This window comes from Vidua macroura, chromosome 3 (genome assembly GCF_024509145.1).
Source record: "Vidua macroura isolate BioBank_ID:100142 chromosome 3, ASM2450914v1, whole genome shotgun sequence".
NCBI lineage: Eukaryota > Metazoa > Chordata > Aves > Passeriformes > Viduidae > Vidua > Vidua macroura.
Window position 1 is genome coordinate 63,014,089 of NC_071573.1, and position 140,528 is coordinate 63,154,616.

At 40.0% G+C, this 140,528-nt stretch overlaps 2 protein-coding genes across 4 annotated transcripts; one reads left to right on the forward strand and one right to left on the reverse strand.

The window, feature by feature from the left end:
- Positions 1-49,851: 49,851 nt before the first annotated feature.
- Positions 49,852-59,180, forward strand: HDDC2 (HD domain containing 2). Of its 2 annotated transcripts, none has more exons than XM_053973745.1 (6): positions 49,852-50,129; positions 50,610-50,731; positions 51,621-51,723; positions 53,930-53,998; positions 57,691-57,829; positions 59,044-59,180. In XM_053973745.1, exons 1-6 carry the CDS (start codon positions 50,070-50,072, stop codon positions 59,136-59,138), a joined length of 588 nt encoding a protein of 195 aa, XP_053829720.1. In that variant the 5' UTR covers positions 49,852-50,069; the 3' UTR covers positions 59,139-59,180. The 2 variants fall into 2 exon arrangements, with proteins under 2 accessions (XP_053829720.1, XP_053829721.1); XM_053973746.1 differs by having other exon boundaries at positions 49,939-50,129; positions 50,574-50,731.
- A 1,907-nt stretch (positions 59,181-61,087) lies between these two features.
- Positions 61,088-111,593, reverse strand: TPD52L1 (TPD52 like 1). 2 transcript variants are annotated; one of them, XM_053973742.1, is made up of 8 exons: positions 111,494-111,593; positions 93,187-93,302; positions 87,367-87,515; positions 76,028-76,129; positions 69,428-69,442; positions 66,904-66,942; positions 65,211-65,271; positions 61,088-62,833 (listed from the first exon to the last, which is right to left on the reverse strand). In XM_053973742.1, the coding sequence occupies exons 1-8, from the start codon at positions 111,510-111,512 to the stop codon at positions 62,702-62,704; spliced, it is 633 nt and encodes a 210-aa protein (XP_053829717.1). In that variant the 5' UTR covers positions 111,513-111,593; the 3' UTR covers positions 61,088-62,701. The 2 variants fall into 2 exon arrangements, with proteins under 2 accessions (XP_053829717.1, XP_053829719.1); XM_053973744.1 differs by lacking the exon at positions 69,428-69,442.
- Positions 111,594-140,528: the final 28,935 nt, after the last annotated feature.

Below are 140,528 nucleotides of genomic sequence, written 5' to 3' on the forward strand. Positions count from 1 at the left end.
GCTGACTGGGAGCTGCTTTCCAGAAGGACAGCCAGTTCAGAAAGCTTGTGGGCTGCTTTTCTTTAATTACCTCTTTTCGAGAAACATATCAAAGGACATTTTCTTCTTCTAAGCAACACATTCAGTCACTCGAAACATTTCCAGGCAGTGCGGGCTGCAGCAGCAGTGTGAGGGACCACTGGAGTGTTGAAACACAGATGTGCGAGGGGCAGGAGCAAGAGGCAGACAGTGGCTGGGGCTTGCAGCCATAAAGGGTTGCAGCCCTACCCTCCTTGGTGTTTGCCAGTGGCTTTCTATATGGGACACCTTTCTGAAAAACCCTAGGTATTCTCACGTGTCTGTAGTGAGGGCACAGGAGCTGTCACAGGAATGGGAGCAGGAGAGCATGCTGATGCCAGAAAAAAAATGCGATTAGATGCTTTCCTTCCCTCCCCCCCCCCCCAACAACGGTTAGAAAAAAATAGTGATGTGTACCTGCTTTTATTCCATCCCTTTTATTTTCATTTCTCATTGCTTGGAGGTAGGAGAGGGAGGTGGAGCACTGTGATTGAGGGGGGTTGCCACAAAACATGAGTTTCTCATCTCGCCTGTGTGTGCAGATCCAGTTTCCTGTCCTTGATCCCAGATTATTTTCTCCCGTCAGGAGACAGCTGGTTTGGCAGAGCTGAGCAAGGAGCGGCTCTGCCGGCAGTGCTGGGTTGCGGGGCAGGGGAGGGCTGCCACGGTCGGGCAGCAGGAGCAGCGCTTGAGGCCACGTGCGGGTGACCGGTGGCAGCGAGAGGTCCTGTGAAAGCTGGCGGGACAGCCTGCTCTGGCTGTCCTCCAGCCCACGCTGTTCACAGGCTGTTCTCAGCCTCGCCTCGTCCACAGGATCCAGCCAGGAACAGAACGTGAATCCTTTCTTTATCGGCCTCAAAAGGCTCCTTTGATGGGCAGGCCCACGCCTGCCATCGCTGTTTGATCCCCCGCTGCTGAGCCAACTCTTTGCCAGTAGCAGGTGACATTCCCTCATCCCACAGGTGCCCTGAGGGGGTCTGAGCCCCGAGAAGGGGCACGGCCAGGTCACGGCACCTCCACTGGGACCTGTGCTCAGGGCTGAGCTCTGCCTCCCGCACAGAAGCAGCTTGTTAGAGCTTGTCTGGTGTTCACAATGTGTTTGCCTGGTGAGATTTTTTTTTTCCCCTAAAAGAGTGCAGTTTTTTGGAGTGCCTGCCTGCCTCTCCAGAAGGCACAGTTGCTGATTTCCCCAGGCAGTCATGGCAATTTTGGACCCCTGGAGCAACCATCAGGGAGGCAGGCATCCCCCCAGTGCCACAGCACAGGCGAGCCCACACAGAAGTGGTGCAAAGAGGCTCTTTGGCATCGTGTGGTGCCTGGGTTCCATGCCTGAGCTTTGGAGAACATATATCCCAGCTTTTGTGCACCTCAGCAAAGGAGCAAAATTGACTCAAGGAAAATAAATAAGGACTTTTAAAGACATGTTTATTTATGAACAGGCTTCCATGCATGCATCTTACAGCACTTGGCATAAAATATAATTAAAACAAGCATCACACTGAATATGATTCAGAAAATAAAAATGTCTTTAAATACAATTTAGCTGCCAGCAGCTTAACATTCTTCATTCCTCTGGGGAAGGAGTAAGGGAGACATGAAGTTATGTGTCTACAGAAGTCATAAGACATGCGTATTTTTAGAGGAAGTACAACTGGGGAAGCAACTGACCTGTGACAAGGCTTTAATACCAGAAACGCTCCCGAAGCCACCCAGCTCCTAAGGGCAGTCAGGCAGCCTTGGTCAGGCCCTTGGGAGAAGGATGGAGAGGGAGGTCAAGACCCACCAGCTCAGCTCCCGCAGCTGGTCTCAGGCACCCCATGGAGGCATACCTCCAGCCAAACAGATCTTCAAACACTTCTATTGACAGGCCTGGCTGAAGGCTGGTCAATAGAAGATTGATCCTGAATGTGAGATCCTGAATGCCTGCCACCAGTTTTCTGAGGTTTCTGCCTTTTTTTTTCTCTGTTTCCATTCAGGTCTTCAGGCAGAGAGGCAAGTAAAGCTGTCTTGGGAGCACCCTGCAATATCACGGAACGAGAGACGTGGGGGGTGCTTCCTCAGTTCCACACCATGCCTTCCAGTGCCTGCTACCAAGCCGGGATAGTCAGAGCTTGGTCACAACCCTGAAAAAATGGAGATGCTTTTCTGCATTTGTCACCTTTTTTGCCACCAGCATTGAGATGAACCAGCATGTTTGCTCACGGTCTCTATTGAGAAATCAAGGATGAACACATGCAGAAGCTGAGGAAAACTCAAACTGTAGATGGAACTTTTTTCTTTCCTCCTCATGCTCATATTTACCAAGTGCAGAAGAGCACTTTTCTGAAAGTAAATACCCGTCATGCTGCAGAGCTGGAAAGGATGGTATTTAATGGGACTCACACAGTTTTTTTACCTATAGATATTTTACCACTTGTGTGACTTTTCAAAGACTTTTGCCAGCATTCTTTCCACTAAACATACAAGGACAAGGGTGTTTCTCAAGGGATTCAAAGATGACTTTATTTCAAATACCTCTGGAAAATAATATGTCAGTCTAGAAGTGTCTGTGATTTTCCCACATTCTTCACAGAAAAATAGGGAAACTTCAACCTTTCTTCCCTGTTAATTTCATACCTTATGTTTATTATCTAAATATTTTCTAGTGGAAGACCCTCAAATTCATTTTCATAGAAATGTTGTTCTAAACCTGATGCAAGAGTCTGCAAATATTGTGAGGCAGGTTGTTTCATGAACAAATTAATTAATAATTGTAGATTTAGGTTTTTTCTTTCTTATGTATTAAAAGTCATCTCAATATAAGAAACATAATAGGTACCTGTTTTGAATTTCCCTCTTCTGCTTGCAAAAGAAAATGCAATTATGCTACAGTTCCCGTTGCAAATGAGGGCAATACCAAAAACCCAAAAGAACATGAAAAGAGTGAGGAAGAAACTTGTTTAACTGCAGAATCTACAGGGTAAAGTTACTCTTAAGAAAATCCGGTTTGAGATTACAGATTTATGAAATCAAAGATCTGAAGTGCTTAGATCTGATTTATGCTTATAATTAAAAATTCTTGAAAATCAGACATTCCTCTTTTTGTCAAAAAAACTAGATACTGTACCTGCATAATCGTAGTTTTACTGTTGTAGCTCAATGTCTTCTAAAAATGAAAACTGCATATAGAAGATTGATGTATGTTCTCACTATTTCACTTAAAATGTGTTTTCCAAGAGGTTAGATTCTACTGTGAGCTGTTTTTTCTTAAATGGGGTGTTCAAATTTATTTCTAAATGCATGTATATGGTGTATGGGTCCTCTACTTTGGTGGATATCCTTTCTATTCTGCATGCATGTAACTGGACAAAAAATGATTCAGACATCAGAAAATGAAGCAAACTCAAAGCTGTGTATTAGTGTGTTATACAAATACAGGGGCTTTAAACGCAGTATTTTTAGTCTTGAACTTCATCTTTCCATTGCATCCTGAAAGAATGGTAACAGGTAAGGAACTGAAGAGTCAGCCTTTGGGCAAGGATTTCTCTGCTGAATTGACTGGAACTTTGCCCCTGATTTTGCAAGCAACATGTCTGAACCCTTCTACTGCACAGATTTAGCTCTGCCACATATTCCAAGTTATACACAATCCAGTGGTTTCCATCATGGGGCAATAGATAGTGACTAGGCCAATGCATTTGCATTGGCAAATTTGCATAGGCAAATTTGCATAGGCAATGCATCTACTAACCTCAGTTTTCACAAATATACAGACAAATACATAAACTGCAAGAAGACAAATAGACAAACCCATAAAGCTCATAAACAGACTGTGTGTGGTCATATATTTAGGTACACAAATACACCAGTAGTCAGGCGCTGCCCAGGTGTTGGCTGCTTGGTGTGCATCTGCAGGTTTGGAAGAGGAAAGGAGTCAGTGCAGCAGGATGGGAAATCCGAAAGGTGCTACAGTGATGCAGGAAAATATTCAGATTATTGTGCATAACAGATGTTCTATTTCAGCTTGCTACATTTGAAGAACTTCCCTGGTGGTTTTTTTTTTTTTTTTTCTTTCTGTCCATTTATCTGCAGTTTGGTGGTCTGAACAGAGAAGAGAAAAGGAAAAAATAGCACTTGCAAATAAAACTGCAATGTTGAACATCCTTTATAATGCTTGCAGATATAATTTTGTCTCCTTGGAGACCTTAGACTCTGCCACATATTAAGATTAACTTAATCTACAGAACAGAATCTTGTGACCAGTGTAAAACCTCCAGGCACAAAAGATCTCAAAGTGCTGTAAATGGGCTCTGATATTATCCAACTGGTTTTTTCAGGTATCTAAATGTAAGTTTGTTAAAATTACATGTTGGCTGTCAAGGTTAAAAAATATATTTGGTGTTCCCTACTGATCACCAGACATCTCAGCTCTGTCCAAATGCATGGTGGTGTTTTCCCATGCATCAGGAGGAAATGGAGCGTCTCGTTGCCCTACAGCTGTGACTCCACCAGCAGTGAATAGGCGATGACAGATGGGACGTTGGGTTTGGAATTCACATGATTTCTGAAATCCCATGTGCTTGCTGGTGGGCATGGCAGTGTTTCTTCTTATCATTTTACACCCAAAATTTCCCTCTACTGATTTATCTTAGAAGAGATAAAGACAATTACTCTATGTATATGTATACATTACTATTATTTGGAAAAAACCCTCAGATATTTCCTGCTCTTTTTCCACTCCTGCCTCCCACCATGGACCAGCCCAGCCCACCCTGGGGAAACACTCTTCATGCTGAGGGCATGCATTGTGTGGGTGCTGGCAAGTGCTCAGGGGTTACGCCAGGAGGGAGGCAGCAGCTGAGTCAGAAGCGCTGCGGCAGCTCTGGGCTGGGGGCAGTCAGCAAAGAAAGAGCAGAGAGACAATTCTTCTGTTTTTGGCTGCTAATGAGCTTTCGGGTGGCAGTGCTGTTCTCATCAGGACTATTTGTTTTTACAGGCTGCTCTTTGTTGACTTTAGGCTTGTTTTCCTTGCCATGCAATACAAATATTCTCAGGCGTTAAGCTTTCCTTGCCCCTACTGCCTTCTTTTCATGTGGGACCATGTAGGACCTAAATTTAAACTTGATTGATAGCATTTAATCCAGGGAGGGTCAGAGTGCTATTTTCCTGTTAAACATTCTCTGGTTTGCTTCTTCTGTTTACAATCATGTGTTTAAAGTACTGTAGTCAGTCCTCCTTCCCAATGAAATCTTTTCTGCTTTCCTTGCTGCTGTGGGATAGTTGCTCTTAATTATGTGGAGCCTCATGCCGCTTTGTCTGATCCTAGATGGAAAAGAACAGCTATGGGCCTTTAAACCAGATGATGCCATGACTTACATACTCACTCCCACTATAATAGATCGCAGGCCCTGAATTCCACTGCTGTAAACCACTAAACATGGAAATATGAAAGCAGTCCTGGTTGTGTTTTCCCTTTCCTGACAGTATTTGAGAAACATCTTCCTTGAGCAACCACATGCTCAGCATAACCATATGAGTGCATTTTTATAGCTCTGAAGACAGCAATCTTAGTGTCTGTGTCAGTACTAGATTTAAGTAAAATTTTCTCTACCAGATGTCTGTGCAATCTTATACATGTTATTTCACATATTTTGAGCATGATAGCTCTTGCTGATGTCAACTAACTGCATGCATAGGCTTTTACTGACTCTACCTAGTTTATACTGTCATTGCCTTTGTGGCAAAACTCTGACATTCTTAGTAAGTTGGAGGGGTTTAGCACTAGAGAAGGAAAGGGAGGGCACCCTCATTTAATGCTCTACATGTTTTCTTTTTTTTCCTGGAAAGTACATGATATTTTATTGACAACTTGCAGTATTCTGTTTTCAAAAAAAAAAAAAAAATCCTCCAGTACTGATGAAATACACATACATGCACGCACACAAGAGCAAAGGAAAGAAAAACCCCTGAACTACTATGTGAGGTTGGAATAATTAAAAAAAAAATTTAAAGCCCTTTCCATTTGTTTGCCACTATAGTCATATCATATTCTTCATGACCTACTTGCAGGGTTCCCTAAAGTACATTGACAGTACTCTGCCTACACATGTGTACAAAGTTAACTCATTGGTGCTTTCCCACCATATAGTTCATCAGAGTTAGGAATTACATTTTATGGGCTGTTGACAAATCTAGCCTAAAAAACACATGTCCTGGCTGACACTGTTTGAGCAGCTGGTATTTTCTGTTCGGACAACCTGTGAGAAAAATGTCTTTAATATACAGAATTTTGTGTATAACTTATATTTAAAATATATAATGGCAGAGAGCTATCTCACAGTCTACAACCTTGACATTTTGTACAGATGGTTCTGCATCTGAAGGAACATATTCAAAAAAGCACACCACTTGAACTACGCTGTTAGGATCTTTAGGCCTTAACTGCTAGGAAACCAACAGCACTAGACTGGCTTATGTGTAAAAAAGATACAGGATGAAATATTATTTCTCAAGTGGAAGTGGAAAATTTGGAAACGGAAAACTGCTCTCCTGAGAAATCCAAAAACAATGCACCACACCCACCCCCCACCTCAATCCCTCCAAAAGCCTGACAAAAAAAAAACATGAGGAAAGTACTTAGGAAGAACTAGGGATCAGTATTAGTCTAAGACCCTGTGACCCCATGAACTGCTTGAAAATGGAAGAAGGGTCAACTCATTTTTCAAGAAAGAATCACAAGGAAAAAAGCTAAGCAGATCTCTGCATCTTATGAATTTAAGAACAGACACTTTACCTAGTGTGGTAAAATAAAAAATTAAAAATAAAAAACTCTTTGTTGATCTGGAGTACATTTGTCTGACTTTAAAAGCATGGGAGGCAGGAGCAGCCACAGGAATGTCTGTACTAGTTGAGAGTAAATGACCCTTTTACTTGGTCTTCCTTCTCCCTAAGTGTCCATATATGGATGATAAAGGCTAAATAAGGACAGGACAAGAAAGCGTGGTTCTTCCCCCTTTGGGTCCTCTGCCATGTCCAACTTTTTTTGAGTGAGTAGAACTTTTGGGGACCTGATGCAATTTTATGGTTCAACAGCCTTCAATGGATCCCTGCTCCTACTACTTCTCCAGTCTGTGCCCATATGAACTCTTTCCTCAGACACAAACAGCTGCATATCTTTGTCCCATGAAGAACCATCCCCTTTTGTTTACTCCAACCCTAGATCTCACAGCCTTTGTATGATGGTTCCTACTTCATACATGGGAGTAGAAAATAAAAAGTTAAATCCTCCTTTAGGCAACTCATGATTTTGTAGAGATCTGTCATATCTCACTCAAGCTGTCTCTTTTTGAGTCTGAGGGCTACTACTGTTACTTAGTTGTACCTCTTGGAGAAGATGTTTCGCACCATTCTCATCTTTATTGCACTTTCTCTGATTTAATATATCCTTTTCAAAAGAAGGAGACCAGTACATCACACACTGATATAGCATTTAGTTTCTGGACTGTCTAGAGAGCATTTTGCACCTTCCTAACAGGCTAATAATTTAGACTTGGTTTTGAGTACTTCAGCATTTGCTTCTTGTTCTTGGCTTACTTAAGTTTTTGTATTAAATCTGCTAGAATCCATATTACAGTGTATCTTCCTTGCCTAGATACAACTTCATCTTTTCAGAATACCCTGTGTCTATACGAAGAGGCCAATTTTGCTACTTAATCACGTAAGTTTCCCTTTAACCCTTTTCAAGGCTTACCTAATAGATGACAAATAAGGAACCAATAGCAAGATTTCAGCACTCAGTTCTGCACTGTTATCCCTATCACATTCTTAGCAGCATCTTCTAGCTTCTTTTTAACAAGCCTCTTTCAAAAAACCAAACAAATCAACAGCCAAAATCAAAACCAAAGCAACAAAGCCAACCAACCAACTGAAAAAAAAAACCAAACTGCCTTGGAAAACACAAAAGAGACCCCAGAAACCCACTGTTATCCTTTGGAAGGCAAACACAATGTTTTGGACTTTTTGATCTTGATGTTCTGAAAGACATTCAGAATAAGCACATCAGAATCATGATACATGGAGAAGACTGGCAGCCCCAAAGGGATTTTATAGAATCATAGAATGTTAAGGGGTTGGAATGGACCTTAAAGATCATCAAGTCCCAAGCCCCTTGCCATAGGCAGGGACACCTCCCACTAGACCAGGTTGTTCAAGGCCTTATGCAACCTGGCTTTGAACCCTGCCAGGGTTGGGACATCCACAACCTCCCCAGGCAACCTGTTCCAGTGCATCACCACCCTCACAGTAAAAAATTTCTTCCTAATTTCTAACCTAAATTCCTCCTTTTTCAGTTTGTACCCATTACTCCTTGTCCTATCACTACAGATCCCAATGAAGGGTCCCTCTCTGCTTTCCCTGTAGGCCCTCTTCAGATACTGGAATGTTGCTATGATGTCTCCACACAACTTTCTCTTCTCCAGGCTGAACAGCCCCAGAGCAGCCCAACAGAAGGTTGCCAGGTTTGATCACAGTCCGGGCACAGCCAGTATGAAACCTCAACCTTTATTTATAAACACTAATTATCTTTTAATGTTACCATTGTAATTAATACTCTAGTCCAATTTCTTTGTTTATATCTCTCCCTGGGGGAATAATTTATATTTTCATTGTGTTTCTTCATAGACAAAAGGCTAAGAACTGTATTTTAAAAATGCATGAAAGCTTAGTAGTCCCTTCATACCCTATTTTAAATCAGTTGGTGTTAAATGTCTCTCAATAACATTACCTTAAATCTTAGTAACTGTATTATGTCTGTGGCTAACGCAGAATTGCCAAAGTCTGAACACCATTGTTTCCTTTGTGCAAATTTAATGAGTGTGGAAGGAAACCTGAACATAGCATTGAAACTCAGGTTCACACCTTTGCTATCCAACATGAAAATGTGAATTTCTGATAAAACAGTGATGATGTATATGTGGGGTTCTAGCAAAAAGCAGCTGAATTTACTGGGCCCCTGCTGGGTATGCTGGCCTCTTTAGGAGAGCATCAGGGGGAAACTGGTCTACTAATAAATAACATTTATGAGAAATATCATGATTGCACACATAAAAGGCTAACATAGGAAAATGTGGGAAATGTCTTTGACTTCGAAATGGAGACTCAGCTCATGACACTGCATGAGTTTTGCTTTCACAGAGTAACTTATAGAGAGGACAAAACAATGCAACCTCCTTTGAATGCCTTATCTTTAGTATCTCAACTCTCATGTCTTTTAAATGAAGACCTTTCTGAAGTAGGTCACAAATGCCTGAGTTTCCAGGAAGTGCTTCTAATGAAAAGCAATGGTGCCAGATTAGATAGCACTCAATAATTTACAGCTTTCAGATCGTCCTCTTTCCATCCTGTTTGATGTACCTATTACACATAGGCTTTGCCCAAGTTCAGAATTATGACATGACCATTCTCCCCCTCTCTTATTACTAATGGCAGTGACAAAGCTATTACTTGTTTCAGTGTTGTAGAGCTAAAACCAAAATTACTGAAGGTTCTCAAAACAGCTAATCACAAACAAGATGTAAAAGCCCCTCTTCCTCCATCAATGTGTTGCTGGGGTTAGTTAGTTCACCTAGTTTGAAATTTTGTAGGTTACATATTAAGTAAAATCTGTGTCTGTGTGCTCAGGACAAGACCCACTATCAACTGCAGTAAGTGGGCATCATCCTATGCATTTTAACATGTTGCTTTTGAAACAGGTTTTCCTGGCATTTCTGGGGTACTTTCCTGCTACTTTAAGATACTCTGCTTAAAATATTTCTCTCCTCTTCCTCCTTCCCTCCTTCCCTCCCTCTTTTTCATATTCATTGAACCAAAATGTCCAAAATTAAAATAACAGGTATGGACACTACACAGATGCCAGGGCAGAATGTCAAACACTTCCTATTTTTACACCAAGACTTAAAAAATGTTTCTTCTCTCTTTCTCTGCTGTGTCTACCTACTGCTTCAGGGTTGTCATTTTGCTAGACTTTGACAGCCAGTAACTGAAGAACCAACTTGAATTGTAACAGCATGGCCATAGATAAGGTAACTTCTGTAATACTTGTGATGGTCTGAAACAAATTACTTGGCAAAAAAATCTTTCATTAAATGGGAAGACAAGGTGTCCTTTGAGGTCTCAAAAAGTCCAAAATTTACAACTTTTGTCTTGGATCTCTCCATTTCATCCTGGATAGTAAAGGAACAGAATAGTACAAAAATAACCCACCCAAAACTTCTGAATTTCTTTCAATCCACAGCAACTGCCTGAGGGACAGTTTTGTCTATTATGTGCTTTTCTCATAGGCTGTTTCTGTAAACAGTTTGCCTTAAAAATGTCTGTCATTATTATCCCTGCACTTACAGGGAATGCTTTTATTCTAAATGCACAAAGTACACTTCTGAGACAGCCATGTAATCGATATAAGACTGCCTGATGATGTTCTAAAAATATTTCTTGAGGATCTTTCTGTGTAGCTATATCTTGAACTTGCTTCCTGTGGTAGAGTGTAATTGCCTGAATTTTTCCAATAGAGAAACCTTTATCAAAAAAGAAATCCTGTAAAAGTAGCCTGGTGAGATGCATAAAGACTAGAAACTTTGTATGGGTTTTTCTTTGCAGAAGTCCTTTTTCTTTTCTTATGGTGCTACTTAGTTACCCTGAAAGATCAGTGGCCATTTCTTACTCTTTGACACATAAGCTTTCTGAAAATTGAAGTCCACACTGCATGTCATTCCTGTCTTGACAGACAGATTGCATTTTCCTTTGTTAAATTTACTGATGGAGAGAACAGGAAAAAATTCAAGATCACTGCAAATCTAGGTTTATGACGGTGGTGTATAGGACAGGATAGTATAATAAGAAGTATGGAAACAGGCTTCCCTAGGAAGTGGTGGAGTCAGCCTTTTGGGAAGTGTTAAAAAGCTGAGCAGAGGTGGTGCTGTGTGATATGGTTCAGTGGGCACAGTGGTATTTGTTCGAAGATTGGATCTGATGATTTTGGAGATATTTTCCATCCTTAATGATTCTATGATTCTAAGTAGTACAAGACTGACTGACTTTGTCAAAGTACTACAGATTTCTGTCTACTACTATTATTAGTACTAATACTAGTACTACTATTTCTGTCCTTCTACCATCTTGTCCCATCTGGAGGCAAAAATATTTTTACAGTACAGTTCTGTTCATCAACCAAAACTGAAGATCAGTCATAAAAAAATTAATTTGACCAGTATATATTATACAGTTACAGTTCAGTTTGAGGAGAGTCCACCAAGATCCTTACATCCACCAGCAAGGTGAAGGAGGACCTTGGAATTCCCACCTACATTTTATTTTTAGTTATTGTAGACAAACAGTGTAACAGAAAAGAAGAAAGACTTCTGGAGTGCAGCTTCAGAACGTTCATTTGCAAAATGCAGGAGGTTATTGTCTTCTCTTCCCCTGAAGAGAAGTAGTCCAAGCCTTACCTAGGGAACTAAAGTGACCTTGGGACCCGAGGACACTACCTCATGTGAAGCATGCAGTAAGAAGAATAGAAGGACGAAGGACATGAGGGTAGGGAAATTTGACTGATGAGAATGGTCAGAGGAAGTGAGTTTGTTTAGTCTAGAAGGCTTGAAAATGAGGGAGAACATGGTGGCAGTTTTCTAATATGTAAACGGTTATAAAAAAGATTAATTTGATGTTCATTATGTTCACTAGTCTTAGGACAAGAAATATTCAGATTAAGTAAAGAGCATTTAAGTTATGTATTAGGAAAAAGCAATTCTTATTAAAGAAATCTTGCAACAGGTGGTACAGGCAGCCTAGGGTGAATAGAAGTCTTCCTTCACTGGAGATTTTTGGAAGATAGATAATCCTCCCAGTCATATCATCTTGGCAAATATCATCCCATCTCTGAGTAAAAGGAGGGCATAAATGATCCTCTGTGATACTTTGCAGCTTTGTACTTCTGTGATTCTAGGATCCATTTTTGGAAACATGTCAAGTTTCTAGCAGCAGCCTGCTCTTTCCAAAGCTGCTCAGGAGCCTTCTCACCTCTCTGGAAAACCCATGGCACATGCAGTGCTGGATCAAAGACCCTTTTCCATCTTGGCCACTGCCCAGAATCTTCCTATGCCTACTGGATGCAGAGAGACAGTGCTAATAGGTAACCAGTATACTCTACTTCACCCTGGAAGAGCCTGGTATTGTCTTATGCTCAACCACCTACAAAAGGCTACGTACAAAAAGACTCCACAGACTGCATGGGGATAGAAGAGCAAGACAATCAGCCAGAACCTTACAGTTTTAATATACAAATGTCATGGCCGGACACAATTTAAGAACAAAGTTATGTTTTCTGTCTTGGAAACCTTAGCAATTACTCTCGAGGCCTTGACCAGATTTGTCCAACTAGAAGAGAAAGATTTCCCTGCTGCGTTTTGCCAAGCTTTTGCCTTAAATTACAGCTGCTTTTTTTTCTGCTGTTTTATCAATCCTTTGTCTTCTTGCCAAAAAACATCAGAAGTGCCCTGTAGAAAGGAGGAATCTTATGCGTCTCTACTTACTGCATAGCTAGAAGCATCTAAATTGGGAGCCAAGGAAATTGTCTATTAAATTCTGAGGGTTGAACACGAAGATGGTTCTTAAAAATTGTGCCTTTTCTTGCTAGGCATTCATTGGTTCTATTAGCTTCTCAAATCAGACCTGTTCTGTACTTAGCAAAACCTAAAGCAATTGTAATGCTGCTCAAAAAGAGAAAGGCAAAAGTGGAAAAGAAATGGTTTGTCACTAGTGCAGCTCTCTTAAAATCCTTTGGCTGTCTTCCATGCTTAGAGGTCCCTGCCTGATCAGAGAAGTTCCTCAGATTTCTTGTGAATGTGATTGATTCCATCTTTCTTATTCAAAATTAAGCCATGTCTCGCCTTTCCATCACCATCTTTGAGAGCCACCACTGATGGGTCTGTGAGGATGCCTCAAAAGTCTCTGCAGTCTCACACTGTAACAGAGCGTATATGAATGCCCTGTGAGAAGGAATGCAAGCTCTGCTTCATCAGTTTTCCCACTGGGGAGAATAAAACTCTTACTTTTTTTTTTTTTGTTGTTCCATAGAGTTGTCTTTACTCTTCTAATTACAACTGCATTGTTGAGCAATCAAGTACGTGATTTCTAACAACCCCAGACAAGAGCCATTGCCCCAGCCTCTTAAATCTGGCAAGCTCTTTGTGTTGCTCAACTCTTCATCTGATCACGATATACACAGGCAGTTCCATGAAATACCTGCTTCTCCTCTCAAATGCAAAATTCATTACTTTTCTTCAAAGCTGGCATCCCAGTGCATTTTGTTGTTCTTTGTCATGACATGCTATATTTAAGACATTTAATTTTTAAAAATTCTTATTGTGTTGCTGTTTTACTGCCATCTCACTGTAGCTAAAAAATTACTCCCAGTAACAGCAAGTCATGTTCTCCTTGATTTTTTTCCTTGGGGTATGTTGTCATATATGAAAATGGGCATGTCAAGCTGAAAAATTGCCTGTAATCCTCCCATTCATCTTTAGTGCTGCAGATTTCTGCACACTTTCCCTGTGGAAGTTTCTTCCCATAATACTCTTTGTTTTCTTGATCAACAACTTGTAAATCTTCTCCACTTTAACACTGTTCAGGGCTCTTCATTGCCTCCTTGCTCTTTGTCCCCTACTCTCTTCTTCAGCAGCATTCACAGTTTATTGTATCTGCAAAAGTCCTCTCCTCCAAGTTTGACACATCTCATTCAAAATGGGACCATGATCAAGAGTTGCCGTTTGCTCATTAATTGGTCACCTGGAACAATAGCAATGATCCTTATGCAGTCAATGATGAAAATTATTATCTGTTTTTGTTTGCATGTATTCCACTCATCTCCATTTCAATATTTATTATCAAAGGCATTAGGTACATTTGCTTATTCCAAAAACCAAAAATCCAACTCATATTCTAAAAAGCACCTGTTCCAGAGCACTGCTTGCTCTTGTAACCTCTTGAAAGCAGCACCCAAACTGTAGTAAGATCCCCTATTGTACTGATGGCTCCCCTTACAGAGGAAGAAAGCCACAAAGAGAGACAGAAGGAAGCCACAAAGGTAGCTATTATGCTATATGTTTCTGGCATATAATAATGCTGGTGGAGATCACAGCTCAATTTCTAAAGAGGGAAATGGAATTTTCCAGGAAGATCAGATCATCCAAATCTCTTCCCATTTACCAGACGCTCTCCTGGTCTCCACTTGCTGCCAACAAAACAAGTACCCTTTGCTCTAGCTCACCCTTTCCCTTCTCCTCAGTCATGCTGGTTCCCTTGCTCCTTCGTCCCTCTGAGTTCCTACTCACCATAGGGTACAAACCCTTGCCTGTTGCAGCAACAGTGCTCTTAACTTTGGTTGGTAAATCTTTGAGTTTGGCTGTCTTTGGGTAGCAATTTTAGCCTCCAGGTGCAAGGAAGGAGCACCAGGTTACCAAGATGCTTAGAACAGAACCTCTCTGCTCTCCCCCATGGGAGGCTGCATCCATCTCAACAGGAATGTGAGGGAAAAGTGAAATTGTTTCTTTCCCTCTAGTTTAAATATCCTCAAAATCAGACACTGCCTTCCTCAGTGAGTAGGAGCGTACAGCCCACTCTTGTGGCTGTTAGCAATGGAAGTCAAATAATTTTTTTGGATTTTCAGGCATCCGCCAAGCCCAAATCCTCTAAGTGTGGAGCTGGCATGTACATGAGTGGCTGATGAGCTGCATCAGAAAAGCTTTACCAGGACACAGAGATGGCTGTGGGTAAGTCTGTGGTAAGACCAGACCACAGGTCTTGAACTGACAAAGGAAATGCAATGGGAGTGAATGTTTGTAACGCAAGGGGAAGTGTCTTATCCCTTCCACCAAGGGATGAGCTCACATGGAAGGAGGAGCATTGCTGCTGCCCTCAGCATAGACATGCTGAGTTACAGTGGTCTGATTTAGACATCTGTGGAACAGAAGATTCAAGAGAAAAAGCTGTGAGTGGATCACTCATATAAAATGAATTTGTTACAGAACACAGACTTACTAAAATTGTAACTGAAATTCAAAACGCAAGGTGTCTGATTCTGCATCCCAGTTAAGTATCATATATATCATATATATCATCCATGCCTTTAAAAGATGCAAAATAGTAAAAATCTGAAGGCAGGGTGACAGAATTTACTCTGCACATATGGAAATTTAAAGAAAGAAATTATCCATTGTGAATATTACAATACAGCGTGTGCCAATATGGTGGGCATATCCTCTTACCACTTAGAGTAACAAAAATAATGAAACAACCCTACACTTAAATTCCATTCTGAGTGTTTAATTATATTAAATTTGAATTTATTTTGTCCTGCTTTGAATTCCTTGACCCAGATAAAAATTCCAGTAACTGGTTGCACAAAGGCCTGAGTAAAGCATGGAGAACGGGAACCATTGTTTTTATATGATAGTTTCACAAATAGATGAGCATGTCTTTGAATGGGAAACTGATGGGAATAATAAGCATTGCCTTTTGGGAATATTTAACATGGAGATTTTAAGCTGATCTCCAAGAACACAGCAATGTGTCAGGTACTACTTTCTCTGTTTCTACACATAATTCTGCAAATGTGTGTTGGGCTACCGTGGAATAATTTACTCTCATACTCCCTATCTAAAATGGTACTTAGCAGTTTAGATCAGGACCAGTTCTGTAATGTCATAATTCTTTTTTATCTTAGGACTCAGTTTTAATAAAGGGTTTGCAGAGGCGGAGGTACCTGGGGTGTGTAAGGCAATGTGGGAGAGGAAGCTGGAAGGGAGCATGTAGACCATTTTTGGTTCCTCCTAGGAGCAGAGATGACAGCTGAGATTTGTGTGCCTAAGCAGCGTCTAATGTGGGAATGCTCACCAGCAAAGTGCCATGCCACAGGCTACAGCATAAGACATTGAGAAATGAAAGGAATAAAACCATGTAAAATCTGCAAGTTACTTAAAATTTAAGGAAAGAAAACTTTGCCTGTCTTACACAAAATACTTACAAAAACAAGACTTAAACAAAAGGATTTTTGGAAGTATTCTCAATAGATTCAAATGGCATGTTTCCAAAGTGTCTTTTGAAAATAAGGAAGGGCAGATTTATTGAAAGGTGCCTGAAGGGGGAGGTGGTTGCCCGGGAGATTGGCAGTAAACATTTCATCTCCAGGTCACCAGCTCAAGCCAGCTTGGCTCACTAGTGGTCAAAAGCCTACTGTATTATTGTCATTGGGAAAGGACATGAATCATTCCCGAGTCTGTGGAGACATGAAAATGTCTGGTTCAATAACATATATAAATTATTTTCTTAGAATGCTTCTGGGGATGAATAAGCAGTGCCAGGACTTGGACTTAATGATCCTTGTGGGTTCCTTCCCACAGGATCCAGTATATTCGGTGATTTTGTGACTTTCTGAATGTTTATAAAAATACTAGTCTAGAAAATACTAGTAATTTTTATTTCAAACAAATCAACCCATTAGCTACATAAAATATACATAAGTTTTCCTTTCCCTTCCCTTCCCTTCCCTTCCCTTCCCTTCCCTTCCCTTCCCTTCCCTTCCCTTCCCTTCCCTTCCCTTCCCTTCCCTTCCCTTCCCTTCCCTTCCCTTCCCTTCCCTTCCCTTCCCTTCCCTTCCCTTCCCTTCCCTTCCCTTCCCTTCCCTTCCCTTCCCTTCCCTTCCCTTCCCTTCCCTTCCCTTCCCTTCCCTTCCCTTCCCTTCCCTTCCCTTCCCTTCCCTTCCCTTCCCTTCCCTTCCCTTCCCTTCCCTTCCCTTCCCTTCCCGCATTCTTTCATTTGCTCATTCTTTCTCTTATTCTCTCTTCCCTCCTGTATTCTTTCTTTCTTTCCTTTTAAGGAATAATTTCAATTTACTTATGAAGTCACTAAAAGAAGACATAAAATTTTAAAGGAAGCTTTTATCATCTGTTTTCTTTCAAAGTATAGTGGACCATTGGAATTTTAGGAAAAAAATTGCATTTGGGACCATTTGTCTACTAGAAAAACAATAATAAACAAGGTACTAAACAAAATGTTTTGCAGCAGCCACTGTCTGAAGTGTGTGGCAGCAAGGCATGATATGCTAAAAGGAAACTTGATCACATTTGAGTCAGGGTGATGTCTTTCATTAATCCACTGGAGAAGGGAACAAAGCTTGAATGATTTTTATTTAATAGCAAACAGACAATAATATCAACAGTGCTTCCCATTTAACTTTTGGCAACCATTAATATGTGCTGAACACATACCCGAAAAAAAGAGACATTTTCCCCATTTGGTTGGTTTCATCTTTTGAAGCATGTCTCCACCAAAAAGCAGATTTCAATTTCCTTTGGGGACCACAAAATACCCAGCTCTTTTCCTCTCCCTCACTGTGGTTAGAAGTTTATTTTTCAGTTGTGGTAAGTGCTTTGCACCATATTTATCTGCATGTTGTTTGTTTTAGGAGTGGAGCACAGAACATACAGACTTCTACCAGGGGAAAGACTAACAAGCAAAAGACTCTACAGAAATAGTTTAATGAAATTGTTATGGGTAACCATACTGGTTGAATCAGAAAGTCTGCAAGAGTCTCTAGACCATAACTGAGGAGCTGCTTCGGCAAGAAATATGTGTCTGAGGCTTGCACACAGGCCCAACCAGCAGTGAAGCTGGGCTGTCCTTGTTTTTTTACCTAACCCCGGGCAAGCCATTTCCCTTTACAGAAGCTTTGCCCTCATAAGGGAGACTTGCTGTATAATTTCTGACCTTGCTTCTCCCAGTGGCCTTTCACATACACACTGTTCTTGCAGTTTTATACTGGTGCAATGGCAAATAATTGACATTGACAGTTGGTTAAAGTGTTAAGTCTCATGGAAAGTAGGCAAGGTGTCCTAGGAGAACTCTCAACTTCTGTAATTTGTGTGGTGATTCTACCAGCAATTTTAATAATTACAATACATTTCTAAATGATTTACAGTTATGTAAGCCTTAATAGTATTTGGCCTTCTTTTGGAGGACATCAGAGAGATGTGGAAGTGATCACTGTGTAGTGAGATGAAGAGGTTTGTCATCTTCTTTTACTCTATATAGTCTGAGGCAATGAGAGAAAATCATAGTTAAATCTACATTAAAATGTTTGTTAAGTATGTTTGCTTGCATATGCCCATTTTTCACATTACTATATTTTTCTTCCTGAAGATTTATCTGCATGAATGGAGAATAAATATTGTAAGGTTTCTCTAAGTAAATGTTCAGCAGTTTGAGAAAGAGGATTTTAATCAACTGTGTATATTTATTATTAACATCTCTTCAGTGCAAACACTCCATAAACAGTTGAATAAGATGACCCAGAAGATGTTTTTATATGGAAGCAGGAAAGAAGCAGAAAAAAATACATCCATGTAAAACTCACAAGGAAAGATGCGCATGTTTCTTGTTTGTATGTAGAAAACATACTTTTCTTATTTCTTTTATTTGCTTTATACATTTTCACCTTGAATTTGCTCCCTCAGTTGCTGGCCTTTATTTTTCATGTAAACACTGGCAAATTTTTCAAATTTTGTCATCCCAGTTTCCTTAGAGTATCACTCTCCCATCTCCTGTAATATTACGCTGAATCAGAATAAAATCAGTGTGTCTCAGTCTTGTCACAGCATCCCTCTTATACATCACTACTCTTTTTCTGAAGTGCTGTATTCCAAACATGTTTTTTATGAAAATGAATTTTTGCATCTTTTTCCAGAAATCCTGCCCTGTCTTGTTGTTGAAGTCATCTTTCATCCTTTCATTTTTACCTTTTCTGCCCTTCCTGAGTTATTTCACCTGTGATGCAACAGTACAAAAGATTCTTTGCCTTCTATAGTTGCCCATAAAGGTGTTGTCCTCATGCAGACCTGCTTTAGGCAGCATCACAGCAGGTCAAGGGAGGTGATTCTTCATCTCTGCTCAACACTGATGAGTGCTGCCTCCAGTTCCAGACTCCCCTCTACATGAGAGACAGGAGCATCCCGCAGCCAGCCCAACAATGAGCACCAAACTGGCTGTGGGCTGTTGCACAGGACTTTGGAGGAGAGGCTGAGGGAGGTTGGACAGCCCAATGTTTCACCATCCTCACAGGAAGGAATTTCTTCCTAATATCTAATCAAATTCTATCGTCTTTCAGCTTAAAGACATTGCCCCTCATCTTACCCTTACACTCCCTGACAAAGAGTCTCTTCCCATCTTTCCTGCATATCCCCTTTAAGTACTGGAAGGCTGCTGTAATGGCTTTCCAACAAAAGGTGAATTTGTTCCATTGAAAATGGGGTCTTTTTGTCCGTAGCTGAGAAATCTTTGGCTTTCATTAGTTTTTGGCACATGGAACATTTTGGAAGAAAATATTCTATTTAATTAAATAGAATAAGTGGATAGACAGCCTGAACAACGAATAAAATACATGAATGAAAATGGATGGGAAAATAAATAGACATTAATTGACAGGGCTACTCTGTGGGATTTTTCAAATCTCCAATCCAGTTCATTTTCCCTGCATTGTTCTTTTGTTTGAATTTTGGGGGTTTGTTTCATTTTTTCCCCCCATGTACTTGCATGTGTGTATTGGTACTTAATATAAGCCTGCAAAGAAATGTCATTTTTAAAATGGAAAGAATAGAATTTTAACAGCTCTACTTACCCTGACAAAAGCCATATTCCACAAAGCACTTTCATCTAGATCCCTGTTTAAGCAGCATTGAGAAGTACTAAGGGTTTATGGAGGCAAAGATGAAATTAACTGATTTTTTGGAGGGGAGGGTGTAACTGAAAATGAATCACATAAAACAGCCTTTACAGGTTTTGCAAAATCACTTTGCAGAAAAACTCCCACAGATATCAATGAAAGCCTTGACTGAGTGTGGACTGAATTAATATTAAGAAATGCCTACAGTAATGGCAGGAGCTTTTTACTGCAAGCCTATAACAAACTGTAGAACATACTGGTTTAGAGCCATTTCCAAGTTTTTAAAACCTGCATTTAAAATAGTGATTCTTTTGCAATACCTAGATTCATGTCAGAGGGATTTTAGGAAAGTTTCATGCTAAATTGTGACACATCATCATTAACGCTAAAACGGAACCCCCTTTTTTCTTTCACTTTGTTATGTAAACATGGACCACTGTACTTCTTAGTCATAATATGAAAAAAGTTCCCTGTCAACGTGAAGCTTCACTGAACCACTCAGAACAGTGACTCTTGCACGATTCCAGCTTACCGAGCTTCCCCCCAGCTTCCCCAGCTGCCGATCCGGGGTACCCATCAGCACAGAGCAGCCGTGCTGCAGAGCTCCCCTCAGCTGCGGGCTCATCGCCTGCAGCGCGCTCAGCTTCGGCTGCAAGGCTCGTGTGGGAGGCTCGGCAGGAGCACGGCGCTTCCCTGCAGGAGCGGGTAGCAGGAGGAGGCAGCAGAAGCACTGCTGACCTGCCCCGAGATGAGAGCACTTCCCCAGGGCAGAGGCATCTACAGAGAGCAGCGGCCGATGCCACGCACGATGAGGCTGTCCCGTGCTATGCTCTAACTCTGCATGAAATGGCAACGTGGGTTTCAAATAGCACGGCTTTGGGTTTTCATCTAGGGTGTGTTTACACACAACCCCCGAGCTCGTTACAATACTAGTTGGGACATAACCTGGGGCTTTCTTGCTCAGGAAAATAGTGCATGGCTTCCAGCCCGGAACCCGTCAGCTGCTATCAACTCTGCATTAAGCAAAGATGCTGAATAATATAAGTACTGTCAATGTTGACAGGCCAACAAAAGCAAGTGGTCTACAACCTAGCCAGCCCAAAGAGACCTGTAACTTTAGCTGGAAATGCCTGCAAGCAGGAAGAGCTTCAATAGCAATGATGGGGATATTTTGGTATTCAGCTATTTTTGCAGCATAGTGGTTACTACATACACATCTAAAAGTTTACACCATTAGATAGCATTTTAACAAACATGTGATACTGTATCTTAGAAGTATAGAGAAATTGACTAGTGAGTTCTGGATCTTAGCTGCAGGGTGCTATAACCCATTGCTTGATGTTTGGCCAGTATTCTGCTGCCTGCCACGCTGCCTGAATGAAGAAAACTTGAGTAATGAGTCTGATATCAAGTCAAATTTGTAGCAAGGGGGAGGTCTCATGTCTCCAGTTAATGGGAATGTTAGCCCTGGGAGAAAAAGTCATTTCCATCTCCTAGGAATCCTAACTCTATGCCAATGCCTTCTCTCAAGACCAGCATTGTCTCAAGCCCTGATTCTAATCAGAGACCAACGCAGAGTCTCCCTTGTTCATGCCCAGCTCCCTTTCTCCAGCAGCTCTCTTAAAGCAGCTAACAGTGTCAATAGCATGTGCTGCTAGCATGGAGCTTTTGCCCGCACAAAGGCCATGTGTAGGGTGTACATTGGGAACAGACCTTTTGCCTAAAGGACCCCAGATCTCTCTTGTGGGCATCTAGGGCTTTCTAATAAGACAATGGCAGTCACTATTGTTAGTCAAAGCTATTTAGCTTGTTTTGACATTGCTTCAGGACTCGCTCTGCAATGAGAAGATAGGATGCCATATGGTTCCCAACATAACCAAGGAAAATTTAAACAGAGACCACTGATTGAGTAGAGTGTATTATAAAGTTGTGAGTTTCAGTACACTCCACATTACTTCTCTGACTTAATGGTCCTGGGAGAAACCTTTCCTGAGACTCTTTCAGCAAAGCAAACAGACAATTCACTGAAGTCAAAAGAAAGTTACAGATTGAAACCTGCTGAGGGTATGGGTATATTCCCCTCATCTGACTGAGAGGAAGCAGCTATTAAGCAGCATTAGGAAAGAGTTAGAAGAGCCAAGTAAAGATGTGATTGCCTTGTATGATTCTTTTCTACTTCTGGAGTGCTGGAGTAAACATAATGTCAAGAGGGCAATATTCTACATCCCCCCTGTATAAAGAGAGCAACTACATAAAATATAAAGCAGCAGCATCACGATCAGTATTTTCTGCTAAAATTGAGAGAAAATTAGGTTTATCCAACTTTTGTTACTTATTCTGGAATCTGGCCAAGTTAACAAGGTTAATCTCATTCTTGCCAAGTCTATGTCACAGGGTATGCATGTGGTCAGCACCTTGGCAGCTACAATGTACACAGCCTCTGTTAAGATAATTCTTTTCATACACATACTGTAAAAGGGCCTGGCTTTTACATACAAAGTAATTGTGAACCGGAATGTACTTATTGCATGAGTGCAGCAAAATATTTCTGGAAAATTATTTTCTTCCTCCCTGCTAATCGGTTAAAATCGCATGGGATAGCCAGGGTGTAGTGCAGATGGAAATAATCAGGAAAATATTCAGTTTCCATAGGAGATTTATTTTTTTTCCTCAAAGTTTAGAGTTTGACTACTCTTATTTTCATGTTCACCAATCTGTTACAGCAAAATATTATCCTCTTCTCCTAAGAGCATCTTGATTACAAGTTTTGGACTTTGGGTTTGAATTCAATAGAACTGTTGACTTCTTTAGGGAGAAAACCCATGTCTTGCCCAAAGTGAACTCTCCACAGACTTCCACTTACAATCAGTGGAATGAAAAGGATATTCACAGCTCCCACTTCAGGCTCCTACTTTGAATCTGTGGCAATGACACTAAATTAGGTGTGTAAGGTGAGGCCAAATGAATTCTTTCCTTTGGTTCTTTCTGGTGACTAATGGGCCATCTTGTAGGAGATTTGCTGGGGCATCTGCTTGTTTTCAGAGATAACAGTTAATATCCAGATAAATGGTTTAGACATGTACAAATAAAGCAGGAAAGTACTATTCTTCATTGCCACTTTATGCCTGATTGACCCCTGCCTTTTGGCAAGAAAAAATATAAAAAATACCACAAATCTCCCTGACTATTCCTTGTACCAAAAGGCTGTCCTCATGCTAACCCACACACAGAATGTTCCAGAAAGAAGGCATTTTCGGGCAAGCTGAGGAAGAGAGACAAAATGCCTACAGGAATTTCATATGCTGGTGATTTTGTAAAGGGTCATTCCAAAAGGGAAGCCAGCTGGGGTTATTGGTAATGTACCAAGTTGATGCCTATCAGCCCTTAAAAAAATTAATGTCATTTTCCTTGGCACAGGGATATATTTCCCTCTTATCTTTAACATAAGCCAGTATAGCGGAAAATGTACAGAAGAGAAAACATGACAGATGTGAATCACCTCTATTAACTTGCAAAAGTCATGTACATGTGTCAAAACAGCATATTAAAATGGATTAGCCATTCATACAAATAAGAACAACATGTGCATTTGTTTCAGCTAGGATAAAAATCACAAAGGCAATCAATTCTTGTACAGCACATGTGAAAAAAATTCTTGGCGCAAAGGACAGGGTACCCCAAGTGTTCAGACACGTGTTTCAAGTACGCAGATTTTTTTTTTTTTTTTATCTTTCAGGTTACTAGTTTGCTCCAGAAGGCCATGAGAAACCATAGCTTGAAGGGAGACATAATGACTTTACACTCCCAATGTATTCTCTAAAGTCACTATTTTTTGTCTTGAACTTTTTTCCATGTGGATTTGAATCCTAGTCACAGAGCCATGCCAAAATGACTTTACACTACAGTACAGTTGTTTGGATAATAAATTTGTATTGGGGCATGTTTTTTCTCCCTGACTCTTTTTAGCTAAACTTTCACCATACACAGAGCTGCCACTTAGCATGCACAGAGCACATTTTCTACCAGTTGGACTCCCACTGTCAACCATGCATGACAACCATATTGACAGATGGACTATATTTATTTGGTAGGTTTTGGGCCAAAGAACGACGTTACAGCTTAGATGAGCATAAGTATTTTGTTATTAGCACATTATATTCCCAATATTTTTCCCCCTTATTGGTATTTTGTTTCAGAGGTGACAAGAAGCATAGTTTGCTCATTGGTTTTCATATGCAGCAAAAATTTTTGGTTGTCCAAGAGTATGCAGCCATGTCACGTGAAAAAAAAAAATCCCAAAATACCAGAGTAGAAGATCATTATATCTCTTGGTAAAGATATAAACTCCAAAATCACTTCCACAAACTCAACCCCCTCCCCTTGCCTTACAGCCTTCTGAAAAGTCATCAGATAAAAAATGGGTAGACAAAATCAGAGCGGTCAGTTCTCCCTCAGTTCCTCTGGCAGCTCAGCACATCCACACATTGCCCACTCTTAAATTAGACCCCAGTGATCTGCTTATTTCAATATCAATGACAACCTTACAGAACTACACTGTTGCTCTGGAAAACAATTCAAAAAGCCTGAGATATTATTTTGGTCACACTTTGGGTTGGTGTCCTTGCAACTGCAAAGATGCTGCTGCAGTTGTCCCATGTTTTCAGCATAGAAGTGTCCTTGTTTCTCTTCTGAAGTAGGAGCACTTATGCTTTGTGCAAATTCCACTGACACACAGCCCTGACAGGTCAAGCTGGCTGCTGGTTGAGACAGGCTGCGTGGCAAGGCGAGAGGGGTCACTGGTGGTTTTTGTTGAAAGTTGGCTCTATTTAGCCCAGGGTAAACTGTGGGAATGAGATGTAACCACAGTGGCAGCTATCAGGTTATGGCCATATGCAGAAATTGCTGCCCACTGCTGTTGAGCCAAATCAGCTTTGCCACTGGTATCAACAGCAAAGGACTTGATTCTCAGGTACCTGCTGATAATTCACTTGAAATATTTGACTTGTTTTCAAATAATGTCTCTTTTCAAATATACTTAAGTCGATCACATTCATGTTTCCCCTTAAATGCCAGAACTTAAGTGAAATAAAAACAACCTCAGCCATCCCTGAGCTTCTTTGCTTTCACATCATTCAAGGGTGAAAAGAGTTTTCTACTTTAATTAACTGGAGAATAAAAATCAGTATCCAGCTGAGATGTAGGGTCTCTTTTTTTTCCTGTGGAATCAAGTCTCCCACAAAAAGTAGATGTTTGTGCTGGAAAACCTGACTCACATGAAATCAGAAGACTGATCAGAGATGTCAAGACCACCAGAGATTAATGTTGCATTAAATCCTTGCGGTTGAAAAGAAGCCACAACAGTCAAGCCCCTTCTCCCTGGACACGTGCTACACTTCACTGCTCCCCAGTTTCTCCCTTCTTTCTCATATTTCACTATGTGAGTATATATGTGTGTGTGCATACAAATATGGGGGGGGGGGGGGAGGGCTAAACTGTGCTCTCATTGTGCTCTGTTTCCTCTGGCAGTCCTGGTCTCTTCTCTGCTGCCTGCGCTGCTGTGCGTGCCAGCAACATCGATGTACACTCAGTGAATTATGTGGAGTCGCCTCCGAAGCCAAAGGAGGAGGTGACAATTGGTGGACATCTTTCTCTGCCTGACAGCATATGTAGAAACAGTCCAGCTGAACAAATTTCTGTCTGTGCTAAGGGGACCAGCAGATTATTTTTGCCATTTATTGGCTTAAAAGATCAGTATTTCAATGCGTCCCTGACTAGAAAGCTATTGGGCACAAAATCCTGAGAACATAAGAACCGATCTTGGAAAGTGGTGTTTGTGCCTCCTATTTTTCCATCTTTCTCTTCAGCAGACAAAGAGTATGGGCAATGTTGAAAGGAGAGGTACAATAATGCTGATAATTTATAAGCTGGCGATGGGATGCAATTTATAAATCAAGCAGTTGCCATTGAAGTTTCTGGAAATCCCTGTAACAAGTATAATTCTAGATGAAGTTCTGTCTTCCTCCTGTCTCCTCAGAGAAATCTCATCTGGTAATAAACAGAAGTGGGCTGTAGTTCACAGAGGTGTCCCCTTCATTTCAGGTGGAACCACAAGGGCAAGAAAGGGGGGAAAAGGAAATATTGCTGCTTCAGTAGTCATAGTTACAATTCTCTGGTGTCAGTATCAGATAATGTCACATCTTTCAGGATCTGGATTTTTTTTTAACTCTTACAAGAGTTTAAAGGTTACAGGTATTTTGCCTAAAGCAGGATGTGCAGGGGGTAGGAGGAAGAGGCTGTCCTTCTGCCAGCACCTGGTGTGGGAGCAGACTGCTTGTTCAGGTACTTGCCAGCGAGTTTCCTGTCAAAGGCACTCATTTTGCTCTAAAGGTCTCTCAGTTTGCAGGGGAATAATGTTCTTGGGGTGGACTTCTACATGTGATAGCCTGCACTGTGCCTCTGAGGCCCTGACTTCTCTAGGAAATAAAGAATTAGTCCTCTGGGCTCCCTGTCTTAGCTGAAGCATCCCTAGGGGAGTAACCTTCATGCTGGCCACAGGGTCTCCACAGAATCACAACTAGCACTATCAGTAATGGTGTTTAAGCTGTGCATTGCCAAAAGGCCCTCATCACTAACCCTAATGCCAAGCCCCAAAGCAGCAGAGATGCTACAAACCTCTCCTGGGCTGCTCTTGCAGAATTTTGAGCACCCCTAGGTGGTGTGGAAAGACCAGCAGACAGGTTTTCACTCCAACTGCCTTTGCAGGGGAATTGTGTTAGAAAGCAATTGTTCTCCCCAAACCTTGGGGAATAGCCTTTTCCCATTACAATCGTCGTAAAGGCAGTGACCTAAATGCAGTGGTGCTTTCACACTGAACATAAGCTGCATAAGCAGCTCTCCAGTATCTCCTTGTTTTTGAAAAAGAAGCTGCATTTTGAACCAGCATGTCTGGGTACAGGCCTTTTGGGCAATTAAAAGATATGTAATATACAAATGATATTTTCTTTGATAGAATAAGTCCTGGTGTTGTTAGGAGAGCCAAGAGAAGTTATTTTTAATCTATGCATTTGGCCAAACACCAAATCTTATGAACCTGACAGCTCCATATGAATGTTTGACTTGCCATGTGATTACTCAAGTGCTTCAGCTGGGACATGCTTCACCATTTTTCTGAGTTTGGTGTCATACAGGCAGTTACCACGTCCCCTCCTGCCATGGAAAATATAAACTTTGTGCTGCCCAGATCAGACTGGAGTCTCTCAAGTGTGGGATGGCACACATCTGAATTCCTCTTTGCCTGAACTGTAAGCGAGTTGTAATCACAGGGGTTCTTCATGTGTCATTAGTGTGTGTTTTGTAGGGCAAAGAGCATGGTTTTGGTTATCTCTTACCATGTGAAACATCACATCTCCCCACTGTTACAATGCTATAATCACTCATCACATCTGTCCCAAAAATGTTTGTACATAGAAATTTAATCTTGATATTTTTTTCATTAGTAGGCAGCTTCATGTCTGCAATATTCAGATTTTATATAGAATGGGAAATCTTGAAAAAAATCCCATAACAGAAAGTGAAAAACAGAGAGATAAAGAATATAAGAAAGCTTGGTGCTGTAAAATAAAGTGGTTTTTGAGGTAATCATGCTCCCTGTAGTAAAATAAAAGTTCTTTACCTCTGACAAGCTGAATGACACTTTTTTTTTTTTTGTATTATTCAATTTTCTCTTTTATCATTCTTCTTGCAAAAGGAGACACACTAAAAAAATAAAAATTGCACAGAAAAAAAAATACTTGGATATAAATAAAGATGAGGTACAACAGATTGGGGACACATTAACTTCCAAATGTAGAAAAGAAACAACCACAAAAAACTCAAAATATTTTATGTTAACATATCAATGAAAGGAAATTCTAGACTATGATCTTTTTCAAGATGCTTCCTAAATCCTGCCTGGAGCTCAAATTAAGTCACATTGTGTACTTGCTTGGAATTTTTAAATCCAGGTAACTAAGAGGGCTTCAAAGCACCTTTTTATGCCTGTCTTTTTAGTGCTAATTTAGAAATAGAAGGCATTACTTTGCCAGACAAGAAAAACTTTCTAAAGCAAACAAAGTTTTACTGCTCCAAAAATTACTTATTAACCATCCTACAGGGATCAAAAATGGTAAGTAGGTGTAGTAAGAAATCGTGCTTGTTTTGTCTATTCACTTGAGATTATTTGGGCATACAACTGCAAAGCCATCTTATTAATCTAGCCTGGGTATGATGTGCATGCCAGACAATTCTCAGAGCAGAAGGCACGTGCAGCTACACTGGTGGATCTCTGCCACCATCAGGGAGAGGCGATTTCTGCTTCTTGCTGCTATTGCCACTTCTTTCACAGAGCATCCCCTGCAGCATTCACACGCTTCACGCCTTCCAGACACACAGCCATAGCTGCACACAGATACAGACGTAGGCAATGTACAGCCCACAGATCATTGCCAATACCCAAGCCATCCTGACTGGAAAGGTCATTACTACATACGGAAGGCTCAACTAGACTGAGCAAGAAGTGATTTATTAGCCCCATATTTAAATTTAATCATCATAATCTAGGAAAGAAGTGTTGTCATTCTTTTCAACTGGGTTGCTCTGGATTTCTCTGACAACAATTTTAGCTTTGCAACGCACCTGCCTGCAGAGAAACTCCTATGGTCACTTCTGAAAGTACAGAGACTGGCATCTTGAACTCTGGCACAATTTCTTTTGTCATAGATTATTCAGCAATTGTAATTATTTACTGCTGGTCATATTATTCCTGCACTCTCTGTGGATCCTACAAACAACATAGGGGTTTTTTAGGCACCAGTGGTTCAGCTGACATTAACTGAAGTTAGATGAAATTAAGTTTATTGTTAAAAAGTATCCAGAATGGATACTGGGCTGGTCTTTTTCTGAAATTTAGTGCAACAGCTAGAAAGACAGGTTAGTGCTTGATATTTCAGAAAACCTCAGAAATAAATTCTGCAGAGCTTTCTGCATGTCTTCTTAGTTTTGAAGACAATGGAAACTTGAATGCTTGATATTTTTGAGCAAATGGAGACAGGTCAGCTCAGTAAAACCTTTCCAAGTAAATTAAATTCCTTCAAAAACATTCTGACAAAGTCAAGGTAGGAGACAGACCACAGTCCCATCTTCAATCTGTAGGACTGGGGCCCACATCACATGGTGCAGGAGCATGTGCCCCCACCAGTAAAAGAATGGAAGGAGCCAAGCTCTCATAGCCTGCCTCTGGTAAATCTCCTCTTGTCTCAGACAAATCTGTTACATTTTGATCACAACTTCTATCTTCCTCTGCCATGTTTCTGTATTTTCCAGTGGCCTAGCTAAAAGTAACTAATCCATCTGAAAATGTTTCCTAGCCTTACACAGTGTAAAGGCAGGGAGAGCATTAGTGCCAGCCACTGCAACAGTGATTTTTTTGTCCATGTTACTCTAATGGCTGCTATCATCCAACCCCTCCACAAGCCTCTTTCTGCTTTAGCCCATGCCCCTAACTGCACTCACAAGGCTCTGGAGGGTCTCCAGGATGGCTTTCAGCAGTGCCCACACAGCTCAGCTGGGTTCAGCATTGCTCATTTCTGACTCATTTTGACCTGAGTGTCCTCCTGCCCTTTCTGGACTCCAGCTTCATGTGTTGTCCCATGATGGTTGCTTACGATGGATGGAGGCAGGTGAAGGAAGTCCAGAGACCAAAGGAAAGAAAACAGATGAAAAAGCCTTCTCTTTTATCTATTTCAGTAAAATTTTTAACTGCCAAATGCATCTTCTCTTTCCTGAAGTGATAATCATGTCCTCCTTCCTGTATGACCTGGTTGTAACCCTGGGAGAAGGAAGTAATTTATTTCTAGCCCTGTTGCTTTAAATGTGTCTCAGCTGTCATCTGAGGCCACCTGAGATCATGTTTTTCACCTGCCTGCCTGCTCATTGGTCTCCAGTCACCCGGCAAGAGGAGCCAGGGTTGGGGTGGCCACAGTGGTGGCCCCGCATGAAGGGCTAACATGGGAGCACAAGCAAGGCTTATTTGTTTCACACCATTTCCCCAGTGCCCGTGCTGACAGACAGACAGACAGCCTCCCACCAGTCTCTATGGGGCACTGAGCAGCCCCGGCTGGGGGAGTGCCAGTGCTCTGCAGCTCCTACCTGTTGCCTTAGAAACAAAGAGACATGGGCCTGTGCTCTTTCTTCCTTTCTTTTTCTTTCTTCTTTCTCCTTCATTGTCCTACTCAGATAGTGCACTGTGCGCCAAGTCTCAAGGTGGGAGCGAAGAACGAGGAGAAAAGGGAAAAGAAAGGAGAGAGAAGAGTGAGCATATAAAATCCAGGAAACATATTTTGAAACTAAATACGAAAGCAAGACACACTGGGGCAGCTATTGGGTTCGTCTCTGCCTGCTGCCCTTGTGTGGTGTGTGGCAGGAGGTCACGCTGCCACACTGAGAGCAGTTGTAGGAACCAGCTGTGACATCTGGCTTCCATTGAGGAATCTGAACACTGGAACCAGACAATGTTTGTTTTTTCTTGCTTGAGCACGAATCAAAGTTTTAATTAAAGAAATCTCAGAGATGCTTTCAGCAAGACTGCCCAGGGTCAGTGTGCAGAGGGTGCTTTTTCAGGGATATGAGCTGGTTGCGGTCCAACCCACTCCCTGAGGTTCTGGGTGTGTTTTTGGGTGAGAGAGGAGTTTCAGAGCCTAAAGGAACAGGGATCAATGACACTCAGAAAGACCCTATCATTGTCTTTGTGTACATGGAGGCTCAGACTCCAAGGAACAACCATTGCCTACTCTGTGCCTTCTTGTTTTGCCAGCAGCTATTGCCATGGCTGATCAGCCTCACTGCCCTTCTCTTTGCAAAATCATTCAATCCTTCCTGTGGTTCTTCCTTCCCTTAAAGCCAGTTTTAGGACCTCCTCTCCCCATTCCCAACAAAGCCCACCAGAGCTATGCCCTCTGACACTGCTGGCTGCAGCTCTGTTGCTGCTTGGCTACCACTGTAAGCTATTAGTTCTCCAGCTTTTGTATTAGGCAATATTTTTTTTTTCAAATAACTGTTTTTCAGACTGTTAGTAACCCTTTCGGATAATTTCTGAAATAGAACAATCCTATTCCCACTTCTGATTAGTCAGTACCAGCACAATAAAATATTTCAAACACATCAGATCTCTAGAAACCCCTTAAACTGGTTTCCAATTCCCATTAAAATTGCAGCAGCAGTTCATCTCTCCAGGGCTACACTGATTTGGAAAAACACCTGGCACACACCTTATTCCTTCACTGCAAAGCACACCCTGTACAGCTGCAGTTTAGGCAACATATCTGAGAGTCACAGTCAATCTTTAACAACAACTGAGAAACAGAAACCCAAAGTAGAGGAGGAGTATGTTCATGGGATCCCTTTCTACAAAGAATGGTATTAAAAGGCATTAGTCTGTTTGATATAGCTGAGACTTCTAGAGTGGCTGCTGGCTCACAGCCACCCATGTGCCCTATAAATCTATTTTTTCTTTTTATGTGCAAATGATGTAATGCCCACAAACTTCCTCAGTCAGGGTTCATTATTTAATTTCTCAGGTGGCTGAAGTCATAGGCTTTGTGGCGTCTATGACCACCCACAATGTGCTCTCACTGCCCAGAAATGAACTTCCTCTTAGACCTTGGATTCTAACTGGTATCTGCAGAATTAAAAGTCCACTGATCACTTCATGTCATGGGAACATTTTGGAAAGCATCTCTGGAATGATAAAACCATTTTGATCCCAAAATAATATGTGTGCTTAAACTAAGACCTTTTCTGACAGAAAAAAGACAATTAAAGCCAAGTTTTGATATGATACCATGTTAAGATAAACCCTGCTTTCATGAGCAAATATCTACTTGGAAAATAAAATCCACCAAGCATGATAAAGTCTTTGCTTCACCTAATCTAATATTCCAGATTGTCAGAATTTTATCCCAGATTTTCTTTACTAAATTGGAGTTCATCTTTACTAACGTCACTGGAGTCCTAAATAATTCCTGGGGGTAGTTATCATTAGTGGAGTAATGAGGATTTATCTGTCTCCTTTGCCTTACCTATTAGAAATAAACATATCTCATGCTTTCTTTTAATACTGCTAAACTCACATCCTTGGTGTTGTTTTACCTAAATATAAATCCAAGAAGTAACCATGCATGAAAAACAGTTTCCCGGGCACAGAGATTTCTCTACACTGGTTCAGTTGGGCCTGAGAAATTAGTCTTCTCCATAATACTGCCTAGTATCATGGTACTAAACCCCGTGGTTTTCTGATAATATCTGCAATCATTCACTTTTTGTGAAATTGAAATAATGTGCCTTATTCGCAGTTAAAATAAATTGAATGGAGTGGTGTAAAGGACAAATTATTACTGTATTAACACTGATCAGCATTCCCTAAACTGTGTAAATCCTTAAGGGTAATCTTCACAAATTATAAGTATTTTCATGAATCTAGAATCAAGCACTTTAAAAAAAATAGATGGGTGTGGTCCAAAACACAGCAAAATCTATAAAAATTAACTGCATCTCAAAGACATAACTTCTTCACTGCTAGAGTTGGGATCCTTACTGAAGAAAAAGAATACAAACAACAGTAAATAAAAGTATGTATTTATATAGGAACACAAATATATTTGCAAATATATTACATGTTTGCAGGCAAGTACATCAATTATGCCCATCTCTAAGAAGGGTCAGAAGGAAGATCTGGGAACTACAGGTCTCTCAGCCTGAACTGAGTGTCAGGGAAGCTCATGGAGCAAATCAGATTGAGTGCATTCCTGTGGCATGTGCAGGCCAGACAGGGGATCAGGCCCAGCCAGTGTGGATTTGTAAAAGTCAGGTCCTGCTTGACCAACCTGATCTCCTTCTATGACAAAGTGGCCCAGTTACTGTTGCAAGAAAGGTTGGCTTATATCAGAAATCCTGTGGCCAGAAGGACTAGGACCATGACCATCCCCATGTTCCTCAGTTCTGGTGAGGCCACACCTTGAATCCTGTGTTCAATTTTCAACATTTTGTTGCTAGAGAGACATTGAGGCACTGAAGTAAGCCCAGAGAAGGGCAATGAAGATGGTGAAGGGTCTGGAGCACAAGTCCTAGGAGGAGTGGCTGAGGGAGCTGGAGTTAGCCTGGAGTTTAGCCTGAAGAAAAGGAGAGTCAGGGAGACCTTATTGCTCACTACAGCTGCTTGAAAGGAGGCTGTAGCCAGGTGGAGGTTGGCCTCTTCTCCCAGGTAATGAGCAATATAAGTAGAAATGGCCTCAAGTTGTGCCAGGAGAGGTTTGTATTGGATATTTGAAGAAATTTCTCCATCAAAGGAGTTGTCAAGAATTGGAACAGGCTGCCGGGGGAGCTGCTGGAGTCACCATCCCAGGAGTATTTTAAAAGATGTGTAGATATCGTACTTAGGGACATGATTTAGTGGAGGACTTGGCAGTGCTGGGTTAGGGCTTGGACTCAATGATCCTAGAGGTCTTTTACAACCTATACAGTTCTATGATTCTATGATTCATTCTACAACAGCAGTAGAGTCATATGAGAGAATCTTCAGATAGTGGTTATTTAACTTAAGCTTATATACATCATAAATATTAAAAGAAGAAGAAACAAACCATTTTCTCACAGAAGAAAATCTGATTAAGTGATTCTTTAATTTACAAGGTTCTGAGTGACTAAAACATATTTTTTATTTTTTTCAAGAATTTCAGTAAAAAGCTAGCACCATGAGAAAAATGGATGTTCAGGCTGTAGACAATAAAGGTGGCTCCTGTCTTTTCTCAGGGTGAAAATGGTCAAAGAATGTTTTTGGACAGAATGTTTCCAGCAAAGAGTCTCAAACCAACCTTTTATTTTTCTTCTGTTGAATATAAAACAGAAATTAAAAGTAGCAATGAGAATATAAAACAGAAATTAAAATTAAAGGAAACTTTTTGTCCTCAGCAGCACCTTTTAACTCAGAATTTTAGCTGTGGAAGAAGAGGAAAGATCAAAAGTTTATTTGGCATGTGAAAGCAGATGAAATTATTTGCTCCCAAATATTTCTCCATGTAATTTTATTCAGTCTTTTCTACACTGGATGGCTATTTTCCAGTTTCATCATTGTAAACCTGTTCCAAATATTGCAAAATCCATTTCCACAAAGACCATGAACTTTGAAAAGAGACACATGCTCTGCAGGAGGGCAGGTACCTAGGGAGGTCATCCCTGTGCCCAGCCCCCAGATTCAATGGCAACACCTGGCCAGCTGGAAAAGTCACCTCACTTCAGAGATCTGCAGCTGACATCCAGAAAGCTGCACTGTGATGACAGTCAGGGTCAAACCCTCCCCTGCACACACACAAAGTCTGCTGCTTCCCAAGTCTTGAGATGTTAGCCTGGGCCCCAAGGGTTGCATTGTGCAGGCCAAAAACTCAACAGCCAAGTATCGCAGGCTGCTGCCGGGCACCCTGCATTCCCATGAGAAACTTGCAAAGTTGGATGAACTGCGTCACAGCAGCCTGCAAAGCAGAGGCCTGGTTTAAAAATACTGCCTGGTGCCGATTTCCCAGGCCATATATAGTTCACACATCTCAGGGTAGCAGGAAGGAGCTGCAAAGACACACAGAGACACAGAGAAGGAAGAAAGCAATGAGAGACGCGACTGCCAGTGAGCAACAAAAACAGGTTAAAAATAGCCTGGGCTGCAACAGCTCCCTCCTATCCCAGGAGTAAGTTGGCCACTGGTCCTCCCTGTCGTCTCTGGCCTGTCTCTCAGCTGCCTATTTTCTGCCAGGAGGAAAGGGCAGGAAGGAAATTTTCGGTTCCTGTAGGCAGAAGAAGAGAAAATGACAGCCCTGCTTGTTTTGACACTGGGCAGGCTCTCCTGGGCTTGCACAGACACCTGGCTGGTGCTGTAAGATCCCCTCCCTGAGGGGCAAGCTGAGAGCATGTGGAGAGCACAGGCTTGGAATGCCTCTCTCACATCCCCCAGCAGCAGCAGGCATAACCTCATGGGTGCCACGCTGCTGAGATGAGGTGCCAGCAGAGAAATACACTTTGATAAGGGCTTTGAAACAGGTCTCATCTTCCCCCCACCATCCTTTGCACATTGAGTCCTGTTATGGAGTCAAAGCTAAGCTGGCCAAGCCTACTATAGTAAAATAAATAAAAAGCAAAAAACCCACTTGTTCTGTCCATTGACTTTTCTCCCCCAAAGCCATTGCAAAGGGAAAGCAGCCATGTGCCAAATGGCGTTATCCACCTGCAAAGATCTTCCCCATCACTTTTCCTAGACCAATCCCTTAAAAGGAAAGCAAGAATATGAAGGTGTGTGCCATCCAAGCCAGGATGTGTGACCCTAGACTCGTGGAATCTCCTTGCTTGTTGAGATTTCCAGTAGCCAGGTAAACACTGCCTGACCTGTGGCTTGTGTGGGAAGAAAGATATGTTGGTATGTCTCCAGGGGCCAGGCAATTCCTCATGGGGCCAGCTTCAATTAGAGGTTCTTTATTTTATTCGTGGTCATTTGCATCTTGTAGATCTGGCTGCCTCAGCTGCAAACAACTTCTGTCAACTCCTAGATGCTGACACGAGGCACTGAGAGGGGTCCAAGCCAGAAGTCCAGATTCCAAACATCCCTGAACTTTGGTGAAGTTCAAATCAGAGCACACATCTTTAGTGAGAAGAGGAAAGCTGTAACATGATCCTAGCCCTGGGCAATAGAGGTAACACTCCAGTGTGGTCTGAAGGTGACTTCCAGAATATGTGGTGTGGAGCAGAGCAGAGGAGGAAAGGGAAAAACAAGAAGGAATTTTTCATATGTTAAAAAAAAAAAAAAAAAAGTTCTAAGGGGGAACTAGATGTCTGTTGTCTGTGGGAGGGTGAGGAAGGTTGCTGACAGAGTAAAGGGGGTTAAGAGAGGTGGATGAACTCTGAATGGAATAAGAAGTGATACGAAAGAGCTCTGTAGGCTGTCAGAGAGGTGTCTGTGAAGGAGCAGAAAGACCAAGAATGCCAGCATTCAGGGAGAAGCCCATCATAGTACATCTGCATAGCTGTGAGATCTTGAGACTACAGATGCATTCAGGCTCATACACATTTCTACAGTGCTCTCTGCCTGCCTTTCATGTGGATCAAAATCCTCTTAATGCCTCACCTCCAGCTCTGTTTGCAGGGGAAGAATGCCTTCAGTGAGAAGGGCAGGGCTGGGCGCTGCTTGTGCCCTTGTGGGGGACTGTGAGCAGCATTAGACTCTCTACATGCTGCCAGCAGCACCCACACCAGCATTTCCAGCTTGTGGGGCAGTGTGGATCTTTCCCTCTGGCACACAAGGAGCTGTGTTCTGCTCCTCCAGCTCTCCATGGGCTTGTGCCTCAATTTAGCACTTGGGCTTGCAAGAATCAAAGTTGGGCACTAACCACACCAGGGTGCAGAAGTAGAGATGCCTTTTTCACTCCACGTCCAAATATGGACTCTTGATCCTTATTCCCAGAAGGGCTCCCTGGATGGCCAAAGAGAAGAAGCAAGCAGCCTAACTGGGTTCCCCTAATTCTTTATCAGTCTGCTGTGTGTGATTAGATATACCAGTCTCTGTGCATCAGAGGAACAAGTTTTAACCTGAATTTAGAGGGCACCAGTCTGCAGGATTGGGAAGCCAGCCCCATCATATTACACAGGGTTAAGGTTTAACGTCAGAGCAGTGCACAGCTTAAGTCTTGCTTGCAGGAAGGTGGGATGACAACCCCAAATGTGACCATGCATGGGGTGTGCATGCAAGGGTGACTCTGTGTGTGCCATGCCTCTCCCATGGGCAGAGGAACAAACTCCTTTTCAATATCTAACCTCCCTTCAGCCAGCTGAAGGTGGCTGGTTAGATGGCTTTTGTGCCATGCTGTGATACTGGCCACAAAGAGTAAAGGGTTGCTTCCTGGCTCTCACTTCCTCAGTTAATGAATAACACCACTAATTAACTGACAGTAACATGGAGCTATTCTTGGCCATAGGTAGATCTTACTGAGGTCATACTGGTTGTGGGTAATGTAATTTATTACCTTATGAGACACTTTGGGATACAGAATGAGAAGGGCACTTGGAAAGTGCCAAAGCAATAATCCAAGTCAGAATTTTCCCAGCAAGGTAATATGTTCCATACTTGGTCTGCCTCTGAGAAATAAAGCATCAAAGTTGCATTGCCTCTAGTGGAATGTTGTAAAGATTTCCAAATACATTGGTGGAAACAGAGGACTACTGTGCTCATGAGGTGGGTCCCTCTTTGGAGCAAAAGAAGTGCAAGGCATTTTGTTTTTCTTAAAGCAACTCTGAAGACAGAAATCCCACATGATGGAAAGGCAGTTGTCTGCCAAAGGGAACTGCTGTGCTTTGGGCAGGCGGACAGCGCAGCACGGGGTCACGCCATCTGGCCTCTGTTAGGGCTGGAGCTGTACTCTAGCTGAACTCTACCAAATTAGCTGTACATGATGCTGCATTCCCTCCTTTCTCAGAGGATCAAAGTAGCTGGATCCATTCCCAGCTTTCTGCAGATAAGCAGGTCACAGGACTAGTTTGCACCTCTATGCTGCTTGTAATACACCATGTTACAGATTCCTCTGGATTTCCTAGTTTGTGTCCATATACACTACATACTGCTGGTCACATTTTTTTCCTTTTAGTCCTGAGCTAATCTAGGGACCTGGGATAATTCTAGAGCCTCTTCCAATACAGCTCTCTGGCAGTGCTACATCTGATTATAAACTACTACCACTGTTCTTGCCCAAATGCTTTTTACATTTTCTTGTTTTACCTAAAACATTCATTTTTTCCTTCAAAAGGCTTCTCCCACCAGCAGTGTGAGGGCAGGCACAGCAGCTCAGCAGCCTGGCTTGGATTAAACCCTTGCTGAATGGTGGAGAGAGAAAGGGAGAAAGACAAGACTATCTGGTTTGGTAAGCCATGAGGCATCCCTCATGCCTAAGAAAAATGCATGTGGAGAAGAGGGGGAAGGGGGGACATAGCAGTAATTGGAAATCCATTTCACTTGTATAAAAGTGCTAATTAGTTGTTTATCTGCAGCCACACTGCTGGATTCACAAAGGCACACAAAAGTTACAGCGATTAATTACTAGCAAGGCATGGAAGATTGTCTCCATAATTCAAATTTGTGATCAAGCAACAGCCATGGGTGATTCAAAAGCAAACAGCAGAACATATATATATATATATATATATATATATATATATATATATTCTTCTTTAAAAAGATAATGTGGTTTTCTTTCATAGGATTGGATTATAAATTTATTGCAATTTTAACAATTGCTGTTGTTTAAGCAACAGATACTTATCTAATATGCAAGTAGCACCTTTGGAGCAAGTAAATTCTTTTACCTATGTAGCTTATCTGTCAGTAGAAGAAGATGCAGGTTGAAACTATGCAAGAATTTATGTCAAATTTGAAAAGAGTTTTGGATGAAAAAATATAACTAAAATGAAGAAAAAATATTTTCAGAAAGATTTATTTAAATGTTGAATGGTAGTTTGTGACTTGGTATTGCTATTTTAATATAAAAAATGAAAACAAATGACTGATTTGTCCAGATTACTCTGTTGATTTGAAGATAAGTATTTTTTTCCCAGTACTCACACTCAGTATAACAAGCAATTGATAGCACATGCTTGCATTGTCCATCCTCCCCTGAACATAAAAAGATTTTAAGGACTGATTGAGGAAGAAATTTAAACAGAGGCATCATATGAGGAAAGAAAAATACATAAAAATGCATTAGATAAAGAATTTACCTATTTATCAAAATACTTTGGATAAAACATTTAAATGTTTTATTTCACTTGTCAAAAATACAGTGATTATGATAATAGAACAGCACTGAATTAAACTCACACAACTCCAGTGGGATTGGAAGAATCACAAAGATTTTGGCATGGGATCATTTTTTACAACATGTTTTTGAGAATATCTGATACTGGACCAGTAAATATAATTCCCTAAATAAAAAAAGTGCTTTTCATAATTATTTTGGTAGGCTATTTTTGACAAGTTTGCTTATTTGCAAATGATTTCCAATTAGTGTATTTTAAAAGTGGCACATTTGTATTTTCTTGTTGCGAAAAGTTCAAGTCATGAAAATATTTAGCATTAAAAATTACTCATGACCTCTTTAGCAAAATGTTTTTTGACCAGAAAGCTGTTTAAGAGAAGCTTAGAGTGTTGTCCAGCCTGTATCTCAGCTGTGTTCCTCACAGACAGTATGACTGTGTCATTTTCTGTGCTCTGCTGGGTGGCCAAAAAACACCTGCAAACAAGATTTTGGAGGCACCACTTCCAACCGCTCATTAAAACTCCCATTTCTATGTTTTGCAGGTCACAAAAGTTCTCTTTTTTTTATTTTTAATTTTTTTCCCCCAGGGATACTGCAGCCAAGAAGCCAACAGAAAGGTTTACTGAAATGTTTAAATGCAGAAAAGAGAAAAAACCCCAGCAGAATAAAGTTTAAGCCAATGCCAACAAACTGTATTTGGTACAGTACAGCCTGTTGCTCACAGATGCTTTCGGAGGTGAACAAAACATTTTGCTGGGTCCAAGGACACCCTGCTCAGGAATGGGCTTCCCGCAGGGATGATGCACAGTGCCGCGCAAGCACTTCACTGCTCACAAGTGAAATAGGGATCGTGTGGCAGCTGCTCACTGTTGGTCTTCCTTTTTAATGTGCATGTGGTAAGTCACAAATTCAAAGCAAAAAGTTGCACGAAATGGAGCTGTAACTTTATATCTAAATCTGTAACTGAGCATCTTGGCCATCAGCCACAAAACGTCTGATTAATCTGTCTAAAAAAAGGAGCTCATATTTCAAAAATGAGAAGTTAAAATCCAAGACCAGCCCTTAATTACCAAGCAGTGACCACAAAAAACCTCACAAATCCCAAATTCAATTACCTGAAATATTATTACTCGATAGTACTTTAGTCTTCTAATTGGGACATTAAAACATTCCTTAGTAAGAACAGGGAAGGGCGAGACCAACGCTTTTTCCTCTGCCAACAAACTGAGTCTTGCAGCTTTTGTTGAGCAAAACACTTTTTTATTTCAGATTAATATCTACTTAGACTACTTAACCTTATAACATAGCTGCCAGGAGCTAAATTATGAGGGAACAGGAAATTGAAAAAAAAATTGAAAAGAATTGAACAAAAAACTGAAATAAAAAAGAAATCAAACAAGTGTTCAATCATGGAAAATTAGTTTTGTGGCTTTGTGAGAAAGGAAGAATTTCTCTTTCACCTTTCTGCACATGCTTATTATTTTTATAATTTTTATACCAAAATGTCCACCAGAGAAAGTCAAGTAACAGTGATGAATAATGGACACATTCCAGGGTAAAAAAAATAAGTAAAAAATATTTATGAAATTGGGTATTTGGGGGGGATTTATACCTATCCCTTTCAAAAAGAAAAAAAATGTTTACCATTAGTAGAATCATGATCCATATCAGGAAAGATAAAAACCTTTAAAATATGAACAAACGCTGAAGAAAAAGTCATTAATAAATTAACAGCCAAATTTCAGTCAACCAAGTAGAAGACTCCCTTTCTACCAGTTAGTTTAGAAAACCAGTTCTATCCAGCTCAAAAGCCATCTGCACGTCTTTAAGTTGTCATATTTGGTTTGACTGAAATGCTCACACTGAAAAAGAAAATACAGAACTTTGAGAGATAAGAATCTTACTGACAAGCCCCGTAAAAATCAAACATTTTAACAAAACAAAAGAAAACAAAAAAAAAAAACAACCCCCCCCCCCAAAAAAAAAAAAAAAAATAAAAGCAGCCAAAGAAGCCAGCAGACAAACATTTTATTGGGGTAGCTTTTGTTGTGAATCGTGAATTGTTCAGTTTACAAGTTTACCAGTTTACAAAGTCCAGCCAGATACCTTATCCAAGACAATCACAAATTTTGCCTCAACAATTTTAAAATGCACTTCTTATGTGTCATTAATTTGAACGACCCACTGAACAGTCAAAAAGCAGGGAGTATTTTTCTTGTGGAATCATTGTTCCAGCATTGCTGTCATCCTCCTAATGTCACTGCACTGACCTGTCAGTGCACTGGAACACTTTTGCACAGCAGTTTGTCAGGGGTCTTGCACAGGGGTGCAACTTCCAGCAGTCTTGAAATGCTTTCTTCAGTCTTTGTATGCGTGCTGTACTGCTCTCACACTCTGAGAGCTCTCTGGCAGGGATCTCACTCCTCTGCTTGTGAAAACATTCAGTAATTTTACTCTTAGCAAAACAATAAAAAATGAAATACTCAATTCTCACAGAGCACATACCCAACTCCACCTAGGAAGGCATGTATGGATGGTGTCTGTCAATGCACTTGGCCAGAAAGCCAAACTGAGATACCCACTTCATAAAAAAGTGAGTGTTCTGTTTTGATATGTCCACACAACCCACAAACTGATGAAAAATTTGCATTAAAACATAAAATATATTTAAGATCAAGTGTCCAAAGAAAGTCTTTGTCCAAAAACAAAAACAAAACAAAACAACCCCAAAAAACAAAACAAAATAAAACAGAACAAAACAAACAAAACAAAACAAAAAAGAAACATTCTAAATACTTGACGAATCTAAAGAAACATGGTTTAAAAGGCAGGTAAGTTAAAATCACTATTTTTCTGCACAGAAGAAATTCAGGTTGATATTGCTGTATTAGATTTCCCATACAAAAAACACAGGATATGAAAAGCTGTGGTACCTCAGAAGACGATTTGCAATACTGAAAAATCCATACTGAAGGCATATGGCTGCATGTTTTAGCTTCAAAACTTTTTGGGGATTTATGATCCACTTTCAAAGAAACACTAAAGTTGTGGGTAAAGAGTCACTTAATAAAATCCTTGTGTAAATTTTTCATATAACTAAAGATTGTGGAGTCAGCAAAGGAAAACCTGGAAATGTTAACATCTTTTTAATTCTCATCTTATTGTGTCCTTTTTTTTTTTCACTTAAACAGCTGCTGATGGGAAGTTCCTCTCCTTTTAAGGCTGGCACAAAGGGATGATATTTTGTCACTGAAGATGACAAATAGAGGTTGCAGAGTCTTCATCCTTGGAGATAGTCAGAAGTGGTATGGACATGGTCCTGGATCACCTGTCCTCGCTGACCTGGCTTGGGCAGGGCAGTTGGACCAGATGATCTGCAGAGGTCCCTTCCAACCTCAACCATTCTGTCATTCTGTGATCTTCACTAAAAAGAACGATATGTGATGTTGCAAGAATGTGCTACTAATCACTTACAATTGAATACTGTGAATGTGATGTACAATAAAAAAAGGAAGCTAAGTATTTTTAACAAGGGAAAAAACCCTCAAAGAGATAATTGTGATTGTTTAAATAATATTTACTTATTAAATTTTGATTTCCTAGGAAATGTCTTTCAGCTGAATGCCTGGATGTATTTTAAATGTTGTAAGACTGAAGAAAATATTCTCTTGCCTGAGTTCTCTAAGTTTTTATTTGATGATGAGAAGACAAAACAAAAGGTGGTAGCTTACATCTTTAAACATTGCATTTAATTGATAGTTCATCACGGCATACATGATCTCACATGTGACTGGAAACAAAATTGCCATTGCAAATCCCTACTCTGCTCTGTGTGTTTTATGAGGAAGAACTCAACAACTCAAGGATGTAAACTCATATTTAGAAAGTTTCTATTACAATCATCAGTGGGGCCTTTCCTTTTCCCTGGCTAGTGAATCCGTGTAAGATCCCAAATCACAGCATTTGTTTTTCAGTGCATGCCATTTCTTGTGCTTTCTCAGGAATGCTCACTCACTCCTGGCTCCTCTACTTCCATTTCATTCCTTGTACTGGCAAAGAGTGTTAAACAGGGACAAGTGGCTGGACTTCGAATGTGTGGTCATTCCTACTAAATTTACTGTGCACTGTATATATTCCATCACTCTGTTTCTTCCTTTAACTTTTCCTACCTCTTGGAGACTGTAGTATTTTACCCAACACCCCCTTCATAGTGCCCCATAGTTTGCAACTGTATTTGATAAAAGCTTACCTTCCACAGCTTGAATGTGGAAGAGATTTGTTTTTCTATCAGGTTCATTATTATGGGATCAGACAGTAGCAACCAGCTGCTGTAACTATGATGTGAAATGTGGAATATGTTTAAGATTTACTGCCCACTGTCTAAATGCAGCTAGGAAATATATGTCCAACAGGAATAAATTTGCTTTTCAATTTAAATAGTATAGCATACAGCTTGCTCAGGGAAAGAGGAAAATCAACATAGCAGGAAATCCCCATGTTGACACACTCAGGTTGGTGCCACTGTTCTGACCTAATCAGGAAAGGAAATGACTTACAACAGACCTACAAGCAGGGGTCAGCAGCCTCTGTGAAGCCACAGCCAGGGGTGTTCAAAGCTTGGGCTCAGTTCTCATGGTAACATTTAGTCACATCTATAGCACCTTCTCAGACTGCCACTCTAGAAGTAATAGAGACAGAGATCAAATTAGATGAAAAAAGCTACAGTGGAAGCAAAGAAAGCCTGGCTTCCTCCCTGCTAAACTGCTGCTGACAAACTGCTTTATTCCCTCATGAGTTTCTGCTCTTCTCAAAAGATCATGCACTCTTATTTGTCTTTGTAGATCTCTTATCTGTTGCTTTCTACAAGTGCTTCACAATCCACCGATCCACTTTCTGATTACAGCTGTCCCTTGGAACAAAAGAAACTGGTGATAATCCCCAGGAGAGCTTGTGGGGCAAAGACAAAACTGCAGGTGGGCAGCATTGCACATGTAGATGATTTTGGGACAGTGGGTCTGAGTGGTGGGATACAAGTATTCCTTTCAGCCATTTTTGGGGTGGAGGGTAAAGACATAAACACTTCAGCCTCATCACAGGGTGCTCTGATCCAGTGCCAGTCTGTGCTAATGGGGAACCAGGACCTGGGGAATACTGCTGTGCTCTCTGGCAAGCCATTGCTGTGCCCCATGGGGATGCTAGCTCCTCCTTAGGGTAGGGCAGGATGCCAGAGTCTCAGTGAAACCATATCAAAGTCTTTTCCAACCTAAATGATTCTGTGATTCTATATGGAGACTGTAACACACAAACTGAGGCCTATGAGAGAGGAAGAAAGTCTGACATCACTTCTCCATGATCCATGTCCTTCACAGGCTGGTTCAGACACAGAGACAAATTTAAGGAGTGGTATCAGGGAATATGAAAACCCTCACATTTTCTGCTGTCAGATTATTAGGATTTTACCTACATGCCTTCTCACAGCAATAGAATCCCAGCAGCATAGTACCTCACTACACAGTATCAGGCCCAAAACTGCTGAGGGCTAGGTGCCCCCTGGGCCACCCAACCCCCTCACAGCTACATCAAAGCTGTGAGTTCTCCCCAGAACTTATTTGTGAGTTTTCTTTAGAGTCCACCCAGCTGAAAAGTACAGTGGCATTAAAATGTATACACATTTTTTTTTTTTTTAAACAAACAAAGCCTCCAAGCCTGACAGGCAAGGGCAGGGATGGGATTAGGCAAACATCCTATACAGACGGTTCCCCTTTCTGCCTGTCAGCTTGTAAGTGCTTTCTCTTCTGGAACTATACAGTACTAACTGAGCCGGAAACAGCTATTTAAAAAGTGATTATAGTGTGACATTTTTGTTTGACCTAACATCAAGCCATGTGCAGTTAAATGTCAGCAAAGCTATTTACTACAGGGAAAGACAGGCCCGAGCATGCTTAAATCTACCCAGCGTCTTAAAAGTGGTTGCTGTCTCCACTCAGTGCACATGAATGACACCGAAGCCAAGATGTGAAGTATAGCGCTCTGTAAGCTGTGATGATTGACTAATATGCTGGGTGGCACAATGCATTCAGCAAGAGGCTCACAGGGAGGAAGGCAAAATAATGGATAATTAAAGTCAATCACAGGTTAGAAAGCAGAGGCCCATGCAAAAGGCTCCCTTGGATCAGAAAGAGCATGCCCAAGGCTGGTGTGTTTTGTTCAGCGATGTGTGAAGGGCTCAAATATTTGGATGAAAATAGAAAAGCAGAGTTTTTTTAATTAGTGTAGCATCTGTATTGGTTGCATGAGAGATGAGGGAGTAGCACCTCCACCAGTGCCCAGCAAGCCTGCCCTTAGAAGACCCTTGAAGCCCATGCAGTGAAGCGCTGCGGCCTAAGGGTTTTTCCCCTAAACCATAACCCTAGCCCCTAACACTAACCCTAACCCTTTGTGCAGGGCACAAATCAGGCCGCCCAGCTGCAGCTGCCAGGCAGGGTGATAGAGGGGAAGGGAGGCTCCAGAGCCCTGTCACCAGAGGTCAAAATAATAGCTGAGCAGTGTGAGAGGGGGGCAGGAAGCTAAGGTAGCTAATTACGGGCATCTGTCCCTGTGTGAGAACCAACAGGAGCGCAGCGGCTCCAGGTCGCGCCAGGCTGCAAAAGCACACACAGCCATAAAGGGATGGACAGAGCTGGGCAGTGTCAGGAGCTCTCTCTGGAAGACAATGCACTGGTGTGCAACGGATGGAGATAAGTATGTTCATAGGTCCTTAATGGAACTAGAGGCATATATTTGGACAGGGTTCCAGTCTGACCTGCTTCTCAGAGCCTAAAATAACAAACAAATCAGTGTGCCTTTATTTTGAGAAAACACTGCTCACAGTAATAAGGGAGGGTGGGGGCACCCAAAAGGAAGCAGACTTGTGATAAAACTTCCATTTTGTTCTTTCTTGCATGTCAGGGAAAAAAAATGTACATTATAATTCAGAGTGCCTTTCAGGGTTTATTTTTCTTTACATTGTTACATGCCTGATCACATCTGATTTTGGAAGCTCAGCAGGGTCTGACTTGGCTGACATTTGGGAGATGGCTGAAAAGCAAGAGTCTGAGCAGGATCCGTGTGCTCATTATATGAATGTGCAGTGCTTAAAAGCATGACTGGGGGAATAACAAGAATATTCACAGCTTTTCTGTATCTTAAAATACTCTTTTTCTCCATCTCTAGCAACTGAAATAACACTAGGATGGAAAATAATATGATGAATATTAAATGAGCATCTTTAAAAATAATAAAAATACACTGCTTGTGAATACTGGTTAGTACTTTATAAAAAGCACAGAAAAATCCTTTGAGCAAACTGATCATCAGATCATTAGAGATAGGAAATAAATTCTTTGATATCTGTCTGCTTGCTGTTTACTAAGTGCTGACAGTGGCAGGTGATTATTAAAATCCCTTCAAAACTCATTTAAATACAATTAAGTGAAAACAGTATAAGCTTTTTAACAGAAAAGATATGAGAGGTAGCCAGAGGATTTTTTTTTACATGGGATTTATTCTTGTTCTTAGTGTTTCCAATGGCAAAAGGCTTAATTAGATCACAGAATGGTTCCCTCATTCTTGCTTTACTTCAGAAAATTTCAGAAGACCAAGGCTGATCTGTTACAATTTTACTCTAAGGCTCACATTTTAAGGAAAGCATCTTTGGTTAAACATGTTCCTTAGTTAAAACAAATTCAGTTTTAAAAACAATAAAAATTGTAACCAGAACTCCCTCTCTTGCTCTCTTATCAAATGTCATCAGCAGGTACCTCTCTACCTCTCAGATTCTGAGTGGGCTCTGTGGGCCAAGGTGAGCTGCTTTTTTTTTTTTTTGTTACCTCCTACCCCAGCAAAATTAAAAAGGCAAAACCAACAGGGAATGCGTAATAATGAAAACAAACATCAAACAAATATTTGAGTACCTGTCTTCCACCTTTAAACATGAAATAAATATGATATGGCAAAGCAAGGTAAGATTCACATGAGCCTCTCCCACATAGCACCCAAGATGGCCTCATTCAGTTTCCAGTCCTTCTTTGTTATAGCAAAATGTGAGGGATTTCTAAATCCTGATTTGGATGCATCCCCCTACAGCAGAGACAAACCAACAATTACTGAAGCAAGACAAGTTGTTTTCAGTTTAGGAGGTTTTTTTCTAAGCCAGGCTTGTGGTGTCATTTTAAGTTTGAATGCTTCCATTCTTTGAGAAGACCAGTGGCTTTTCAATAGCAAAAGATCAAATGATGTTAATCAGGCAGTGTGACCTAATCCTCTAATTCAGCTGCCTTTTTACATTAGAAATGTTCTGCTTATGTAAGATTGCTCTTAAATTGACTTTTTTTTTTTTTCCCAAAATGTGCTAGTCTAAAGTTCTACTCTTGGCCCTGCAGATAGGTTACACATATAAGATAAAACAACTTTTTCTTCATTTTGAAGGTTTAGATAGACTAATCCTACAGGTTCTGATAGAAAATCTCTTGTGAATCTCAGAAAGCCCATGATGTTATGCAACAGCAGCAAGAACATTTTTCTTTTGTGTAGTGATGCCACTGGTTAGCTACACTGAACAGGGACACACATGGACAGTTATTGCTGACTTCTGGAATGCTACCATAAGTGTACGTTCTCCTCAGCCTTCTGATATAGAGAGGGATGTTTTACAAAGGCACGTAGTGACAGGACGAGATGAAACGGCTTTAAACTAAAAGAGATTATGTTTAGATTAGATATTAGGAAGAAATGCTCTCCTGTGAATGTGGTGAGACACTGCAACAGGTTGCCCAGAGAAGCTGGGGATGTCCCATCCCTACAAGTGTTCCGGGCCAGGTTGGATGGGGCTTTGAGAAAACTGCTAAAATGGAAGGAGTCCCGAGTCCCCACCCATGGCAGTGGGGTGGAACTAGATGATCTTTAAGGTCTTTTCCAACCCAAACCATTCTGTGATTCTATGAAGTCTCAGGAGGATATGTCCAGCCCTTGGCACAGATATCAGTGCACAGTACCTCTCTCAGGTGCCTCTCACCAGCTTTGACAGCTCACTCTCCCATAGGGGAGAGTGGGGGTCCCTGGGGACAAGGACACACAGTCCAACATTGTGAGGTGCATGGCAGAGTGAAGGGAGCCACCTAGCACACATATACTCTCACCCTAGAGGTTTGCATTTCTGTACCCTTACTGGAGAATTCTTGCAACAGATTTTCACTAGCTAACTCTATATAGTTGCTAAGATTGCCTCAGACAAAGGAAGATATTATAGTCTGGAGAGCTAAAATGACAATTTATAGTGTCTGGCAGGTGCTCATCAACCATTTTGCTATTAGGAAGGACATCAAGGCTGCTATTCCTTCCTGATGGGTCTGTGACACACAACATTTTCTTTTCTTTTTTTCTTTTCCTGTCAGATGGTAATGAATGAATCCCACCAATTAATTACTTTTTCTGAAGATATTTTGCCAATACAAGGTTTACTGTGCCCATGCTGGCAAAGCACACAAGGGTTTTCAAAATCCAGTGTATTATCATTGGTGCTATGTTATATAAACCACAAACTGATTATGATCCACCTTAGGAGTAATTACCGGGTCTGCTCCCAGCCACCTGGCATTTAGGGAGGTGATTTTCACATTACTGCACCAAGTGTGCAAAGCAACTCCTCTCCCCCAACGCTATTTCTTAAAGAAATGGAAGCACAATTTCAGGCTGGCATTGGGTAGCAGCAAATGCGGTTGAAGCAGAAATCTGTGGGCAGAGAGCGCCATCTCCAGCTTATAAATCATAATTACTCTGCCGTAACCAGCTTATTTGGGATTTTTTTTTTTTTTTTTTTTTTTTTTTTTTTTTTTTTTTTTTTAATTGCCATCTGTTCTGGCAAAAGATGGAGAAGAAAGCCAGCTGAGACTGATGAAAGACTGAGGCTTAAGCCTTAGCACTACCTTAATATCCTGTAGGGAGACTTTGCTAATCCTTGCTGAAGTTTCTGAATTACACAAAAAAGGTGCTTAAAATTGTATGGAGCTGATTTGTTTCTGTTTTCAGGCTACATACTCAGGAGTAAAATCCTGACAGAGCTAACATTTGTGCTATGCTGGGGTCCTCCAGCCTACAGAGAGTCCATGCATTTAACACTACACATGATGCATTTGATAGGTACTTGGAAAAGCACATAAATGGTACCTCTAAGTACTGTCAAAGAACAACTGGGTGGAAAACCAGTGTCAATAAGCAATATGCAAAAACAGCACACAAAGTGCATGCAGAGGAATTATATACATATAAATGCAAAATTGACAAATATTACAAAAATTACACTGAGGCCAGTGCCTTTGAGTCCAGTCTCGTGGTTATCACTCAAGTGTTCATTCTAAAGGAGGTCCGAAGAGGACATTATGAAACAAATTACTCACATGGAAGGCAGACAGCCTGGACAAAATATGAAATTCTTATTATGGATGGTTTCAAGAGCTGTCAAGACAAATCTGAAACAGATGCATGATTCACTTCAACCAGGAAAGCTGTACTTCAACACCCAAAGCATCTATGATTGTGTACACAGGTGTAAAGGTGATGACTTGCCTGGTCCTTATTGTTTTTTATTGTGGGAAAACAGCCTTAAAATGGTCACTAAAATGTTGTCTGGGCTTTATTATTAATTTAAGAGTTTAAATATTTGCACAAACGAAAGTAAATTCTCCCATCTGTTGATAGCTGGCAAAACTGCAGATGTTCTTTCCTGAAACTATTTCATCACCACATTGAAAACATTATCCGCTATTTCAGTTGGCAAGATAAAAGTAGCAAAGAAATGCAATGTATTTTGAAAATTCACCAATTCTCACGTAAGTCACCGTTATTTATTCAACTCATAAAAGTGACGGATGTGCTTGTAGCAAGATGCCAGGAGTCCACAGAATAATTTAAAATTCATCAGCAACTCTGACAACTATTCATTCTTCTCTGAACAATAAATGAGTTTGCGCTTCTTTTTTTTTTTTTTTTTTTTTTTTTTACATGGTAAAGGTCACCAGGATGCTCAGTTTTGACAGAAGTATGAGCTGTTCCGACCTTCAAGGCTGCCTTTCGCTCCTCCCTGCTGGACCCCAGCGGAAGGGAGGGAAGGACACGCCTGCCGCCTTCCCTTCCCCACTCCACAGCGCTCGTACCCGTGAGCAGCCGGGCTGCTTTTGCTGCTTTTCTCGTTGTAGTCGCAGCCTCTGTCGTTCTTTTTTGTGGTTAATGAACCCCAGAGCTTTGGGGACGCGGTTCCCCCACTGACACTTTCCCCACACCCTGCGCCCGGGCCCCCAGCGGACGCGTCCTGGCGAGAGGAGGAGGAGTCGCGGTCGAGGCCGTGCTGCCGGCGGCCGATGGCGGCGGGCGGCGGGGTCGGGCTGCTGCCCTTTCTGCAGCTGCTTGGGCAGCTCAAGGTGGGCGCGGGGCAAGGGCCAGGCGCGGGGGCTGGGGCCGGGCCGGGCCGGGTTCCCTCGGCAGTGCCCGGGCTGGCAGCGGGGCCGCGTTGTGCCAGCGCAGCGGGCCCGGCCGGGCCGGGGCTGCGGCGGGCACTCGTGGGTGCCGCCGGGTCCCGGCCCTTCGGCTGCGGCGGCGCCTGCTGCGGCCGGGCCGTGCTCCTGGCCGGGGACAGCCTTGGGGGGCCGGGCTGGGCCTTGGGGCCGGTGTTCGCAGAGCATCAAAGCTCTCCGGAGCGTGGAGGCCGTGGTGGGGTGGGGCGAAATTTCTGCCGGTGTCTCTGAAACGAGGGCCTGCAAAACCGAGGGGTTTAACCTTTACAGTGCCATGGTCTGGCGCTGTGCTACCACCGCGGTGGTATCCGCCCAGAGGATGGACTCGATGATCTCTGCGGCCTTTTCCAGCCTAACTGATTCTGTGATTCTGTGACACGGGCGCAGAGAGTACCGCGGACAGGATGGGTGTACAGGAACGTGGCAAAGCCAGAGAGCGTCTCCGACCATATGTACAGGATGGCGATGATGGCTTTGGTGACTGAAGACAAAAGCCTCAACAAGGACAGGTGAGACTGCCTCTGCTTATCACGACCATATGTTAATGTTGTGGGAGAGCTGCAAACAAAATGCGAAAAGCTGTTGTCCTGAGTAAGAGCTTTTAAATCACACTGAAGGAATTTCAAATCCTTTCTTCTCTTCTTTTTCTTCTATCCTTTGGACAGGGTCCTGTTTACCTGGTCATTTGAAAGGGGCTAAAAACTTTATTGCTTAACTGTGAGTGTTGAGGCAAGTCCTTAGTGCAGACGCTCAAAGCTGGTCTTCTTTCAAGCAGTAAATAAACAGGCTGAAGACCCTTGTTAAAAAACACTGTCAAGCAACAGACAGCCATGTCAGACCCATAGCCCATGTCGATTTTGACAGACTGAAGGAGCACTCAGCAGCAGTAAGGAGCCACAGAAATCCTCTAGGATAGCAGAGAAAGCTCTAGGAGCTGATATGAAGGCTTTTTTGACTATTCTACTGCAGACTGGCATAGCTGCAGAGCTGTGAGTGACAGATTATATACTGAATTTGGGATCGCTCCAATGAAATTACCTTCTGCCTGTTGTAGGAATAGTGTGAAGTGTATAATGTAGTTAATTACCACAACATCTCCAAAAGCCAAGTATACAAAATCTAAGTACGTTACTTTTGAATATTATGCTCTGGTACACAGTGTATTTATACTTAAATCTACATTTACAAGCAGTAGGGATTAGAAATCAAAATCATGTGTAGGTGGAAAGTACTTCCCTTAACAAAAAAGTGAAAAATGTTATATAAAGTTTAAGAAAAGCTCCAACCAACCTTTAGAGTATATGAAGGGGGATAAATTCTGCAGACTCTTAGCCTTTTGGATAAGTTTTCAACTTAAAATGCTGGAAAACTAATTATTCTGTTCCTCCTTCTTGTCAGATGCATACGATTAGCTTTGGTTCATGATATGGCTGAATGCATTGTTGGAGATATTGCTCCTGCAGATAATATCCCAAAAGAGGAGAAACACAGGAGAGAAGAGGTATGAACATAAGGTGTGAAGCCACAGCTGCAGAGCATTCTGTGTGCTTTAATGTTCTGGTGGTGGTGAAGGAACACTCCAAGCAATATAATACTGTCATTGGCATTGAACAAGCCTGCCACAACCAAGTAGAGTTTTCAACTCATTGAGATTTTTGTACCTGTAGCATTACCAAGTACAAAGTTATGGAAGAATCTTTGAAATAATCTTCACCTTGGACATTTATTCCTGAACTAGCTGCAGTTTTGGTAAGCCTGAATTAGTCATGTTCAGCAGCCTTACCAAGAGGTGAGGAGCTGGGAGTAGGTGCACTGAGTAGGATGGATGACAGTTCATGTCGGATCATGTGTGTGGTGCCAGATCATGAGGTTGACAGAGACTTTATTTAAACCTTCTGCACAAAACCTCAGATGCAGGTGTCTCTTTTGTTGTGATTCTTTGAGTGCAGCATGCCTAGAGTCACTTTATTTTTGGCCTTGCACTTATCAAAACTGTTGGTTTGTGGCATTATTTGAAGAAAATGTAAACCATTTCTGTAGCCACAGCTAGAGGGCAATGTCATGCCTCAGAAACTCTTCAGAGGCTTTTTTCATTCAGTGTAAGAACACACTAGGAAGTATATTAAAAAAAAGAAACACCAAAATTACAGTCGGTAAAGATAGTACTTCAGGAATGCCAAATGCATCTTAGATCTTCAATTTCCACTTTCTTAGCAAAGAGCTTACTTCTAGAGTTAGTAATGGCCCCCCAGCCCCTAGTTTTAACCAGATAAGCATAAAAGGGGCCTCCTTTTATGGGTAATGAATAATCACTGGAGTGTTTGTTACACTCTTCAAAGAGCTTCAAAACGCTGAACAGAAGAAACCTCTTTACTGGAAGCCTCTAAAGGTTGTTGTGTCACTGGATCAGCCTTCAACTTTGGTCTCATTTGAATTCGGGCAAAGAAAAAGAGATTTTGATGCCTAGGTATGTTTAGGAAGTTTTCTTAAGTATTTGCAGTTCCTTCTGCTCCCATTTCAGTCAGTGAGGACTTTCTGTTGACTTTGTGAGAAGGAGAGTAAAGCATTAAACATTTGGGATGACTCTGAAATACTTTGTTGTAAAAATAGACCATAGGTAGCCACTTCAGGAGGTGACTTATCAATACTCTGCTTCCACTGCATAGTTCTCCTTTTTTCTGTTTACTCTACAGCTGACATTGAGCTGGCTCCTTGTGCAGTAACTTTAACCAGTGAGTCTCACCAACACTAGGGCAGCAGAAAATGAACCTGATCAATAAAAGAAGTTTTGGGTTTTTTTTGGAGGAGGGAGGGTGTAGTTTGGAGTAGGGATTTTTTTACAGATAAGTTATTTTAGCCACCTAACCTTGAAATCTGATGAGTTCCAGAGCTGGAAAGAGGTGAGAAGGAATGAGACCTTGATGCTTTAGTGGTGGCAAGCAATTTGGAATGATATTGTGACACTATATCCTGTATATGAAGTGGAGAAACAAGCATGGCATGAAACCTTTGTCTTGCCTGTGATGTTGGTTGTTTTAGAAGCATCCCCTCATGTCACTGGGCAAACAGTAGAGACAGCACAGAAATTAGACTGATCAACTGGGAGAACACAAAGAGCATGCCGAACATGTTTCTGCTGGGAGCCTGCTGCAGTGCAGGCTTCCTACAGGGTCACAACCAGCTTTGGGTATCCCCCTGCCTTGAATCCTCCATGGGCTCCAGGTGGATATCTGCTCCACCATGGACCTCCATGGGCTCCAGGTGGATATCTGCTCCACCATGGACCTCCAGGAGCTGCAGGTGGATCTCTGCTCCTCTGTAGGGCTGCACGGGCACAGCTGCCTCACCATGATCTTCCTCATGGGCTGCAGGGGAATCTGCTCTGGCATCTAAAACAACTTTTCCTTCTCCTTCACTAACCCTGGTATCTGCAGATACCTTCTTCCTCTCACTTCTCACTCCTCCTCCTGGGTGGAGTTGCACAGGGATTTCCCCTCCCCTTAAATATGTTATCCTAGAGGTGCTACCACCTTGGCCTTGGCCAGAGCTGTAGCCAAACCTTGCCATGCCAATAGTATATAGTAATATCCTGTGTAGTGGATGTTTCTGCTAGCTTGGTAACAATTAGGTACTTATTCAGAAAAGATAATGCTAAAAATGTTGCTCAGAAAATAGATAAATGGAAATAGCTTATCTTTTTTTTTCAGACAGCTATGCAACAACTGACCCACCTTCTATCAGAGGACCTAAGGAAAGAGATCTATGAACTCTGGGAAGTAAGTTTGTATTCTTTTAATCCTATGTTGAAATTCAGGGTGACCCCTTCTCGTCTTCCCATGTATCTGTGAAATTGTGCCGTCTCTTATTTTGACCTCAAGAAAGTGAGATTTATTTGCTGAGAAGATAAAGCTTAACAGTATGAGTCAAGCTCATTTTAGGGTCTTCTTCAAACAGAAACCCTGGGCTTCGGTAAAATTATCATCTTCTGCCCCTAGCCTCTTAGAGTTCCAGATCAACCTGTCTAGGGCTTGGTTTGTACAGCTTGGTTTGTCCTCTACATCCAGCCCTCTGGATATAAATCTGATTTTTTATTACATTATCACTTTCGTCCATATGTGGCCACTTGCAGATTTTAATACAGGAAAAAACAATAGTGGTAGGTGATGGAGCTGTGGTTTATCTTCTGCTTTTTATGCAAGTAATTTCTGTGGCTTTCATTTCTTTCTAATAAAGTCCATTAGACCAAGATATGTAGTAGTAACTCAAAATGATTAAGTAAACTAACGTTTAAACTTAAATGTGACAAAAAACCGCACTTTTCTACAAACGCTGGAGATTTCTGGTCTTGGGTTCTTTAAAAGTTTGTATTAGAAAGTATCTTTTGTGTTTGAAGGTGATTTAACCATTTTTATGTGAACCCATGCTGTTAATTAATAAGATCTTTTATACTTGCAAATGAGGGATGATTAGATTATTTCCAAACAATTCAGGTTTATAATTACTGTGCTTTATCTCCTCCTGACATACAGTCACATGGGGGAAATTGTATCCACAAAGTCTAGTCCAAGCAGTCTATGTTTCTTGGACTATATGACCTGAATCTGTATCTTACGTTCATATTCTTTTCTACTTAGAGTATATTTAAATTCCAAATATTTGCATCCAATTTCTGCCTTTTGCTACAACACCCTATTTGTGGTTTTGTTTTAGGTTTAGGGTTATTTTTGGTTTTTTTTTGTTTTTTTTTTTTTTTTTTCCTGTTGTAGTTGTGTGGTTGAACAGGCAGTGGGAATGGGCTCTCAGAGCTATATTTTAAGGTAAAGGGGGTAAATCAACATCATCAGATATAGGAAATAATAGGTGTGTATTTTTTAGGGAGCATTGGTTCCTTCTCCCTTGAGAAACTGTTATAATTGAGGAAAATGAGATTTTGACAGATAAGGTTAGTTCTGTTAATTGGGTTTTTTTCTTTGCTGGTCTCAGTCTTCTCCAGTGACATTGTAAGAGCTGATTCAGTATGGAGTCAGTTCTTTAGCATGTTAGCTTTTCATCATTCTCGTTAACCATAATTTAATATATGCACACTTTTGACAATTTGGTCTTTGTTTCTATCTTCAGGATTATTTATTGGCACTGTGTCTGCAATTCATTAGCATGAATGCAACCCATCTGGCAGAGAGGGTACCCTAAATATCTACTATTCACATGTAGTCCCTCTAGTGTTGTTTTAAGTGGAACAACTAGTTGCTCCTTAAAAAGAAGAAAAAAGAGATAAAGAAAACAAGAAGCCTCTGATAACTTGGTGTGCTGCTCTGCTCTCAGCTAGCCAGAGACATTTCCCTATGATTTTTTTTTTGTGAGTGAAGGCGGTTATGGACCAGAGCTGAACAGTGCTGAGTAGTACAAGATTTCATGATGCTCTTAGCAAGTCCTTCCTGCTCTGCCCTACTCTTGTCTCTGTCTCTCTTTGCTTTTCAGCTTTACAAGGACTGCTGCCTTGGATGGTGTTGGTGGGTACTTGGCGAGTGTTGTGTAGGGGAGAGGCAGCAGAAAGATGCCTCAGATACATTTTCACTTTATAACTTAATCCCAAATATGTTTGAAAAAACAGTAAAGTAAATGAGTCAGCACGTTTCAGCTCTGTTCTGCTTTTTTATTCTCAAGTGCAAAAGCATGGGAATGATTTTTAGAAGACAGCCTGTGGTGTTGGAGAGACCAGTTAGTGTTTTGCCAAAGTACACTGTTATTTCAGAGTCTTAACCACCTGTGGGGAGGAAACAGTAAGTGTTTGTTTCAGCACTGTGCACAGTTGCACATGTAATAGCTGATGTTTCTTGAGGGCAATGTGAGCTGAGGTGTGAAAAATATCAGATGTATAGCACAGAGGTTGGCAACAGATTGATACTCCCACCTAACTGTTGGAGGTGAGACCGACTTTTACAGGTGAACAGCCCTACTTCTTCTTTTCTTGAAGTTCTCCTTTACAATGCTGCCAAGAGTTTGTTGTCTTTGAGGGGCCCTCCCCCCACAAAAGAGATTATTAAAAAATAGAGTAGAAATAAATAGATTTAAGAAAATAAGTAGTATTTAATTTAAAAATGAGGCAAAGCTCAGGTTGAATAGAGAAAAACAAGATAAAAACACTGAAATGAAATTTATTATTAAAATACTGATGAAGACGTAACTGAAAATTCAAAGTACCATTGAAATCTAAATAGAATAGTAAACCACTCAATCATGGCTATACAGAAATCTGGATTTCTGACTTCAAAGGTAAAGTAATAAGCCTAAGAACAGGCTCCTAATAGTATGCAAGACAAGGAAATGCCTATCACACTTACCTGAGCATCAGTGTGTTGGGAGTTACAAAGCTGGGGTCTTTCCAGTGTGAATGACACTCACACCACAATTGTTGTCTTAAGATGCACAAAGGAATACCAGGTTCTGTGGTCAGTAGGCAAACCTCTTCCTGCACTCATGTTGTTCTTCTCTGTGGAAGTGCTATGATCCACAGGTTCTGTGGATCTGGGAGCTTAGATGGTCCCAGTGTGTACTTTGGTGTGATTAATGGTGGTGGGGATGATGAATAGGGTCAGACCTGCCAATGGTATCAAGGTAACCTGCACAGAAGAAAACCCATTTTTATGGGGTTGGTTTTGGAAGTCAGGAGAGTCAGGAAGACCTGCTCATGAGACATCTCATACAATGCAGTTGATTTGGAAAAGAGAAAATGCAATGCCAAACCTGTCTGCAGCTATCACTGGAAGCAAATGACAGCAAAATTGTTCAAGTTGAGTAGAAATGTGAATGACTCATAAATATATATACTGATGATGACTGTAGAGAGGGAAAAGATAGCAGAGAGATTAAAGGACTTAAATTCTGAAGGGGAGGAAACCCCTTAACCACTCCCTATCTCCTAGGAGAGACATAAGGACATAAGCAGCTCAGACAGATTAGAGCAAAAAGATTAGGCAGGAATGACAGGAGAAATATAAAGAACAACTCCACTTAGAAACAGTAATTGATGAGAAAAGTGCAAAATAGGTCTTAAAAATAGGTGGTGATGGTGCATAGGCACACACTGTGGTAATTAATAGCCTTAGCCAGGCCTGAAATTACCTTTCTACGTAAAATGCAGTTAAATCAAACCTATTGTTTAACTTGTATGTCATGCAGAGTTGCCTCCATATCATCCCTGATTCAGCCAAAACAATTGGTATATTTAGAGTTAGATTATGCAAAAGACTGTATTTTATATTCCACTGCATTTAATATAAAATTTGCACATATTTCAAGTGTTTTGCTGACCATTGTGTGTTTGTAAAAACAAAGTGAAAGATGTAATTGTGCTGAATATTTCTGGAGTGGCTTGTACTAATGAAGAAAATTCTAGATATATAAAGAGATTTTAATGTTCTGTTTCAGGGTAACAACATTATTTTCTTGTAACTGCAAATCTTTTCAGGAATATGAAAACCAGTCTACTGCAGAGGCCAGGTTTGTAAAGCAGTTGGATCAGTGTGAGATGATACTGCAAGCATTTGAGTATGAAGAATTGGAAAAGACACCTGGCAGACTGCAGGATTTTTTTGATTCAACTGCTGGTATGCCATTTGGGCTTTTTTTTTTTTCCTCTTTCATAAATGAAATATTAAGTTCATACATGAAATATCTAAATTACCTTTTTTTTTCCCTGACAGACATTCAGAGCAAGTGAGAACTAGTTATTTTACTTATTGCTCAAGTCCCTTAATATTTCTGGGGAAACTTGGATGCATTGTGAACATACCTGACATTTACCTGTACCTGTAGGTACTAAACCTGAATTTAATTTTTGCCAAATTCCTTTTACATCACTTTTTACTTCAGAGGGAGGCTCAGCTGTCATTACACTTGCATGTGTGTAAGGATGTCCCTGAAACATCAGAGTCTTCAGTGTTCACCCATGCTCTTACAGCAGCTTGTTTGTACTCTGTCAGTGTTTCAGGAACCAGTGAAGTAGGATTTGTTATCCCCAAGTGAGCTGAGTGACCAGCCTAAGGTTCCTGTGAAAATCACCTCAGTGAAATGATTAAGTTGCAACTGTGTTAGTTTTTATTCTATCCACTGCTTTTCATCCTTTGCAAAATACACTGGTAGTTTAAAGCAGAGATAGGTAAAATAATAATCTTTATCATTTTGGCAAGGTAGTTGAACACCAGAGGAGGACTGTAACTAATTCATCCTGTCCTGGGGGAAAAAAAGTAGGGATAGACAAACTCTAGGGATAAGAAGACCAGCAGTCACCCAACAACTTGTCCCTGACAAGTCCCATTTATACTTTGGTGATTTCCCAGGGAAATAATAATCTCTCTGTAAGACTTTGATTAGCAAAGGAAAAAAAAGGACAGTGTGAGTGAAGCTTATAATGCTTTTATTTTCTAACTGACATCTTTGTTCCCCTACCAGAATTCAACAACTTAAATTGAGCTGGTGTTTGAGTAGAGCCTACAGCATATACCCTAAGTGCACCTGTAACTGGAGTGGTTTCCTCTGTAGCATGATACGTAGTGTCAGATTATCTTGGTCAGGGTGCATCCCTTTTTCAGTTCTTAAATGTCTTAATAGAGCACAAAATACAAGCTTTTTGTGAAGAAGGGGTGTAGCTACACTTACTCCATAGCTGGATTGAACTGGGAGCATTCACTTTCTTAAAAGAATAATTTGACATTTATTCTGAGCCTAAAGTGACATCTCTGCTATTGTTCCATTTCCAGCCTTTCACACATGGCAAAATGAGAGCATTTTTCATTAACCTTCCCTTTCTTTTGTTTTGCAGGGAAGTTTGTTCACCCAGAAATACTCCAGCTTGTATCTCTGATTAACACAGAAAGGAAAAAAAGAATAGCTGCCACATCTCATCCACATTCCTGAGGTGTTCCTAAATCCTGTAGCCATAATAAATACTTTGGTTTATATTCTGGTCATTATTTTTTCTCCTCTAACATCACTGATTCTGCTAGCAGATATTTTTTCTTGTGCATTCACTGCTGAGAATCCCAGGATCACTTAGAGATGACCAGGTAATGTAGTTGCCTCCCAGATCAGAGATTGTGTCAGGGAACGAAGAATTAGTATATTTGGGAATATAGAATAAGTACAGAATAGAATAGAATAAGAATAAGTATATCCTTCTTTTTAATCAGCCTCTGATTAATGCAGTCTCAGTTACAAATAGATTCTGCACTGGGGAAGTCCATGTACATTTAAAAATTAGTTGATTGCAATCTAATCTGTTCACGTAATGCACTGTGTGGGGCAGGTGGTCTTGTTCTGTGAATTTCTAAATATGTATGGATTTAAGTACCTTCAAAATGGGTTAATATCCACTCAGTGCTACACAGAAATGAGACCAATGAGCCTGTGTCTGTAGGAGCTCTTGACTGAGCTTAGAGATGAGATTTCTTTGGAGTGCCTAAGCCTTAAGTGATGGTGCATAAAACTGGTAATCTCATTAATTATATTTTCTCAGTATCTTCTTTGTTTCATACAACTTTTCCCCTGTTCATGTGTTGTATCAGGGAATGATGCCAATATTTCCATAAGGTCTGTATTCCTCACTTGCCCTCACCCCAGACTGGCAGTTTTACAGACTCCTTCACAGGTAATTAATAATCACAGAATACCTGAGGTTGGGAGGGACCTTTGCAGTTTGTGCAATCTAATGCAGAAGCCTGTACATCCATGTAGAGCTGGCTCTCTGCTCCAGACTGTCAGACCCTGGTAGAAGTTCTGCCGTAAATGAGTTTCTGGCAGAAGTAGACACTAATGTAGAACTACAGAATGATTGTGAAGTAAAGCTGTAGTGGTGGTAAATGCCATAATGAGGCCAGTGTCTGCACACCCAAAGACTGCTGAATTGTGTGCAGCTGGAGATGAAGGCAATGCCGTGATTACCAAATAAGCAAAATTTGCACCTGTAAAAATTACATGGTAGAGACTTGGAGTTCTCTGTCTTACACCTCATGTCAAATGAAGCAGCATAGAACTAAATTCAATTGTCCTGTCCTTTAAAGGTAGGTAATGTATCTGAAACACACATTTTCAGGCACCGTGACTCAGGAAATGCTTTCTTTACACAAACCTCAGGGGCCTGACTGAAGCTCACAAAGTGTTCTGTGGCTGGTGCCTTTCCTAGAGAGTTCTGTGCAGAGATGCTGGGAGCTTGCCTTAGTGGCTGGCACAGTGCTCAAAATCTGTGGAGCGTATTGGTGTGGTTCAGAGGAGATGTGAGGTGCCTGCTCTGCTCAGGAACCCCCTGGGACAGCAGTCATGCCCTGTGGCAACCCTGGAAGAACAGGTTGCACTTTGCTGAGCTGATTAGTGGTTCTTGGCAACAGATTGCCATACTGCAGAGGGGGATGAAGTGGGGGCCACCCAGCTTTTGTCAGCATTTTTATTCCACCTAGATGCACACAAATCATAGTGTCTATTAGTTTGCATTGAATGCTGAGTGTGAAAGCTACAGATGCATGGAAGGGCAGAATTGAGAACATTCTTGACAAACCAGCAAAGTGGCCTTAAAGAGATGCTTGGTAGAAACGCACGCAGTACAAATACTACCCTAAGCAGGAACAGTCCATTCATGCAGCATAGCAGGAGGCTTCCCCATTCTGCAGGGGACCGAGGGGACAGCATGGAACCCCATGCACAGTAATCATAGAGTGCTTTGAGTTGGAAGGGACCTTAAAGATCATCTAGTTCCAACTCCCTTGCCTGTGGCAGGGATACCTTCCACTAAGTTGCTCAGTACTACTGGAAAACAAAACATCACAAAAGGTAAAAGAGAAATTTATTTTTAATAAGAATATCAAGAACTTCATTTACACAAATTAAGTTGTCAATATCTTCAATTTTAAATAAATTCACATTTATGCACAAAACCACGTAAAATAAGCTAGAAAATTGTCACAAGAATACTAGAAAAACAATTAGATTTGCTTCCATGCTAAAAATCACACTAAAGAGGCATTTGATATAAATGTCCAAAGTTAGCCTATGTCCAGTAGAACATTACAAAAGGACTTTCAACTTTGTAAAAACTAACAAAAGCCACACAGGAAAAAACAAAAATCACTTAAAGCCACGTTTTCTCACAAAATTTTAAGCAGTCTGTAATGTCAAACTCACTAACACTGATTTGAAGCTTTGGCGTATGCTCAAAAAATGCATCCATTCTCAAAGTAGCCAGGCTCATTTCCATCCTGTTCACTGATAACGTCGTGCCCACCTCCGTGTGTGGTGAGCTGAGCAACGCAACATGCGGACTGACAAGTGCTCACTACACAGCAAGATAATGTCACAAATGTGCTGCTCTTTCCTTAGAAAACATGTTAAAAGAATGCAATTCAGAAAACATGCTGAATCAAAGCTGAGAGATGTCTGGCTCTTGGTGACTGAGCAGAGATAATGCAGTTGGTGGAATTAACATCCTGGAGCAAAGCGCAACAAAACTTGACACTGAAAGTGAAGCTCTAACTCATCCTGTGCATTGTCAGGTGACAGAGCTAGCAGCTCTGAAGGCATGGGCTCTCTCACCTATGGCACATCTGAAGCCAAATGTTGGGTTTGTATTCTTTCACTTAAGGCTGTATCTTGACGGAGGCTCATAAATATATTTTCCCGTGGTTTTGAGGGAAGATACGGAGGCAAAAATATTAGAGGTTTCCTCCACTCCACTTGATTTTCTAATTAACCCCCTGCCAAGTCTCACCAAATCAAAGAGAGCAACTAAGGGTGCAAATTTTGAAAGTGAAACCTTTCCAGCCAAAATGATGATCTGAAATCAGCAGCTGTGATAGGTTGTTTCTGTATGAATAACCAGATGTCTCTTCCTGCCCTCCTTAACTCTGCTGCCTAACGGGTGTAGGGCAATGCCAGACGGTACCATTGAAAGAGAAACAGCTTTTTGTGACAGTAAGTGATTTTAATTCTGTTAGGAAATAGATGATGTTCAGACACTCCTGAGCAAAGGGCACCGGGTATGGATGGTAGACAGCTGGTGTATGGCCTACTGCTGGCAACTGCATGCTTTGCACAGCTCTAGGTCCATCTGTCTGGTGTGGCACTGAGAGGGAAGCCAGAAACCAACAGATAGAAAAAGGTAAAGCAAAATAAATAAGAAACAGAGACTGGGAGATTGTTAGAGGGAAGTTACATGTAACTGAAAACTATTTAGTCACTTAACACAGAATTTAGTGCATTATAGCCAATGACTTGTGTGTGGTTTTGATGATGTACAAAGTACCTGGTGATAAAATGGCCCATCTAAAATAGAAATAGGGAGAGGAAACATTTCTCCAACACAAGCGCAGGATGGCAGTTTTCCAAAGCTGACAAAACCTTGTTGCTCAAGTTGTGTAGTGAGGGAGAGCTGAAAATCATTGTCTGGGCAAGTCTCTGAAGAGAGGCATGTGGGGCTCAGGAGGGCCTGCTGTTTAACACTGAAGCTCTTCTTCACTTTCAGGGAGTCGGGTGCCAGCAAGGGAGCTCTGAGCACTAGCATGGGCTGTAGAGCTGAGAACTTCTTCAAAACTGCCTCCCGTGTGGCTTGTCCCACCAACCTTGGTCTGAAATAAGGCAAACAGAGAACAGCAAGATCCTCTGCTCACACTGAAGCAAATCCCATTTCCAATCCACCCCATGGCCAAGGAGAGCAGGGAACTGTTCAGGCAGAGAATGCGTAGGGATGGTTCCTTAGAATAACAGCTATAAAACCAGTCAAATAAAGCAACTTCTTTACTCCACAACTTCTGAACTAGGCTGCCATCATAAAATCTGACAGTGGCATGTCTCATATACTTAAAGGAGACAGTCCCTAAGTAGATCCCAGGTAGGATCCTAGACCCTAGCAGTAAGCCCAATGTGGTTGTTTACCTGAGTAGCTCACACTGGTTTCACTGCTTTTTTTTTTTTTTTTCCAATTCTATGTAGGCTGGATAAGAGATGGATACTAAAATGAACTGGTTCATTTGCTGTGTGGCCCACATGCCAGCTATAGCAACACAGCTGCTCGCAAAATTCATAAACCATACTGGGATTTTGGACAGCAGAAGGAATGTAGTAACCAAAGGACCTGAATCCCTTCAGGCACTTGTAGCTGCCTAAATATTGGAATATAAAACTGCCAGTAGCATTTTCATAGGGGAAGGCAGAGAAGAGATACCAAAATACATTAATCAAACATATACAATGTGCTTGCACATCTACTTCCAGAATGCTTCAGGTCACTGAATTTGTAATAAGTATTAAAAATAAAAATCAGTAAGACTAAATCTCTGAAAAAGAAGTTTTCTAACAAAGATAGAGCTGTATCTAAAGATTTGGAAATGATCAAGACTAAGTGATGCAGAGACAAAGCTGTTGTGACTAGGTTGTCTTGGTAAGAGAACATTCTTTTATGGCTTTGCTTGCTGATATGCCTGCTCCAAGCTGATTCAAGCCTGAAAATAGGGCAAAACCTGTTACTCCATCCTAGAATTGCAGCAGAACTCAAAGACAGCCTGACATTTTTTCAACCTCTCAGCCACTGAATGCTTAGGAAGATTATTTTAATTAAATGAACCTTGTGTTCTAAGTTTCCAAAGGGTTAATCCTACGTAATCCTGTTTCTTTAGCTAGCACAGCAGCTTACCTAGCTTGAAAGTCCAATAAAACATTTAATTTATCAGAGTTCAGATTTTCAGAAAAGTTGAGAAGAATGAGGCACCCTGCTCCTGTTTGATTTCCAGGGGAAAATGAACTAGTATACTCTCCCAAGAAAGCTGCAACCCAAAGTCCAGGTTCCAAGAGCAAATAAAATCTAATTTGAAATTTGATTCCTAAATGTTATGAAACCTGAACATCAGTTTTGGCAAACTGCAGAACACTAGGATCACTGAAGATCTGTTGCTGATTCGGGGGTTGAAAAGATGCTAAGACTACTGCTGTTCTTTTTTCAGGGGCCTCACTGGGTAGTTCTCCATTTTTGAGACCACAACAAAACCACAGAATTGAAGGGTAACTCCATGATTTCTCCCCCCATCCCCTGTATTCCTAATCTTGCAAGCCTTGGAACAGAGGTAGGAAAAAGGAGGAGCAATGCTGAAACATTCCCATTTGTCTGCAGTCTACCCTGGTGGCACCCTAGATCTACTACTCCAGCTTCCCTTCCCCATTTGCATAAGGAAAAGAAAAGAAAAGAAAAGAAAAGAAAAGAAAAGAAAAGAAAAGAAAAGAAAAGAAAAGAAAAGAAAAGAAAAGAAAAGAAAAGAAAAGAAAAGAAAAGAAAAGAAAAGAAAAGAAAAGAAAAGAAAAGAAAAGAAAAGAGAAAGAAAGAAAAAAAGAAAGAAAGAAAAAAAGAAAGAAAAGAAAGAAAGAAAAGAAAGAAAGAAAAGAAGAAAATATTTTGAGAAAATGTCAGTGAGTTTGTCAGTAAAGACAGACAACAAAGACTTCATGAGATATGGAGGATTATTTCAGACTCAGAACTTACTGTATTGTCCTGCTTAATTACAGATTTCTTAAAGGATGATCTAAGAACATTCTGAACACAACAGGCTGAGCTGGCATGACAAATACTCTCCTCTAGAACACCTTTGCTTAATCAATAAAATAATATCAGGCTTCTCAAGCAGATCACTGTGAGCGGAAATGGTCTTCAGAGCTGTGCAGTTTGAATTACCTTTTTCTATTTCTGAATGACACATTGGGACTGATTGGGAACAGACGCTCCTTACCACCACTATTTTTGGCATTTCTGAGACCACTTGCTTACTTTGGCAGGCATCAGAAATAATTTCTTAGCAACAAAGCAAAGGAAAACAATTTCTTTGCATATTGCCTTCATTTTCCCTTAGTGCTCAATGAAATTCTTGATGGAACAACAAATTAAATCAGTCTCCTGTACAAATGATAAGGACAACTAAGCTGTCACACAGGCATGCAAACTCTGCCCCTAACCTTTACCTTAAGGCTTGTGACAGTGGTTTCAACCTTCTCCTCAAACGATTTGAAAGTTGGAGAATTCCTAGGAGAAAAAAAGTTGAAAGGAGGAAAAAGAGTCAGTTGCCACCATCATGGGATAATTCCCCAATTTGATCAGTTCTTACCAGGCAACACTGCCAGCACAGAATGAAGGTTGGCTGGCAGCACAAGGCTATGAACACTCACTTGTGCTCTGTCAGTCAAATCCAATTATGGCAATCGGATGAGTACTTTTTAGCTACAAATTTTCAAAAGTAGAATCTAGTAATTGAAACAAATTATAACTGGCCTGCCTACTCTATGATACATTTGTCATGTTCTCAGAAGAACAACAAGACAATGCTGCCTATAATGCTGCTTTTCTATGGTTTTATCCATTTGTATTGTTGCTGTAGAGAAATAAACATTTTTTTCAGGTGATGAGCAAGTTCATAACCTACATTATTAAGAAGATGCCAAGTTTAATGTCCTAAGGTTGGGAAGAAGGAGATTAGAGCCACATGGGAAGTGGGTCCCAAATGTCTTTGAGGAATCCTACCCCCCGTCCCATTCCTGTGATTTTGTGACTGCTGCTTTCAAAGACAAAGACTTAGAGAGACTGTGTTCCTAAGGTGCCTCTCTGACTAAGCTAAGCTTTTCTCTGTGTTCACCCAACACAATGGAGACTTGGACAAGTCTACAATGGGTGAAGGGACCTTCTTCTGGTTCTCTGCTCCTTGCTTGGCACCTGAGAGCTCATTTAAAGCATACATTGTGCTTCATTATTAGTGAATACTCTGAAGCTCAGGCACTGTTGTCCAGCACAGTTCCACATTCTGCAAATACATTTATATCATATCCCTCATCAGGCTGAGTTAAAATGACTCCAGTTTAAGGGAAGGGTAAACATAAGCCAGTTGAAAAAATAATGCAAATTTAGTTTCTGTTATTTAGATGACAGATTTTTTCATAGGATAAGAAGGATGAAAAGGAGAAACTGAGTTTTATTACATATATTTGATTGGTAGGTCACATTGGCGAATTCTTGCCTTAAACTACCCACCTGCTGAATTTGAATGAATTAGCATCATTTAGTTGTGAGTTTGTTTTTCATGCATGCTTGGCACAGAGTGGGGACAGTCATGTATTTAGAGGCCAAAGGAGTAAAAAGAAAGCTGGATACTAATTTTATTGAAAACAGAGCTTTACTTGAACAAATATTGAATATTTGGCTGCAGTCAAGTAAAGCGTGATTATAGCCATTAAAATATGAAATCACTCATGTAAAATCCCTCCATAGGAGCATGATCCAAGCCTGTTGGAGTGGAAAGCATCTCTGACATTAATGGGTGTTGGATGATGTTCTAGAGACAGCAAAACAACTGAATTTCAGATTCAGTAATACAAACCTGGTAACAATCAGCTACCCAAATACATCTCAGAACTGCTTCATTTACTCAAAGGCTTGTACAAGAGATTAAGCAGTTAATACAATTAAAATGAAAAAAAAAAAAAAAAAGCCTGTATCCGCAGCTCGGCTGTCCTGCAGCCCTCATCTACACAAATAACCTTAATTGATTGAAGTGAGACTTCTCATCCAACTAAAAACTGCAGGATCAGGATCAAAGTATGCAAATCCCCCCTCATTACTCTGTTCAACATCACCATAGCAAATAGAAAGTGGGTAGCACATTACCTCATTGCAGGCATGCTTATGGAATGGCGAATAGAATAGCTGTGGGATGAAAGGAAACATAAGGAAAAAAAAAAAAAGCTGTAAAATCTGATTTCCAATATGATTATAATGTATTTTTTAAACTTAGCTTTAAATGTACATATACATATAGTCAAGAGAACTGGTATTCCTCCTCTTCTGATGGCAAGGGCTTGTCAAACTCTCAGCACTAAAGATCTTACCAACACATTCTTATGTCAACTGACCAGCAATGGGGCTCAAAAGAATGATGCAAAACAGCTCCTGGCAAAATCCATTTAAATGGTGCAGACTCCTTCTATCTAAAGAGACACATGAGAGGGGCACAGAGAACCACCTCCTACTGTCCCTCAGTAACAGAGGACGAGCTCTGTGTTGGGCAGGAGGGATACACCCCAGGTTTGTGCACGTCAGCTGAGCTGGTTCAGCTGACTCTCAATCTCAAAAGGTTCCTGCACAACTGCTTACCTAAACAAGAGGTTTCTTCAGCCAGGGAGGCAACACTCTCACATATCTGCACCTCTCCAGGACATTTCACTTCCTCCTTCACTCCGCAACTTTACCAAAGGTACGGAGCTATTTTCCACAGCTCTCATCCAGCTCTCTTTGTGACACTTCCCTCCTCAGACTTCCCAGAAGCAGGAGTATTGGAAGGCTGCAAGCAGAGGATGCCGCCTCTGCATTACTCAAAGATCCCCAAATCATGCTGCACACCTTTAGACCTCCAGGTACCACCCACACTGACTGCTTGACTTACATGAGCCAAATTCTCCCACCTGAGACACCAACTCTTTTCACAGCATCACCTGCTCCCTGCTGCTGGGAAGCATCATGCCTGGTCCAAATAAGAATCTTTATTTGAAGCTTAAGAACTTTCCATAAGTACTTTAAGTGAAGTGTGCGATGCAAGAGTGTGTCTTTTTCCAAAAATTCCTGCATTGCTACTTTCAGTGTTGACTGACAGCTGCAGACTGGTCTGACTGAGAACAGGGAGAGTTTTACTGTAAGTATCACCAACACTTGCCTGCAAGCAAAGCATGATTATAGCATTAAATAATGAAAGCTCTCATACAAACAGCACATGTGTTTGTTATAAACTATACAAAATCAGAGCAGCACTGAGTCTATATACAGATTTGTTTTTCCAGATTAGAGATTCAGAAATGGGGGTGGGGAAGGGAGGGAAGAGATATTTGGCAAGCATGTGGAATAGTGAGATCTAATACAAACTGTTTGCTGTTGTATATATTTTAAGGCTTCTGCTAAGATCAGATAGACAAGAACTGACAGCAGACAATGCTAATGTTTCATGTTTAATTTTTCACATAATTTTCAAGACTTATGAAAGATTAGCCCAAACATTTCACAAGTGCAGTCCTCATTAAATTAAGCAAGCATCCAACCTACAAAAATAGACAAAAATAGAGTTTGGAAGTATTTCAGCATAGACTGCTCCTCTTTTAATAGCAAAACATTCCAAATATAAAGGTTTAAATCAGAAGATTAAATTCACATAGCTAAGAGATGGCACATGACAGACAATCAAAATATTAAATGCTTATTTTTTTGAGTTCATATTTTAATTTTTCTAAAGAGTTAAAAATGCAAGTTATAGAAACAGTGCAAAATCTTCTTTTAGTACAAGCCTAAAATATTAAGCTTTTTTGAAGACATGCATGACTGTGATAGTGATCATTGCAGAGAACAGGGATCCTTCTTGACAGAGGTCAGTAAATATTACATTTTAGTTTCATGTCAGAGTGAATTTAGAAGTTCAATCTATGCTGTACTTTGAAGTTTACTCAGTGAATAGAGTCCTTGTTAGGATAACTAAGCTGAATGGAAAAAATGCTCTTGAGCTTTTCAGTGAAGATACTACAAGGCCAGAGGGACTGGCAAGGCATTCAGGGCTGTTCAGCCTCTCTTCAGGGTGAACTGACATAAAGCCAGACTACTTATAGAATCTTTGAGAACACATAAAATTGTTTTCTAACAATTTTTTTCATCATATATTCAAGTGCTTTACAGACTCAATAAACTCAAACTCTAATTATAAAGAACTATTTTATCATCTTCTGAACTTGGAAATTTCTGCAGGACTCAAGACTTTTAAAGAATCATGACTAAGATACTTTTCCTCTATTGAAGACTAGGTAATTAAATACTTCATATAATCTTTACAAAACTCAGCTGAATAGAATTTTTACTGTTTGTTGCTCATGTTCAAACCTCTGACAGAAAGAATATGGTTGAGAGAACGGGATTGTATATAAGCAGGTCTTCCCAAGACCAATGTCTTTTGAATGTGTCCATTATTTGAATTTAAGACTAATCTACTCAAGGCAAACAGTCCACTTTTCTTACACTGACCATGCTGTAAAAATGAGGCATAACAGTTTAAGCAGGATATAATGATGCTGAAAGGAAAGAGGTAACTGCATTACAGCCCATAAAACAAATCCTGTCAAATACAAAGGCAGTATTCAAGGAGAGTAATGTGTCTTACCCAATTGAATGCGATCTGGGGTGGATGCACAAAAAAAGAAAAGCAAGAGTTAAAAGTATTAGGAAAAGGTAACAAAAATAGACATATGCATCTGTAGCATGTCAAACTGTCCAAGGAGAAAAATAAAATAATTTACATTCAAATCTTGATGCTGGAATTCACAGTAGAATGTGGATCAGTTCAGATCCCTCCAAAGCAAACATTTTCACACAGTCCTTCACTATGCAGTCACCTATTATGTATGCATTGAAAAAACAAAAGTTTTATCTTTAAAAACTAAATTTTGTGTTCTCTTCATTAGAACATATTTAAACAATGCTACCTGGTTTCTCTTCTCATAGCCTCCTTTAATATCATTAAAGAGAAAGTATAGGTGAACTGGAATTGTACAGGTACATAAGAGCAAATTATTTTTTTCCCCCCTCTGAATTCCTTAACCATCTCTCAGTTAAAAAAGGCTATGGAAAAAATAAGGAGTTTTTAATTCCTAAAATGACATTTTCTAAAATACTTTTTCCTTGTTGAAAACAATACTTGAAACACTTTGACACTGTGTTCCACCTCACAGGAAATTTAATTAAGGCGGAACTGGGAGAGACACACTGATATACAATATTCAAAGGATGCCATTAACGTTCCAAAGTTGAGAAATGATGAGGCAGACAAGCCTCTCCTTCATCTGTGTTACTGATGTAGTCTTTAATTACAGACCACTTCAAGGGAACACCTGCCTCATGCAGTGAGCCAGAGAGGTGGTGCACACTTAATGAACATCTCTTCAAATACTTACTTTTCACATCCTTTCTCAATGTGTGGTGTGATGCATTATTTACTGTGCAATGTTCATATTTTGCTCCAAAGAAAAGCATTGATTTCTTCAGGTTTATTTACAAGGTTATACACATCATCACGTACACTGATGCTTCTCAGACATTCAAGGGTTTGTCTTCACAAGACATTTCTGCTTAGACCCATTTAAGTAATACTGTTACCCTCCTTTTACTATCTGCTGGCTCCCAGTAACAGCCACCCCCTTCTCCATGCCAATACAGATACCTGCACAGACATAGGATAAGGAAATCTCTCTTGCTGCAGACCTCTAAAAAACAGCACAAATTAAGGGGCAAATGTCCATGGAAGTGAGAGAAAACAACCTCCTCATCCATCAGCAAAAGAAATGCTTATGAACTTACGTTCTGAAGCAAGGTAGTATTGCTATTTCCTTTATAGGGGTATCAAAAGACAGAAAGGTTTACAAGTGGTAGTTTCAGGCATGACAGCTACAGCATTTGAAGGAATTCTGATCTGACAGCAGTTTTAAGTGCCCAGAACATCCCTACATCACAGAAATCCTAAAAGACTGTGCAAAAACTCTGTCACCACAAACAACAACAACAAAAACCCTAAAAGGCACAACAATAAAGGCACAGCAAAAATCAACTCTTAGTGTAGTAAAGCAGATTAATCATACCTGAACCATCACAAAAAGGTTTTGGCCCCACCTGCTTCTAAAAGCTTTAAATGACAGAGATTTCACAGCCTTCAGAAATAACCCCTGTTCAGCTGTACTCATGAACCACAAGGCTAGACTTGCTAGCCCTTCTATGTAGAGCTGCCTGGTCAGTGCTCCCCATCTCTGCTTTTGAATTTTCCCCCATTTGGCAATAAAGCACGTTACACTTTCCTACACTGAATTTTATTTTATAATTTATAATAATGTGGATTTCTAATCCAGGTGCCTAAAGTGCTTGCATACCCTGCCACTGCAGTCATATGGGAATGCTAAGCGATGCCATCCTGGCACTTTCATCTAACCCAGCAATGAAAATGCTGATGAGTAACAGACTCAGGACAGATGCCTGCAAAATACTACATAATGGTCAGCTATGGAGACCTATTCTTTGGATACAATTTTCAATTACCTATGCTCTCTTCCTGATAAAGCAATAACACCTAAACTGTATTTCTCTAGTTCTGCAAGAAACACTACAGACAGCCTTATCAAAGTCAAGCTCTATCACATCTCCTACCTTCCATCTATCCTCTATGACAGGTGCTGTCATTTCAAGGTAATTGTTCTTGACAAATCCTTTTATGTTTTTGCTATCATGCTATCTTAGAGATGCTTAGAAAATAACAGGTTAATGCATTCCTCCAGTATCTGCTTTGTAGTTCCCAGAACCCCCCTTGCACCTCCGGAGAGGAATTAACTTTGCCTTCCTCCACCCCTCTCGTGCCGCCTATACCTTCTGTGCTGATCTCTGAGGGACACATTCAGCTGCTACAGTCATGCCCCCCAGGCTGTCCCTTCCTGCAGTCTTTTGTGTCTTTCCACCTCTGCCTTCCAACTCCTGGCAGGAATGAGGCATTATATTACCTTCATTCATCTTGAGAGCTGGCTCATCCCAGGCACTGAATTTGAAAGGGGTCTGTGTGATCATGTAATTAAAGAAAACCTACCAGACAGCTGAATGAAGGAGCTATACAAAATGTAACTGCTGACATCCTAATTTGCATGCATAAATACCTTTGTTAACTTAATCTTTAAATACCTTTACTTGAGTAGCAGCAATGTATGTGGTAGTGTGCATATAGTAGTGTAGTGTACATAGGTATTTTTTCTTTCTTTCTTCTTTTTTTTTTTAAAGCAACCCAAAATCCAGAAAATCTCTCACTTAGTATCACAACTTGTTTCTGAAAAGGTCATCAGCAGGGATGAAACATAGATCCATACAGACAACTGCAGAGTAGTCCAGGAGTATAGCTTGAAAATACTCAAACTTTAGCAGAAAGCAAAGGAGAAAAGGATAAAGACCCTCAACTCTATCACATCTGTGCTCATCTTAGCAAGAGCCACATTAAAATGTCAGTGCAAATCTCTTAACATGGAGAGATCTGAGCCTCTGATCAATGCCCTGTGAGTGACCTGTGACTACCCCTTTCCTCTCAACTTTCTATACCAGATAAATGTTAAAAGAGACAACATGAGCTGGAGGTGGAGGAGAAAAAAAAAAAAAAATCTTGATGGCATATCATTAATCCCAAGGCCCATTAATGAAGAATCTATTATCTTAGCTATATTGCTAGTGTCTGGTTTGTATCCTAAAGCAGAAGTATCGGTATAAAACCTGTACACTGGTTTTATATGCATTTCTTGTATTTCTAGAAACACAATATTAAATAGGATGCATTATGACTGTAAAGAGCCCTTACAAGCTTATTAATAGAAAATTCAGAAAATGTAAAACGTTAGTGATTATTCATGCACAAAATGAATTAGAGAGCTGTAACACTGGGAAGACGGGGCGGGGATGAAAGAAAAACACAGCAGCTGCAAGAAAAGCATTTGGTCCCCAAAGGGTGGCATCTGTTCTTTCAGAAACACAGAATTTTGTCATTTTTTTTACAGATTTTATCTTCTTGAATGCTAACAGAGCAAAATAGCACATCTGGGGGAGTCTGTCTGGCCTGTTTTTATATGATATTTTAGTAATATTTTTAGAGATAAAACAAAATGAAAATTAAGACTCAACAACTTCAGAACAGAAACATGTTATTCATGTAGTGCTCTGTACAGTTGACATAGCAGGTAACATGGAAAACAGAATTTTGTTTCACAAAGAAGACGGGTTTCAGTATTTAGTCAGTCTGTCTACAAACCCTTTCAAAATCACCATCACCAGGGGGTAAGGCTGCTGAACATACTGGGAATTATGATGACATCTGGATTTTAGAAATCATTTTCAAGTGTCTGCTCTGAGTGAAAGCAGAACAGGGATTTGCATCTGGATGTCATCGGTGACTATCAGCCTTAATGCCTAACCAAGAGAATTAAGCTAGAGTCTGGTGTTTGTTTAAAACAGCAGTATGGGAGGGGGTGGTGATAATCCATACACCAGATCACTGAAATAAAATTATTTGGATTAGCAAAAAAAGCAACAATGACACAGAAAATTCCTGCCTCTTTACAGTTTACTTCCCCAAACACAAGTGAGATTGGAAAGGGAGGGGGAAGATTTTTAATAATCAGGTTATTTAAATGATAAGGTTTGTAATGTGACCCCACAGAGAACTACACCTGGCCAAGCTGAGCCAAGAATTTAGGCCAGCTTTGTTGTTGAGGGAAGCATACTGACCATCACTCCAGATTTAGGATGTGCAGCACATGCAGAAGGTCCAAGTCACGCCACTCTCTCTCTATAACTATGGGAACCTGGCTAGACCACTTGCTGCTTCAACACCAAGCATCAAGAAAACTCTCCTAACTGAGAACTTCACTGAAAACAGCAAGTATCCACAAAAAAGGCAGCACTGGTAGTTCATATTTACCTGAAAATTTCCCAACCAGGTTCAAGGTAATAATTTCAATCAAAGAAAGGTACTAGAAATCCTCTTTTTGATTAATCAAAATGCTTTTGGACTCAGCCTCTGCTTTGAGCCCTTAGCTAAAGAGCTAATGGGATAAACACCTCCCATCTGCCATGTCAGAAGCATGACTGTCATGGGCATGAGGGCTGATACTGATAGGTAAGTCATTTGGTAACAGTGATTGATTGAGGGAAATATTAAAGACTGAACACGCTGTATTTCAGCGAAGACATTTCTGCCTTTGCAGTTAATCTCACACCATGTGCAAAGCACAAGTAATAGGACCTGAGAAATCCTGAACCACTAAGTCATCCTTCCCTCTATAATCCAGAGCCATTGCTCAAGGTATTTACACAGAAACTCTTCGGTCACTGCTGAAACACTTTGGTCCCTGATCTAAAGCATGGACCTGTTTGCTGAGCTGTTGGCTTGTCTTTTTTGCAAGAGGAAGTGTTAAGAAAACATAAAATGAAACAGGGAATATGTTGGTACCACATGCATCACACACATCCTATACATTTCTCAAAAATACAGAATATGACTATAAATGCAGGGAAGGCAGAAAGAATTAACAAAGATCATAAAAAGGCTTGTGAAAGTGATTCATCCAGCAGGAGCCTGGAAAGAGGGAACTGAAGTGAAATACAATAAACCCACAAGAAATAATGAGTGAAATGAAGGACAGAAGAAGAACTCACTCACTGTTTCTCATAATGGAAGAGCCAGAAGGCACCAAAGGAAAGACCAGGGAGACTCCAAATAAGGAATGAATGAACGAACAAATAAACCATATAAATTTCTATTCCTCCAGGGAGACGTGAGGTGTTATGAATTTCAAAAGCTCATATAAGTTAAAATAAATTCTAAATAATGATAAATTTATGAAGAAAAACCTTCAAGAAACTTTTAAATGAAGGCTCAAATTTATGTTTTAGAAAGTTTTCAGCTCTTAGATTTCTGAACACTAAAAAAAATACACTAAGAAAATATAATTGCATGCCTGCTTATTCTTCTATCCTTTGATAGGCATATTCTACTCATGAATGTTTAACTGTATCAAGTAAAAAATTCTTAGTTATGTTCATACATAACTAAGTAATGTATGAAGGTTGCAAGTCATTTACTAAATTTCCATTTTGAACTGCAGTGTGGAAAAGACATTGTAAAGCAGATGATACAGTAATGAAGATTTTTCCTTTTTTAGTTTCACCTAGAAAAACATTAATACTTCTTTAGAGGATTTATTCAGCTGTATGTAAAAAGTAGGTATTAAGGGGGGGGGGGGGGGACTCTAAAGATTTAAGATCCAGAGTAAAAAGGGGGAAAAAGGTTTTATTGCCATGAGCTAAGCTTCAGTCATTTGCAGCACACACAGATCTTAGGATATAGTTACCTAGATCTTAGGATATAGTTACATACATTACAAAATAACAAAAAAAGTGAGTACATACCAATAGGATAATATACACTATTAATAAATGAGATTCTAATTACACAATTGTAGAGTTATCCATGTCCACTTATAACAAAAAAATCAACTCCTTCAAGCACTCAAGAAGTTCCATAATTCTACTACCTAATGAAAACTGGAATGCTGCTTTACAGTATGCAATTTCTGCTCTCATACTGAGGAACTTTAAAGCCAACACTTTAAAAGATACATCAACATATAAAACCTGACACAGAAGTTGCCTTTAAGTGACAGTTCTACTGACCTCAACTCCTGTTACTTCTATCATATCTATTTTTATACTTCTATCATATCTATTTTTATACAACTGCAGAACAAAACTTTGCAGTATATCTTCAATAAAAACTGATTAAAAATAGCCTGAAGTATCTTTTGTCTTAACACAAGCAGCTGCTAGGTAGGCTTCTTTTCTTCAGATATTTTTCTCCAGCATCCACATGAAAATAAAACTGGGTTAATACAGATCTAACAGCAATTTTTTGTTCTATTTTACTTATACATTTCCTTGAGTTTGTAAACTCATTACAAAAGGATTTCTGACTGTATTTAAAAAAAAAAAAAAAAACAGGACTCAAATAAAAATTCTATCTTTGGTCATCATTATGCCTTCTTTCCAGTTAAAAACATGGATGTTATTAAATACTCTAACTACAAACTACTTGAACCTTTAAAACACTAATGTAGAAGGAAATGAAGAGCTGACAAATGATTTATACATTTAGTCCTCCAAATAAGACCAGAGAAGCAGCAGATGCCAATACCTCATATCTCCAAACTTCTTGCTGATAGCCGTTCCTACATTGCTGATAGCTGCTGTTGCTTTTTGCCCCGCATGGCTCAGGGTCTCATGTGTTTTCTTGTAACTGGAAACAAAAAATAGAACAGATATAGTGATAAGTATTAAAAAAGAGACTAGAATCCCTGCAACTAATTTCCCTCAAAGTCCCATCCACTGAAATGTTAATAAACATAGTAACTGTGGCTCAAAATAAACATGGGTGAGGATGCCCATTTCTGCACAACTTCCTAAGTGCAGTGTTCTCCACAGCAATCCTTAACTTAGCAATCCTCTCTTTCCCCCTTGCAGATCACATCCCCTAGATGGGCCAGTGCATGCTGGTTAAAAGCAGAATGCAGTGATTTGTTGAATACATGCTTGATGCAACTTCTGTTTACAGAAAATCATATTTATATCAAGTAAGTATTCCTTCACCAGACACTGACCTTCTGGCAAAATCTGCTGTCTGAAGCACAGAAAAGAATCAGGACAAATACAACTCTGCTCTTTCAAGCATATACATATTAGGTACCTTTAACAGATACACTTCAAAATGATTCTGTGATATTTAAAATAGAAAAAAATCATCAAATCTGTTTCCACATTCCACAATTTTCCTTTTTTTTTTTTCACTTTTTAAAATTTCTTTAAAGGAAGAAGGTTTGGGGAAGGACAGAGAAAGAAAGATGAAGAAACCTAGAGAGTGAATGCATATTCTTAGTAGGACTGAATTCTTTTAAAAGATGTTACTAATTTCACTTACAGCATGTGGCTTCAAATACAGAATCATCTTAATTTACTGATTCAGAGTACACACTCTGACCCATACAGACCCTTCAGTACAGGTAACTTGCACTCTCAGAGTAATCAGTAAGCTTTTCTGCACAGATGATTTTCTGCTGACTAAACTAATTCTGAGCATGTCAGAGGCTTCCTTCTGATTGCTGACACTCCCAGTGATGCAGACAAGCTTGGAATTAGAAGTACTGACCTAGTAACAAAAGGAGGGCACACTATGATCAGTCTTCTATCCTGTGGTGTGTGTTGGCAGACAAGAAGAAATGATCATGAAAAATTCAGAAATAAATCTCCACTGGTTCTCATTCTCCTATGAACAAAAAAAACTATAGGATTGAGAGCATGTACCAAAATACACTGGCAATTGATAAAAAAAAGTCCTTGATTTTATGTTCCTAAGCCACAACATTCTACTGACCTAACAAGTTCTTAAACTGCCAAGTGAAAGGGCTCCTTCTATGAAGGTGCTTGTCTCTGTTTCCACTGACTAACAAGGCAATCCACAGGGAGCAACTGAAGACGAGGGTACAGAATATCTAGCAGTTTCCACTTAGATAAGCTGAACTAAACACATTCACAATGTTGAATTGTTGCATCCCGGAGTTTGGGTTTAGGTTAGGGTTTTTAATTTATGTTAAAATAAGTTCTGTAATCCCACGTTTCCCCCGCGTTGTTTCCCCCCCCGCGGTTTCTGGCCCCCTGCTGCCGGCTCTTACCCCTGTGCCGCTCCTGTAACCACCCTGCCGTCCGGCCCCGGGAAACCCTGTGCTGGCCACACGATCCCGCTCAGCCCGCGGCTCGGTGCCCGCCCCTGCGGGGTTCTCTGGTTGGTCGCGGTTGCTGGCGTCACCGCCATGGCAGCCGCCCCTATTGGCCGGCAGGCCGTGGATCCTCTCGCCCCGCCCCTCCATAAAGCCCTATCCCGCCGGCAGTCAGACGCCATTTTCTCCCATGCGAGTGCCGGGAGCGGTCGCGTCTTTCCATCGAACCGCGCCGCGTGACCAATAAACCGTTCCTGCTAAGCACGGAGTAAATGGACAAATTCCTTCCTCTTTGCCGGGTCCCTAGCGCACGGTAACAGCGGCTGGCCAGCCCACGCGCCCGAGACACAGAGCCGTGTCCGGGAACCCGCGGCAGCAAACCCCGGCAGCACGTGGAAGCTACGCCACAGCCGGGCTCCCAAGAGCCGCGTGCAGCCGGGGAGAGCGAAAACCCACGCCGCATTGAATGACAAGGGCTAAAACATTTCAACACTGACAGAAGGACAAAAATTATAATTAGAAAGGAAGAAGCAATGGTTATGCTGGTTTTATTTATTCTATACAATACAGAGAAGATGTAAAATATTGTCTTTTTCTGAATCTCCTTTCCTCTTAGCCAGTCATCCTTGGACATAGCAAGAATGCAATACTCCTATTTCACTGAGTCCTCATCCTCTAGCTTAACTAGTTTAATAGCTATGTCAGTCTCTTGCTGACAGTAGATATATTCTCATAAACTAGAATGGGATGAGACCCTAAAATAAGGATGCTACTGTCAAACTATAAGCACATAGCTTTTTGGTAAGAGTTGACTATGAAAAAGAAAAAAATCAAATAATCTGTTGCCTGTGGCATATAAGTCTTAAAGAATTTGCTAACAGAAAAGCTTCCTAAACTATTCAGCACAAGTAAGTGGAATTTGGCTGATGACAACATGAAGGCCAAGATTTGACTTCCAACTCTAAAAGGTCCTTTGTAGCGCAACCTATTTATGTACAGAATGAATGTACATAGTAAAAATACTTTTCAGATATCCCTCTAAACTGATTTTTTTTAAATGACATCTTGGAGATAATTTTATTTATAGGCACATTTAACTTTATGATAAAATATCTCTATGTCTTACCTTTTCACCCCAAGTTCTTCACACCGTGTAAAACTATTTAGAGAACAGTCCAAAATGCGCCCTACAGCAGAGATGCAAAGTTCACTGAGAAACATTAGAGTCCCCTACATATTTCTGAACATTACATTGGTCAGAATATATCTTCGGGGAAGTGGCTGAAACGACACTGATTTTGACATTCCAGCAATATTGTGTTTTCTCTGTAAATCCCATAAACCAAACATCCTCCAGTATTTCCACTAGTGAGGAAGACATGGAAACTGCATTTGTGTTCCTAATACTTTTGACATTACATAAGAGCATAAATCCAGCTAAAACTGTTACACAACTAGTCTTTTTTCAGCACCAACTTCAGCAAAAATGACCTATGACATACCCCTCCTCTCTTCAGCAATGCTGAACAAGAATTTTAAGGAACAACAAAATAACAAAGGTGAAAATGGAGCACAACATGCAATACCTGTCAGCAGAGACGAAAAAATTATTTGCATCTCAGCAGAGCTCTCTGATAGCTTAAAAATCAACCCCCCTGGTCATTACCACCTCTCCATTATTACATGTTTCATTCACTATGTTTCACTAATCTTCCCACAGAGCACATTGCCTCCCTGTAGTTAGTTATGTGCTGTTTTGATATTTGGATGTATGATGTACTGTATTTTGGCTCAGATATATTTATTCTCATAGTTATCTCATATTTACAGCATTCATTTGATATCTTACCAAGCACTCTGGTAACAATGATCTCTTCAACATATTCTCTCTGTCATTTGGGAATCTGCTCAGTTGTATTGCATATTAATCATCTGACCAAGCAGTTTTCATCATCTCATGTAACTCACAGCAATTTGTACTTTCGTTTTAATGCACTGAACAGCTTACATAATTTTCAGAAACCTTTACCTGCAGAAATAAAGTTGGATATTCCAGGTAAGAAATACAAACAGTTATTAACTGGAAAAAGTGCTCTATGTATGGTTTAAGTCCTCCTTGCACCACCAAGTGCTCTTCATGCTAAGTCATCTACAACACCTGGGCACTCTCATCCTTTCAGCAGCCACTGCTGACAATCCTTAGGTGAGTGCTGACCACTAGCTCATCAAGACAGCTGACAGCATCTTAGGAATCAGTCAGCCAGCAGCTCAGGCCAACCACTGATCCCCAAACTTGCAGGCAGAAATGCTCCAGCAAAAACAGGTAATTCAGGATACAGGGATTCAAGAAAGACCACCTTCCGTCCAAGCCATTGAGCGTGTTTTTACACAAATACATCATTACGCTCATACAAAGTCACCATCAGCAGTACACCAAGTAGCAGCAGCAAAAGTAAAAACAGCCTACTCAATTTATTCATTTAGAGTAGGAATTCCTGCTCTGATTTTCTGGCATCTGAAAATACTCCATAGCACAGAAGAATTGCTGGTAATGGTTAACAAGGGTCATATTCTGTGCTTTCACTCAGCACTTAACAATAAATATTCATAATGTATTTCATAGACAAGAGCAATTAAATAAGTTATATCAACTGCTGTCTCAATTGTAAACTTGTAAATAACACTCACCTCTGAACATTTGAACATTACCTTTATATATGACATTAACCTAAGAATTTTGTCCATCAACTTCTGATTATAATTTTGTTTTTAAAACAGGGTATTTCTTTAACAGAAGCAATTATTTATAAAAGTGATTATCAGAGGTTATCACAAAATATGCTGATATTGCAGTTATATTCTGATAACATGCCCAACATAATTAAAAGGAGCTTTAAAGATAACTCACGTCTTCAGTGCTGTAACATACTATTTAGACAAAGTAGATTTGCAGCATATTTTGACTGCACTTTCACTTGACAGTGTCATATACTACATTTAGGTTATGCTATCCTGTGACAACCAGATCTCACTATATATATATCTCACTGTGATTTTTACAGACAGTGAAAGGAAATATAAGGAGATACTGTTTCCTAAAACACAACATGTGAAGGAACGAGTGCTTTATAGAAAGAACAGCCAAGCAGCAGCCATATAGAGAGAACTAGACATTTAAATGGCCAACATCATCTGCAGGATATGACAGGACAATCATACTCATCTCATCTCAGTACAGAATTGCCCTTCACCTGGCAGAGTTAAATGTACTCGTCATTCACAGGTGCAATACAGAGCGTACTGACAGAAGTAGGCTACACATATAATATTTATATTTTGCATGTCATGCTGCATGTTTGATGTACCACAGTAAATGATAAAGAATTTTAATTCAGCTTCTGTAAAATTAGTACATTTGCTAATTAATACATCTTCATTCATCATTATGCCTCTCCATCAATGCTTGCTGGCAAAATTAATCCATTTGAGAAACCCTCGCCTGTGATAAGGCTCACAGAAGATGCACTGGAACGTAAACAATTAACAACAAAACTATACAGTAGAGCAGAGCCTGGTAGCACAAGCTGTGCACTATGGAGCTTACTTCTTTTCAGTTTTCAAACCATTAGTCATATCAAGAATGACTTTTCTGGAATTGATCGAAAGCATCTGGATCCCCGAGAAACTCTCAGCTACAAAACTCTTTTTCTGTTGATTTTCTGGGAGAAACAGGGCTCAGCATCAACTAAATTACGCTAATGCTCAAGTGAGATAAATGCATATATGACAGATAAAAGGTACATAAAACATTCTCTAAGAGCATTGTTATTGTCATTTTTTTTGCCACAAATTAACTCTAAGCTGTTGTGCATTATTTTGGGTTTTTGTTTTGGTAGGTTTTTTTTAGTACTCTCCTGAAATTCATTCCAACTTCAAAACCAAATGACAGATGTATTTTTTGTCATCCTTCCCATTGCTAGGGATGTTAAGAATTAACTGAAACAGTGCTGGCACTTGGATGGGTACATACACCTAAATCTAAGGAAGTATGCCCCAAGTAGCTCCTCTCCCACAGAGAGAGGAAGGAGAGAACTCAGGGAACTGAACCTCTGCAGGCTGCAGCAGAAATCTGCATGCAGCACTTGGAAGGTGACTTGACTGTTCAATAGGCTGGAGAGAGTCACAGGTCAGGAAAGGTGCCAGACAAAGGTGACAAATGTTCTGGGCTGTACTGCCCTGTAATCTTTAAACATGTGGGAAAAATATGGGATACAGTTGTTTGAAATGCATTATTTGTGCAATGCATCACAGAATGGGGCGGGGGGGGGGGGGAAGTGTGCTACAGCTACACTACATGTAGAAAAGCCAAAATATGTTTGCTGAAGCACAGATGATCTTAAGACATTAGAGGCAATTCATCCCACCTTAAACTGTGTCAGTAACACTGTCTGTGGGCTATGTCTATGGGCTATACTGTATATTAGATTAAAAAAATTATGCAAGATTAAACACATCTCTGTCTCTCTTTTCCTTTCTTCCCCTCCCTTTCTCCTTTCCACCCTTTCATTTCCTTTCCCTTCCCTTTCCCCTTCCCCTTTTTTTTTACTAACTTTTTCCTGGATATTTTAAATCCTTGTAATTTCAGAGATCTCAATTTACCTTCAGGCCTCCCTTCCCATCCTTACAGTTAGATATACACACATAAAGATCACTATAATACACGTTTATATTTTCTGGTGCCCCATGATAATTACAATGGGTTTTTCCCTGAGAAACTAACATCTGGAACAGATCACCTGACCTTGCTGTGGAATTTCCATTAGCTGAAGGCTCTCGTGCAAACAAATGGACATACAATGGACAAGGAACAATGAGAACAGACTAAGTTAACTTCTTGAAGTCCTTTCTCCTTATTACTATACCCTTTAAAATTCAAGGCCAGAGACACATGTGGAAAAGCAGCAAAATAATTTTCTTTGAAGACAGCATGAATGTTGCCTGATCTAACCCAAAGGAAGCAAAGGCAGTGGAAGAGAGAGGCTCCTTTTACTTCCATATAGCACAGACTCACACACAGGTAATGTACTTGCTAAAGCCAACACACAATTTCTTCACTTACAGAACTGTTACATTTACTTGCAAATTTAGAGAAGAAAATGTCAAAAGGTGATTACATATTGCAATGAACAGAAACACCCACATTTCTTTTACTACCACTCACAAGAAGTATGTGTGTGGGAACACAGTTTACTTAATTCCTAGAAGTCACAGTAGGACTGTGGCTGTCCACAAATTATATCTGACTTACTGAAAAAAGTTCTGAAACTTTGGAATACATTACTATATATTTAAAGTTATAGTAACAAAGACTGCCTGCACCATAGACTGTAAGCCTAAAACACATGCAGTGCAACTATTACCTTCTATTTTCCTATGACCTGGCAGAAATTTGAACTATAAAACAGTAAGTTCCCAATAGTTGTTGAAACCTATGCAGTTGTCCTCAGGTTTCCTATCAGCAGAACTAAGCTTGACTCACATAGTTCAGCCGGTATTCAATGAATAGATCTTTATTCTACCTCTGGAGGAAAAGGCCAAGTCCATATTGAATGCTCTTATCCCAAATCTTAATTAAATATCACATGCAATAACAGAGAAACACTGAAACCTTCCTAAAAAGGCTTGAAAACTCAGTCACTATCTAAAAAAAGCCCAGGGCCCTGTCTAGGAAACATGTTGTTGGGAGCCAGCACTTACAGTTCTCTTGATTTTGGCCTATAATTCATGAGCTTTTCCCTTTCTACAAGTGAAAGTTTCTATCTGAGGTCAAAAGATGAAAAGCCATTTTGAAAACAGTTTTTTTCAGATTCCTATCCTGAGTATTAGCCTTGTGTGGGTCCACTTTCCATCACATCACAGGCTTCCCAGCCCCCCTGTTGGAATCACTAAGCATATTGACTTTGAAACAGTTCACATAATTTCACTATTGCAGTCCTTGAAGATAGAATGGGTTTCCTCTAATTTTCTAGCTTTTCTAATAATTTATTTGCCATGGCAGTACTGATGCTTACAGTGGTCTGAATGTCTGGAGTATTTCTTTTTTTGGAGAGGCTTAGTAGTAAACCAAGCATTTTCATCTCCCTAGAAGCTCTCTCCATAGTTATTATTCTGTCCATGGGTTGAAAGGTTAACCATTGAAAACAGAGGAGGTTTATATTTTATAACAGTTGATAACATTTTAAGAAAGGATGGCAAAGAAGTTTGTTGGAGCTATTAGGCTGGAGTGAGTTTATTGGTGGGTAATTTTAATGATAAAACTGCTCCTTAGAAACTCAGTAGAATTGAAATATCTCCCAAGAAGACAGGACTACAATGTCTTATGTGTTTTCTTCCAAAGAACTACAGAAAAGCACCAAATGAAAAGCTGAGGGACAAAGCTGAGCATGGTTACAACATAAATGCTCAGCAAACGGCAAGATATCTTGTAGATCTAGATCTTTAGTGCTTAATATGAGGGACTCGTGAAAGGCTAAAGTAACCCTTGTAACCTTCTCCATATGTAATGAAATGCAAGTCTGTAATTGCATTGAAGAATACAATTACGTGGGACTTGGTCTCAGTAAATTCAACAAAGGGCAATGCAGAGTACTACAGGTTGGGATTAATAACCCAGTAGAGGCTAGGGATCAACCAGCTGAAAGCAGCCCTTGCAGAAAAAGGCCTGGAATCCTGGTAGAGAACAAATTGGACATGAATCAGCAATGTGCCTTTGCAGCAAAGGTTGTGTGAAGTGATCCTTCCCCTGTCAGCCCTGGTTATGACCACACCTGTACACCTGGGTCCTGTTCCATGCTTCCCAGTACAAGGCAGACATGGATAAACTGGAACAAGTCCAGCAAAGGTGCATAAAGATGGTAAAGGACTGGAGCACCTCCCATATGAGGAGGCAGGGAAAGCTGGCACTGGTCACCTTAGAGAAGGATCATGGAAGGATCTCATCAATGTGTATAAATAACCTAATGAAAGGAGGAAAGAAGATAGAGGCAAGCCCTTTTGAGTGGTATTTAGTGAAAGTGCAAGAGGCAACCAGCACAAATTCAATGCAAGAAATATTAAAATGTATTGATATTTTAATATTTAAGAAAAATGTTTTTCACAGCAAGGGTAATTGAACCTTGTTGCCCAGAGAGGCTGTAGAAGCTTCATCCTTGGAGACTTTCAAAACCTGACTGAACATAGTCCTGAGCACTCTGCTCTAGCTGGTCCTGACTGAAAGAGTCAGTTGGACTAGACAGTCTCCTGACATTGCTGTCAACACCTCAAATATTCTGTGATTCTGTATAAAACCAGGTTAATGTTCATAAATACTATATTCTACCTTAATCCTCTATATGGTGAAAATCTGAAGTATGGAAGGTAAGGAGAGCTGTGGGAACTTTACAGAAGCACTACCAAGAAGCTTCAACTGAATACAATGCATTCAGGTTATATAAAACCTTTCTTTTGTAGCAGAACAATAATTAGAAAAGTTTAATTATGGTCTTTACAAATATCCATGTAAAGACATTTGCAATTATTTCTTAACCTAAAATAAATAACCTCAAAATCCACCAACATGACCTTGCTTCTAGCATCTAAATAATAATGAATTATCTATTTTTAAAATATAAAAAACCTGCATTGCTAATAGTTGAATATCCATGCATATCTATTCACTGAAAACCCAATCATTAAAAAGCTGTGTGTGGGAAGTAAAAAAACAGTTGAATGCCTTACCACCATGAAACCAAACCAAACTCAATGCAATCATTTGCTCTCTAGTTACTGATGTCCTCTATAGCAGAACCTTTTGCCTCCCCCAACACAAAATATTACAATATAATAGATTATACTAAGCATCAGTGCACTGAATAGAATAGTAAATTAACAAGGAACTTGTGGCCAACCATTTAAAATATAAATGCCTTTAAAATAGTCAAAATCTCAAGTTTAAATTTAGTCAGTAGAGGTGACATGCATCCTGTAATGACTCTTTACTAGTGGTCAAACACAGTTTACAGGACTGTTACTGAGAGAAGTCCACCCCTCTTCCTCTAAGTCCACTCTAAACCTAAGAATGCATCCCTAAATGGAGAGCTTAAAAACATTAACAATAAGTGGACAAAAACTTTGGTGCTCTGTGCATTTGAAAAGTTTCCTGCTAAAGAAAAGTAGTTTTAAACTTACAGGAAAGCACACTAGCTAAGTGAAACAAAATTTCACCTCTTAAACCCAGGAAATTTTAAAATTTAAAATGAGTAATTGTAGATTTAGAAACCTAAAGTACAAGTGTATAAATATTTAGAACTTTTTTTTTTAAAAAAACAAGCTTTTCATCCTTCCTAAATCAGAGAATCTTGGTGAATAAGGCTGTCCTACTGCTATTTTGGTACAGCAACAATGACTCACCTCCATTACCCAACTCATCCATTCTTCAGAATGCTGGATTATGATTTGTACCAGCACTGGTGTTCTGGCATGAGAGTCTAGCAGAGTTATACAATAGTTGGACCATAAACATCAGAATTTTCTGCGGCACAAATAGGACTCCTGCTGCTCAGTCCCACGTAACAATTTCTGATGGACTGTAGTTTCTGAAACTCATCTCAAATGAAAAGTAGCAGCTATCACACTCAAAAAGTCTCCTAAGTCTATCTTTGTGGAAAATGTCAATGGGGAGGGAAAATTAAAACCTATCTGGGAACTTGCTACCAAATTTCAAGTAAAAATGAAAGTTTCTGCTTCAAAATTTTGCTAGTCTCTCCCAGTAATTCTAGTTCAGATGTCTTGTGCCCCTCCTCTCTTCTAAAGCTTAGTGTCTCTAGACTATTCTCTCCTAGCACATGCCAGACATCCTCACCAAGTCAACAGTGATACCCCTGCTAATGACATGTCATGGGAAGCAGGGCCTAAATGAGAAACTGTCCAACAGTGAGAGACGGGAGACATACAAACTGTATTTTTATTAAGGGGTTTATGCCTTGACTTCTCATGAAAAAAGAAAGAATAGTTCTTTCAATGTAAAAATGTACATTTTAACATATTTTACCAAGTCTCTGTCAGCACCTTGAATGCACTGAGAGGAACTGTTAATGCTTTTTCCCCCACTCCCCTGAACTTGGCAGCTCAAGGCGAGATCTGGCACTGCACATCTGTGAAACCTTGAGTAAGACTGTGATGAAAATGTTGTGCAAGAGTTGGGAGAACCCTTGTTAAGCACCTTTTCCCTTCATTTGGGACCTATACTAAAGCCTAGACTGAATTTAAGGTCAAGTCATATTACTGATATGCCTTTATCTGGTCAGGTACCTCACAGATCTTGAACTCACAGATTTGATTCTCTGGCTTGACCTGGACCTAGCTCATCAGTACAGAGGCACTTGGAGATCTGAATCCTTGGCTTGACCCTTTTTGCTGTCATTGGACCTGCTCTGCTCTCTTTGTTCAGGTATTGTGAGACTGCTCCTTCATGGATGATGCATGCCCCTGCCTTCCTTGCTGTCAACTCCCAGCTCAGCTCAGTTGTGGAGAAGCTCACTTTTCCTTCTCCTTAAGTGTCAAATTCAGTTGTCAAATGAAGAGGGAAAAAAAAGCAAATGACTTTTCAGACAGCGCTTGATGAAGGTGGGTGGTTCTTTCTACCAATGTTGCTATTAATTCAGCCCAAAAGCTTTTAGAAAAACATGGTATGTTCATACGTGTAAGTGTAAAGATCAGTACTCACGCAGAAGTTGTCTGCATATCATGCCAGCTTTTGCTAAAGTTCTGCTTCAGTTCATTCATCAGACTTATGCCAAGTTTTTGTTTAATTTCAACCAGGTGCTTCTCTTTGGCTGCTAGCACTTGCCGCAAAGTTGAAATTTCATCCTCTAGCTGAGGGAAACAAGGAGAAAGGAGTTAGCCTGTTCCCACAGAATGATAAACACATACAGCGTTAAGAGGCTAAATGAATCTCACAAACTTGTGCATTTCATAGGCACCTAGAGAGACTGAGTCAAGTGCTTGTGGAGGTCACAAAGGCATGCCCAGAACAGAGCTGACACTGTGTTAAATTAATGCCTCTGTGTCATCTATGTTCACCATCACATACATGCATCTGATAAGAGAGAGAATTATCCAGTAAGGAAGCAAGTTCATCCAAATCTGCCTTAGGGCATTGTTGCATCCCGGGCTGGTTCAGTTAGGGGTTCTAATAAATGTTAGTTAGCCGGTTCTATGTACCCCCATTTTCCCCTACGATGGTTCGCTCCGAGTCACTCACCATTGTAGCTTTCCCATGTCAGTCTTATAGTCACCCCCTGTTCGTTCCTGAAAGTTCTGTGTCAGTCGCCCCATCCTTGTTTTCCTATTCATCCTGGAACCCTGTACCCACCCCTGTTATGTTCCTGTAGGCTGCCATGGTACACGTCACTCCCCTGTTGCCTGTCCCCACTGGGCGAGGGGGGCTTCCACCCCTATCTGCCCACCCCCTATATAACCCCATGCTCCCTTTGTCTCGGGGCCATTTTGACCACACGAGCGCTAGGGGACACCGCTCCAGCCACCGCAGCAGCCACACGGGAATAAACTTTCTCCAGCCACGCAGGACAAGGTGTGCCTTCCTTCGTCTCTTTATCTTCTCTCAGCGTTGGCTACAGAACGCGGCAAACCCACGCCAGAGCGCTCAGTGCTAGAGCGCCCAGACACGCGGTGGCCCTGGTCTCACCAAAAGGGCAGAGCCTAGCTGGGCTCCTGAGCCGCCTGAGACCGGGTAGAAGAACGCAGCGCCGCAGGGCATTAGGAGTCTCAAATACCAGCTTTTCATTCACTAGTAAAATGGGAATGGACAGGACAAGAGAAGACTTGGAAAGAAGACGGAAAATTCAAGCAAATATCTTTCTTTAAATGCAGAGGCTTTTAATTTCATACTTGCAGGTTTTTAGTCTTCTGGTCTCGAAAAAAACATATGCAAACTCTTAGGAGCAGGTCAAAAAAACCAGAAAAAGTTGCATGATAATATATGACTTGAGAGTACCATCAAATATTATATCCTTGTCATATGAGTTTTACTTATGTATTTTAGGCCCTACATATTTCAAAATTGTAACATAAAAATTTATAGCTGAACTATTAACATGAGTGATCAGTACCTAAAGCATAAAAGCACTCAAAAGGCAGAGCAGATTAGTCTTTCCAGAGATCCTAGTATTTAACCAAACTCTGCAATTTCAAGCTCTAAGGATACCATCCAGCCCAAACAGAGGAATATAATTCTCCCTGCAGTAGATATTTTTTTAAACATTTAATCAAAGCAGTGTTTTATCAAGACAAGAACCAGAAGATAGGACTGTAAGAAGAGGGATTCCAGAATGGTCCTGCCACTGGCTCAGAATCCTTCCCCTTGGGCAGCACTCCTGTAAGTGAGCAGGGGTTTGCATTTTTCACCTGGAAGCCTCCCAAGCCAATCTATACAAGCAGCACACTGCTGTGAGATACTGAAGCTAACAAGGGCAAGTGACACCAGAGCAGCTGCCTTTCACTTCAGGTTTAGAAATTCCCCTACCAACTGTGTTCCTTCCTCCATATGTTAGTAAGGTAACATATGGCAACTTATCTGATTACCATATGCTAAGTTCCCTGGAACCACATTCTCCCTCTGATTTAACTCCATTGGCTGCAGGGAATGATGCAAGCACCAGCTGAAGCAGTACTGACCTCCAAAGCTATATTTAGGATATCAGCACCAGCATTATTTTATTTTACACATTCATGCATTCTGCCTTACTGTAAAACTGGTTGCAAACTCACTGTTCTTGGAAAAGTCTCATCCTTGAATCCCCCAGCTACCATTTTCTTTTGTCATTACCTGCTATTTCAGTATACAAGCAGCTCAGGAATTAAGCAGCAAGACTATGAACACAAAGCAAAATCATGACCTGAGTGAAGCAGATATTAGTATTCACCAATGCCTGTGATGCCAACACCTCACCAGTACTGTTTTAAGATACGTGGCAATCCAAATTGCTTTGTTCCTCCCCATGTCCTTTACGCTCCATTATATTCCTAACCCGCTAATGGAATACTGTCAAGAGGCAGGTGTCAAGAGGCTCTCTTCTGAGAAGGTAATTGGTTATATGCTTATAGAAAGAAAGCACAAATGTCAGCATTCCTCAGGCAGCAGTTCAGAGCTCCTTTTGGTTGTTTCTCACCAAGAACAAACCCCTTAGTGCACAACTACCTGTGCAACAGTGCTAAAGAACTTTACTTAAACTGATGCCAGGACACTTATGGGCCAGCACTAGGTTGATCATCAAGTACTTGGATACATAAACATTTCAGGTCGTCTATTAAAATTACTTTCCATTTGTTCCATTGAATAGACATCTTAAAGCTGTGATAATCTAAGCAAGCATTAGCCATGTGCTTAATGGCAGAAGTATGGGCAACATTTTTGATTAAAGAAAAGTAATTTATTATTTATAACACAGCAATCAGTTTTGAATTGACAAAATCCTCCTCAACTTCCATCATTTTGAAATAATGACAGATACAAAGCTGCCCTCAAGTGCTCAAGCATCAGTGACGACTCTGAAGTAGATAGAAAGGATTAGGGACTTACAGTAGGATCTTGAAAAGCATTTAAGCATGTAACATACCTAACTCTCATGGAAGTCAGGCATCACCTGTTTAGGAATTTTTTAAATCCACTTTTGTAAATGTTTATAACTCGATCATAAAACTAGGGCTTCAGTCAACAGAAATACAAGCTTCTAGTTCTCATGTTTCCCTTCTTTCAAAGTGCAGCGGAGTCAGAAGAATATAGGCATATCATACAGAGGCAAAGTTCCCTTTTCCCATAAGTTTGCAGAAAAAGATATTATTATAATCTTTCCTCAAACTGGGAACAAACATGCAGTAACAAACACTGATGCTGTGCATCAGCTAGATCAAACCAGATAGCTCCTTCTGGGAAGGTGTGGGAGGGGGAAGACACCAAAGAGTAAATGACTACTTTGATGAGTGTAATGGAAGGACAATTGACAGCAGTGAGCAAGGTAGCTCAAAATCTCAGCCCCCAGCATGACTCAAGAGTCACTATACAGTGCTCCTCACAGTGAGGGGGGGCAGGGGAAATCTGTTCTGCTAACAATCTTCTGGTCTTATGTAAAGCTTTTGGGCTACAATTTTCTGCTGTTATTCTGAAAAGTCAGACTGACCTCTGTAAATTCAAATGACTGTTAGAAGTTTCTGTAAGAGTTACTAATTTTAGTTGCATTGTAGAAATCCTAAGGCTTGATTAGAGTCAGAGCCCTGCTGTGTTAGCTAGGCTACAAATACAGGAACAGAGCAAGTCCAAGTTCTGAGAAGCTTCCAGTAAAAAGAGATTATTAGCAGGAGAATAGGAATAGAGGATACAAAAAAATCCTGCCAGAAAACCAGTAGTTCTTGTTCCTCTCCTAATGTCAGAGTGAGAAGGAGGAAGAAAACAAAGAATATATATATTAGATACACAACACAGAGATGAAACACATATTTTCTGCTTAAATAAATGCACAACAGGTACTCACAAACAGATCTCCGTTTTATCAACTATTGATAGAAGGATTAAGGATGATTTTTACCCATCAGAACAGTAAGAGAGGTTCTTGTTCCTACAGGCTCAAACAGATATTACTTAGCACATAAGGACATGGAAGAAAACAAAACTATCATTGGTGGAACAGAAAGGGCTTGTAAGTAAAGACTAACAGATTTTCAAAAGGAAACATTACCCAATTCCCACATTAGCAAATTTTTCTTTCTGAAGGAGGCAATGTCACACATTTTTTGCAGTCTTTTGTAAGCGTCATAAGCCTCATTTATCTTTAGACTTTGTTCAGACTTCATTCATTCTACATTCAAGTTTTCCAAACGTTTCTTAGCATAATTATCAGTTTTATTTTGCTTTTAAGCATCAGCTGCATGCATGTAAACTGCTGTGAGGAATTCAGAAAATAATTCCTAGGTCAGTCAAGATCATAATATTTAACAGGTAATCTCTCACTTGCATATTAGTACAGGAATTAAAGCATTTCCTGAATGAGCTAATGAGAATTCTCTCTCCTATGGCAATCAGTAAGCAGAAGGGACACCCAGAAGCATTTGAGATTAATTCTGTTGAGAGAGGCGTATCATTCTCAGATGATTGCAGAAGTTCTGGCCTTTTTTTCTTCCTTGTTTCTACCTGCCTGTGAATTCCCCTTTACCAGAGAAGAGAATCACAGAATGGCTGAGGCTGGAAGGGACCACTGTAGGACATTTGGTTCAAGCCCTACCTAGAGCATGTTTCCCAGGACTCTACCCAGACAGCTTTTAAATATCTTCAAGGATGGATGCTCCAAAATGTCTCGGGGTGCACTGCTCAGTCACATACACATTAAAAACATGCTTCCTGATGTCCAGAGGGAACCTTCTGTGTTTCAGTGTGTGCCCACTGCTTCTGGTCCTCATAAAAAGCCAGTAATGAATATGCCAACTCCTAACTAATTTGATAAACTGAACATGTAAACTTTCAGCTTCCTTCTGATAATTTATGGATGTGACAGGATCAGCAAAGAAGTAAAAGTTAACTAGCAACTCAGAAACACAAAGATTGATAAAATATTAAAGTGAAAAAACAGTCTTCTGTTTCATTTGAAAATCCTGAATCAGCACTGCAAGTGCTTTCAAATTACTTGAAAGTCATTATAGATGTTACTTCTTAGAGTACTTTGTAAGTACTCAAAGCAGTACAACTTAATATCAATTTAAGTATTCCAGTTAAAGCAAAACCAACTCCTCACATTCATATGGCTGTGATTTCTGTTATTTGAGTCATATTTCAAAAAATTAAACCCAGAGTTTTCCCCATTCTCTCATTTTCCATTCTGGAATTTCACTTTTCTGCAGTATTCAGCAGTAATAATTAAAACTGAATCCATCCTTCCACAGTCGACGAAATATAGACAATCTCTTTAATCTTTGTAATAAAGAGATCATGTAGTTCACACCTTTTTCCTCCCATCTCCTTATTATTTTTAAGCCTCTTCACAGTGTCCTGAGTTCCAGACTCCCGAAGAAAGATACTACCTTCTCAAAACACATCAGTGCCAAAAGAAACAAAAATATGATAAAATTACTGTGCTTATTATCATCAGCCTCTTCTGTAACCATCATCATTACCTTTTCCTCTGAGCGCCACAAAAAGAAATTTTTCTATCAGGTGGCACAGCCACTATAACAACAATACCACAGATCTAATGAGAACACCTTTCATTCTTTTTCCAAGAACATTTATAAATAAAGACACGTCTTGACTAAGATGGGAACGTGCATTAGACTTTCACAGTACAATCATCAAGTAGAAGATATTTAACCTTCAAAAAATAGGTATATAAGAAAATTATAAGCTACATTATTGTTGCCTAAAATAATTTTACCAAAAAGGAAAGGCATGCCTTTATGATGTATACTTCATCCTAAAATTAATAGCTTCCAGTTTGAGGAATTAGAAACAGTAACACTCACAGAAATTCAAATTCATTACCTTGGCCAGCTCAATCTTTAACTCTTCTTTTTCTTCTTCAGAAATCATATTGGTGAAATCAACATCAGTGACCACATCTTCATCTGCTTCATGGAACGACTGAGTTTCTAACAGGCCTTAAAAAGTTAAAAGGTGAAGACAACTATTATTAATTATTTCAATTATTGTATTGGCCTCCCCTAAAATCTAAGAATGATATAGTATTTACACATTAGGAAAAAAAAACACAAAGAAAAACCATCCTTTTCCTGCCACAATCATTTGCATTCGGCTTCTCTTTGCTTCTGAAAAGCTATTGGAAGTATCACCGGGTAGTGTCTGCACAGGAACAATTTAATAAGCACCACTTATTCCCAGAAATTAATCACCTTGGACCTTACTAATCCCTGATAAGGCATTTTCTTGCTTCTAACAATACAGAAGAAAAAAAAAGAAAGCTTTTTCTTCAAAATAAGAAAGCTGCCTAATGTGAATCACTGATGTGAAGAGTAGCAATAGTACACTGAATAATAAAGGAAGTATATTACAGAGCCAAGTTTTCTCTAAAAATTGCAGCAACTTGAAACCTTACAGATGTACAGAGTTTGCAGAAGCAAATGCCACACCTATTGTTTGAATTTTCTGAATGTTAGTGAGAAGCATTCCTTGATTGCTCAATCTAAGCCTGTGAAGGGGGAACAAATTCTTGTTACTTTCTTCTTCTGCATGCCCAAGATCAGGGTCAGTATCTATAATAAGCAAGATAAGTGCATACATGCTTGCACATACATGCAAGATAAGTGCATAAATGCTTGCAAGACCAGAGCCTGCCTGGCATAATAGGTACTGATGAAACAAAATATTTCCTATCTCCCAATCATTCAATGAAGAGAAGATTGCTGGGGCTCCAGCCACTAGGAGCCTCACATTGTTTATGGCCTGCAGAGAAAACAATGCAAACCATGAGATAATAGAAAACATTCCAGTTACTTTGGAACTCATTTTAAATTCTAGATCTTCTTCTGTTGTGGAACAAAAATCTCCTCCAGCTTATACCTGGGACAGCACTTTTCCCTTTATTTCAGTTCCCTAGCAGGGTAATAAGCCATCTCTGCTGACTCCTGAGACCTGTATACTGCTTAATATGGAAGAGAACAATTTCTTTCCTAGCTCCACAGAGGCTCGTATACTCTACTATACAGAGATTAAAATACAGCCTAGTTAAGTTTGGGCATTAAAGAACAGAGATTACAAGGAACAAGTCTGTTGAAATTGAGCACTTTACATTTTCATGCAGAAAACTAAGCTCCCTCCAGCCTTCTGCCATTTCCTTCACCTAGAGTACCCCAGTGTACCTGGATTTCCTTCTATTTAACAGAACAGAACTGATTCAATTCATACCATCAACTTCCCTGGAACATGATGGAGTGAATTCAGCCTTGTTAATTACAATCTTCCCTGAGTGGGAAGATAAAGAGCAGCAACACAGGTGCTGAAACCCTGCCTGGCACTGTATGCAGAAATAGGTCACCACCCTAGGACAAAACCTTTTTAAAACCTGACAGCATATAGAAATAGTTGAAATCTTAGCTATTACCCAAAAAGCAGCTTGCCAGGAAAACCTAGATTGCTGAAATCAGGACAAAGGAAAGCATATTTATTCAGTAGGAACACTCCCAAATCACCTTTATTAACACCCCTACATGTCTAAACACAATTGTTATTTGGTATTTGTTTGAGGATTAATAGTGTTGCTATGGGACTCAAGCTAAACTTAGTCTGCACAGTCTATTTTTTCATGGATGCAGGAGCAGTGGTACAGGGCAGCTGATGGAAGTGATGGGAAGGATCTAAGGGGCAACAGGGTTGAAAACCCTTAAGGGAAGCCTTGGGATAGATGTTGAGATGAGGTGATCTCAGAGCAACTGATCCTTAAGCCAAAAAGAAGGCAGATCCATGCTCAAGGGATAAAATTAATTTTGGAGTGGCTAGGCAAGAGATGGAAGCCAACATGGACAAAATCACCAGAAACAACTGAATAACACTTAACACTTGGCCTAATGGCCAAGTTTAAACTTCAAGCCTGGACTGAAATTACAATGCATTCCAGAACAACAAATACATGTCAATCTTCACTATGATACTTTGCAAACTCATCCAGTTTCTCTCCCAGTTTTTGTCCTTTATTTCTTGTTAAGTCCTCTAAAATCTAGTCTGATCCTGCAGTCTCTACTCTCTTGTTCAAGCTACGAGAGTTCTCCATAATGCTCATTGCCCCTCTGCAAATGTTTCACTTTGGTCATGTCACAGTTCCAGTCTGAACATCTCTTCAGCATACTGTGGGTCACAGCCTTCTTTAGGCCAGTCTGAGTTCTGAAACTTCCTCACGTGAGAATACTTAGATTCTAGCAGCAACAATAGCAGAGTGGTTACAATTAGAACATTATATTTGAAATGGAGGATAGTGGAGGTCAGCATCCACCAGCTCAGACTCGTACTGTACTAGCTCTCCACTGAAGTTACAGAGCTTATCAGCCCAGGTGTGCTGATAACCTAACACAGTGCTTTGGAGCCTTGAGTTAGGACTCAAGGATGCTTTGGATCATAGGTGTACCTACTGCTCAAGATTTGTGGGTGTTTCTGCAGTGTGACACTCCAAGGGCAGCAGAACATTTCTTCCAGTCACTGTTTTCTCTCTCTAGATACTGTCATCTCTCACACATTGGTCACCAGACTGAAGGAAGTTCTGTGATTCCCTGATCATGCAGGAGACAGAGCAGCCTAGCACCCTCCAGTACAACTGAAGGGATATAAGCCCACCTGCAAGTTCTGATCTCGTACAGTCTCAAAATCCTGGGTGGACATGGAATAGGAGCATAGAATCATAGACTATTCTGAGTTGGAGGAGACCCACAAGGATCATCAAGGCCCAGCTTTTGACTCTGCACAGGCCAAAACCTAGAATCATACCATGTGTTTCAGAGTGCCCAATGAACTCTGGCAGGCTTAGAGCTGTGACCACTTTCCCAGGAAACTTCTTCAGTGTCCAACCACCCTCTCGGTGAAAAACCTTTCCTTAATATCCAAGCTAAACCTCCCCTGAAACAGCTTCAGGCTCTTCCCTCAGGTCCTGTCCACTGGTCATGAGAGAAGAGATCAGTAGCAGCCTCTACACTTCCTCACATGAGAAAACTGTAGACTGCTATGAGGTCTCCTCTCAGTATTGAAGAAGACTGAGGCATTTTCTCTCCTGCCCAGCTACATAACCTGACAACACACAGGAATTGCTCTGGGGAAAGACAGTATTTTTGCTTAAAGATGCATAAGTATTAGTTCTGAGCCATGAAGGCTTGATCAGTCTGGGAAGGGAATTGTACAAGTAGCTGAGTTGTTTTCAAGATTAACATAAGGTCATTGGTAGCAGGAAAAAAAAAATTGCCTTCAAGTTGCATTCCCTTTCCTCTTACCTATTCCTCTCAGAAATACTGAAGATCATGCCTTGCTTCCAGCTGTGGTCAGATCTGGAAAATCTGGGATTGTGGTTAAATTGTTATTAATTGTTCAGATGCAGAGCTGCTATTATTTCCAAACTGCACTAATATCCAGGTATGGAATTGGAAATTAACTTTGCACCCTTTTAGAAGAGCAATCCAGTTGTTGGGTGGTTGAATAACTTTTGCTTTACCTTGTATAGGTGTTACAAGCTTCCCTGAGTGAATTAGGAGCTCATCAAGTAGTTTACCAGCCATTTACAAGAACCTGTGACATTGGTGATATCCTGTATCTCTTATGTCCTTTACTAACAGCACAGTATTTTAGGCATTGATCTCCACATATTGATCTAAACCACATATTTTCCAAGTTTCATTCAAGCAGGCATGAGGATAGAGCCTAGACACTACCACTAACTAACATCTGTTTTCTTCTCCTACTATATCTTATACAGATTAACTTAATTCTGTTGCTCCTGAATTTAATTTCAGTTGCTGTGCCTGCCCAGCATTTCTATTACACTATTAAAAAAAAAAAAATCACACAAGAGGCATCAATAGAACAGAAGCTGTCTTAGAACCTGTTCCTTGAACTTCCCCTCCCTCATTTTCCATGGTCAATTAAGGAGTTCTCATTACCTATCTCCTTCTCTCCACTTCTCCATTTGCAATGAAGCTCAATCCAGAGCTTAATCAATTAATCAACAATTAGCTCTGGGATATGCTGTCACAAGATTCTGACCAGAGACAGATGCAAGACCCAGCCCACCTCCCTCATTATGTCTTCCAGACAGGCTTGTCTTGCGGTGTAGGATTGCTGGAGACAAGACTGCAGGTCCTATGGTTTCATACAACCTCCTGTTACTACAGCAAATTACACTAATAATATACTCATGTTTAACTCATTTATCCTCCACAAACAGGCAAACTAGTGATTTTCTGGACATATATTACTTCAAAATAACAAAAAAACTTGCCCCCATAAAGTGTGGGAAATCATATAATAGGTTCGAATCAATGCAAAACACTGTTTGGCTTCTAGTTTAAAGAAATTTTAAGTACTTACTGTCACATATATCATTAGATAAAATATGAATGATACATTAAAAGTATGGGATTATCAGTAATTATGAACTGCAAGTCATAGAGAAGGACCCAAGTTGAAACAAATGAGCAGAAAACCCTTTGTATTAGGAGATTTATATAGAAAGAAGTAGGAGGAGGTGAACAGCTGGGGAAGCACATTTATTGTGTTCTTCTGAAAGGCTCATATGACAAAATAATACAACAACCATGCAAGTAGTTCCAGTGTGCTGAAATGGGCATTTTTGATATTTCCCCCAAAGTTCATGGTAATTGTGGCTAAGACTAGTGACCCTAATTCTACGGTCTGCTGTTAAATCTGATTTAATGCAAGGAACTGTTTCAGCATCGATCGATGCTGTGCATATGTTTGCCAGTAGAATTGTAGGGATGACAGATTTAATAAGCGACTTCGAATCTAGAAGATCTATAACTATTCTACAAAATTTAAAATAACCAAATAATACAATGATAAAATCCATCACAGAATTTTTCTACTTACTCAGGTATCTAAAGATTAACTACATAAAGATATTTTAGTTAGCGCTTTTTATATATTTTCTCTGTATTCATCTCAGACTCATGTTCTAGAGTAGTACACATGAGACTATTTCTTGTATGTTGACTGTTTAAAAAAGAAAACCAAGCCCAAAACGCCCCCCAGAAATATGAACAAAAGGAAAATCTTACACTATAGGCACTGATTCTGTTGAATTAACCATAATGACAACAAAATTAAGGTAAAAACCATCAATTTTCTGTTTGTGTACATTTTCTAACATTCATTCAAGGAAATATATAGATGATCCTTTGTGTCAACAAAGCATTTAAGAATCGAATTGCTTTTACTGCTCTGCTTTTTTGTTTTTCAACTAATTAAAAATACCATATCTACCTCGTTATCTAGCATTCACATCCAATAGTGAGAAAACAAATTACATAACCCTTCTAGTAAGCAAAACGACTTGCTACAGCTTCTTTTGCCATGTCATTAGAGTTCCTTATTTAAACTTGGAAAACACTTGTTCACAAATTTCAATTGCAATGAAATCTTCAAAGGGATGAAATGGTAAGTAGAACAAAGGAACTGTCCAGACACTGCATTAGTGTCTTTGATCTTCTTTATAATGTAGTCTTAATGCCAGATATAGAGATTAAGGTGGGAGGAGAAGGGGGACTAGAAACATGTACTAAATAACTAAATTGATCAGAAAAAGCTATCAGAAGTTGCAAGGATTTCCATACTATTTTTTCCACTACAAAGTTATTACTGGAAGATCAAAATAGGAAAAGATGTTATCATTTAATTCATCTAGAAAACAAACTACTGAAGGAAGATCTTCCCTTCTGTGTCTGGTTCCAACTGTGGACAAGTCTGAACTTGTCTTAACTTGCTTAGGCTTGAGCCCAACAATTACATACAGCCTGCCACTCTCCTAAAGGACTTAGAACTGAAAATATAAGGTTGATTTTGAAGTTATGATTGAAAAACAAACTCAGAGGCTGGATTCACCTTGGATAAGAGAGGGAAATATTCAAGATGCACAGGTGATGTAGACTAAAAATGTAAACATTACAGAAAAATGTAGGTTCTACTTTCTGCAACCATGTGGGCTCAGTCTTCTTTTTGCTCTGAGTATGTTCCTTCAAAGAGAGAAAGGGATGGGCAAGTGTCTTCATTCCCCTTCTCAACTGAGCTTTAGGCTGGCAGCAGTGTCAAGGATAGGGAGAGAGTATTTTTGGGTATTCAAGAGTTCTAGGATGTAGTCTAAAATCTCGGAGTAGGTCATCCTGTAGCATCTTATTACTGACTTCGTTAAAACTTTGCCTTCCATCTCTTAATCCTTGCAAACCAAAGTAGTAAGAAAATCAATCCATAGCTATGAAATAGATTGGCAGATTTCCAAACAAAGGAAAACTTTTATTTGGAGCTCCTGGATAAATAGCCAGTTTTACGGTGCTGATTCTTTTCTCTGTTTTAGTATAAAAAAAAGAAATTAATCATACTTTGAGGATGTCTCTACCTTCTTTTTCCCCCAGAAACCGCTGACACAGCTGCCAATCTATATACCAAAAATCTGGCAGAAAAGAGACTCAACATCTTGACCACTGCACCAAGAAACCATACACATTGATAAGGAGTTTTATAGTCATGGAAACACGATGGATAAAAGTGAGAATAGCAATAACGGTTAAAAAAATACATATCACTTACTTCAACCTAAGATTTCAACCTGGGAAGTGATCTTCCAAGCAAAATAATTATCTGAAATGTCCAGGAATGCAAGGATGATCTTGCACATTGTACTCTATAGCAAAATCTCTTTGCATAGAATAATAATTCTAAATGCCTGGACAAGACAAGGGTAACATTTTCAAGCTGTAGCTATGGAAAAACAAAGCAATTGTTGTGAAATGTAATTGTTTAAAGACAGTAGAAGGTTCCTTCTATTATGTCAAACTGAAAGTAATGACAGCATTGTACCACTTTCTGTGCTTTCTATTGATCATACTGCACAACTTCCTGTGAAGTCAATGGTAAGAAAAAAATGCCTCAAGTGGAAGAGTTGTCATCTCTTTTTCTTTAGGAAGAACAGGGAAAAAGAAGGAAAAAGATGAAGTCACAATGGAATAATAGGGAATGAGAAAGTGGATAACACTGCATCACAAAAGGGACTTGTTCTCTACAAATAAGGTACTCTAGAAACTGTAACACAAATAAAGCAAATGAAGGAATAATGCATGTATAATCAAACTAGAGAAAAAGCAATGTAGGGGAAGATAAGAGCTATGACAGAGCAATGCGGGTAGTCAGAGGTGGAAGTTGTCAGTCACATTTCTTAAACCCACCCTTTCATACTAAAAATACATGACAGTACATTTTTCTCATCTCTGAACAGAGAGGCACCTGGGGTCCCATCCTCGGCCGGTAGAAGTGACAGCAATCGCATCAATTGTATAATTAAGATCATGCATCTGCTTCATTGAATCAGAATCACTGAAACTTAATGGCAGGATTTAATAACCTTTCTCTCCTAAGAATGAATCAGTTTATTGTACTTTTCTAAAGCCAGGTGCAAAAAAAAATATAATTAGATAGCAATCTAATGGCAGTATAATTAAACTCAAAAGCCTCCTCAATTAACTTCCAACAATGTATCTGTACTGCAAGAAGTAATAAAATTATATTTTTTAATTACAAAATAAATTCTTCATGTAGTCATATTTTGTGTCCTTTAGATCACAAAACACGTAACTAACAAGATCTTTAAAAGTGTAATTTAAAAATGAGCAAAATCATGCTGCAGCCAGCAGGTTGTCTGCTTTTCTCACACTCTCTTTCAGCTCTTTCAACATGTAAGACAGATGTGTCACTTTTGGTCCTGTAAATGTACTAGGGAAAATACACAGGAAGCAATTATACTTGGGTACATGATAGATTCTGTATCCTCTTAAGGCTCAAATTCATTACTTCCATTGTTTTAATACTAAATAAATGTCTCTACATTGTTACATAAACTAAAGTTCACATTTAGGAATGCTGGGATAAAAGGGACAAATGATCTTTCCCCTCTGTGATCAATCTCATACTGGGAGAGTAAAGATCACAGTTTTAAAGGACCAGGACTGCCTTATTGCATACTGTTTGGCACAAAATATCTGTGATCTGTGACTAAGCTTTGTAGGCAGCATAATTACAAATAAGCACCAATAAATCGTAGAATAGTTTGAGTTGGAAGGGACCTAAAAGATCACCAAGTTCCAACCACTCTGCCATGGGCAGGGACACCTTCCATTAGACCAGGTTGCTCAAAGCCCCATCCAACCAGGCCTTGAGCACTTCCAAGGATGGGGCATCCACAACTTCTCTGGGCAACCTGTTCTTTTGTCTCGCTACCCTCACTGTAAATAATTTCTTCTTGGTATTAAATCTTAACCGATTCTAACAGTTTAAAGCCATTTCCCCTTGCCCTGCCACTACACAGCCTTGAAAGAAGTCCCTCCAGTTCTCTTGTAGACCCCTTCAAGTATTGGAAGGTGCTGTAAGGTCTCCTCAAAGCCTTTTCTTCTCCAAGCTGAACAACACTAACGCTCTCAACCTGTTTTCTTAGAACAGGTTCTCCAGCTTTCTCATTATTTCTATGGCCCTCCACTTCTTTCTTAAGTTGGAGGCCCCAGAGCTGACATCACTCTCTAAGTTGGGACAAAGATACAGTTCCTTTTCCCAGAGTTTTTCTTAATTTTTTATGTTACATTATGTAAAAGCTCACGGCCACCGCAATGAGGCACTGAATCAAACACTTCTCAGAGCAGACATGTCTTGTGTGTTGTGTCCTCCTCCCTCCCAGCCCCCAATTTTTAAAGCACCACCTGCTTCACCCTCTAATCCCTTCATAATTAAGACTAGCTACTTTGTACCAGTGCACTTTTGCCTTCCTAATAGGGAGGGAGGAATGGGGAGGGGGAGTTTTGTCATATGACAGTGGAAACTTCCCCTAGTCTTCCCTAAATAAACTTGACCTACTCTTGGATGCATTTACCTGCAATACAATTTATTTAAAACCAATAAAAACAAAGCTCATTTATATTAATATTATTTGAAAACAACACATTTTAATAGAGACAATGGCCATGTACTGTTGCACAGGTCCTCTATTCAAGATGACATGATTTTTTATTTTTTAAAGGAAATACTCCAAATATATTGACAAACAGCTTGAGTGCCATGCCACCTCCTGCAGATACACTGCTTTTCAGACAGGATGTCTTGCTGCAGTGGTTTGCTCTGATAAACCTGGAATTTGGAATTAGGGTAACAGTTATTCTCTGCCCACAGGCCACACAAAACACTTCTCAGTCAGAATAGCACCACCTATCTGGGCCTGTCCACCACCAAGTTTCACTTGTTTTTCCCACAAGCTTTTTTGCCAGCATCCTGAGGTGTGAAATGAAGCACTTACTATTCTGCTCCTCGTGTTAAGCTCCAGGTTAAGGCCTTCAAGAGCTTTTGGCATTGTTAACTTTGTGGCTTTGCCCACTCAGTGTTGTGTAAAATGCCCTTAGGAAAAAATGTGTTTGTTTAGTGGGCCTCTGAGTAGAGGCCCCCAGGGTTTAGGGGCCTGGCTATCTGTGTAGAAACAGATGGCATGCCCCATGCAGCCATCCTAGTGACACAAAGACCATGCTTCAGGAAGAGGGGCTATTGATTGGACCAGGAGACAGACACTGGCACATCCAGCCGCACCATACAGCCTCAATCTTTGAGGTTCCCAATTCACCCTCAGATACCAGCAGAAAATGGCAGCTGACACATGGGCTGCCATTTTTTTTTCTCCTTGAAGATCAGCTGAGAAGATAAGCCCTGAACCAAAGAGGGTGAGCTTCTATGACAGCTGCTGTGGGCACAAGCAATGGCAAGCCAATGGGCAAGAGATGGATGGGGTTTAACTAAGTACATGGCATGAGTTGCCATGCTGCTGAGGGTGCATTGACCACACTCAAGTGGCAAGAATAGAATTCAAAACTCCAATGTAGAATCTTTACAGATCACCCAGTGTGAAATAATGCCTGTTTTAACTTCAGTACCTTAAAAAAGTCTAGAAAATGAGCACAAGACAGTCCTTGTCTTCTCTTCACTCTTCTACTACCTTAAGCAGTAATATTTTACTGAGGAACTTGTTGCAAGGGGGGCATAACACAATGTACTTTTCTGAAATAAACCAGAACTCCAATACTTACATCTCTGCTAATAGCTTTCATTCACATCTTCATCCCTACTCAACTTAATTGTTGAGTACCCTCTTCTTACCCTCCCCATCCTTGACTCCCACACACAGCACATAACCATGACCAAAATACTGCTGCTACTTTTTCAGGACATGTCCATGCTCCATATTTCTGTGCAGAACTGGACACAGCTGAGAAACCTTCTAATTCTGGATCTACGTCTAAATCTGGTTCCTATCTTTGAGCCTCTCCCAAATAGGTAAAAACTATTATCATTACATACTCTTCTTTATTCCTTGTGCTTACTGCAGGCTTCATATATATTGCTGATTATCTATGCTTCTCTGTTTTCTGAAGCAATTTAAAACCAAGAGAATACATTTTTCCTCCACCTGTAGTATTTGACTTCCAGTTTCCTGATAAAATCTGTTATTTAGCTCTGCAAAGACCTTATTTAAGTCTTCAAGTCTGCATTGTGATTCAGTTTATATGAATGTCTGAATGACATTATTCTGCAGCCTTTTTTTTTTTTTTTTTTAATCAGTCAGGCTATTCAAGTAATTGCTCCTTCTTCACCGTCATCTTTTCTTTCTTATCAAGAGTTCTGAACCACCTATCTCAGTACATGACTAAAGGATTTTCTCTTGCAAGAGCACATGGCTTAACTGGTTCTTCATATGCACATAATAGTGCACAGCACTGGTTAGGTAATGACATGGCAAACATCGTTCTCTCTGATTATGACTTTGATTCCTTCCTCCCACAATAATAAGTTAATAGCTGCCATCTACCTAAAATACTTTGAGCACAAGATAATCTTCTGTTCCTGGCATAATTGCCCTTCTAACTCTGTAATGTACATATATTTTACTCGTCTCTAAGAAAAACCTGGATGTGTTTAAATACAACTATCTCTGATCACTTTAAATTGAAATTTTAGCCTGCAACAGCCCAGCATGCACCACAGAAAGAATATAAAGTATCTACTGCTACATAAACACTTTGTGCAAACATTTTTCACTGGGAAAATCAACACCTATCTATAGGCACTTCACACTTCTATGAATATCAAAAGTATTTTCCGAATGTATCTTTAGGTCTCTCTCTGCCTAAAGCACCACTAGTGTTCTAGTTTCTGTGTACTTTTATTACATTCTTGGTGGACAGCAAGGATAATTGCTGGCTAGAGTACATTAGTGGTGAGAGCAGGACAACTTTACAGAAACCAAACCCTAGAAGACCAACAAAAAAAACCCCAGAAGTATGCATTCTTCTGGACAGCCCTTTTTGCTTCAGAAGGAACTGACTGCTCAAGACATATCATTGCCTCCCATTTCTGGAAATGACACAAGTCATTAGACCTCCATCTGTTCTTTATACCCCCCCCCCCCGCCCAGTTCTCTGAGCTCCCTGGATTCTCCTTCAGTGACTAGAAATGCAATAATGTAAAAAAAAAATCCAAGAACTGGATCCCTGACTACATAGCTCCTAAGCATCTGCAAGCCTGTTAATTGGAGAGCACACTAAATGAGAAAAGCTGTTTTATTGGGATACACGCACATAACCATGACTTTTCCTTTTCTCTGGAAACATGTCTTTACAAATTTTACTGCTGTCTTATTATTTGGTTGCTGTAAAAGACTGGGGCTTTACCTACAAGCACGAGATATTTTTCAACAATCAGCTTACATAAGAAAAAATGACAGGTAATGTGAAGAGAATACAGAAATTCCTAGTATTTTATGCAACTATTTGCAGTGGAATCTTTCTTGTCTGCTTGGAGATCCAATAGTGGGTCCTTCACTTCATCATGCCATTAATCACATGCCATTAATATATGCACAATAACATTTTGCTGGAGTAAGTAACAAAGGATCAAAAAGTTCAAGAAATCTTACACAGAAGTAATTAATTAACAAGAGCAGCCTTTTAGGAGCCCTTTTTATCATCCGGTGATTTAAAATCCTAAAAGCACAGAAAAGGTAAAATGTACCCAAGCGGGAGAGAGAAAATTGAAGACACGGCAAGAGCTTTATCATCATGGTAGGATGGCACTTCAGGAAGTATCACTTTGTAGCTATTGCATTCTTGCACCTGTTTTACACTTTTTGATAAGAACATTTGCAACAAGATCCTCACTTCTGCCATTATATTTCTTTGTATGAAGTGAAAGAGCGACTGAGAGACAGCACAAGAGAAAGAAAAGGGAGATTCACTGCTAAAGTACAATACAAGCACTTGCTAAATATGTGGTTTGCAATTACTCACCTGCAACACTTAACCACATAATGGATGCAGAAGTATAATATGATAGATATGATTTTGATCCATGGACCTCAAAGACGGCTAAGTAATACTACCTCTGTCCCAAAGAATGAAACAAATCCGCTTGTATAGTTTTGAAGGGTTTTGAAGGTCAGTGTGACATGATACTAAAATACATATTTGTCGGTCCCTTCTCACCATTTCTCACACAAGATGGGTTTAGAGCATGCAGCAGCCAAAAGGCCCAGTTTAGACAGTAGTGATATGACTATAGCATACTACATATACAAAATTTGGCATCGCAACTGTGCATTTCTATGAGATACAAATAAAATCAGATAAAACTAGCCTGCCCGATCTCATTTTTATTTATTACCTCAAGAGTTATTTTCTAATTAGAAAGCAAGAATTCATTCTACCCTGAAAACACTTTCTGAGTCAAGGGTTGAGTACATTATTTCTAAATCCAAATTCCAGGATTGCACTGAAACAAGCTACCAATTGATACATAAATTTTTAAATATGGCAACATTCCTTCAAACCCTTTGCAATCTTCAGTCAATGTTGTGACACATTCTTCAAGCAGCACATGGCTTAAGCAAAGCACCTCAAAAGTTCCACTCATTTCTCTACTGTACTAGTCAGTGAGGCACATCAGGACAGCATCAGCATGCTCATCTTTCCACTAATGCACTTTAGTACACAAAGCAGACTCAGATTATACTTGTGCTGCTTTCTAGAGCTCATACCATCAGATCTGTGAAAATAAGACACAGGAAAAAAATAGAGCAAGAATTTTAAAACGTGATTTTGGGTTAGATGTCTTTGTTTCAGCATGTTCTACATTTTATGTCCCCTTGGCTGCAAAATTGTCAAAGTTAAAAACACTTGTAAGATTGGTCCTAGATTTTAGATGAGGTCTCTTTTTTATATCTCATTTCTGAATCCCACAGTATGTTATTTTCAGTTCTCAGGTGTAACATGAAACCACTCAAATTTTCTCAGCTGCAGCAAACGGAACTTCAACCTGTGACAAGAGTCATGAAGCTGAAAACAATACAGGTACAAAAATTTAAGAGAAGCACTGCATTTGATTTCAGACATATACTTACTTAAAATCCGATCTACCAAATAACTAATTCCACACGTGCATTTTCTCTCCTTGTAGTATAAAAAGCATGAAAGACCTATTGTTTTGAGCTTTGTGCACTGTTGTTAAATACTTAAGAATCCTATCATAAATTACAACCCTGGCTTTTTCACTTGACCTCCTCTACATGTGGTCTTATTAACACAGCAGATGAAACTTCAGTCATGCAGTGAAATAAACAGGTTATCACTGGCTGGTTCAATTACTCCAATATCCCCCCCTGCCCCTTTGCAAAGTCCTCTCTCCTCTCTCCATTGCCCCTCCATAGTGGGGCAATGCTGAGCTCTAGAAGGCGGTACAGAGACAGCACAAACCCCTGGATAACTGGAGTGAATCCTGATGCCTCAAAAAGCACAGGTGGACAAGCACTTCTCATAAAACAGTTACACTAAATCAGCTCCAAACCAGTAGTTGTACTCTGTCCTTAGGGAAAAGGTGAACAATGTAGATGAAAACAAAAACAATCGGTGCTCCTTGGTAAAGCACCAGACCCAAACACAAGGATAGGGAAGATGCTGCCCTCTCCAGCATGACACTGTTTTGGTTGATGGCTACAGCACTGCTGCTGCAGTGAGGTAGCATCACCGTGTGTTCTCTATCCCCACCTTCCCACTGCAAGACTGACTCTATCCAGATTCCTATCTGGATTAGTAACCACATGAGTAGCTAGCAAGGAGAGCTAATGCTGACCAAGCTGCCAATGCCATTTTGGCAAGTCTTGTACACTGTATCAAGGTAACACAAGTCCTCCTCACCACTGCCTCCCACCATGGAGACTTCAGACCACCTGACTGGCAGGTGCCACTGTGGCAGGGAGAGGGCACTGGGCTAATGCTGTGACTTCTGATGATACTCATCTGACCACAAGCTCCACTCAAATGCACATGCCAAGGTGCTGCCTCTCTGCTCTGTTTCAGAGGACAGATGCAGCTAGCTTGAGGATCCCAGAAGGAGCTTGCCAACTGCACACAGCAGAGGGAAGAAGAGAGGTGCTGCAAGCCTACAAGATAAGGCCTTGAGGAGTCATCCAACATCTGAACTAACCACAGCTCTCTCTACAAGACCTGACAGGGGTGAGTGTAGCCACTGCAAGCTATTATGGATACAATGAATAACTGACTGAGGATGCAGAACATCTGTCAGGAATAGCTCTAAGGAAAAATGCTAGGACAGAGTCATGCCTCTGAGAGTCTGGCCTCCCTTCAGAGGCCAGGAGTGCAAGCAGCTGGCTGAGCTACCTGTGTAGGTAAAAAGGGAGCAGAAAGCTGCACATCAAAGCTTTTTATCAGAGGAAGAATCAAGAGAGGATGTCACAGGGAAAGAGGGTACAACTATATCTGGATGCATGAAGAAATGAAGAATTATTGCAAAAGAAGAGAAATGTGTAATGAGCAAAGCTCCAGTGTTAAAAAGTCACATGGGATTCTCGGATGAGAGACAAAGATATCCATGGTACTGTCTTTATTACAGGACATTCACAGTTTTAAACTGGAAAGCAGGACTACATGTGATAGTCAGTTAATCTGGATCTGGAGTAGAATGAGTATGATGAGAGGCAAATAGCTTGGATCTTCCTCCCTTTCAAAGAGAAACACTGTTTTTCAGATTTCCAAACTTTTCACTTGAGAAATGACTGACTGGCAGCCATAGGAAGGAAAACAAATATGCTCTTATGAAATTTTTAGCACCTAGTACAAGCCTAGCTGGTGTGTTCCCAGATCAGCTCTTCTATTAAGAACAAGAAGTAATCAAAGAGAAAAACACCCAGAGGCTTAAAGATAAAGTTTATATAAAGTATTTTTTTTATTGCACATATGAATTTGTTAATATGGAACATGTGGTTATTTCTTTTGAAAACAATTTTAACATTAATTACTATTACCCTCTGTCTAATTGCCTGTCTTATCTAGTTCATCCACATGAATGGTACCAGACACATTCAAAATGTTTAAGTAAAACAGTAATTCTGTTTCAGTCCAAGAACTCACTCTACTACTTTAAGTATCAGAGCAGTTAATTTTCACAGTCTTCGGGGCATGGACAGATATTACATTGTGCCTTGAACCACCCAGAAACTCATGGAATGTAGCTGTAACCTTTAACCAGTACCTTGATACATTTACACTTAATACTTTTCTTTGTCCACAGCTGCATTAAGATTCATGAAGTTAACTTATGCTGCTATATAAAAATGCTGACAAAAATTATTTTTCTGCTCTGAAGAAATCTCTTTTTTATACTTGCATGCATTTCTTGAACATAAAATTGCTCTTCTCAGGCATATGCCTTAAGGACAATATAAAATGGCACAAACAACAAAATTATGCTTTAAAATACATAGCTTTTTCTTTATGTTTTCAGTTGGAATACAATTCCCCAGCAGAGCACACTGGAACAATCCATTCAGGATTCATTTCTCTGTGGGCATCTGAAAATTCTTTAGAAGCAATTAATAAACTCATTCAAATGTAGATACATTTCTCCTGCTGCTTAAGGAGATATTGGAAGTAAAGCAGTCTTTCAAGGAAATTGCTACTGTTTTGTTAATAAAGTGCTATAACTGTTCTCAGCAAAATGTGTAACTGGGATTTAAAAATTCAGACTTCTGGCCAGTGCTTAGATGTACTTAACTGAATTTGACAGCATTAGACACATACAGGTCGAATTTTTTTTACCAGGAAGTCTCCATAACTGCAGTAGCATGCACTAAATTAAGTCTAGAAGGAAAAGGAGGGTAAAAACAAAGGGTTGCTGGCATACAAATACCTACCACAAAAATCTTGGATTGTACTGCTTGTTTATCAAAGCAATACTCTTTTTTTTTTTTTTTTCTCTTAGTAATGGGAGACAGAAATAAAACACACAGGTGAGAAACCGAAGAAAAAAGTGACTCAAGAATTGAATACAGGTAAAATTTTACATTCTCTCACTAGCCAATAGTCATCCAGAAGAAGAATTCTTCAAGACTTTGGGAAATAACAGAGCTGCTGGCCTGAATATACATTAGCAAAACACATTTATTGACCTAAATTTTTAACATGCGCTGAGAACATGTGTGTTTACTCATCTTACAAGTCAGAGAAGGCAAAAGATTCACATGTACATACATCACTATCCAGCTAGCCAGAATCTGATACTGTTTTCCATCAGCTCTACAAAACAAGGAATTATCCAAGTTCTGTGTCATATGGAGGTCCTGTTTAATGAACAGGTGCTCCCATCATAGTAGCTATACAGATGTATTCAGAAAATTAGTTTAAGTAACAGTCTTATGCTGTAGTCTTAATACTGACTTCTAAAAATCCCAAGAACTGAGCCACAGATCTATTTATTTCACCAGGCAGCTTCAGCCATGCATCCATTGGGACAGCACATGCCCAACACTTGCCAGAAAGGTTCTCATTCACAAGCATCATGAACTCCAATTTTCCACTGTATTCCTTTACATACAAACACATTTGAAGCCAACATTGCCTCTTTTAAGTGCATTTGTTTAAGGCAGATTTTAACTATCCTATTAGGAATTAGGAAGCCTATTTTTTCAGTTAGTTGCAATGAGTATATGTCTCGTGCTTATTTCATCTCCATGTTTTATAGATGACATGAAATGTTTACTAAACATTCTGATTTTGCAGAAATATTTGTACCACCTGCTTAGTCCTGTGTGACAAAGCCATGAGGTTCTTTAGAAAACACAAGGAAGATTATAAAGATGAGCAAGACCTGTCTGTGCTAAATCTCTTTGGCTGACACAAACATCATTTGTAACTTGCACGAAAAGTTTCTTCACTTCTTTGGACGCCAATTAACTTTATCCAGAGAGAGATATGAACAGCTAAGTAAGCCGTAAATGTTGCAATAGAATATGCTCACTTAAGATGAATGAATGTCGTGTTTGCAAAGCTGCAGAAATATTTTAGCGGATCCGATTTTAAGCGGCTCTCGGTGGATCCAGAGCTCTGCTGGAAGCCGAGTCCCAGGGTCTCTGATGCTGGAGGCGGCTCCCGCCCTCCGGCTGCCACCAGGACAGGGGTGGTGATGCTGGTCCGGCTCGCACCGTCCCGCTTGTCGACGGGAGGCAGCGGCTGCAGCCCGACCGGGGGAGGGGGACGGCCAGCGGAGCAGGACACACAAAAACACCTCAAACAACCAACAAACCTGGATGGCACGAACTTAACGCAGAGTTGTCAGTCAGCTACCTGACCGCGAAACGCCTAAAGCCAGCAGGAGGAAAGCGGCCGCCAACATCCCAGCCATAAGGAAAGCCAAGGGGATGCCGGCTCGGGATGGAGGACGGGGCGCAGGGCGAGGACGCCCCGCGGGCCGGGCCGGGTCACGCCGCGCTCCTCGGCCGAGCCTGGGGCTGCCACAGGCGGCGGGCGCCGGGCAGCGCTCACGGGCAGCCGCTCATGGGCACCGCTCACCGCGCTCCTCTCACCGCCCGAGCCCCGGGCCGCGGCTCCCTCGGGCTCTCCCCGCCCCGGGCACCCCCCGCCCCAGTTCGCGCTGTCCCCGCGCCGGCTCGGCCCTCCCCGAGGGGTGAGCGCAGCTCCGGGCGGCAGGGACGGGACCCCCGCGCCGCCCCGGAGGGCTTTGTCCCGACGAGACTCACCGCGTGCCTGCGGCTCCATGGCAGCGCGGGGGCTCAGCTGTGCGTGCGGCGCGGAGCCCGCTCGCAGCCCAGCTCGGGCGGCGCTGACAGCCGCGGCCGCGCCGCCGCCGCCCCCCGCCCTCGCCGCTCCCGCCGCTCCCGCCTCCGCGCCGCCGCCGCGCGGCGCCCCCTCGCGGCCAGGCTCGGGCGGCGCCGCTCCCGGCCCAGCCGCGTGCCCGAGCCCCTTGCACCTCGCGCAGGCCGCGGGCCGGGCCGGCCCCCCGGCGCCTCCGCTGTTCCTCGCCATCGCCTCCGCTGTTCCTCGCCATCGTCTCCGCACGACGCCTCCGGCTGTCACGGCTGGGCCCCGCGGAGGGGAGGCACTCGGCACTTCCCCCCAGGGGAAGCCAGGAGCCGCAAGGCACCGGCGGCACGGGCTCCCCGCCTGAGCAAAGGCGTACCTGGTGTATCCGCGGCACAGTGGAGTGGTCAAGTGCCTGACAAGAACGAGGTCATGGCTTATCTGAGTACCTGTGGATGTCAAGTTCTACTACCTCTTATGGCAGAAGCATGGGAACACATGCAAAATAATGACAGAGCCTACACTATCATGTATACTTAGCAGCTTAAGTAAAAATTATTTTTTTTCCCAGCACATAGGTCTGTATCCTGCTATTACTGTGTGTCGTGACCACACATAGTTCACACTGCAGCACTGATTTACTCTAGGTTTGGTCATGCCAGCATAACTTCCACACTTTGTTACCTGTCCACATTAACTTCACTCCTGGAAGGGTCTTGGATATTGTTTTAGCAAGGCTGCCTTCTCCATGGCTGATTATCCATATATTTATCAGTCAGACACTGTATCTAATTTGAGTGTATGATACTACTTAATGCCTCCCGGACACGCTGAGGATGCATAGCTTCTCAAGGCCTGTACTAATAAAAATTACAAAGCTAGAGAGTAAGGGCAGATGAAAGAAGTATTAGGCATTTGTTTGTGAAATTATACAAATGGGTCATACTTTGATTGAAGAAAATTATCTGAAAGAAAATGATTATGTGGTTTGGCCAAAGAAAAAAGACCATTTATAGCTAGAAAATAAGAGTTCCTTTTTTCCTTAAAATTCTGTAGCAAAGCATCAAAATTATTTATTTCCCACCTTTTTGTTACAAAAAAAAAATTAGAAAACTAAGGCCAAAGCAGCTTTAATTTGTACATATCTAATGAGGTTTTCCCTTAATACACACGTGCTTGTGGGTTTGAATTTTAATTTCTGTAAGGCGTGAATTATCATTAATTTTTCCTAGGCAAACCTCTCTTCATTGTGATTTGACATCTCCTTGAGCTGGAATTTACCACTGACAAAAGCAGAACAGAGGTTGTCAGAAGAATGAATTCCTGCACTCATGTCATTTCAAATGCAGAGACATCTTACCGTGACAAGATTTGAGCTCAGAAATGCTATCAGCTTTTACATGAAAAAAACACAAAGCCAAGTCCAGTCATGAATGCATGGAATCCCTGAGAAATTTCTCAGGGAAAAACTGAAATGATCAGCATAATTAGAAAATGTACTTTTCTGCAAATATAAGCAGGGCTTTCTAAAGCAGCCTAAGCAGTTCCTATGAAGCATGATGAAAAGTCAGCACCCAATCTACTTACAGGGCTACAACAGTATTAACAATACTGTTTATGGACAAGCTTAATTACAAATCTTACAGCAGCATATGCTATTCAAATTACTGAACAACAGGAAATTTTACCAGATGCTTATATGCTGAGTTTGATTTATCCTTTACATTTAGATACATGACTTCTTTTTCCACAACAGGAATGCCCTCTACTGTAAAGAAAATCCAACCAGTGTTTTACCTAACAAGTTATGGGGAACAACAAAGCCAGTCCTGCATTTAAGAGAGCTATAAATAGGAAAACAAACCTGTAAGTCTTGAGTTCCACAGTAATATGTTCATCTTGTGGCATGTTTGACAGAAAAAAGAAACCAGTCATTAAAAATATCCTCCTGCAACATGCAGCTAGGAAATCAACATTTTAAAGGTGGATTTTATTAGAAAATTACTATCCCATTGAAATGATGCAATTTAATTGTAAAATAGCTGATTAATTTTCTACCTACAGTACAACAGGATGCATTTTCATACTGTCCCACATATATCACTGATTTAGTGAGATTCCTCATCAAATTTGCCTGGCAAGAGATTTTGTTTCACTTCTATGTCTGAAGAGACTGCCCATAATTCAGACTTTGTTTTCTGTCTTGAAAGGGCTCAATCAAGTTGTAGGAGCTTAGTTGTTGTTTGAGAAAGGTCATTGTCTCTCCCATCATGCTGAAATTAAAAACAGTTGGGTTTTGTTTGGTTTTTAAGAGGTCAGACGGAATAAAACAAAAGCCAGATTATTTTGGTTTTGAAACAATTATGTATTATCACACACTTCGATTACACAATTTTCACAATAAAACAGCAATAGGCTTCAAATAAATGTATCAAGTTTATGTCATTGCACTGACTGGTTCTTGTCCTCTAACACAAAAGTGACAACATCCAATCTCGTGCCAGCCTTCAATAGATGTCTCTCTTCTTGTAGGGAGTAATTCCATGCATTTTGGAGATGGGGATTAAGGCAGGATTCTGCATGATAATGAGTATCCTAAACTCTTACTGATTTTTCATGGTAAATAATGGGGAAAAGCTACTAATAATTCACAGAAGTGCAAACCATCTAAAGACTGTGAAATACCAGTGGAATTTGTTGGTCCTAAAGGCCAGTGATTGTTTAGCAGGATGGGCTATGGCATGTGCATACATGCACTTTGGAGAAAAGATGGCAGGCTGCAGTGAAGCACAGCATTCCAGTTGTGATACAAAGTTAGATCTCCAGCAGCAGGTTAAATCTTTGTAGGGATATGCCATGGATGGAAAAACCAAGGATATACTCTGTGCCTTCTTCTACAAGGTTCAAAAACCATGTGTTCACACAAGACATTACAATTTATTTCCTTCCATTCAGATGTCATTGAGTTCTTTGCCAAATGCTCTATGCTACATGTTCAGTTCTCAGAATATTGTGGATTCTCATATTTGAAAGAAATACTGAAAATTAAAATAAAATATGCTCAATCTACTTTCAGAGTTTTTCTTTAACCTTTAGTAACTTCTTTTGATTTTCCTCTTTTATTCTTTGTATACTTAATGCCTAGAGCAATGTTGCAATTTAGAACATGAAGTGTGAAATGAAGTGCTACTACAGTGTACAACAGTGACATTTTACATTTTTATCAACAGATATTTACATTTTTATGAGCAGATTTTCATGATTGTCCTAATGGTCCTGAAACTAATTTCCCAATTATCTTAATGGTCTGATGATAAAGTAGTTTCATTTTTTATTTTTCTACCATGAAATGTTTTTTTTCTCCAGCTGTAACTAACAGAATGTAAGAATGAACATACAAACCTTGTGTGGTATTTTTGAGTGTGCTTAACTTTGTATGAAAAATATTCTGTGATAGAATAATGAGCAGAAAATTATTTTATTATTATTGATATGAATTAAAAATATCTGCCTGATTCTTGGACAGCTCTGTTTTCCTTCAAACATCCTGACTTCTCATGACTGGGATTAGTGGAACTGAACTTCACATCAGCGATCCAGCATTAATCACTATGCTCCTAATGTCAGAGAATCTGAATCAAGATCCTTTTCTGATGCAAACATCTCTATAAAAATAATAAAGTTCTGTTCATTCATTGAAGTTGTCTTTGATAAATATGTAACAAGACTACCAGTGACTGTATTACTCTGTGTTTTTACAATTCACAGAGGTTATTTAGAATATTTTTGAGAAGTGAAATACTTTTTTCCCCCATTACTCAACAGATTTCTGGCTGTCCTATCGATTGAGTCTTTTCTCCTCTCTCTCAAATGTTTTTCCAGTTTGCCTGGGATGAAAATGGACACTGTGAGGTGAAAAATGGAGGATGAGCAAGTGGGAAGGCACATCAAACTCTTCACCACAATCCGATAAAAGAGAGAGAGACTGAAAATGAAGGTTGGTTCAGACTAGAATTTATACATGAAGTGATTGCAAACTGCTGACACATATCCTGGGGCTTGTAGATACCACAGTGTGAGCATGTGTTGTCATTAGGCTTTCAGAACTTTCTAAAAGATATATATACTTCCATAAAATTCATTCCTATAACTTGTGAGATTAAATATTCTATTTGTCAATATAAAGGCTCATCTCTCATGTTAAAATACAAAAGAAACCCAGCATTTCTAGGCGTAGGTTCATGCCACCTTGACACACAGCTTTGGAGTGATTCAGATGAACTGCAATGGCGAGAGCTCAGAGCTGATTCCCTCATGGCATCTTTCAACACCAGATGGCACACGACTAAACTTAGCTGCCTGAATGAAGGAAGGCAATTAAATGTCTAAGCATACATACATAGAACCATCATAGATATCCAAAAGACCCGAGATACCCACATGAGCTGGCATGTATTACGCAGGATCTGTGGGATTTCTCTGAAATGTCATATTGGGACAGTCAGGATACCCTAGGACTTCTAAAATACTAGTGGATATTTAAGCACTTGAAATATTCAGTATGGAAGGCATTCAGTTACCTACAGTCAAACATCCAATGCCACTTGGGAGTTCCTGGACAGTCTGGGATGCCCTGATAGAGCAGAGATGTGCAGCCCAACCCCAATGTGAGCCCTGAACTCTCTGGAGCAGCAGCAGCTCCAGACCAGATGAGATTCCTTCCGATATCTGAAGTGCTCTTCATAAAACTGAATCCTGCTTTGTGCAGCTAGGTGTGGGCTAAATGTCTGTAGGTTGAGTCCCTTTTAAGATGTACTTAATGTCATTTTGTGTTTGTAGAATTGTTGCATGTTCAGCAGGTCTGCCTGAAAATGTGCATCCACCCCTGCCAGAATCACCTCATTCCTTTCAAAGAACATCCTTGTCACTTTATGTAAGCTCTAAGTATCCTGGTTTGTAAGTCAGGTTACCACTAGGCTTTTGTTCAGATGAGCCACTAACCTTGAACAACTTCATTGGTGGTGTATGGAGTGTAAAATTTACTAGTTTTATACTCCTAAAGCTTCCACCATCTCAAGAACATAGTCAATAGCCCTCCTTCAGAAGTAGGGCATGGACATTGCTACTATAAACATCAGAAACTAAACACTGGGCAATTAGTTTAACTCACGCAGATGAAACCTTTGTAGAAAGCCATTAACCTGAGGAAAAGGAAACCCACACTGCCCCAGCCTGCACCCTGGAATAGACTCACAGGCAGCTGTGAGTCTCCCATGGCTGTGGGAGAGGGAGATCCTTCCCCAAGTCACCCTCTGTGAAACCTGGAGTGCAATTTCTGATTCAGAGGCCCATCACTTGATTCTTCTGGTTCATATAGTCTCTTTTTGGAATCCTTTTGGAGCTCCTCTTTGTTGTACCCATGCACATGTCCTTTGGTGAATTTTTGTTCAGGTTTTCCATTTTTTCAGACAGCATTGCCTGTGTTCCTCAGCACAACACAAAGCCCAGGGGCTGCCCCAGTGATACTGCAAGCATCAAGTATTTACACCCAGTGATGAGATTCCTCCTGAGCCTTCAAGCTGAACAATCCCAGACTTCTCAGCCTTTCCTCAAATAACAATCTCTCAATCATCTTCATCATCCATTGCTCCAATATGTCCATGTTTGCCCAAAACTGGACTCAGCACTCCATGCATGACCTCACCTGTGCTAAGCAGAGGGAAGATCAACCCACTTGGCTTACTGGCACCACTCTACCTGTTGCAGACCAGTGCACCCCAAGTAACTGGCCTCCAGCTGGGCTTGGGCTACTCTCTTTGAACCCTGTCTTTCAGTCAGTTTTGGATCCACCTCTCTGCCCGTTGATCTAGTGATGTGCCAATCCTGCTGTATAATAAACTGTACAATAAACTTCCAAGTTTGGCAAATGCTGCAAAATGATGCTATATTAAGCAAGTTGGCTTGGTGAATCTATATTATGGCAATTAAATTTTTAATGGGCCAAAATCAATCTTTGATACAGGTAAAATAATCATGATAGATGAGATTTAGTTTTCACTTAGCAGAACTGATGTGGTTTCTCCTGTCTTCTTAAAATGTTTTCTTTACACCCAAAAGATAAGAAGCCATTATAAAAGCGAGGACAAAATTTAGTTTTCACATGTAGCTCAGAAGTAGATTTCTTTATTGGTTTCGAAAGCATTCATTTCTGTATATGTGCATTGGGAATCTGGTACAAAAGCTATTGCTGAAAAGCATTTAATTCAACTTCTTAAAGGAGGTTCTTCTTTGAAGTGCTATTGATACTGATGGAATGTCTAGCACATGGAATTATTGCTGCATTGCTGGATGCAATACCCTTTTCTGGGGTTTAAATCCTACATCTCCAGACTGAAGTGGAAGTTCATCTGGCCATGTGACTGGGAGTGACTGAACCAACCTGGCAACATCCCTGACTATTATCCATATCACCAAGAGAACATTGTAACATCTCTTTAAAAAATAGCAGAAAGAAACAGATAAGTACTCTATTGTAATGTCCTTGCATAGGTATCCATTTAGCATCATGATGCAAAGATATGAATCACACTTCACTGAAAAGTTAGGTTTTTTAAAAAAAATCCAATTTATGCAAAACCCTTGAGATGGATCCTTCTAAAAATGGGAAAAAAACCCCTAAGATTTCTTTAAAAGGAGTTCACAGTAAAAAGGATGCCTCTTATGGATCAATCATAGAATCAGCAAACATGAGAATAGTTTCATTTCTTTTTCTCTTAAAGAAAAAAAAATGAATAAGGAAGAACAGCCAGCAATCTATCACAATGAGCAAAGTGTATTTGGAGAATTGGAATTAGAGTGACTTCAACCTCTGTTGAACACAACTGATTCCCAAAATTAGAATGCATTTAATATTGAGTCCCATCTCTTTAAAATCTCAACTACCATAAGACAAATCACTTGATATCACATGTTATCTACTCTTGTGCCATCACTCTTTAAAAAAAAATTTCCTCCTCCGTCTCAGGTACAGCCACTGCAATTTCAGAATCTCTCTCCTCTTTTTAGAAAGTGGCTGATCGGAACATCTGTTTGTTGTTCTGCACTTTGCTTTAGCTTGGTAAACATATACATATAAAAAAGCAGAACAACATCAACATGAAGATTCAAATTATAGTTAACTGACAGCTTACCTGTAAGCCATACCACTAATTTGGGATGCCACTATTCTGGGATAAGAGGTAGCTTGCTTATTGAAAATCTGCAACACATTCTGACTTCATCTTTTGCTAAGTAATGAGTCATGGGAAACAGAGCAAATACTGAATAGCTCCTCAATTTTTACCAAATTTACTAAGACAATTAAATCACAGACTGCATATTCTTTTTTGACGTGTCTTTGTACTTTGCAGGGTTTTTTTTAAAGCACTTGTTAAGCCACGGCTTTATCCATGTGACAAAGTGGCATCCCTGCATGCTCTTTTGATTTGGCAAATTCTAAATTCAGGGAGAGTCAAGATGACACGAGGATCAAGCTGAAGGATGTGTGATCTACAGAACAGATTCCTCTCAAAGGTGTGAAATGAAACACCCTGTTACTCAGACTGCCTACAAAAGCTTCCCGAGGCTCACACGAATAGCAGTTTTCAGTGCAGCCTGCCTGTGCTCCAGCTCAGAGGGATTCAAGCCAGTCCTGCACTGAGCCCCAGCCAAACAGCTGAGCTGGAGGCAAGGTACATTAGCTTGGACTCAGGGCTGTGCCAGCGTGGGGATCCATGGCTCCTGCTTGCAAGTCTGGCATTTGGGTAGAGCTGAGACACCAGTGTTGGCAGAGCAGCGCTGCCATTCCTCAGATCATCTTCCCTGCTGATAACAAAGCCTGCAGTAACCCTTCCTCTTCCCTGCCAAACGTTGGGTTTGGTAGGATGACAGCAGAGTGCTGCTATCAATCACTCTCTTATGAGTACTGGCAAGGCCTCTACAAGGGAATTACACCAAAACATTATTGAAGACGTCACGAAACTCAATGCATCTCCCTTGTCTCTCTCCCCATTGTTCCCTCATAAATGTCTTTTTTTCTTCTATGATACTTCGACACGGCACTTGTGTATTTTGGTCCTGATTAATCATTAAGGAGTAACATTTTGGTAACTACTGCACATTTCTCTGCATTTGTACTTGGGATTCTAGAACCTAACACTGGGACAAACAGTGAGAGGGTTTTGTGCACTTCTGCATACTGCTGGAATCACTGTCCTATTTCTCTTTGAGGACATTATTTCCTGAAGCTGGACAAGCTACTACAATCAAGTGCATCCAGTACGCAAAAAAAAAAAAAAAAAAAAAAAAAAAAAAAGGACAATTTGAAAAAAATTTCCTGCATGTAACATCCTAAAATTTGGTCAAGATGTCACAAAAGGCCCTTCAAAATTCCCTTCCCCTTTTTTGGAAGTCCAAGACATATACAAAAAGCATAATGTTACAAGCTATGGTTGCAGGAAGATGCTGGGCATCCTGATTTTCTAGGAGTCTGCTGCAGTCTGCAAATGCTCTGCCCTTCCCATTATGAGAATCCCACTTTGGGCTTTTGGTTGGTTTGTGGGTTCTTTGGTTGGTTATTTGGTTTGGTTTGATTTGGGGTTTTTTTTTAAGAAGAAGGTCTTTTTTAAATCCTTATTTGATAAGCACGCACTGGCAAAATTAAAAACATTTATGTAACAATCAACCAGAATAATTATAGATCATTTTACCCCACAGATAGGTCTATTATTTATTTGATCAAGTTATGCTTATATTAAGTTTTATCTGTACTAAAGCTGGTACTAATTTAAATGATGCATGATTACAGCATAATTTAAAATCTCTTCAGATTTCAGAATTGGGTTTGGCCTAGCAAAAAACTTTGTTGGTGTTATTATTTTAGAACCAATTTAATTGTGCTCTTTTAAATTCTGTATTTGATTTCTACTCATTTTATCTGACTACAGTTGCCTCTTTTGCAGACTGCTTTTAACACTGGCTGGCCCCATTCAAGCCTATTCAATGGCCAGAAAGAAAAAGTTAAGCAAGTTTCATAACAATGCAGGTTACTACTGCTGCTTCCATTTTATAGAACTATTCTTTTAATACATCACCAAGGAGAGTAATAAAAAAGTTCATACTAGCTTTTGTGCTAAAGTGAACATTATTTCTATGCTGATCACATGTAAATAGACTCAACTTCAGTAATTTAGACTGAAAAATACTGAAACTGATTGCCATGATATATCCAAGCGGAAACAATGACAGATCCAACTTGATTTGCTGGAAATAAAAAACATTTAATTCAGTACTTTTCCTGAGAAAACCTCATAAACTTTTTCAAATAACCTTGATAAAATATATTCAAAAGTTTCTTTAGGTTCCTTTCTAATACACAATTACATCATTGTTCCCTTTTTTATTACTGAGACTACTATGAAGGAGCAATCCACCGTTTTACCACTTGATGGTGCCAAGTGATTTACACAATCAAAGCTAATAATACTTTAAAACCAGGTCATCTTCTGAAAAAGAGTTTAAGTAGAAGCTTGTATTGTATTTGCTGTTCATGGGAAACATACATTTATCATTTGATATCAGGTCTATTTAAAGATTAGGCATTATAATTCACTTACTGTAACTTCAGCACTGAAAATTGTTTTAAAATGTATGTATCTTGTGTATATTTTGTATGTGTTTGTGTGTGTCTTAAATATCAGCACAATCTGCCAGCGATTCCTCTAGCCTCTGTCTCTGTGATGTTGAGCTATTTGGTGTTTACATCCTCTAGGTGAGGACAACTAGGCACGTACAGATCTCCAGCGTGCTCCCTTTTCCCATACACATCCCTGCAGTGTGTCTACTCCACAGTCACCTCCTTTCACAAATCACCATCATGTCCTTGCCATTTGCAACACTCTCATTTATATTTGAGTCCAGGATAAAATTAGCTGAGCAGGTTGACTCAGCAGTGAAATGTGACTGACTCATAGTGCTTGGCATAGCATCACCATGAGCAGAATTTGGCAAGAGCAAGCACAAGATTGTTCAGGGGGCTCTTAGCTTTGGTTTGCATAGAGAATTTTGGTAGGATTGATTTGATATTTAGGACAGTAAGCTACGATAATGCTTAGCAGCAATTCAGCATCAGAAGAGGAAAAATAATTAGAAAGGATATGGGTGGAGATCTGTGCTTGTTCTTTAGGACTTGGGTGTAGTGAAAGACAGTGGGGTGAGAGAAGGAACTTGTACGTACTTGTGCCAAGGAGGCTGCAGGCAGAATTTACAGGCAAGTTGACATTTTGGTGTAGTGTGACTGACATTGGAGAAGTTACAAGAAGAAGATTGCCCATGTGTGGCTACTGCTAACCTTTTGCACATAGCATTTTTTAGGGCAGAGAGGAAAGACCTCCACTGGCTTGCTCTGCTTATGGATGGACATGAACAACATGCTGTATGTTTACAGACTCCTCTGAATACTAATTTCCCTAAGGGAAATGAAGTTAATGATGAAGTTGCAGTAAACATTCTGTGCAGGTCTCCTTTACAGCCCACAAGGATGGGCTGTATGCTTATGGAGGCTATATGCTTAACAAGGTCTGTGGGTTCCTTCTGAGAATATGAAAGAGGGAGAAAATTCTACATCAAGGTTGATTTGCAAAGGGAAATTGAAAGGTATGATAAATGCAGAATGAAAAAGTGTAAGGAGGGAAACTGCAGAAGGCATCTATCTCAAGGACACCTTGAAGATGTTAGGAAGCTGTTGAGCTGCAAGGGAGTTACACCCAGGCACAAACCGAGGTGTTGAGTGGGCACCATTCCATGCACTTGGGCAATTACTACCAGTCCTGTGAAAGATGCCGTGTGACTTACTGCAGATGGGCAAAGGGATTTAGCTACACTTTCTGACATCTGTGCTATAGTAGAAGTGTCTCAGCCATGTCTCTGCAATCATCTTCACTCTTGCTTAATTTCTGATCTCCTGGTTAGCTTCTGATCAGAGAGAGATGCTGATGTCAGAAGCTATGTTCAAAAATGCCAAAAACTTATACAATTTTTAGAGTATTTGCAAAAGGTGTTTGCATAATAATCTCATTACTATTATGCATGGCATCTATCTGCTACTTTTGTATTTTTAATTTGATTCACAAAAGTCTAATTGAATAATATTAAACAGTGCCTGTCCTCAGCCAGTGCTCCAACCCAAGAACTTGAATACATAAGCTTGTTAGAGCACAATTAGAATCAAAATGTGAAATCACACATCTGCCTCTCCAGCTCCAACATGCTCACAAAGCACTTTTCAAGGCAGGTTTTTCCTGGAAAACAGTTCATGCTTCCAGCTGCTCAGTTCCAGTTTTTCATCTGTTGTGCTGAAAAGAGCACATAGTAATTAAAAATTCAATTCACACTATTCTATTGAAAGAACATTTCTGTCTGTTCTGTGGCAAGACCTCAACTGTTATCACTCCTCTTTCCAATTCTCACTTTTAGCACCCACCTGTTTAGCTGGGATGGGCTCCTGGTTTCAGCCTAGCACTTCTGACACGCCCTGACATGTAAATGTGCATTCCCAGCTAATAAACAGATATGTCCTAATCTTAGGTCAGCTATGGTGGGAAGGATTTATTAGCATACATTGCCACACCACAGTTGCACATACAGTTCAATACAGCATTGTTGCCAGTGCTGCTACTTAAATGTGTGTGAGAATTAATGTGTGAGCCTACTGCAATCAGATGAACATGATTAAAAATTGGCAATACTTAACAGGATTTAAATTATACACATACATATATATAAAATGTACATAGCAACATATACTTTAATATAATAGCTAGTACTGAAATTTGTAATAATGAATATGTGTTTATATATATATATAAGCTAGAGGGAAAATAATTTGCATATAAGAAATACATTGTTTGATTATTTTACTGTTTTACATATATGTGAAAACCATCCAAGTGAAACAAACCACTCAATCTTGGCTATACATATATGTTCTCAATGTCAATAGGCAGGCTGAATTTTTTTCTGATGAGTTAACTTTCTAGTGTGGGTGGAGAAAATTACATGAAAGGAATTTTCCTTGTGGAAAAATATCTGCCCTTTAGTTTTCAAGGTGCATAAGAAGTCAGTGGATGGGTGAAAGGGGAACATTTTGAGTCATTTAACAAGTAGGATTTGAAAACTGGTTGAATAGAGATGAATACCAGAACTGTGAAAAAGGCCTGAGAAAGACCCAAGCCCTTTCCCAGCTGGGCATATATTCTGGTATTTAGAGGGAAGTTCACTTTCTGGTATTTAGAGGGAAGATTATTTTCTCTTACCAGAATATTTAGCTTCTGCCTGGTGCATAGTTTCTTGCAACTCTTTTGGAAGCAGTAATCAAGAGGGCTCTTCACTGCTGGATATGGCAGACTAAAATAGAAAGAGTAACTGCTATAATTAGAGCTATTCCTCAGATTATTGTATTGAGGAGACAGGACATATCTATATATAGGCTTAAAAAGTGAAAGAAAGGTCTATAGTTGAGGAAACGTGGATCAATAAATAATCTAAAAAAAAAGAAAAAAGAAAATTGCATCAGAACTAAATTTATTTTCCAGAAGGAAGAAAAAAGTTAATCAGGAAGAAATTGAAACAATCTCCTAGATTCTAGAGTCTCTTCACCCTGTCTGGCAACCTATCCAGATCTCAATTCAGTACAGACTAACTAGGACTCAGGAATGAGACCTCGGTGCTTGAGTGGGACTTTCAATGAACTTTCACTTCCTTACTCATAGCAGTCAAAAAAGCCATCCATGCATGAAAAACAAGAAAGCCATTATAAGAGTCCATAATTTCCCAGATATTCAGGATATTTGTCTCATCTATGTTCTGTACCACCTATCTCAAAAAAAAAAAAAAAAAAAAAAAAAAAAAAAGAGTAGAACTGGAAAAGGACCAGAGAACAGTCAAAGTATTGGAAGCATTTCTGCTGTGTGAGCAGCTCGCAGGCTAAGGCTCTTTAGCTTGGAAAAGAGATGTTGGGTGAGGGAGAACAGGAAGAATTTTACATAATGTTATATAGAGCAGGGGCATACAAGGCTCACAACATGGAGGCAGTGGGCAGGGGCTGACCGTTCACTGTCTCTTCCTATGCAGTGCATATTGGATTCTAGTGGCAATTCCAAATTAAAAGAAAATACTGATTCAGGTAATGTGTGCTAACTTTGCACCTTCCTTGCTGTGGAATATCATGATTAATAAAAATCTGCATTTGTTTAAAAGCTATTGGAAAATTTCATTTTAAAATACCTGTAAGGCCAACAAAACACAAAAAATACCACTTCTTCCCCAGCACATTCTGCAGATCCTCCAAGAGTGCTTAAAAGCCCTGACACTATTCAAGTTGTGTGTTACCAGATTTTGTTTGATCCAGCACAGCTGCTGTCACAAGTTCCCAAGGACCAGGTATTGATTCAGGAACGCTGTTGTGAGCTACTAGGAGAACATTACAGGGTCTGGGGGATCAGAAATCTGCCTCACTGTTCTCTTTGTGCTGTCCTAACATTCACAGTCTGATGTGAAATATTTGACACTTCCAACTGAAAGGGACTGAAAATCTGTTAGAAAAATGACATGTGAGAGGCCAAGAATTGGAAGCAAATATGTTGCCCTTTGGTAGCAAAACAGAGGATATTTATGATCAGTGGAGAGATCAGTTTACTAAAATGTAAGTGGTCTGTCAAATCGTATGTGGGAGAGAGAGATAATGAAAAAATGCATTTGTGAGACTGAAAAAAGTATTTATCATCTACAATCTCAGTCTGGCTATTAACACACTCTTTTTTTTTTTTTTTTTTTTTTTTTTTTTTTTTTTTTTTATCTGCTGAATACTTTTCTGCTGAAAACCACACTCCTTTTGCTTTAGTTCCAAATGGAAGTTGTCAGCTTGAGATCATAGTGCTTAGAAGAAAATATTTAGTGTTTTATGGTAAAAGTTTCATTCATCTCATTAACTGAATGTTTCCATGCAAGAAGTCAGCCATCTGCCTTATTGTCTCTCAGGTCAATCTATTAATAATCTTAAAAAATATATATAATAGTGATTAAGAATGCATTCAGATAGAAATTTGCACACTTGGTGTCTGATAGCATTCCACAAAGTCAACCTCAAACTGCTATCACCTTCTTGCTGAAAGCAGTATGTCCAGACATGCAATCATCTACATCAGACATGTATAATTTACCTAAAAATATAATTTTAGACATAACATCTGAACATATCACTCTAAAAAAATCTGTCTGCCAAGACCAGTTTTTAGAATGGATAATGGAATGTTACATAATTTGCTTTTTCACCTTCTAAAAATGCTGGGCCATTTTCAGCTGGCCTTGACTGTTATGCTTGTTTATTCCTAGTTGGTGCTACATAACTCCTATCTAAAAACCTTTCCTGGCTCCTAGTAGTCATTCTAGAAAGATTCTGATTATTCAGGGTGAATTGGATTTGGTCTCATTTACATTCCATGGGAGGTAATGCTAACTTCAACTACCTTTGAACTCAATGAACAATAAAATGGAGAGCATGCATCAGGCTAAACTGAATTTTGAAAATGTAATTATAGCCCATTATTTTGCAGAAATCTTTCAAAGATGTGTGCTTCTACCACCCACTTTCAAGCAGTTCCTTGCCCTTTAATACAGAAGTTTGGGCAGGATTTTTCAAACACATAAGGCTGATGCTAGGCTCCCAAGTACATGGCATCTTTTCAAAAATAGCTTGCATCCATCAAATCCACTGAGATTGGTCATATAGTGACCCTACCCCATTTCAATGCCTTTTGTGAACAGCACTCTAGTCACCATGTGTAGTCCAATTTAGTTTTGTGTTCATGAGAAAAGTGTATAATATTCTTAAGTGAAATTGCTGAATTTTTTCCTTTTCATTACATGAAAAAGTCTCATAAAAATGCCTTAATTTGATTAATAATAATGAATATGCTTGATGTGCTGTTCTTCTCCAAGATAATTTTTAACTTTTGTTAACTCCTGCACAAATTTCTTAAATGCCTGGTCACAGAAGAACATGTCCTACAACACTGTTTAAATGTGATGTAAACCATTAATGCACAATACATGTAATGCCACGTCTCTTAACTCAGTTGATCAAGTCCCTCTTCTGGCACGGTGGGCTGTCAATAAAATAAGTGGGTATGAATGTGAGAGATTTAGCAAAATGAAGTGCTTTGTCTCCTAAGGCTTCATATATTTGCCAATATAACCAGACTGAATAAGAAAGCTTTTCCCACATTTAGTTTATATCAAACTATATATGTAATATATAATGATAATGATGACCATTATAATGATAATAATAATTTATATGGAATATATAATGTACCTATATACAGAAAAAGGACTTTGAAAGTGAACTCTTTATCTTCCTGGTTTTAGCATCTATCTAGGTAAGAAGACAGACTTTGTTGAACTGCATGGCCTAAACAAAATGATAAACTGAAGGATAAAAGCACACAGTTAAGCTTAGCAGACATGCAGTAACTTGAAACTATTTTAACAAGTTCTTAGAATTTGACATCCTTTTAAAACAGCTTTTTTACTATTAAAAAATATCCAAAACATCACAACTCTGAAATATTTTAGGCTAGACCATTTACAGAATAAATCTAACTAACAAAAGAGTAGATCCATGGCTTTTTTTATTCTGCACAACTGTGATGATTTAAAGTTAAGTTTGCTAATTATTTTTTCACTTGTTATATAAATGCCACATTTTTTAAAATGTAAAAATAATTTATTGCATTGAACAAAAAAAAAAAACAAATATTATTTACTTTTATTAGCAGTTTTCAATACCCTTCCCTAGCATTTGTTTGGCTGGTGGCACACACAGCACCAGAAGATTAGAAAATTCCAGTTACAGAAAAATTTTGCTGGAAATTCTTTGTAGATTCAGACTCACAACTTGAAGAAATAAACAGTCTCCATAGCCAGGAAATATCTGGTCAAAATATCAGTATCAGTATCTCTATCAGTACTTTTTAATTTCTCTTCCTAGCTCCAGAATTTGTTCTGTGTTTGTCCATGTACCTCTTCTCATCTTTATACTTTTTCATACCTACTTCAAGTAGCATTGTCCAACATACAGCTCACTCACTTTCCATGATCTAATTACCATTGCTGTGCTTTAATACTAATGTTCAAAAAATTAAATCTCACATTGAAATTAAAGGGAAAGCCTTACATCTGCACATATGAAAATCTCCATTTTTTCCTGGGATTCTAAAGAAATGAGGCTTAGAACACTACATTGTGTGATGGCCTAGAGCAACCACGCTCAAATAGGATTTTTGAAAATCAGTACCGGGACAAAGGCAACTGAAGTAGGAGTGCTTCAGTTGGGAAAAAGAGTGAAGCACCCAGTCACCACTTCCTGATGGGCAGCCAGCCTGCCTGACAGCTCCTGGAAATTGGTCTGGTAACCATCACAGTTCTAGTAGATGATCAACTGGCACCTACGTGTTTTGGAAAAAGGTAGAGCATGTGATAATTCTTCCTTAGATAGAGATGGGGAGAAGGCACCATGTAAGAATTTAGGGAACACTGGGCAGAGCAGAGACATTTAACAGGGAGAGGTAAGTTCATATAGGCTGTACCAGGTGAAGACAGGTTATAATAGAGGGGCACAGAAAATAAATTCAAAAGGAAACAGACCTTTTGTTTTCCCATTCATGGAACAGCTAATTTTAATTTTAAATATGGTATGCCTAACAAGCTCAGTAGCCAGCAGAAACAATGACAGGACTCTGCTTTTAATCACTGAGTTTTATAAAAGTTTTTGGGTACATCAGTCTAATGTGGTCAGTCTCTAACATAAACAACGTACATTTCTCGTCAGATGTGCCTTCATGCCAGCAGTTTTCCTTTATCTGGTACTCCTATTTTGCTATCGTCTTTATAACTACAAAAACTTTTTTTAGTTCTCGCTTCACTTTTTAAGATACACAAATTCAAATCAACAACCATCTTCCAGGACCTTGTTCTTATCTTAAAGGAGGTAGAAAATCATTATATAAAAAGGCAATTACTAAAGCAAAGAAATACATTTGCACATTGGAATGCAGATAATTCAGTGCCAAAGAATGCCATTGAGATAAGCAAATTAGCAAAAGAGTAATAATAAAAAAAGCCCTAGAGGTGAACATGAACAATAAAACAGGCAGGTAAATCACTTTATTGCAGTTCTTTTGTTATGCTGCATGACAAACCAGCAAGGAATGAATAATGCTGTTGGTTTGCTGTTATTATCTACCCATAGATGAGAAGATATCACAGAATAACAGAATGGGTCAGATTGGAAGGGACCACAATGGATCATCTGGTCCAACCTCTCTGCTAAAGCAGGGTCATCCTAGTGCACACAGCACATGATCGTGTCCTGATGGTTCTTGAACATCTCCAGTGGGGGAGACTCCACAACCTCTCTGGCCAACCTGTTCCAGTGCACAGCCACCTGCACAGTGAATAAATTCTTCCTCATATTCAAGTGGAAGTTCCTATGAATCTGTTTTTGCCTGTTACCTCTTGCCCCATTGCTTGGCACCACCAAGAGCTTGGTTCCATTCTTTTGGCACGCTCCTTTCAGATACTGACAGACATTGATGAGGTCCCCCCTTCTCACTTGTCTCCTCTCAACGCTGAACAGGCCCAGTTCTCTCAGCCTGTCCTTATAAGAGAGATGCTCCAGTCCCTTAATCCCCTTTGTAGCCCTCAGCTTGACCTGCTGCAGGAGCTTCAGCTCCTCAGCTTGTGCTGAGGAGGCCAGAATTGCACAAAGCACTCCATATGTGGCCTCACCAGGGCTGAATAGAGGGGGGGAATCATCTCCCTCAACCTGCTGGGAATGCTCTGCTTAATGCACCTTAGGATACCACTGACCACGTGGGAACAGTGCTGGTTCGTGGGCAGCTTGTTGTCCACCAGGACATCCAGGTCCTTCTTTGCAGAGCTGCTTTCCCATCAGGTCAGCCCTCTGCCTATATTGGTGTCTGGGGTTATTCCTCCCCAGGCACAGGACCCTGCATTCACCATTGTTGTATTTCAGATGGTTAAATATATGTATATATATATATATATATATATATATATATATATACACACATATATATATATATATAATTTTATATATTATTACATTATAACATAAATTGTTACATATTACATACATACTTTAAAAAAAAGTAAGAGAGCAAAAGCTTTCATACCATATGCATACACATAAACTGAAACATGTAAATGCATTTTTCTAAATTCTGTCTTAATATAGGAAATATTTGTTGCCTTCATTTACAGTAGGCAGAAAAACTCTGTGCTGAAGGATGTTGCTAGGTCTATGAAAAGATGATAGTTTAAAAAATTATACTTAGTAACAGGTTACCTTTATGCACATTGACAGGACTGGGTCCTGTAATGTCTTCCAGTAGCAAGACTGGGATGTGCAGGGCTCTGTTATGACTTGACTGGACCAGTGGCTCAGGAGAGCCAGCACCCTACACACCAAATCCAGGGCCCTGGGACCTGCTGAAGTTCCCATGCACACACCCCACACTTACCCAAATAGCTGGAGAAAATGGCAGCTCAGGACAGGCTGCCACCAAAGCAACAACCACAGTTCCCATTCAGCCACTTTTTTCTGAGGAGAACTCATCTGACAGGTTGTCAGGTGAATGAACAGAGACAGCTGCTCCACTTATCCACCATCAGCCTGACAAGGGGTCCCCACAAAGGTTGATTTTTATGAAGTACAAGTCTGACAGCCATGTTTAGTCCCTGAATGCTCCTTTGTGGGAGAGGAAAAGTCAGCCTTTGTCTATCTTGTCTTACTGCTACGGGAGAGATAAAATCGCTACAATCATCTCTAAGGTTCAAAGCCATAAAAGAGCTAACTCAAGATTACAATACATAAATAAATGATAGCTAAATGGAGGATCAATGTTGCCTGAAATCTAAGTAATCTGTTTGTTAAAAATAGCATCAAAAGGCTAGTGTTGACATAGAGTGCTTGTTGTAAAGGAATTTGAGAAAAAAAGGCAGCAACAGACACAGAAGGTCTGAAACACTGAAGGCGTTACTGGAAAGCTCTGTTGAATTAAAGTTTGTTTGATTTGGCAAAGGTTTGTCACTAAGCCATTTATTATTAGCTCTCACTTGTCCATCACTTCATAAAAGTCAAATGAAATTCAAATGAAGCCATGTCTTTGAAAGTATTTTTTAATAAATAACAAACATGTGATCAAATTAAAGGTAAAAATAGACATGGTTTGAAAATAAGAAAGTTAAAAGCAAGAAGCAGGGAGAGCTGTGGAGAGATGCCTGGAGCAGGCTGGGGCAGAGGGAGAGAAGTGCCACACCATACTACCCCTGCAGACATGTGTCCTTCCCACCACTCCTCCCAGACACCATTTTCTGCTCCGTGAAGTGTTCTGGGCTGATGTACCAATGACTGGAGCCTGCCATTACTGTTATTCAATAAGGTATAAGTTAAAAGAAGAGAATCTACAAGGCAGTTCTTAGGCAGGAAAGGGCTGGACAGTCAGGGATATGAACTGGCCATGCTCCTGCCCCAGGGAATGAAGGCAGCGAAAGGTGCCAGGCCCAGGCACTGGAATAATGCTTTATCCATCAGACTCTGTGTGACTTGGGAAGCTGTGCATCATCATCAAAATCCTCTCTCAGCTGGCTTCAGCCTCAGGGAAGGGCGATCCCCCATCAGCCAGTAGGTGCATACAGATTCCTTCACAAAAACCAAACAAAAAACCACCCCAGCCCCATGGTCCCCTCATCCCCCCAAAAAACCCCAAGGAAAAAAAAAAAAACCCAAACCAAAACCAAACACCCAAACCAGGTTCACAGGTAATGCTTTAGATGCGTCATGCACATGCTAAACAAAAAAAACCAAAAAAAACCAAAAAAAATAAAACAAAAAAAAAACACAAAAAACCAACCAACCAAAAAAAAAAAAAACCCAAAAAACAAAACCAAAACAAAACAAAACAAAAAATCAAAATGAGGAGTGTACAATTATCAGGCAGGGGAATCTCTACAGAGTCCAATTTAATCACAGAGTGCTGCTTTTCTGCCATTGTAATTTTATTTTGATTTGCTGCACTTTTTCTCTTACCTGTTTGGAGTTTTGAGAGACTGTCCAGCAGTTCTTTAGTATGAAAGAGAACAAAAGAGCAAACATAATTTACAAAATAAAATGGGATTAATGAAATAGAAGGCAGACAAAAGTGGGTAAGGGACACCTAAAATGGCATGCCATTTAGAAAGAGATAGTTCTAGAGAAGTAGTGTTATTCATTTATGTCCAAATTGGTCAAGGAGTCAAAGTCTGGGTCAGCATAGAAAAGAGATTTGGATGCATACAACACTCTCAGAGGATCACAACAGCAAATCTTAGCTTCAGATTATTTCAGTATTCCAGTAAGGGAACTATTAAGGAAGAGGAGGAAAATAGCCTGGGAAAGGATTAGATGATTGTGAAAACATCCCAGAGAGAGTAAGAAGACAAGCTAGGTGGGAATTAGTTGAGGCAAGAGCATTGCTCAGAACAGGTGGAAAAAAATTAGCTGATGGTGAGAACAGTACACAAAGGGGACACATTTGCACCACTTCACAACTTTGCAAACCCCTATCTTACCCATCAGCATTTCATCCATGGCAGAGTGCTTTCTATGGTGAAGTAGGATGGAAGAGGCCATATCCCTCCCATTCTCATTGGATCACTGCTGGGATCCACTACAACATAATCCCTACCTAGGGAATTCCAATTAAAAGAAAATGACCTAAAAATACTGGGACAGAGCAATGCTTCAGGGAGCCCAATAGTCTCTCTGACAGTAAATAAAACCAGGTATCTGGGGGAGAATGCAAAATACTGCAAACAAATACTACCATCTACTACAGTTCAGGCTTCCATTTTTTACTCAAAAGACTTTCTGAGCCAAACTGGGTATTCTATACATTAACTTGCCACCACTTTCTCTCCTGTAATTGCTCCAGTTTTCATGTCAGCTCTCAGCTTTTACAATATCCTTTGGCACGAATCTTCACCAGTCTTTCATTGTTTCATTAAGATTCACCCTTCTTTTTTTGTTACAGATCCCATCTGATGACTATTTTGTCTTTCCTGTATCACTTAGAGACCTTTGGTACAAGCACAATCACCAACATCCATCAGTCATATCATTCCATGCAAAGAACCTACCTACTTCTATTTTGTTGTTGTCCAAACCCCATTTATTTGATTATTGTAACTAACTCTTATCTCTACACTCCCAGGTAACTCAAGATTGTTTATTACCCCATTGCTTACCTTTTTCTTACATAATTTGCAAATATGTTCAAGAGCAAAGTCAAACACAAATCTCTGCAGAATTCAAGTAACATCCTCCCTACACGGCAAAAGCTATTTACTACAATCAATTTGTATGTTCCGATCATACTATACCCACCTCGTCCGTGTGAGATCCTCCTTCTTAGCCCATGTCTAGGGCAATTTGAGACTGTTGCTAGGAATTACAGAACTTGCTGACCTGCCAATAAACTTTGTGGTTGATAAGACAGGACTCCTTCATAAAAGCTGTATTGACCTTTTAGAAGCATAACAGGTTTACATGGTTGCTAAGTCTAATTCAGTATTTCACATACCCCACAGTGACTCATTTCACTGCTCAAGCCAAATTACTAAGCAAATCATGAAAACCCTCAAAAGGACACGTCAATCAGCTGAAGGGGAGAATCTACAGATTACAATTCTGTATCTGTAATCTCTGCGGAGCACATTAGTCCTATTTACTTGGGGAAATACCATGCTTATAATCAAAGTCTGCTGTCTGTCTTTTGTCAAACAGTTTGAGATTGCATTTGAGAAGTTAGTTTAACTTCAGTTTCAGCTCTAGGGCTATTGATTTCTTTGGCCTGCAGACTACCCTTCCATTGCTGCATACTGCATGCTAGAAATCCTGCAGATAAGGAACCTCTGCTATGATGTCCTTGACATTTTGTTGCAAATCTTGACTGTTTTGGAGGGGCCTGGGGAGAGGGCTGAAAAATTTTCTCTCCACCAGAGGGACAAAGCCTCAAGATTTTTGCTGAGTATTTCTTGGCAGGGAATTGGTTTTCAGCTTTATTTTCTACAGAAACAAAGTGTACGTAATGGTGATACCTTGTGCGCCTGTTCATGAATGTGCAAAAATCCCCAACACATCAGAAAACACATTCCATCAATACTGACAGCTTATCTAGTAAGGAAACTGAACACAGTTCCTTTCCAGAGAAAAGAGGCAACTCTTTGAATTAATGAGTTACCTATTTCAAGTTTACAGCTACAGACTGCTTTCTCTGAAACCCTTTGAAAGTGATAAAGCTTTATGAAGTAGTCATAAAAAAGGGAATGGAAAAATTGGATTCCAGCAATCTTCTCCTCATTTTGTGTTTGGTTATTTTAAGCTAACATTTTAACATTTCATGAGAAGGTAAAATTCCGTATTGCATATTAGGATGCTTTTAAAACTGAAAGCAGTAGCCAGAGATGACACTACACAACAGGGAACATTTTATATTAAAAAATTCACCACAGTAAACTGGTTTTTAACCTCTGCTTTCATTTTCAGTGTTACAGCACCTAAGGAGTGAAGTGACTCTAATGCAATGTAAAGAATTTGAGAATACGAAGATTCTGAAGTTTAAATTATTTAGTGTGATTTTTTTAAAGATTATATAAATATCATAAAAAGTATTACAAGTTTAAGCAAGACTCCTTGGAGATTGTCAACCATCCTTCACACATAGAATTGCTTAAAGAAAGAGTTAAACATTCAGGCAATTTAATTTTTCTTTTTCAAAACTTTATTAGGTAGACATTACTAGGTGACATTGTAAAACCCCTTGCGTGCAAGTGAACGAACTCTACAATGCAGGTCTCCCCACAATTAATCAAATCCACTGCCCCCCACCCCCATTTCTGAATATTGATTCTAAGATGGGTGGAGTGCGTACAAATACTACTTTACATTCTTCCATTTCATCATGGGGAAGCACTTTTTCAGTCTGTTGCTAACAGGGGCTTGGATGTCAGAGTAAGTGAAAGGAATGCCTTTAAAGGAAACAAAGTACCGTAAGTTTTGTCTTACGAAATTCAGTCTCATACGAACACCAGATTCATCGCAGAGTCTTTTAAAAATTAAACTGCCTACCGTGATTGTATTTAGCAAAGTGAAGCAATACAGAGACATATCTACTACTGAATACTAGTGAGGTAACATCTTGAAAATAAAACTGTTAAAAAATTCACTTACTTTCGAAAGGTCCTGTCCAGCAGGACAAACATTGGCAGAATACCTTCCCTTGTATCCATGCATGTACATGTGCATATACAACCTGTGTCTACTATAGCTTTTTAAAGAACAAGATTTTAGTTATACATTCATCAGGACAAGTTTAAAGATCAGACATTACTATGGTAGATTCAACAGAAGACTTCAATGAACCATCTTTCTAGACCTCCTAAAGGCACTCTGAAGAGGGCAGCAAGAAATAATCCTTACAAAACACTGACATGAACTAAAGCAGCCACATAGGTAGCACACTCAACAGTGATTATTGGCATACATTTAAAATACCAATACTTGAGGATGAATTATTTGTAAAATATTGCCCAAGACTACTGAGTATTTTATCAAATTATTACAGCATAAAGACCATTGCTGCAATATGAGGCAACAGAAAATATAGTTTTAGCTAAATGCAAGACAAAGGGGAAATCGTATCAGCATTTTGGTTGTGTGAATGCTGGTTCTAGGAGAGAAAAAAAATCATTTAAGGAAATAACTAGTAAAAATAAACTAACTCTTAAGGTTGAAGGAGTATTTTGACACATGGCATCTTCTATGTAATGGATTATAGAAGGATCACATTTTTACATTTTGAGATAATGCTGAAATAGAAGTCATTAAGATATGCAATAAGTCACTTATAATTTTATTGCAGTGGCTCTAAATGTTATGGCTCTAAATCAAATTCCTTATCACCAAAACCTTTAGATATGCAAGCTGAATCCTGACTAAACAGTTGCAGTTAGTGTTCACAGTATGTGACAGCTATATTACCAATTAGTAACTCTAGGGTGGAAAAAAAGCCCCTCCTACAGTTTTGAAAAACTCAAGAGTTTCAGGAAAATAAAAGGTTCAAAGGGATACTCATCTTAATTTCTCCTGCTTTCCTTCACAAATGCTCAGTGGAGGAAATTGAACATATTAAAACCATCTTGTGATCATGAATCGATAAAAAATAAGATCTTCTAAGCATAATTTTTTTCTTACCCCCCCATTAACTGAATTTCCTTCTGATAATTACCTTTTACACTTCATTTTTGACAGATAATTGCTACCATAAGCTCATGAAATTCAAGGTAGTTTTAAAAATTAGTTTATTCCTGACTTCAGTAATAGATGGACAACAGTGGCATCAATGTTACTAAGAAAAAACAGATCCTTTAGTAAGTTTAGAACCTAAAGGGTGAAATTCCACTGTCTTCTGGAAAACAAAATAAGAAGAAATACACCCCACAACACCCATTTTGAAGCTATCAGAAGATGGCAAAATGAGCAATACTTTTCCAGATCACACCTCCCACCCTGCAGTGAAGGGCTGGGCAGAGATCCTAGAGCTGTGCCACCATCTTGATTGATGGTTTTGTCCACCGAGATACCCACCCCAGAGGAGTTACCAACTTGTATTTACATGATACATTAGGTTCCAGTTGGATAACAGTGCAACGCTCTCAACCTGTTTTAAGTCCCAGCCTAGTTGCAGTGGACCTCCATGTGCCATATTCCTTGGTGCTTCCACCTCCAACAATTAGTGTGAACAAGGCATGAGTGAGCCCCTGAGCTGGCAGGTACAGCCACAACAGGCTGTGCTTAATTCTCCCCTCCAACAGGCTGCATCTCTTTCAGTGGCTGAAAACTCATGGCTTCTTATGATGGAGGAGCCAGACTTACTCTAACAACTTATGATGCATTTCTGCAGAAGTCTAAAGGAAGATGGAAGTCAGGGGGAGGGATGGGAGCAAAGAGCAAGTTAAAAAAACCCACAGAAATGAGATCATCAGAATTAAAATAAGCATGACAGATTACTTTTATGATAGGCTAACTTCTTCCCTAATATAACATTTGTCAACTTTCTCAACAAACTAATACTCATTATTTTGGCTTAATGTAACTGTAGGAGTCCACAGAACAGGAATTCCCACATTGCTCTGTTGAGGGGTATGAACACCTTTCATTTGTTTCACGCAATAAGGCACTTACACATTTAAAATCCCTCATTATACAAAACACTAAATACTGGCATTCAAGTGTTGTTTTCATGGGCATTGCCTTCCTCCAGTTTTTAGAAGTTCTTAGTCATCTCATAAATATACTACAAAAAGTTCCCATCACTGATGCATCTAGCTTGTATGCTGCCTAAATGCAGAACTAGAAATTGCTTTCTTAATGAATCCACAGTGTCTGGCCAGCACCCTAGTTGTGCCAGAAGCCTGTACACTAAAAAGGATGTGATCTATTATCTCATTACCCTCACCCCTTGCCATTCAAATTAAACCTATTTTAAAGGGAACCCTTCACCCTAAAATACCCATATGAAGAGATGGGGGCAAGGGAAGACATCTCATTGAACTGTCATGGAATTAAATTCAGCTTGTAGTCCTCAGAGATAATTTTTTCTTTTTTTCAACACTATTCTCATCTCTACCATAGTGACAAGAATTAACAAATACCCGAAAATGTTATTTTGTACTCAGATGGTTAGTTATATAACAAAGACTACTGTGCTGTTTAAGTAAATTTTTAAAAATTCAAAATTAAAAGCCCTGAAGAAAAAGAGATTTCAGCATCTTGCTTTTAAGTAATGTAAATATAACAAAAGTAATATTTTGCTTATATCTCAGCAAAGCATTAATGAAGCAACTTCTTATGAGATCACATTTTACAGGTCAAATTTGATCATCAGCCATTTTCACAAGTCAGTTTCAAATTATGAAATTTAGAACGAGAAGGAGAGCATAGAAACAAAGTGTGTAAGAATGGAAACATGGTAAACAATTTATTATGAGGTGGTAAACAGTGAAATGTAAATCTATCCCTGTCCTTGCAATTTCTGGACACAAAGCAGCAGGATGGAAATTGACATGAAAAACTCTTTAAGAGTGCATTTTTTATGCAAAAACATAGGTCATGACTAAAGACTGAATCCATCTGCTCACCCGGAGCTTGCATAAGGCATGAAGATGTTTTCTCACTGCATCATAGTTTTACAGGATGAGTTTAAAACATCTGAACAGCTTCTCTGAATTCTGTAAATATATTTCCTTCTAAAAATGAGGTAATTGTGGCATTGTGTTAGTAACATCATGCTCTGTGACAGTAAGTTAAAAATTTCAAAAATACTGTTTTCAGTCTGACAAATTTTCAACCAGGTGAAAACTGAATGGGGTTGGCATGCAATTGTGTTTAAGACGTGCAAAATTCACATTAATGCTAAACAAATATTTTTACACAATAAGCTTCTCTTCTGACTTTAATCTATCCAAACACTTCTGATTGATTTCTCATGTTTTGATAAGCCAAATAAGCACCAAAAAAGGTTTTCTTTTGCACAATATGCATATTTTAATAAATGCATCACTATTATGACTATCGTGTTATACAGACAGATTTATAAATTAACAGCTGGAATTATGTTTCAGAATGTATGTATTTGTTTTTTGCTATGGAGTAATTAGAACTTATCACACATTTTTAACTTTGAAATCAGAACATGCACTCTTAAGATCAGTTTTCATTTCCCTACCTTATGGCATTTCACTACTAGGCCAAGAGAAGAGAAGCATCAGTGATTAACTGCCTAATATGTGCAGTCCGTTCCTTACTGCAGAGAGAACATATGGTTCCTGAACTCTTATGCACAGAAAAGTAAGGAAGAATCAGCGAGGAAGCTTCAGTCTGCAAGCAACTGCATTTGTTAGTTTTATTACAAAAATGTTTTGGAGTGTTAAGTACTCAAGCTGTAACAACAATGAAAACACATTGAAAGACTTCAATCGAATCAAGGCTCAGCTGGTTTTTCATGGAACAGTAGCAAGATAAACTACCAAATAGATCAGCAATGTAACTTTTTAGATGTTGTGCACCCTCAAGTTTGTGTGTTAAGTCCTAAAAATACTGAACAGCTGCAATTCCATTTCTTGCAGTGTGCTGCTATTTGTTACACTAAAGAAAGCAGAATTTGAAGAAATGTTATTTAACACTGTCTTTGAGTTTTGTTTCTAATTTTATTAGTGACTGAAAGCATTAAGGTTTCTTTATTATATTAAAAGCTAATATCCCCTCTCCTGACAATCTGCTCTAATGAGAATGTTGTTTGGCAATTCTTCCCAACTCCTTCCTTCTCCTGTGCTTACTAAACACATTGGCATCATTCTGCAATGAGAGGAGTGGCTCCATAGTAGTTCGCACTTCTTAAGAAGTGAACCAGGTTTTCCATGGCTATCAACACGCTTCCAGATGTTTTATAAAAAGTATTTGTGACCAAATTCAACACTGCCATAAAAATAGTTTTCTCTGGTTTAATGGGGCTGTGACTGATGTCAGGAATGAAGCTGACTCACTGCAAGTATAAGGCTTAAAAATTAAAAGAAAGTAAGAAATTATCTAATAGTTTCCTCATGTAGGATTCTTTCCATCAGCAGAGATCTAATATAGATTATAACAGTAACAGCAATCTGTGGTTCTTATCCACAACTTGAATCTGTACAATTAGCATACAAAAAATGATGATGTAAGGTTTGCTCAAGAAACAAAATAACACAACTGAATTAAAAGAAAAAAAATCTAACAAACCAACCAACAATTTGCATGGCAATCTATTTGGCCACTGAATATTAAACAGTTTCTCATATCTAATGGCCGTAAGAAACCATTCCATCACTGGTGAATTTATATCCTCTGGTAGAATTACTGCCCCACCTACACACCATTTAACATCACACAAACTGTGACAGTTTTTGGAAGAGCAAAAAGCCTCTTGGCTAAAAAGAATACCTGACGGTGATCCAAAATGCTTTCTACTTAAAATTGGCAGTAGTCCCTGCAAATGAATATTTTTAATAAAGTAAAACTTTTATAATGAATAAATAGGCATAAATTACAAAAACCCTTAACACATCAGGAAGAGTTCCGAAGTCAGCATTAGGAGCATCAAAACCAAACACAAACTCTTCCCTTACACATTTGCACTGCCTCAAAGGAAGATAATAGATCACTCAAAGTGCACTGTACTTTAGTGACACTGAGCAGGCAGGGATATGCTGTTTATTATAGAGGTGGTGAGAACTGAAGACTCATTGACTTTTTTGTATAGAACTAAGCCTGATGGGTCAGCTCAGCACAAAGCTACTTGGAATTGTTTTTCTGCTTCTTGCTTGTATTCCAACTCAGCCTATTACTCTCACTGGCTAATAGATTTACATAATGAAAAGCACACTTATTTTCTAGCCACAAGCTCCTGGATAAACTCTGTACATATACCTAACTATGCTCTGAGATGCCACAGGACAGAAAATGATCCTGCTGCTGATATGGCCGAGTAGCCCTGGGACTTGACCCCAGTACTGAAATACAACTGAATTCTGCATAGTGGAGAAAGAGACAACAGCTCCTGGGGGGTGGTGTGTCCAGCCAGCCCTCCCAGCAGGAGCAGGATGGGGAACACACAGCCACAGCACCATGGGGAGAGCCCCAGCTCTGACTGCGTGCCTGCACACAGGACTGAGCACACAGGCAAATCCAGCCCCAGCGAGCTTGAAACAGAAGGCTAGTGTAGA

Bases quoted from the DNA above. Each gene is read 5' to 3' on its own strand.
- HDDC2 (XM_053973745.1), top strand. From the start codon at position 50,070: ATGGCGGCGGGCGGCGGGGTCGGGCTGCTGCCCTTTCTGCAGCTGCTT. The intron at 50,130-50,609 runs GTGGGCGCGGGG...ACACGGGCGCAG, and splicing joins AGCTGCTTGGGCAGCTCAAG to AGAGTACCGCGGACAGGATG. The intron at 50,732-51,620 runs GTGAGACTGCCT...CCTTCTTGTCAG, and splicing joins AAAAGCCTCAACAAGGACAG to ATGCATACGATTAGCTTTGG.
- TPD52L1 (XM_053973742.1), bottom strand. The intron at 87,516-93,186 runs GTAATGAATTTG...TGTTTCCCTCAG, and splicing joins TAAAGATTGAGCTGGCCAAG to CTAGAGGATGAAATTTCAAC. The intron at 62,834-65,210 runs GTAAAGGTTAGG...GCCTTATTTCAG, and splicing joins CCACTGTCACAAGCCTTAAG to ACCAAGGTTGGTGGGACAAG.